General features: G+C 39.7%; 1 long non-coding RNA gene across 2 annotated transcripts; it reads left to right on the top strand.

Annotated features, from left to right (window-relative positions):
• Positions 1–73,885: 73,885 nt before the first annotated feature.
• On the top strand, positions 73,886–137,676 carry LOC310913398. Of its 2 annotated transcripts, XR_014590811.1 has the most exons (4): positions 73,886–74,123; positions 84,876–84,972; positions 134,173–134,283; positions 137,278–137,676. It is a non-coding gene; the product is annotated as an uncharacterized lncRNA (long non-coding RNA). The 2 variants fall into 2 exon arrangements; XR_014590812.1 differs by lacking the exons at positions 134,173–134,283; positions 137,278–137,676 and adding an exon at positions 116,980–117,074.
• Positions 137,677–144,179: the final 6,503 nt, after the last annotated feature.

The following is a 144,179-nucleotide window of genomic DNA, read 5'->3' as shown; positions in this document are numbered from 1 at the left end:
TTTTTTTTTTTGTAATCTAAAGAAGATAAATGAGACAGTGTGGGAGCTATTGCCATCAGGAGAGTGAGTTTAAAATTTGCTTACTTGTAATGCCAGGATCAGCAGTTTTTCTCGTTTTGGGTAAGTAGCTAATTTGATAGTAAGTAGCTAAGGAGCTGGCGAGTGACCTACATGTTCATTTTAATTGTAATGCCAAATTAATTATGCTTAGAAGAACTGGCACATGACTAAAAAGAATACTGCATATTGATGGTGCTTAGAGAATTTTCCCTATAGAAAATAAATGAGCCCAGCAGCTAGTATATCATACTGTAAATAATTTAAGGTATAATTTGTGAAACACATTCATATAAATGGTTCTTTTAAATTAGCATGTTTGCAAAACATTAATTTTGCTATCTATCCATGAGAGGAAAATATGCAAAATCATGATATTTGATATTTTTGTATATATTGAATCTTCATTTTTTTTTCTCTCAGATTTTATATACATAATGAGGAACTTATTTATATTATAATAAAATAAAATTGATTCTTTAAAATAAACAACTATGTGTTAACTCTGATAACATCTATTATAATGCTGCTTCATTTGTTGTTGGTTCTGGCCATTTATCAGGATTGGCTTGCTTTTGTAGATGTATGGGATGGATTCAGATGTTTTATTAATTGACCAATAATAGCATGTAGCAGGCAATCTTTTATTCTTTTAAAATTCATGTTATTTTCTTAAGGGTTTCTTTTCATGGGTTGAAAAAATGTATGTTTTAGAATAAGCATATTGATGTGCTGACGTGTTTGTATGTGACTTCTGCAAACTGTCCCCACTGGCCACGTTTGATTAAATCACACTAACTTGACCTTTTGGCAGACATTGTGATTCATATGACCTACTTAAGAGCTGTTTTGAAACTAAACCTAGAAAATACTCTATCTTGTCTCATCCTAATTGCATGGGTTAAAATGATAGATTGTCAGGGAAAACACTGGCAAAAAGAATAGATACTGCTTTCTAAAACCAGCAGCTGATACAATTATGTCCCTAAATGGAATGTGCAATTGTTATCTTCCAGGGAACATATAATTTAAAATCTAACTTATGCTTAAAATAAGTGAAATCTGATTTCCTACCTGCTGTTAGCATGTTATCTGATACTTGATGAAATCTTTCTACTGAATGGTTAGACTCAGATCCTTGGGTTCCTAGCAAATGTCATTCATTGCCTGTGACACCAAAAGTATCCAAGGGGCCCCTCTCCACAAGGAAAAAACTCTGCTTCCTTTTTTGCCTTTATTCCTCATTCTTGTTGGAACTTTGGTCCTCTTCTGACTCTTTTCCCCCTCAGCACTGCTCTCCTCCTCTTCACCCTCTGGGCTGCCTGGAATTCCTGGGTTGTCTTCAGCCATTTGTTATCTTTAGCTACCATTTACTGCTCTGTTCATAACAGGTCTAGTAAGGACTTGAAATATATATGGGAAATCTGAAAAAAAAGGACAAACTGTTGCCTAGGCTCAGCATTCAAGAAAAGTTCATCCCCAAAGCTGCTGAATGCAATCTCAGCATCCAGAAGTTAGGCCTCCACCTTTCATTATTACAGCTTTTTCATTTGGGCAAAGAGTTAAAGATGCCACCTCCCCACAGTGCAAATTTACTGGATCATCCTCCATTTTAAATGGTGCTAGGCCCTGGAATATCCTCTCTGCAAGGCTTACAAAGTTCCCAGGCAGCTTAGTTGATGATGGCAAGACCCCTGGCATATTTCTATTCTACACATATCTGAACATACCACAGTCTGTAATTCCACCTGGGAAAATCAGAAAGAGTTGCAAAGAACTGGATGTCTGTGCTCTTGGAAAAGGTAGGGCTTTCTTTCCTGTTAGGAAGATTCACATTAGGAACATTGACTGTGAAACATGGAGTAATTCTGTGTGGAGATTTTTCTGTTTGTGGTTTTGGGTTTTTTAAATCTTGTGACAGTGTTTTTCCTTTTTCTTGTGTACTTTTATGTGCTGGTGAGAGAAGTTTCCTACAGTCTGCAGGCATATGAAGGCTTATTTGGGCTCCCACCTTGATCCCAGCCTGGTTTGTTCACTGGCATGTCACTTCATTTACAGGCATCTGTGCTTAGAGTATCTGTGTGCATGTGTGAGTGTGTGTGTGGAGTAATGCATGCACAGATCTTTTATTCTCTCAGTGCATCCTTTGGATACTTTGTGGGGTTTTGTGTGACATTTTAATCTAAAATTTCTAACAGTGAAATTTTGCTCTTTGGTCAAAGCTAGTTGAACTAGTATGAAATAATTTGAATTTGGCATTGATTTGCCCAGGGTTCAGTCTGGGCCACTCTTTTTCCTGAAGAGTAGTATAACTTGGTAGAAAGAAGTTCCTGGTTTAAATCACTGCTAGATTCACATGAAACCATCCAACTCTTAGACATTACAGTGAAAATGTGATGGTGGTCAAAGAACTGACATAGGTTGACTTTCTTGCATGATGTAGCTCAGCCCACTGTGTTGGTGTCCTGTGTATCTGTCAGAAACAATATTGGGCTAAATCCTGCTGATCCTGTCCCAGCTATAACTGGCCACACAGTCAGCTCACCTGCAGTCCCTGTGGGAAGGCTTTGTCTTAATGTGGGGAAAAAAAATAGTGTTATACAACCAGGAAGATGTAAGCACTGTTGCTATGTTGTATGTTGTGTGATTTTTGGTCACTCTGAATGTAGCAGACACTGTAGTTTACAAAAAAAAAAAAAAAAAAAAAAAAAAAAAAAAAAAAAAAAAAAAGGTAAGATAAAGCCAATTTGGCAGCAGGGTTCAGATGTTCCCTTGGATGAATTAGCAGACAGCCTCTGATATTGGCTTCATTTCACCTATCATTACTGTGGGCACTTTCATTTATAACCACCAATGTGCATCAGATATTTCTCACAGCAAGAAACTGAATCTGAGAGACAGCAAGAACAAGTATCAACCATAGTCACATTAATACCCAGCTAAATGCAACATCTAAAACAGCCAGAACAAATTTTCTTCCAGGCTGTCTTGTTGATCCTTCAATAAACTCAGTGGAGCCACATTAATTTGTATAAACTAAAGTTATTGTGCGGTTAGATTTATTTTTTGAATGGGCTTCCAAGTCACTGAAAAATAAAGTTTAGTGGCCAGAGGAAGGTGGAATAATAAATTCTGCCTATGGCACCAAAGGAAGCCGTTCTTCTACCTTGGAAAAGAGACAGACCTAACAAACTCCTGTGGCTCAGCTCTAGGCTACAGTTACCCACTACTTTACTGCCTACTATTTTAGTGGGTAGTGTGAGATGTGAACTTTTAAATATTTTGTCATGTCAAGCCCTGCTGTCAGTAGGGTTCTCTGATCAAGAAATGAGAAGGGTTTGCAAATTAAGATAGTCTTGAGAAAACAGAATCACCTCTCCTGTGTTTTGGTCTGAATTAAGATGTTGATTCTTCAAAGGACACTGCTTGTGTGGGCCATGGCTCTGAAAATGCCATCACACAGGGCCAACTGGACCAGCCTTTGTTGACTTCAGTGTTAGGAGGTTTGAGATAAGTCCTGGCTTCTACTGTGCCCAAGAGCCAAACCTGAAGATGGAAGGAAAAAATAAAGTAATCATGCTCAGAAGTTTTCAAGATAGTGGTTAGTTAAAAAGGGGCTGAAGAAAGTAGACCCTACTTCTGAAAAGATAGGACTTGAGGCTTGGTTCTGTCTTTAAGGGCCAGCTTCCATAATCTGTCGGTGGGAATTAATTTTTTGGGTGGAAACTTTCTCTTTCAATGTTGGTGGCAACATTTCCGTGAATATCAGTGGAACCAAGAATTTCACTCTATATATTCTGGTAAGTCTTGAATATAAATGTCACAACTTTATTGGTGTATTTTAGGACCTTATTTACTTTACCACACTGAAATAAAGAGAACACTTTTTTCATAAATGAAATGCATTAAGCTGAAGTTTGGCACAAAAATGCCATGTTTCTATAGCAGAATGTCCTTCTTATGAGATTTAAAGTATTGCTGACTGCAGAGGTCTCTGTGCAACACTTATTTTAGCAAATAGTCTATTTTTAGATCCTGTTTGTTTCAAAATCTAGGTCAGCATGCTTGGCAAACTGGAAAGAAGGATATGCTGTAAGACTAGAAGATGTAGTTCTGAAAGACAATAAAGACATTGTCTTTTTCATACTGGTGATACCAATTTTATTTCTGGATTAGAAACTTCTGAAAGCTTTTAGGATTTATATGTTATTACTATAAAGTAGTGATGGTGATATGCCTCCATTGCAAATACATTTTTATTTGTTATGTAAATTCCCAACTACTTTTTTTTTAACACCAGAAGATATTGAACAATTATTTCTACAGGAATTTACTTCTATAAAAAATTGAGTAAGTAAAACACCGCAATTAAACAATACCCCTAATTCTCAAAGAAATTGATGACTGTTCATGTAGACATCATATGTGGAACAGAAAAATCATTGTATTTCATAATATTCAAGAAACTATCATCTTTCATTTTTTTGAACTTTTAGTGTATTTATGGTGTGCAATAAACAGAGCAGTAAGAAAAAAGAAATCCTTTTTTTTGTAAAACTGGTAGCCAAGCTCACCCTAGGACTTTCTGAGTGCTCTGAAAAGTTTTGCAGATCAGGAAGGACTGTTTTGCTCAGTAGTTCTAATTTCTACCTGCTGATTTGAAGGGTTCAGAGATATTTTGCTGTTATTCAAATTCCATAGTTAATGTAATATTGGGCTATACTTCCCCAGAAGGATAATGTTTTCCTTGAGCTTAGAATTTTCTTTCATACAAGCAAACATTTTAGTAAGTATTTGCTTTAGGCAAACCCATGTCAATGGACACAATGCAAATGCTTTTGCAAAGAGATTTCTCTGTGGGGAGGCAAGATTTATTCTAATCCCATCTCTTAATTGGATCCTAAATTTGTTTGGGTTGAAAGAGACATTTCAAGAGCATCTTGTTGAATCCCCCTGCCATGATCAGGGACATCTATCAACTTTTCAGGTTGCTCAGACCCCTGTCTAATTTGACTTTGAACACTTCCAATGATGAGGCATCCATGTTTTCTGTGTGTAACCTGTTCTAGTGTCTCACCACCCTCATTGTAAAAACAGTTTTTCCTTAGATCCAAACTAAGTCTTTCTTCTTCCAGTTTCAAATCCTTGTTCCTCATCACTACAGGCCTTCATAAAAAGTCTTTTCCCATTTTTCTGATAAATTCTCTTTTGGAAGATTGCTGGTCCAGATCCTTTTACCTTATGGAAAGGTTCTTATTTGACTGCAGAATATTTTTTTTTCTCAGTTGTATTTTCCTTTACTCTTTCTTTTCAAGTTTTTATGGATAAACAGATATTCGGGGTAAAATAAAAAAAATCTTTCTAAGTATTGTCTCCTCCTGCAACTTTTCTCTATTTGAATTCAACATCATCTCTCTGTAATATAACAGTTATTTACAGACTCTGGCTTCAAATGAGGCATAATCAGGAAGAGCAGATGAGTGAGTGGTGAAGAAGCATAGATCATATTTTCATGCAAATACACTACTAATAAGCTGAGGGAACAGCCCTGTTCTTGAAAATAAGCATGCTAGTTGGTGGAATTAGCATCTAAGTTAAACCTTTTTCTTATCTTTCTAGAAGGTTGTAAATTTTTTTTTTCAGTTCTACTCCATTACATACAATTTCATTTATTATATGTACTGCAGCCTAAGTAGCGATGTATCTTTTTTCTTTTTTGCAAAATACTATTAATTTTGACTTATGAACCTGCCATCATAGGATTTTCAGGTAATTCAGGTTGAAAGGGACTGTAGGAGATCTCTTATCCAACCTCCTGCTGAGACAGCTACAAGATCAGATCAGATTACTCATGTATTTATTCATTCTGGTCATGAAGACCAACAAGCATGGAGAGCACAGAGCCTTCCTTGGCAACCTATTCCACTGTTTGATTGTCCTTGAGGTTTTCCTTCCCATTATATTTAGTCCAAAATGCTCATGTTTCAATTTATGGCTGCTTCATGGTTCCATCATGCACTGTTGTGAAGAGCCTGCTTGTGTGTTGTTGATAGGAAGGATGCTCTTAAGTCCTGCTTGAAGCCTTGTTTTCTGCACATTGGACATTCCTTCAGCTTCTCCTCACAGGGAAAATGTTCCAGCCCTGAACATGTCAGCTTGTCCTCCACTGAACTCACTCCTGTTTATTGAAGTCTGGTGCTGGTGGACCAAAAGTTTCTCACTATCTACAGCTCTTGGTTTACAGAAACAATTCTGTACTCTTCTTTCAGCACTTTTGAGCCATGTAACTCAGAATTCAGCTACTTTAAGAACGAATATTACAGGTATCACTGTGTAGGCAATAGGTTTTCCTATTGGATGGTAACTTAAGAGGTAAAAATCATAATTTTGCTGAATTCTAATCCAAGCAGAAAATCCAATTCTGAGAGAGGAAAAAGCCCTAGGGAGTTTTTTATCTACCAAGAAAAGACAACTGGGACATGATAATTGCTCTGTCCACATGTATCTTGAGAAGAAATGCAACACATCTACATTCATTATTTCATCAAGAAAGCTGGTTGTTTTCTGATCCAGATTTTTTTTTCAGTTCAGTTAAAGAGGTTGGATCATATCAGTCCTTATCAAATCCAACTGAACTAAGTTAGAAGGACTTGATTCAGACCTGAAATCTGCTATCCAGAAACTTATTTGCTGAACTGCCCAGAAAAGAAGTTGAACAGGAAAACAGGAAAGTTCGCAATTTTTGTTTTTCTTTCTCCTCTTCCTGGCCCTTTTCTCCAGCAGTTAGAGAGAGCTGCTGGAGCTATGGGAGCATTGAGCAGAGTGCAGTGAGGCAGTTCAAAGAATGCCAGCCTCTGGGCATTTCTTGTATTGTGCATCCTACTTCCACTCCCTGCAACTTTTAAAGTCCTGTGCATAAGCAACTAGTTATGTTTTTCTCCTTGTGTCTGGGACATTCTTTGAATATGAATATCCCAAACTGATTAGAGCATGCTACAGTAATGCTTAATTTCTCTTAGTTTGTAGGTCTCAAACTTTTTCAACCTCTGTCCAAAGCATTAGAAATGAAACAGCAAGATGAATTTCTGCTTTGATTTAAAAAAGCCTCTAAAGAAATAGCAAGCTAGAAATCCCTGCTAGTGCCTCGGGTGCTGCATTTCACCTTTGCTAATCAGACACACATGAAAGTCTTTCCAAACAGCCTTTGAACACAGAACTGAAGCAGCTGATGTATTCATTCTCCCCCATGAAAATGACCTTTTGCAAGGGCTGAGATATTTTCACGAGTGGATATTTTCCCAGTAAGGTGTTTCTTCTTTCGGTTTGGTTCTTTTGGTTTTGGTTTGGTGGTTGTTGTTGGGTTTTGGGTTTGTTTTAAATTATTTTTAAAGGCTAACATTTCATGTACTTTGAAGTTCAGGAGGAAATGAAAACAAGTTTTTAGTATCTCCTTAAATCCTTCAAAATCCTGGAGGTAAATAGTATCTAATGATCTTGCCTATTTAAACCTCTCCAGCCTCTTCTACAAAATAATGTTTAATTTATTTCAATATTTCCTTAATGCAAGGATGTTTTTTCTTTTCTTCTTGTTAACTCTCCCCTGGTGAAGGCAGAATACAGTATTACTAGAGGAAGTTGTATTTTGCTCATTGCAATCTGAGAAATGAACACACATCATTGCTTTAATTTGAAAGCAGTTTGCAGAATTGCCATGATGGGAAGTAAAGTGTCACTGACAAAGTGTGTTTTTAACTTGTACAGTATGGAACTGATGTTCTTCTGCTCCCAGGCCATTGGTTGCTGGCAGAATTACTGAGGAAAGTATTGTGTGTACCAGTAAACAGCATAGAACCATTTCTGCTGTTCTCCCATCCCAAGACATGGTGTAGTTCAGTCAGATATCTCTGCGTGTGTCTGTGTAACTGAGCCATTTCAGTGTGTTTCTGTAGGTATTTTGCTGTGTAAAATCAGTTCCGCAAAAAGTTCAAGGATATATAGCATGCTCAAGGCCATAAGTAATCTGTAGAAGATCAAAAATAGTCATCACCTTTTTCAGTGAAAGCATTTCTTCTTCTCTTTTCTTCATCTGACAGGAGGGGGAAACATGTGTGGAAAGCTTCCAAAGAAGGTTTTCAAGTCCTAGAGGAGTTTCCTTAAAAGTTGGTGGGAGCTTTTTCACCAAAATTTTATAGGCATTTTAGAAACCCATTTCTCAATTATCATAATTTGCATTGTGTTTACAGGACTGGAACAAACAGTAAGGTTTCATATATAAACTTAGTCAGATTCTTGTTCAGAGCCATTAACTGAATACCAAAGGACTGATGCCAACTCCCACCACCCTGAGCTGTCAAACATCAGTTCAGGCATATGAACTAAACCTCTGCTTTTACAGTGAAAAATGAACTTTGGAATGCAGAGTTCAGTGTTGTAGAAATGCCATCCTTTTATTAAAAAACCCCACATCTCAGTAATACTAGACAAGACATAATGTTATTCAGCTACCACAAGTCAGTCAGACTTTTGCAGAGATGAAGGACAGGTTGTGATGTTGGAGGATGTGCCCCTCAGATACACTGTCAGAAGAATATTGACTTTCAGACAATTTTTCCTTGCTGTGTTCAGAGGGCAAGTTTGATCAATGTATGGTAAGAAAGATAGTTTAAAATATTCATTTGGTTCAAATCAAGTGAGATGGCTGCCTTAAGTGATGCTCCTTTATATGGCATCCTGAACATTATTTTCCAGCCATAAACCTGTCATTCTTTTTAAGTGATAATTCTTATTTATTCAAGAGCCAAGATCATAATTTGGTTAGGAAGTTATATTTGGGTGTTTTGGTTTTGCTATAGAAAGTTAATGGGATTTATGCAAAAATTTCTTGATTGCTTCAATGAATATTCTCCCAGGGAAATAAACTTTGATCTTAATCGTAATGTTTAGATTTGTAATGCCCTTGGCAATACACATTTACATGAATTTTTCGTTCATTGCTTTATAATTGGGAGTTTCATTGAGCATTCTATGAGTCTGCAATGCATTCCTCTCAGGTGCATCTTGCAAAGCTTACCTTCTCAATTTCATAGTTACTCAAAGGTAATCAATTTCTACCTGCAGCAAAGCAAAAAGAGAGTTACGAATATTTGCCTTATTTATCTTTATTAATAAATCATATATAGGAACTTACAGGAACTACTAACTTTTTGGCTGCTAGTTGCATGGTCTTACTGAAGCACAGCTACTGTGCTCCTAAGTAACATGTGTGACCTCTTAACTCCAGCGGTAGCAGAGATTCCCAAAAGCTTATCATGTGTGAGAATCCTACACAATATCTTGTAGGAAACAAATAGTGAAGGGGAGTTACATTGTTCATGGCAGTTTTGGAATAATGTGTTTGCATCCCTGTCTTGTTTACCTTTTAGGTTTTGTCAGCCAAGTTAGAAAAAGAGTGCTCTTGTAAATAAGATCTTTAGAGTGAGATCTCAGTGCAGTTATTTTAAGATGTATTTAAGATGTATTTACACTTGACATTTGTTCCACCAGCATTCCAGGGTTGACTCCAGTGTCTCTTTCCCTTCTCCCCTAAAGGAACTATCTCTAAGGCGTTTATTAGCCTCACTTGTTTTGTTAATGAACTGATTCACCATCTCTTGACTTTCTTGCAGAGCTTATGACAGTAGCCAGTGAAGTGTAAATACATCTTAAATATACCTCCACTTCCAGTGAAGTGGAGTCAGAGGCTGCAGTGTTGAGTGTTGAAATGTGCTGTCTTGTAGGGTGAACGGGTAAAGAGCAGGGCTGTGTCCTTACTCTTCTCCTCACTGTCTTCATCCTCTCTGCCTCTGCTAGGTAGCTTTTGCACACACATATTATCATCTATTTTCTACTAGTGGCATGCAGGTTATGCTTATGCTGTGTGTTGGCTGGAATGGACACCCAGCATAACAAGAATCTTCTTGGTCCCTGTCAGGAGAGAGAAGTGTTTTCCTTCCCGTTCAGTGTGGCCTCAGAACTTGTCCAGAAAGACTTGGGACTCAAACGGGCTGGAGCACAGCCTGTAGGAGGGTAAGGAGTGTCTGAGGGTGCAGGACTTGCTGGGATGCTGATGGGCTAGTGTGTAGAGCAAATGGTGTTCAATGTGACAGAGCATCTTTTGCATATTCTGTATACAGAATAGTCCTTGGAACAAATTATCCCTGGATGAACTACAGCACTGGAAGGAAACTGGTTCATCCAACCTAAAAATAGGGTCTAAGCACGGACTAATATACATAAAATGTACATGATCAGACTGGATCAGGGCATGGAATGAATTGAAGAAAGTAGCTGTGACAAGGTTGTTGTACCTTTTATCTTCAAGGACATGGTGTCTGTGCCTCCAACAACAGATGAAAGAAATCCTTTTCTTTGTCTCAGTGGCTTAAATTTTGTGTCTAATTTCTGGGTTTGCTTTGTTTGTATTCCAGGCATTGCTTTTTATGATGATGTGCCCTGCTGCAGTAGAGAACCCTTTTGTATCTAGTACTTCCTTCCTAAGTGAGCTTTGTTCATTGATGTGGCAACTTGATTATCTCATTTTTTTTCTTTTTTCTTGATAACCTCTTTAGGTTGCCAGGAGGCATTTGCTGTAATCCCTGGATTATATATGTTACTGGTTTTTTTGCTTCTCATCCAATTAATTAACAACCTTGCAAAGGCATGGGTTGAGGGTTGTTCCCCTGTGTCTGTTTATATCCCTGTATTATGTACAGGGCATCAGCGGCTGGCTGGATGTGAGGAGACATCAGAAAGGTTCCTATGAGTGTAGGTGAACACCAGACTAACCACAAACCAGCAATGTTCCCTTGTGGTAGCAAAGGATAACTGCCTGCTGGGCTGTGTTAGAAAGAACATTTCCACAGTTAAGAGGTGATCCTTGTCCTTCCACTCAGCAGTGATGACACATCTAGAAATCTGGGTTCAGTTCTGGGTTTTCCAGTTTAAGAGACACAGACCTACAAAAGCAAGCCGAGTGAGGGGTTGGTTCATGTCTCAAACATGGAAAGGCTGAGAGAATTTGCCTTGTTTAGTCTGGAGAAGTTTTGTGAGGAGTGTCTTATCAATGTCCATAACTATCTAATGAGGGTGTAAAAGTAATGGTGTAAAACTCTTTTTAGGGGTATCTGAAGCAATGGGCTGAAACTGAAATACCAGAAATCCCATTTAAGCATAAGAAAAACCTTCCTGGACTTCTTTGTGCAAAGAAGATTACAAGTCCCAGTTTGTTTGACAAACGTTACAGAAAAAGTTGATTTTTGATACTGGGATCCAAATGAGAGTTTTCAAATGTCAGAGCTGACTGAATGCAACTTAACAGCTTTTTCTGCATAAATTAGTATTTGTTATGGAGTGCAGACACACAACAGTCAGTCTCTTCTGAAGAAATCTGGCAGTAGAGAATGTAAAGCAAGAAGATATTTAGGTTATCTCTTTCTTGCTAATGTTATTTGACAGGTACCCTGGAAAGGAGTGGTCAGATTCTGTTCACAGTAACACTCTAAGTGGAGGAGAACTCCTCTGCCTATCTGAGAACAGAAGTTGCCACTCTGTCTCTAGTCTAAGGAGTTTGCCTTCTGGTTCCATTCCTGCCTTCTCTAGTCTAAGGAGTTTGCTTTCTGGTTCCATTCCTGCCTTCACATGGTTATCTCTGTCAGAGAAAATGCACTACAGCTAGGCCTGCCATGCCTAATTGTACCTGCTAAAATAGCTCAGCAAGGAGCTCACTCTACTCTGCCTGTACAGATTTATTTAGGGATTGGAAGCTGATAGAGCTTTAATCCTTTCACTAAAACAGGAAAGTGAAGGCTTCACACCGGACAATGCAGTACCTCTTTATGTAGAGTCCACACTGCAGAATATTTAACACTTTTAAATCTTTAAGGAATAGAGACTGTGTTCCTGGTAACTGTGGGATATTCCATACAATCAATAGGCCAAGGATTTCAGTTTGCACCTGACACTTTCTTCACACCACAAATATATTTTCAAAATTTCTTAGTATGAACTTGCCTGAAAAATAGTCTCTGCTGCTAGTTCCAACTTCTGCATAAATTTTCATAGGTGTTGCAGAATGTTAAAATTCTGCCTAGTTGTTCATTTTCTCTCATCTCTCTCCTTACAAACAAAGGTGGAGTAATGAGAACCAAAGAGCAGAGTTTGGTCAATTAGATGCTCTTTGCCATAAATAAAAGGCTGAAAAGAAAAGCACAGAGAGCTGGAACTGTTCAATGGACTAAACATGCAGTGGAGTGATGTAGATGACTAAGCGCAGGAAGGTTAAGCTTTCTAAGCACTCCTGAAGATCAATTTGCCAGGCACCTGCTGTTTGCTTTCTATTTTATGGATCTAGGTCAGGAAGAAACTAATGGACATCTCACATGCTTGACATTTATTATTTTTTAGTCACTTTTGGTTCCTTTTATTGATGACTTTTACACACTGATCATGTTGAAAGCTGCCCTGAAGATATTTGCATTTGAATCAAAGTCTGGCTATTCAGAGAGAAAGCCAGGTCACATATAAGTCAAGATGTCCCCTCCCAATGAGACAGTTCCCTCTCTGAAATAAGCCAATAACCCATTCACTTGACACATTAAAATGACAGATAAAATGCCTGAGGCACAGTCTTATTACGTGAATTCAACTGAGTGAAGACATAAATGGCTTTCCTTTATACCTACATTTGCCCTCAGGATGCTTTGATTTTCTTAAGCTATGAAGGTTGAAGTGATGATATTTACGTATCATTAGTTCAGAGGTAGAGGTGAGAACTCCAGGAAAGGTCCTCAGGCACAGTGTTAGAGTGTCAGTGTCACTGCCTAATTGGTGCTTTTCAGAACTTTACAGATTGGTTGAACATGCACAGGAGACAAGCAAACACAGAGAGGGGGAAAAATGATCTGAAAATCGACCTACACGAATACAGCATTCTAGATGCCATTTCAGGGCAAAAAAGAATTGATGGGAAACTGGAAAATCAGCTACATCTTGAGAATCACACAACCTCCTTGCTTATGCCAGGAATCTGTGTTGTGGTACTTCTCTGCTATAAATACATGGTAGGTAGAAGCCCCAACTGGTAGTGTGCCAATGCCTGTAGAAGATCTGTGTCTCAATAAGAACTCTTGACTTCCATTCAAAGCATTGGCAAAAGCTGAAGTTTTTTAACTTATGTGAGTAGACAATTAGATCTTTTATATTTAGCTCATTCTCAAGGAGTACCTCTGGGATGTAGCAATGTCATTTCTTCTTATCTTCACTAGGATGTGATAACCCTCATTTGATATGGATTAAACTAATTGTATAATTTTCCCATCATTCAGCAGACTGAAGACTGAAGAAAAACATTTTAAAATTCCCACTGAAAACCCATGAAGAGAGAAATTCAGCACACCTAAACCTGGGCCTTTTTTTCACATCTTTACTGCATTGATAAGAAGAGTGCCATGAGATGCTTTAAGTTGTGTCAAAGTTTAAATAAATAGTGTAAACTAGAATGTTTAGGTAGGTAAACGTGTTGGATTTAAGGGTATTCATGTGGTCAATTAATAGAATTGTTCCATGTGCTTTGCTGCATCTGAATTTGAAGTTAGAAGGCATTGTGTCCAGACTGGTTTCTGAGCAGGATTTTTACAACACTGCTCTGAAGTAATCTCAGCTGGGCCAGATGAATTTAAAGCTTCCCAACTGATCTCTGTCCTGCAGGCTCTATTTCAGTTCTGGCAGGACAGTCTACTAACAGGGAGTCTATACTAGTATTATTTCTGCTTTTATTTTAAAGTCAGGGGGAAAAATTCAATGCATCAGGAGCTCTTTGAAGCAATTTTGATGTTTTGGAAGGATTATATTCTTTTTCTGTGTCAAGCATATTAACATTTCCAATTATGCTCTCTGTCAGTGGGGACACAGAAACACTTTTTAACTAAGAGTTGCTGCTTGCTGTTGCAGAAGACACGAGTACATTGTTCCCTGCCATGGGGATTCTTTTTTCCATGTAATTTCTGCCAAAACTGGGTAGAACTCAAGCTAGAACTTGATTTCAATGTGCATCAGCTCCATTTTGAGTGCACACCTATCTCATTATTAACCATTCTACTTCTCTGAATAGCTGATAATAATATTATACTGTTTAATAAAACAGCCTAAGATTTTAAATGGGAAATATATAGATTTCTGATACATAATAACTGTTGTAGTAGTAAACTGATACAGATATGTCCCATAAATTATCAAGTAATCCTAGTTAACAATATTCTACACAGCCCTGACTCATGAAACCTTTATAATTAAAGATCACTCTTGACTACATGGGCATGTGATAATGAATTTGTGTTTTTCATTTGGGCAGCCTATATCATATTGCATAATGCTAACAAAGAACATAATCAGAATTAAATACCTTTAGGCAATATTAAGAGTTCTGCCATAAGCTTTATAAATTGCCCTTCAAGGGAAAGTGTGACCTTTGTGGAAAACAAGCTGTTTGATCATTTACAGTTGAACAAAACCACTAAGAAAGGGAATTAAGTTTACAGAAAATAAAGAGTGAAGATAAGAATAGTTTAGTTGACACTTTCTAAAGCTAAAAAGGGTGATGGTTGAGGAATAAGAGTGATCTGAAAATATCTGAATTCTTCTGGAGTGCCTTGGCTTGCATATGTTTACTCCCAGCTTGAAGGTGGCACCTTCTTCAGGCAGAAACAGAAGTCACGTTTGTTGCCGTCCTGTGCGCAGATGGTTGTGTGTCCTGGGCTGGCTTTGAACCTGTCAAAAGGCATAAGGGTCATTTCATTTGAAAATGTACACCAGGTGAGATACCACTGTCTTTTTTCTTCTGGCCTCTCTCATTATTTAAGCTTTATAGCAAGGCAGTATTGTAGCTGTTATATAAGTGTTATTGACCATATTTGAGATTTTATGTAGTACGTACTTATGTGCTGCTTTAAAAAAGGTACTACTTGGTAGATTTACAAAGGGGGATTAAAGAGATGATAACAAGACACAAGTTATGTGTTCTGTCTGGACAGTGTGTCAAAGCATGCCACGTAAACCTTTGGTAAAAATAGGCACTTGAGCTCCTTTGCCTGTATTGCAGAGGGCAAGCAGTTTGCAGAGATTAATTGCAGAGGCAGGCAGCTGTTTATGCTTGAGCTGCTTCACACTTCAGCAGGTCCAAGCAGCTCCTGGGAATTACTCCAGCAGCCTGAAGTTCCCTGGCTGCTTCTGAAAAGTGAGATTTGATGAACTCTTGAGACAAGAATGAAATGAAAACCATTGTGATCCTTCCCTGGGCTACTCATTTCTCAAGGTGTCAAATCTTTTGCATAGATTATGATCCAGTTTCCCAGTGTTTTTTCTGATGCCATTCTGTAGAGACCCTACAACCACGAACCCTTCAGCAGACCATCTGGAGCAGTTGATGTAGCTGGAGTATTCAGCAGAGTCTGCAGCTGAAGACCTTGCTTTTCAAAAGTAGCTTTGATAGACTCAGCCTTTTAAAGCTGTGAAGCTCTGCACCTCCTGCTGTGCTGTCTTCTATCACATAGGTGCTGTGCTGCAGCAGGTGCTGGCTTGGTGCTCATGTTTATAGCTGTTCCCAGCATGACTCACTGGGCATCTGTAGGCATGGCATTCTCAGAATCAGCAAATGGAGGCGGTACCACAACCTTTTATGGTGTGGGAAGGGAAAGCACAGGTTCATAAATGACAAGGGTATACTCAGTTCCTTCAGTTTATGGGGAAGTATTTGCTGGCAAAGAATTGCCCAGAGAGTTTTAAGAGTATTGCCTTTCTGGGCTGAAAGCAAGATTTTCTTTGAATAATATATAACTGGTTAATCAGTCTCTCAGAAGGCAGTTTAATGAATACTTCTTGTCCCCCCAAGAAGTTACAGCATTGTAGTCAACTCAGGTCTTTCTCTAAGTTGTTACAAGAATTCATTTTTTGCTAAGTAGAAAACACTCTGAACAAACAATAATAAAAAAATCACTGAAAGCTGGCAAGCTATATGCATGTTATGAGTCTTGAATAGAGAAAATTCTTCATCATAGTTCAATAAAATATATATTGTTTCCTACTGTGTGTTTTAATACCTCCTTTTGTTATGGAAGGAAAGCTGTTACAGGAATGCATTCTGAATAATGGTCTTAATACTAGAATAGAAACTGTCACTGTTTTCTTACTCTTGTTTTGAATGCACACTTAAATAAAGCTGAAGTTCCTTTTTCTCAGTTAAATAATATTTTATTCTTATTATAAGACTGATTATGTGGAGACCCATATTCCTGTAGATTCTTTAGCAGTTGCAACAGTGATGCTTTCACCACATTAGGAGCACTCCTCCCTGCCTAGCAGGATCAAGTCTTTTACCTTTGAAGACCGTTTTTTCTCTTTCCTTTCCTTTTTTTTTTTTTTCACTTTGACTTCAAGGGTAGCTTAGAAGTTTAGAAAGGTTTTGGCTGATTCTTTACAGGACATGGGAATAAGAGTCTGTGTGGAATCAGAAGGAAAACAGAAGAGAAATGAAGCCCTGGAAATTGGAGATGCCTTCTCTTAAAATCCAATTATCTGCTGGGAAACAAGAAACAAGAGGAGAATAATTGAATGGGACAGTACAGAAAGTCTGTCTTTGTAGTGCATTGAACAGGACGTGTTTCAGCTGTCTGGCTGTTACATGAGCATCATTATTTATCTGTTGGCAGCTTGCTTCTGACATTATCACTAAATTGGTCCCATGGTCTGTTGTCCATCATCTACAATAATTCAAAGATGTGGCATCTCCTACTTGGTCTCTTTAAATTCAAGAGCACAACAAACCAAACAACTGTACATTGTCTTATAAAATAACTCAACTCCCAGAAACTAAACATGTGTTTACAAAAGCTGCTTAATGATTTAGGTTTTGCCTCAGAACAAAACACCTCTCAAATGAATTGCTTATAACTGTCAATTTTATTTATGACAGCAAGGTCATGAGTGAAAAGAAAAGAGCATCTCAGGGCTAGTCTGCTTTGTGAAAGGTGTTTTAAGCAAGGAGTTCAGTGAGTCTCAGAGTCCTAGTGCATGGGTCACTGTGAGAAAGTGGCAGGAAAATGGTGAAATCACCCAGTGGGTCAGCAACACTCAGCTCACAGAGGCTCGGCACTAAGTCACAGTCAAGCTTTGGTCTTGTTACCTCTCTAAAAGTTGTTTTCTCGTGGTTTTTTTGGTCTCATCATGTTTGCCAAAAAGCTATCAGGTACATTTGCTATGATTTAGACTGTCAGCAGTCTTTTAGAGTGCGTTAAATGGTGGAAAAATGGGAACAGCATGGAAGGATGCAGTAAAAGGATCTCTTTGAGAGTTGGAAGGATCAGGAACAACAAGATTTGGATTTTACAAGGCCAGTCTTTAATAAGATGGATTACAAAATCATGCCTAAGATACAGCACACTGAATACATTAGTGCAGCTTCCAGGGCTCTAGAAGCAGCAGCACAGTCATGTCATGGTGCAGAGTATGGCTCATCAGCCCTGCTGATGGATGCAGATATGCTGAGATACCTCCACCGTGCTGATGGGGCTGAGTACAAGCACATTCTCAACGCTCCAGATGGGTCTGTTAGCCCAGTAACAGTTCTTGGAGCCCTGAGACTTGTAAAGCACAAGAGCAGGAGGGTCAGGAAGGTTTATTAACTGACATGCAGAGCCCATTGGTGCCAACCCATGAAGAGCACTGGTAATGCTGCTTAGCCTGAGCTAAGTGGTCTGTTCAGCTCACGGTTAGTGTGCATTGCAGAGAGCTGGCTGCGCCTGTCCCAGCACAGTCTCACTCAGCTCTCTGTACCCACCCACAGGCTGTGGCTCCTTGGAGCTGTGCAGGGTTCTGCAGCACAGGGCAGGCACAGAGGTGGGCAGGATGGTACCAGCTGTCTGGCTTAAAGGATGTGAGAAGGCATTGGAAAATCAGGCCAGATGTCCCTCTAACGTGGTGTCCTGCCTCCTACAACAGCTACTCCCAGCTGGTCCAGGAGGCTTGGGAGGTGCAGAACAGGGTCTGTGTTTGGTGACTCATCCCTGCAAAACTCCATCAAATGAACCTGCAGAGAAGATGCAGTGATCTATATTTATATAGTCCTATTTTGGATAGCTTATTCACAAAGAAAAGCAGACTTTAGGCCAGAATTTGACCTCTGCCCCAAATCTGCTTAGGGAGCAAAGCAAGTATAAACTTCTCTTTTCTGCCCCATTGCCCCAGCTCCTTAGATATTGCAGGTGCCTGGGTATTTCAGAAATGAGTTTTTTGTGTTTTGCAAAGTTTACATCAAAATATACTGCACAAACCTTTATTTTATTGTCATAGATTCAGGACAGCCACTTGTTTATATAGATACTAAAATGTGACATTTAAATGTGAAAGAAAATATCACTGCATAGTATGGTTGGAACTGCTGAATTTTTAATAGGATAATACATAAAGCTATTGCTGTCATCTCACTGCTGATGACTAGAAAATGGAGGGATGGAAATTGTCAAAAATTTCTGTGATGTTGTTATTTTCACTGAACTTTTGTGCATGTTCTGACCTGTGCTCCAGATGCGTGTACCTGTCTAATCTGAATGTAAAGGAAGATTTGGATGGATATGATACTGGGAGTGGCGGGGGGAGTGACTCATATCAAGTGGTTATACTTGTTCAGTAAATAAAGAACATTTAAAGATGGAACATAAAGTATTTGACAAAAAACCTGGTAACAAATCTTCAGTCTGAGAATAGATTTAGTATAAATAGTACATAAATCTTCGCACTACTAGTAATGTCATGTTTTTGAAAATACATATTATCAAGGGAAGCACCATGAGCCTTGAATTGATTTGATGGCACACAAGTTTCCTGTCCCCTTCTCTGTTTAATTTAATGGATTTGACTGTAAAGCATAGTTTTGCTTTGAAGAGTGCTTTAAAACAAAATCTAGTGAGCAGCATTTAGCTCATCTGAAGTGTCCAGTTCTGAATAAAAGTAATCCATTTCTTAACAGGATTTGACTTTTTAGAATACATCTTTGGTGTACTTGTTAATACAGATCCTGATGTGCCTGAGGATTAAACCACAGTGTTAAGTATGCATTATAAAGATCATAAAGAAAAGTGCTAAGAGCAGGGTTACAAACCCCTCAAACAGCAGGTGATTATCTAAATTTTTATGGATGAAGTTTGTCTCTCTTCATTTTGATCTGATGGTGTGGAAAGTGAAGAATAATTTTAGTGGCTGACCACAATGAGGAGTGCTCAGCCCAGCACTTTGGAGAGCTATTTGGGAGGTGTAGAATAAGGACCTACAGTGGTTCCAAAGCTCCAGAAAATAAACACTTTCTCTTTTGCAGAATAACCAGTAACTATCACAGCAGCACTTAGGATTTTAGGTGTTTCTCTCCTTTTTCTTCTTTTTAAATAAGTGAAATTGAAGAACAGCACGGGGAGAACCGTAGGATATATGGTGGTCTTCTATTCTAAGAATGTAAATTGATCATTTGCTTACATAAATGCAAGTAATAAATATGCACTACCTTTCCATGTTTAATAAAACACTATCTTATTTTGGTGAACCCCCAGTGACATGTTACTGGGCAATGAAATCATGCATTTTAAAATCTCTCGGGTGAGTAACAGTCTGCAAAATATGGCACTCAATTTTTATGTATAATCTCAAATCATCAAAGATAAAATGATTTTATGAAGGACAGAAAAACAGTTGGGGTTTGCTGCTGTATTTACATCTCCATTTGGAATACAAATGATGCTGAAGAGCGTGTTTGCTCGGTTCTTTATGGAGCTGCCAACCATGAGCCCCTATTGGGCCAAGCAGCAGTTGACTCATCTGACCCTGGAGGAAAAATTGTTTAAAGCTTCATGTACTTTTAATGCTCAGTCAGGGGTTACATCTGTGCCAGCTCTTGGCTTGCTTATCAAAGGTGGAGATGCTGGAATCTTTCTTTTGGTAGATTTTCTTCTTAGATGTGTTATAAAGATCCTTGGATCACATTGACAGAAGGAACAAGACTGCTATAGAAAGGGAAAACTGAAAGGGACATTTTTGCTTTTGGGATGCATGCCTACATAATTTGATATTTTTACTGAAGGGACAGTGTATGTGACTCAGGTGGAGAGAGAGAAAACTGTTGAAACGATATCAGAAAAATAGGATTTAATGAACTCTGAAATATTATTTTGTAAAACCTTAGTACAAACTAACATGGCAGTGTTTATATAGATATCTCATTGCAAACACAAGAACAATCAGGCTGATTTTCATGGAGAGGTTAGTTTTAATTTTTCTCTTTGACAATCAGATAATCCATGCTGGTATGTCAAATGGGGGAACAACTCTTGGGGTGATTAGAAGATCGGGCTACAGAGTGAAAATTGTTGTAATGGGACAACATGAATATAATATTATAATCTGTAATTCCACATAGAGGCCTATGAACCTTATGAAAGGAGAATTTAAAAATGCTGGATTTTTAAAAAACAGTCTTTAGTAAAGTCTGGAAGTCCTGGGTGGAGAAATAGGTACAGGTAGGAAAATGTCTGGCTACACTGTCTACAGATGTTTAAGGTCAGGCTGAAAAGGAGATTGGTGGGAATGGCATACATTTTAATGCTCGTAGAAGACAAAACTCCCTGTGTTAAAATTAGTAGCCTTAACTTGCAGGTTATTGAGTATATTTGAAAATATAAGCAAGGGTAGTGTGGGTCTGGAGCTTTTCCATGCATGCATTTTTGCATATGTTAAAAGGAAGGTCGGGACTTTCCTCAAACAGCAAAACTTCTCTGATGTAGAGCTTGATAGCCCACTCTGGAACCGCAGCATAGTGGCTAGGGCAGCCAGCTGAATTATTCCATTTGAATTGATTTTCTAACTTGTCTCTATTCTTAGAGCTCTTAAAAGGGAAATTGTGGCTTTCTGTGGATAAATTTTCTGCTATTCACATAAATTCGCAAAATTACTTTTGAACATTTTTGTCAATTCACATTCGGGTAATAGCAATTGTAACTCATATTGCTTGATAGCCCCTTGCTGGGAGATTTGTGGAATCTGTAAGCAGTGGATAACTGAAAGTGGAAAGTGTGATAGTAGTAGTTCATTCTGACTTGGAATGATATGGTAATGGCATTCCTGCTAAAATGGGGGCATTTTTATTGTTCCACTCAGTATTCCTTTTGAAGAAATTCTACCTTAATGCAATAGATGCACAAAAGAGGACCTCAAGTGTGCAAACAGAACTGTGCTCTCTTTTGATCCCATGAAGCTGCTCTTCATGTCTGCAGTTGTGGCATAATTCTGAACCACTTGGCAACAGACCCGTTCTTGAGTCTTCTATTGCTGGTGTTTCTGAGCAGCTGTGTGTTGGCTGCAAAGGACAAGTGTGTACACTCCTCTTTATACACAGTTTTGCTTAAGCAATGAGGCATTTGTCTGCTTAGTATTTGAACACTGCTGGCAGCCTAAGGAATCTTTATTCTATGTGTTCCTATGCATCTGCTCAGAGGGATATGTAATACCTCATGAGTGCTGATGTTGCCTCACAGTAACAGATTTCCTGTAGTCTTATAGCTCTTGCAGTGGTACCAAAGACAAAATTCCTAGCTTCACTTTTCATAATTTTTTCCCTTTAAATCTTGCAGGAGAATATCTCTGAAATCCAGTGGTGGAATTTTTCATTGCAGATGAATTTTGTAACATGTTTGTCACTCTTGTGTATCCTTCACTGGCATCAATGACATTTCATCCTGTTCTGTTGAGTTGCTATTCCACTGCAAATACTTTAAGACTGAAGGTTGAGTTTGTTTGTCTGTCAGAACTCCATGATGAATCTGATTTGATTTTATTTATTTTTCTGTTTTAATTGGAGATACGGGCAAAAGACTTTCCTATACCTTGTTAAGATAGAAGGTCTCTTATCAGTGGTGGTAACAGTTTTTTATGCTGCACGTGTAACAGATAGGATGAGGACTCTTTATGCTTAATGGAAGAACTAAAATTCAGCTTCTCCAAGTATTTGAAAGCTGTTTTGGTATTTGTGGTTTCTCCTAACTGTGTGTGAACCAATAAAAATGAACAGTTGAGTTTGTTGATGTCCATTCCAGGACAAAGGGATTCCATGTATGATGAATCTGTGCAGTTACTGTCACCTAATGAATTCAAATGTGCAGCATTCACAGAGAATTTCAAGCATCACCAGCTCTAATTGCCTTCTTAATCTTATTAATTATCTCCTTTTCTAACTTTTGTTTAGAGTCAGCATAAAAATATTCTTCCTGCTGAAATAACTTCATAGGCAAAGTTCAAGTGAGCAATTAGTGATTGCATCTGGTTTTGAGTTATTTTCCCAGCTTGTGGTAGTTCAGTTAATAACCTTTTAAAATTCTCATTTATATCCCTAGGCAGCTGTAGGTCTGTTTCCCAAATCTACTGCAATGTACGAAGTGCTCGTCTTTCTGGGACCATCTGCTTCTCTTCTCCAAAGACCATAAAATCCTTAGCAACCCCTTGAATGAACCTCATACTTCCTAGCACGCAGGAGTAGATGGAACACATAAATAGAAAAACTATGGGAAGATTTTAATTCTGATATTAAAGCTGTTTTACATTCAATGACCATTACAAAAATAGATTTTATGCCTGAAAGCACCTTAGTGAGCCGTTATGTATATCTGCAGTGCACATAAAATTCCATTCCAGGAATACCAGCAAAGTTCTAAAAATGAGCATTTTATCCTCAAGTATCCATCATAATCCTGATTTTTTCACTCAACAAAGATACATAATACCTAAACAGCATTGACTCTACATATTTCTTAAATTATTCTATGGACAAATCTAGGGAATTATTCAAAATATTTTCACTTTCTTCCAGAATCCCCCTGCTAATTCTTGGATGTAAATGGTTGTTGCAGGCCACTTGCCTAAATGCTGTGGCTTTCCCTAGATGTTGGCTACTTACTGGTTTTATCTATCATAGCATTCTGATTTATGTAATTTTGAAGCTGCAAATATGATAAATCAAAACAATATTTGAATACACTAACATGAACTTATTAAATAGAAACCAAATTATTGGTTAAAAGAAATTAGGTTGCTATTTAAGCCTTTGAAAAGAGTGTTATTTTTGCAAAGACACACACAAAAGTTGGTTTTCTAAGGGTCTTCACTGCAAACTGCAATTTTAGTATGAGTTTCAGGTCAAGGGAGTTAACTGTGAACTGTTTAACTGAACTATTTAAAGTACTTGGGTTGCCCAGGTTTTTGTCTCTGTGTTCCAGAAAGCTGATAAGCACCTGTTTTCCCTGAGGTGGTCAGTTAGCCACACGAGCTATTTCTATACAAATAGACTTACTCAACATTTTCTGGTTCTAAAAATATGCTGCCTTTTCTATCACCATCTTCAATTCTTTTAAGATGAACGAGCTTTAAGATCACCTGTTTGGGTTTGGGATTTTTTCCTGTTCCTGGAGATTATCAGACTTCAGCTTTGCACTCACTGAGTTTTGCCAGTAGTTTCCTCTCTCGCTGGGAAGCAACCTTTCCTGAAAACTGTGTCTGCACAGCATTTCCTATTCTTAGGAATCCAGTTAATTTCAGATGGCAGAATAATATAATTTTATTATTTTTTCTTGTTGTTTCTTGTCTAAATCCACCATGAACATGTAGAAGAATAAAGAACACATGCCTGTTGAGTTTATTATAATTCCATGCTGATGATTATTTCCTGCCAGCACATCCCTTTACCTGTGCTGAGTCCATGAAACCCAAGGGTGGGATAGCTGTTTGCACATTTATTTGTCTGGGGTACCAAGTGCTAGACACTCAAGCTGCAGATAAGGCTGATAACCCTGGGCTCCCCAGCTGCATTTGTGCCTTCTCCAATGGAGCTTACACAGGTAATACAGGTGGGTTTGATCAAAACTCTTACCTGAATGAGCTTTTCCCTCTTCATTGATTATCCAGGGAAACCAAGGAGACTAGAACCCCAACTCAGCCCCAGACAGTGCAGTTATTTCTCTTATACAAGTAGGGTGGAACATGATGGAAACACTCACACCTCTGTCTGTGCATTTTAACTCAGGGATATGTTCGCAGTCTCTGCAGACATTCCCAAGGTGGCCCAAAACTGGCCATTCCAGCCGTCTGAATCCTTACCTTGGCAACACATGCTGAATTGGAATGTCCTGTCACTGGCTGACTTGGGGACACTTCCCTCTTGTTATGTGGCTATTTGAAGCTGCAAAGCAGGTTGTTTACATCAGTTGTAACTCAAATGCTATTGGTGATTTAATCATAGACTTTTGCTACCAGTGGTTTCTTGTATAAACTCTGTTTATGTACTTCCATGCCATGTTTATATATATATATAAACACAGCATAGAAGTATATAAAAAGGGTTGTGCAGTTTTTAACTTATGGCTGCTTTGCTCCTGCAGCATCATCTAAGAACATATTCTTACAAGTCCAACTGGTCAGTTGTATAATCAAGGGTCAGTTACATGGTCGATGTCCTGGCTGGGGTCCATAGCTCCATATGTTGAGGCACTGCTTCTCAGAAAAGCTCTGCTTCCCAATCAGGACTGTAGCCAGATCCTTTGTATTGCAATGTCCATCTCAGACTGCACGCCCTGTGGTGAGCCTTGCACAGGTGTGCTTTGGACTGGATATGCATTCCCACCGATGATATAATTTGGCTTTGAATTTGTGCAAACAGTCATTTGTACTTCCTGTTCCTCTGCCTTTCATTTCTGTGCTCAGTCAGGTGTGAGATTGCTACATACCTCTCAGGGAGTCTGGTTTTATTTTAGTAACAGCCTACATTTCCTTATCATGAGCACTCTGTATGTGGCACAACTCAGAAGTAGCTCTTCCACTGGAAAAAGACTTGTAGCTTTACTACAACTTACAGATAAAACAGCGACATCAATGATTGGAAGAGCTGCTTCATGCACAGGCTGACAAGGCTGCTTCTGTAGCTCATAGCAAACCTTCCACTGTCAGCCAGTATGATCCTAATCTTTCATTCTCTGCAATCTTTCAATTTTGGGAGAAGCATTGTCTTATTAAAAATATTTAAACAATAATGTACCATAAGAACTGGATGAAGAACTCCTTGGACCTCACTGCATGTCTTAAAGGTCTGCCATCTTCCCCATTTCACACTTGTTGCCCTCTTAGAAACTTCCCTGAGTTTGTGGTTTGTATCCCTTGTGTTGTAAGTGGGATATGCCCCCCACCTCTCACTTCTGTTCTTGATCCTTTTGTCCTCTATCTAACAGTAGAGTAATTTTAGGAACAGAGGTTGGTTTTTCCAAATACAGCCTTTGTGGTCACTCTCCCATGACCTAACTAATTTGCTCAGTGGTTTTGTTAAAAAATGCCAATGTACTTTAGGGGGTGCCTTCTGGAGGCTTCCCTAAGCAGGTACAAGATTTTGTAAGTACTTCATCTTAAGAGACATTCACTGTACTTTTCTTTATCTTATGAGCCTTGCAGGTTTCCCAGATCAGAGATGACAGCCCTGGCATTTGTCCTGCTTTTTCCAGTCATCTCCTTTCTGCTTATTCTTATTTGGCAGCCCAGGGGGTTAACGTAATTGTCTATGTTCATTTGGGAGAGAAGAGACTTGGTAAAATAGCAACCCTAGTAGGTTAACCTCTCTGTGTTTTCAATTATATTGTTTGTCTAATAATGAAAAACCTGGAATTATTGTAAAGTAGACTTTGCACTTTTTTGCCTGCTCACCAGACAAGAGAGAAACAAAGACCTGTAAATGTCTTTATCCCTTGAACATTCTCTGTGAATTGATATCCTGTTTCAAGAGACTGAGGAATTTTCCACTCTAGGCTGCTAACATGCCATTTCATTCATGAAAATGAATGCCCAGAGACAGAGGCATGTCCTCTGGAATCAGCTCACTCTGATGAACAACACATATTTCCATAACAGAATAGGCAGTGTGGGAGCCTTAGGAGGGAAATGTGACTTGAAACAAAGTCACATTTTTTTCCTGTCTTCTATTTCAGGTCTGACATAACTCTGCTTTTCAAAAATAGGCTTACTCATTTCTTTGATTTATCTGTGTTATTCTAGATCTTGTTTGTGGTTCCTTATGCAAAATTCAACACTGTTGCTAAATTTGTGGCTCTTATGTTTGCATTTCATTTTTGATCAAATACTTTTTTGCATCAGTCATAGAAAATATTCTCAAAGGGCAGAATTAATATTTCATTAATACGTTTAACTACAGCTAACATTAGTGATCAGGAAAGTATTTTTTTAATAGGAACTGCTTAATTATCGTCAGCCTGGTCTTTATCCAAAGCCTGTTGAATGGAAAATGCCCAAGGATTTCAGAAATCTTCAACTCAGACTTTTATGAGAACATTTCTATGTGTGTGGCAGTCAAGCCTCTTTTAGCCCATAATGTCTCTCTCTCATGGAAGATCAGAGTATACACACTTTCAGGGAGAAAGGGAAGGTTGGATTAAGGGAAAAAAAATGGGACCAAACCCATGCTGATTAGATTTGGAATAATATGACCTAGGTAGGTTTGTAATTTTGATAAAGAGAAATAGCTGATTTCAACCAAACTGAATTAATTGAAAACTAGAGTTTTTTCAGATGTCTTCTACAGCACTCATATTCATTTCTGGAGGGTGTGAAAATTAACCAAGACATATGTTAAAACTTTAACCACTTGTGCTATAGGTTACATTGCTCTACAGAAAACTCAATTTTTCTTTGAAATTAGTATGATTAGCTAAGGTAGCTGGCTGAGAAGCTCCAAGGACAAAGTAATCTCCAAAATCTAATGCAGAAAATAGGAATCATAGGGATGATCCTGAATGGAGAGCAGGTGTGAGAAGGCAAAACAGTATAAAGGTAGCTCTTGATTAAAAAAAAAAAAAAAACAGAGACCTTTACTTAGGTAAAGTGGTCTGAACTTTGAGGGATGAAGACAACTCATTTCTCTGCTGAATATTGAAAATCTTCCAGCTGTGGACACACTCAAAGCTCAATAGGAATGGTTTTGGACAGATGGTGGTTGGAATGTCTTATAATGATGAAGCATTTTCAATTCAGTAGGTTTCTTGATAGAGCACATTTTTTACCCTTAAATATCCATTGTCATTGGAGATCTTACTCTCTTCCAGTGATCACGTGTGGGTCTGCTTCAGAATATACCTTTTCACTCTGGTCCTTATAATATGAAGCCCTCTGCTCCTTACTGCAGAAGTCTTTTCATCGAGTAATTAGCACTGGCTAGACACGTATATCCTGCAAATAAATATGTGTTCTTACCTTGAGTCCTCTTGATTTCAGAAGATCAGCATGAGCAGCAGGGTTAGGTACTTGAAGAATGAACTTGTTTCATATTTTAAGTTTTAATCTTCTTCCTTCAGCCAAAAATCTCTTCAGTTTTAAGCTGTGCTGGCATGGGTTTTGATCTAAAGAACCTTCGGAAATGTGGACATCAAAAGGAAAAGCAAACCAAACTATAACATACAAATACAATAGTGTTTCTTGATTCACATTTTGAAATCATCTATATTTTGCAGTTTAAAAAAATCCCAACCAAAGGCAACCCTGAAGACTTTCTGAAGAACTTCCCTGACTAATAGTGCCCAAATTTGTCTTTAATGTCAAGCAGGCATCAGTGCTGCCCAAAGATTCCTTGCGTGTCAAGAAAGAAAATGTCAACTTAGAAAAAAAAAATCAAAAATGTTTAAAAGTCCTTCATCAGAAAAACTAAACTCCCACTCAGAAGAGCATGGTTAATTTTACAGAAAGTAAAAAAAAAAAAAAAAAAAAAAAAAAACCAAAACAAAACAAAACAAAACAAAACAAAAAAAAAAAAAAAAAAAAAAAAAAAAAAAAAAAAAAAAAAAAAAAAAAAAAAACAAGAATCAGTTTCTCTGAACTAGAATTGCTATACAAAGAAAGTTTCCTTTCTCAGGGATTTTCCTTTCCTAATAAAGACACTGGCAGTTTGTCTCCCTGTGAATACATTACCCCTCATGTTCCTGTGCCTCCCTTTCTTATTTTGGTGTGCAGTGAAGCTGGTGCCAGTACAGCCTGGAACTCATCCCACGGTGACTGTGCATGGATGGCAACAGAGTCAAGCACACAATTTCCCCACACACACAAATGATCCAGGCTCATCTTGGTGACTCACTCAACAAGAGATACTACCAGCTCATCTCAGTCATGGAAGATTGTAATTCTGCTAAAATTGATTAAACCAGGCTCTGGAGAAACTCCTCTGATCCTAGAAAAGCAGCTAAACTGCATGAAGGGCTTTGGTTGAATAGTGTTCATCAACAGTGGGGTGACTTAGCTCCTCTAGCCTTGGAGTACTTGGAGCATCTGGCTTGTGTACTCAAGAAACAGCTCCCATATTTCTCCCATATGGATCTTCATTGAGGTCTTATGTAAGTCTCATTGAGGTCTCTTTTGACCCAGTTTGTACATGCTGCTGCTGACAGAAGGATAGCACATTTATCTGAACTATAGGTGCAGCCAGGATGGAAGGAGCCACTGCTCTGTGTCATATAGTAGTTTTCTCTAAGGAAGGAAGTTTGTCATCTGTGTCACTGCTGTGTGTCATTTGTGTTCAAAATGTGTTCTATAATGCGCTGAGATAGGTGTATTTCTGAGGGTTTTCTTCCAACTAGCTCTGGTGGAGTTTTCCTGTTAGAAAAGATCTCCACAGAACTGACTCTAAAGCACTTTAGGCATCAATTAACAAGCAACTATTAATTTTCCATCAAGGCTTTCCTATGACATTATCTTATCATTTTTTGCACTGGCTGTATAATTGATTATATCCCCCTTTGCCTTCATTAAGTGCAATCTTTCCAGAAAATCAGTTAGATAGGAGGCATTATCGTTGGGAAATACTTGAAGATTTTATTTAGTACAGTCAAAAGTGTCAAAACAGCTAATTGAACGCTTTCATCTCCATGAGTAATGAAAGATTAAGTTATTGCAAAAATATGTCACAGGAATCTACAAATTTTTAATGAAAAATAGCAACCTCATTAAATCTGAAGTCAGTTAAATGCTACTGTGGGAAGTTTCTCACTGCAGAGACCTTTGCAAATCCGTAAGGAGAGCACCACCACTGCACATTTTGGTGTCTTTAAATCATACAGACTGTTCCTAGGTAAATTCTTCAGGGACCTGAGCCTGTTTGTCTGCAGGTATCCTAGTGGCTTTGTGGTAGGAACAAAGAATCAGTTGAAGAGTTGGAGGTTTTATCCAAGAAAGACAATTCAATGCACGTTAGTGGCAGTGCAATGGTAGTGAGTTCTGTTTAAGAGGGAGCATCTACTCTGCTGTTCTACATTTATGTGTCCCTAGTATTTCCTTCTCAGGGCCCACAAGGTTCATTGAAACTCAAATCAGACTCTGGATGTCCTAGGCATTCCTTGGAGAACTTGTGCACTAGTTACAAATCCGTGGTGCATTGGCAACTGTGTAAGCAGGAAAAAAATCAGCCTTGCAAGCAAGCTCAATTCTTTCATGCAGTCTGAAAATCTGTCCCCTTACTACTACAAGTAAATCTCATTACCTCACCCTAGTACACTGTTGAGCTCTTCTCTCTTTCATGTTCTTCTTTATCTTCATTTTGCCAACTCTTATCCCTTTGTTTCCTTCCCTCTGTCCTGTCTGTGATGCCCAAATTTTGTAAACCATAGGTGCTTCCTTCCTAGAAACATATCTCTGCCTTCTTTTCTTCTTTTCCTAGTGTGTCCTGATAAAATGCTGAAGAACCTTTATTTTTGTATCAGTCTGAGTTTCTATCCTTTGCCACCAAGTGACAGAACAATGAAGAGTATTATCTTTCCTGTTTATATGGGGAAAACCAATGTAGATTTTAATATTCTTTAGCTAAGTTCAGCTTACATGAGAATGAGTGGTTGTTCTTGGAGGCAGAGGATGGTTTACAATTTCAAAGAGAGAAGGGGACAAGAGTAGATAGTGCTATGTGTTCTCCTTCCAGACTGACAGAAAACACATAATTCATGCAGATGCTGTAGAAATAGAGTGGAAATTTTGAGCTTTTCAAAGAAATGTGTCCATACGTGTGAACCAAATAGAAAATCTATGGCATAAGCCTATTTTCTCTGTTTAGCTGCTGCCTTAGTCTGTGATCCTAAGCAATGTCTGAATTGAACAATTTCCCATGGCAAGATGAAATTTGGTAAACTGTTTATTCATTTTAGCTTCCTCTTGGAAAGTCACATTGCAAGAATCAAGACATAGTCATGGATTTTAAGTGGAATTCCATTTTTTTCAATAGGCTTTAAATCAAGGTCATTTTGAAAGGAAAACTTTGATGACATGGAAGATATAAAAAAGGGTCAGAAGTGGAGATAAAAGGTAACTCTTCTTGATTCCCATGCTGTACAACTTTCCGTAAACTACAGAAGACAGAGACTTCTGATAGATTTCCTTTGTGCTGTTCTTCCTTAGGTAGATAAAGAGTGAAAAGTTTGAAAACTATTGTCTAAAAGTAACTCTTTTAGCTACTGCTTGCTTGCAGTAAGTGTATGAGCTTAATTTTCACTTCTCAGATGTTATTTACTTAATTCTTCTTACATTTCACCCGGGTTGTTTGTTCAGGTACTGTGGGATGTATGACAAACACTTTTAATTCTTTTATCTTAAAAAAGTATTTTTCCTCATGAAGTCACCTCTAATTTTAGATATATGTTTGATTCCTTTTTATTTGTCATTCTGTGTCTAATTTAGTTGCCTGCCAGCTCAGATGTGACATTTCTGGATTATGCTAATGTATACTGATTTTCTCAAATCCACCCACAGCCAGTTTTGCTTCCTCTGTTTGATTGACAAAGATACCTTCAGATCTGCTGATCAGGCAGAACTGAACTCAGGTCATCAAGCAGTTTGGAACCAACATTATTGGGCCCCCACCTTATGGCAGAGATGAATTGTAGAATGGCAACCATGTAACTTTACCACGTTACAAAATGGGAAGAAGAAATAAGATTAATAGCTGATCTGAGGAAACAAAAGCTTTTTAATATTTTTTATAACCACATTGCCTACTTGTCTAAGGATATGAGTGCAATGCACTTACTCTTGTAAATATGACACTCCAAGAATGTGGAAACAAGTATTTTCAACCTTCTATGGAGTGAGATATTCACCATAACTTATTCCAAAGTTCCTTCCTCTTTCTCAGAAGGGGTCTTATTTGCCAGAGTAGATTTTTTAAAATATAATGTGTTTGCTGCCACGTAGGAAGGAACTGTAAATTTAATTCCTGTATAAAACTGCAATGTGTTGGTATAATCTCTGAGAACAGATTGATAGCTATTTCTTGTGGGAATTGCTTTAATTTCTGAGTAAAAATCAGAGGTGTGATCTATCTGCATGCACACAAATGTGCGTATCTATATATTTCCAAAAAGCAGGTTGCTTCTGAATTTTAAATGAGCTTTGGGTTTTGGTTTGATGGGTTTTAAAGATTTAATAGATCAAAGTGTTCAATGTTTGCTGTAAGGAAATAATCATATTTAGGTCACAGATAATAGACGAGGGCTGTTAGATGTCCTAAAAGCCAGCAGATTTCCTGCTCCAGTGACAACAGATCCACTGGCAGTAGCTGCAGTGTGTTCTTAGTGTGACAGCTGATGGCAGGAAAGCCTGAGAGTGAGAAGTGTCCTGCTTTTCCAGACTCTTAATCTCTGGCCTATGGTTTGCTAACACAGAGTTTATAAGCTCCTCCTGAAAATTAGATTTATTTCCAATTCAAGAAGAAAATGCACAGGAAATTCATCAGCTGACTTTAGATGAAATTTTGCTCAGATTTAGTTGTTTTGCAGACAAACTTCTGAAAATCTGCAATATTGTCTGTAGTCAGAAAGAAATACTGCCCTTCATAATCTCACTTGAACCAGTAGCCATCAGCATGGCAAATTCTCCACATAGCCATACCCTAAGGTAGAGAGTAGATTTGTGCTTTTACTTGAACTAATTAGGAGTAAACAATTTTGCTTTTGCAGAATGCAAGTTTGCTCACTGCCCTGAGGTCCAGGCAAAATAAGAGCATTTGTATTAGTGTCCTTTTAATGTCGCCTTACATAATACTGATCTATTTGGTCTTAACATCACTGAGCAGACAATTAACAAAAAACATCCCTTTTAAAAATAATTTGTAATCTATGGAGGATAGGAATGAGGTTTTGACTATCCCATTAGACATTTAAATGAAGAATGATGAAGAAAAATGATTCCAAAACATCATCTTGATGGTAGCTGGATATTTTTTGCATCATTACTTCCAAGCTGGGTTCTTATTAAACCCAAATCTCTGAGCTTTCTGAGATTTTTTCAGGCAATTATCATTGCTGTTAATATGTGTAACTTCTTGTTCACCTACACCAGCTCTAGCCAGACATATAGTAGCCAAACCAATGTGTGAGTAGCCCAAGGTTGCAAGGAAGACTGCAGTATTTCTGAAAGCTATGTGCCAGAGGTAAAGATCCAAGCCATCAGACAAGCAGAAAATGGATTAGAAAACCATATTCCTTCTGAAAGCTTTGATAATACTTTATTTTCCTGCAATTCATTCATACAGTTCTGTTCTACTTATTTAATTGAGAATCACTACTAGGTTTCCCCAGAGTTTTTTGTGAAGGATATGATCAAGATTAAACTCCTTTCAGATTCTGAGGTTAAATATAAACAAGCTAATGAAAATTGGTTCAAAAACCTGATGGTTGAATTCTGTCTTCAGGTTCTGAGTGAGGCTCTTGAGACCCTCAGTGAGTGGTACAAGTGTGGCTGTCCTCAGAAATGTCTTTATGGGGTTTTTTGTGCGTGTTTTGTGAGCATCTGCCCAACTTCACAGGCTTCACAGTGCAGTACAGAACAACATTTAGTGCAGGGGCTACTGAGTATCACAAGATCCATCTGAGAACTAATACCAGAATTTATTGTTTTGCATAAAGTTTTAATTTCATTTTTACTCGGTATTAATTTTCTTTTGTCATCTTGATATAGTTGTACCTCCAAATGACATCCACTGGAAAATCATCTTCTGTTCCCAGCTGTAATTATTTGCTATAATGTAGGTGGCTGTCAAACTCACATGCCACCTCTAGCCCCCATCCAAATTTTATATAATTCTTCAACTTAAATGAATTATAAGGAGTTACTAGAAAATTATGTATGTTGCTGTTACCAGTTCTATGTTGGCCCACTTTGAGCTGTGGGTCAGTCCAGACTTTTGACCCATATTGTGGTGGTTCTGTGATTTTAAGTTAACCAGTGCTCCTAAAACCCCATTTTACCATGCAGCTGATTGAATTATGTTTAATTTAGTTTACTATGACCTGTTAGTTAACTACACTCTGCTAAAAGCCCACCACATGCTACCATGAGACTCAGTTCAGCCTTGAGAAGTCCACAAAAACAGTTGTTATAGACTATTTTTTTATTTATTATTTTATGATATGATTCAGAAAAGAGAGGTCAGTAGTCACACTGCTTCTGGATCCCAATATAGGGCATTAAAAGAATTGCACCATGAAAAGTTCCCACTAATAATAGATCCAACTGGAAAAAGCTGTTCTTTTGCTTGCCCTCTAATTTGCTTTTTGCACATATTAGGCACATCATTTGTTCAGTGCTTGGGGTAAATGGAAAAAATTTTAATCAATATGGTCCTGACAAGTGCTTGTGCTTTGTTAATAGAGGAGCTCTTGTGTGTGTTCTAAATTGAAATAACTTTGTATTGAAATTATCATGCATGAGATTTTCTCTGAGTGAGAAATGCCCTGTTTAGTTGTTTTAATGCTCATCCCCATAATATAGTTTATTTCATTTGCTGTGAATGATACTTTGGGCATAAGTAAGTAGGGGAGCAGTACTGGCCCAAGGGAATACCATATTTCCCATCATCATGTATGGCTTGCACTTGGGCTGAACTCTGTATTTTGACAGTTGCAAACTCCTAGGGAAATAGAGATGCAAATTTTAAGATGTTTTTCTAGTATTTTATGTCAGCTATATACTCCGCGTGTGCATGTCTGTTGGGAGACTGGAATTTGTGACTCTTGGGACTTTTGATTGTTATTTTTGGCAGTCTCCTTTGGCTTGTTTTCCTGCTGCTTATGAGTCAATAGGGATTTGCACCTGCTATTGAAAGAGCATATTTATATCTTTCAGTCTGAGCTGACTACAGACCTGGTGACACCTTTGTCAGCTACCTAATGGAGCAATTTTCTTTGCAGTTTATTTTCAGTTCAGAGTACAGAGAGGTTCTGTTTGATGTCTTCACTCAGATGCTCTGGGTACTTTTGAACAGTCGTGCATTGCAGGACAAATGTGCTGAGAACAACAGTGAGCACTGTGGGAGGGGAAAGTGACGTTATTTGTATTTTCCTTTTCCTGCCATTCATTCTTTTGCAGCTCTGATGTTAGATGAGTGGCAGGTAGGCCATTTGTAAACCTTGTTCCTCCCAGGGATAATTGGGATATCCAATGTCTGCACAGAAAGTTAACACTGAACCCAAGCTATGTCCTAATCTTTCCATAAACCACTGCCCAGAGGCTCTTCCAAAAGACTGTAACATGCTAGAGAGGCCATGTCTTGGGTAACATGATAACATTTCCTGGTGGAAGAAGCAATGATACTTTAATTGCTAATCTGTCACCAAGTCAGTAAAAATTCTCTTGGAAACAGAGAAAAAAACCTGCTTGATGTTAACTTGATGCTAACCAGAAAAAATGAAAGTGGGGCGGGCTCTTTACATTCATTCCTCAAACAAGGAGTCTAAGTTAAGACCACAGTTGTCTGAACACAGAATATCACTGAGAGTGCACACCCAGGCAGGTGCTCTTTGCTGGGCAGAGGTGAACACTCAGGTGGAGATTGGTAAAATGGCATTCCACACCCTAGAGAGAGGAAAGGACTAGGGTACTATGCTAAATGCTTCCTAAAAATTAAATGTGATTTAAGTGCTTCACTCTTCTATACTAAGGATAGATTATTCCAAAAAGCCTGCCTATATCTCAGTGTCTCACAAGCTGCTTTTGCTATGATATATTGGATAACTGTATCTATCTAGTAATGATATGTGATTTCTGGTTGGGAGTTGTCTCGCTGTAAGAGGTTAGGATAATAATTCTGTTCATCCTTAAAAGCCACTGTCAATACCCCAGTTTGCTTTGCTTGGTGTCCTCTGACTATTTTTACCTGAAGGTTCACTGAAGCCAAGAGGCTCAGCAGGAACAGGATGTACTGGAAAGCTGTTGAGCCTGAGGTACCTGCTCTTTATCCCAAAGGAGGACTCACTTTCCACTTGACTATTTCCACCATTCCTCTTTTTTAAGCTACAGCTGTTGCTGTTGTGCCTTATATTTAATGAGATGCATTCTTATGAGAGGAAGTACATCTGAAATTCAAGAACAATATTTAAAAAACGAAGTAAATATATTTGCGCATCACGCTGTTTGCTGTATTTGAAATAGTAAATTTTTTATATAGCACATCTTCCTGCACTGTACTACTATTCCCTTTCCTGTTTTCCAGAAAAACTCACAGAGAGACCTCTTGAAATGAATTCAAGATAAATGTCACAAGCATGCTTTTCATGTTTCTGTTTGTAGCTTCTGGATGTTTGTCTGGCTTTAAAATTTCCCATTGAAAAAATAATCCATCTGTTCTATAAGCAACATTTTGCTGTTAATAATTAATTGGAATTCAAGGAGGTTCACTCAGAATTTTAAATGGGATGTCTAGTCAGAGCTATAAAATCTTATAGCAGAGGGATGTAAAGCAAGCATAAAAGAGTGGAAGATCAAAATGACATTATTTATTCTGATAATTTTCATTTTTTCTGCTAAGACTGTTAGTCTGCCATATAGGTTTACTCTAGATTTCTTTCTATATATATAATAGAAATTTAAAATATATATATATGAGGTCAGCTGATAAAAAAAAGCTGAAACTGAGTGAGATGAAAGGTTGTTTTAAAGATCTTTATGGAGTTACCTTTGAAGATTGTAACCCGCAGCTGCTTTTTTTTTGCATGTGCAGTTTTATATTGCTAAAATAATGGACTTAGGTGTTTTGTGATGTATGAATCTTGAAAATACAGGTTTATTCTTTAAGAACATACTGCACCTCAAGCCTGAGAAGGTGCATAAATTACCATATTTAAAAGTGTTGTCATGAGAGTGCAGAAGTTTTACATCTGCAAAGTAATGGCAGCCCTTTCTCCACTGCAAGCTTTCACCTTTCTCAGAAAGCATTGCCATAGTGTAGTCATATGAGCAACACAGGGCTTTGTGGAGAGATAGTATCCTGTATTATATACAGTTGGAAGGGAAAAAAGACAAGATTTTTGGCACAGTAGGTACCAAGACCTTCAGTGAAATGTCTTCTACTTTATAAACAAGCTTTTTCTGAAATTCAGATTGCCATGTGTTTGGCTCTTTCATGATGGAAATTTTCTTCAGCACTTAAGTCAATTAAACCTTTTCTCCAGACAAATTTGAACAATAATTATATATTTGGGGAAGGAGTTCCAAAAACATAATTTTTAATTCTAGCTAACCTATAGATTGGCTGGTGACACCAGAGGTCAAAATCAAGCAGGATCTTCCTCAGGATCTGGGGAATACAGGGAAAGTCCATGTCTGTAGCAGGGACCAGATGGATGGTACCAGGTGGATAACATGATTGGAGGCAACCAGGTGAAGAAGAAAGCCAGAAACAAGGATCTGGCAATCAAGAGACTTGCAGGGCAGCTGCCAGACAAGTTTGATGGGACATTTCCCTAGATAGGGCACTTTGCGTTCCTGCAGTTGTGCTTAAGACTCAGCACACAGCATAGGTGGGGCCAAGGTTTCTAATTTGAACAGAGGTGCAGACAGCACAAGCAGAAGGCAGAGTCTTTGTGTTGCTGAGTTAGTGACATTTCCTGCATTCCTCATCAAGCTTTACCCTTTCCTCCTGCAGCATCCCAGAGCAGTAAGAATTACCTGTGTTATGAAGTTGAGTTCTTTGCTCTATTTTAAATTTCTCACTGTAAACCATTGCTAAAGGCAGGAGAGATGGCTTGGAAAAGGACCTTCTCCTACTTTCTTGAAACTTTTAGAAGGCTGCATGTGAGAGCATCCCCCAGCCTGTTCACTCAGGTGTTATCTCCCTATTGCTTTGCTTCAATCTCTGCCAGCACTTTGGCTCTCAGTGAATCACCAGAGCCCAGTGTGTTTGCCAGGTGTCTAAATGAGTGCTTCTTCTCACTGTCCCAGAGAGTGGACCCACAGCTGTATGCTGAAAGCACTTCCTCTTCTGTGGCAAATAAATGTAATAGGCTTTGATAAAAGATATAAGCATCTCCCTCCCATCCCCACACACTGGAGGAAGCTTTACCAAGCATCGTACACAAGAGGCAAACTGGAGAAATGGGTTACTAACTAAAGAGCCCTGCATAAGGTGCTAATCTTGGTTGTGAAAAGGCTTCGGGATGAAGTAGAAATAATGGTTTCTTAGGGGCTCACTTTTCATTTGTTTCTTTGGAGAAATGAAAAGATTTTGTTCACAAAATTGTGGTTTTCTAGTTCACTGGTTTTAAAATTATTCATAGGTCTTGAGTATATAGAAATCAATGAATCTAATACTGCCACTATCCTGGTATTTGTATTATGTTATCTGAAAATGGGCAGCAAAATTACTTATCTAATTACAATTAAGACTGTTGTAATAAAAAGAAATGAGACTTTTTAGACAGTTAGAAATGTATCTAATTTTTCCTTTTTTTCACCAAGACAATCAGAGATATATTCAAGTAATCCAGGTTTCTTCTTATTAAAGTTCATCAGCCTTAATTTTCCTGTGCAAAACTAATCTTTTATTCTGATTAAATGACTTCCAGAGTTTTGTTTTGCAGAACAGAGGAGCATCGATGACCAGTAATCTTACGAGGGCTGCTTATCACTCAAGCAGTGTTGACAATCAGACAATCACTGATTTCCTGCAGTTGGAAGAGATCTGCTCCTATAACAAATGCTGCACTTCTCAGTAGGTTTTATTGGGTGTAGTTTTCAAAGAGAATTTTTGGGATGAGTCACACACAGGTTGTGCACCGTTTATCCTTCACTAACTCATCTGGAATACCACAGGGAGTAATTGGGATTTTAAGAGCTTTATGATATTGATCTTCAGTGCACTGTGAAAAAGCCTAATTGTTTTTAATTGAGCAGTAGTATAATAACCATTTTCTTTCAATTAAAAATTCTTTTGGGCCAAAGGCACTCACAAATCCAAAATGCTTTTTTTATGGTTCATTTTCTTCAGTTTATTTCAGTTTTGACAGTTTCTCTCATGATAGGTTCCAAAACAAAGAATTTTGTTGTTCTCATGTGATTTATATTTCTGAACTCAAAGAGGGCATATGGTTCTGTCATGATATCTACAGAACTAAATAACTGAGGCAATACTTTCTAATATATCATTTCAGGCACGTGTTGTTAAAGCTTTGCTTTGCACAGTCAAATGAGCTAGCAGAAAAATCAATACAAATAGTGGAAAACCTATTTTGCCTGTATAATGCTGCTGCATAGCAGGTAAACAGCTTATAGTCCTTGTAGGAGCACCAGCAGAAAATCTTGAGGAGCAGAAAATCAATTTATTTCTAGCAAGGTAGTCTGTGCATCAAAGACAAGTATATATAAGTCCTGAAGCTTCTGTAAACCACAGATGTGTGTAAGAAAACAAAGTGAAAAGAGCTTGAGAGAGAGCATTAGCCTTCAAAACCAAATTGTTTGCAGGTTACCCATCCAACAACAGGATGCTGCTATTTCACATTTAAGAAATGTGTGCTCCTGTCTTTTCAAAATGAATGTTTTCTGTCTTGTTTTCTATGCCTTTAGTGTCTTCTTCTTTTAAGGAGCTTCCCCTTTATAAGTGAGAATTATCAACTGTTCTTTACACAGTGCTCTTAGAAACTGAGTTTCCCTTCAGAGAAATGCAATTGCTACCTGGTTTCAATCTAGCCATTGAGAGGGAAAAATGTGTTACTAAATTGTATTGAAAGCTGTTTGAAAAAGGAGCACTGACTCAGTCACCATTTGAAAATAACATTCAGGAGAACTTCTCCTTCCTTCAATTGTGTCTGACAGTTGATGTTATTTTAATACAATTACTTCTCTTTAAAATTTGCTCAGATAATGAGGACTGCTTCTAATTTTATTGGGATGTGAATGTTCCAGGACTTATACTTGGGCTTTTGAAGTCAGGTCTGTTTTGATGACTGCTTTTTTACGGTACTCAAGAGATGTGCAGATCTGAACAATAATTCATTTTACATTTCAACACATGACAGTCATTTAAGTTAAGCCTTTTCCCATGAGCAAGAAAGGTGTTTTGTATTTTAAACTCATTTTTTTAAAGAAAATGTTAATGGGTCTGACAGCAGTGAAAAATATAAACTGCAACCAAACTAAATTTGTTTTACACCAAAGAGGAAGATGGAAGTTGTTACCATGGACACAGGTGGAGCACATGAGACAAGGTGGATGTGCAAAAATACCTGCAAAAATATTCAGCTCTGTTCTTTGGCTTAGCATTAGGATGTCAAGGAGCTGGAGTAAGAGAAAAACACAAGGAAGCAGAACAAGTGTCAGGGAGGTATGAGGCTGTGGACATGAACTGATCCAGCTGGAGGCTGATGGGGTGAAGAAGTTGATCTCCACTTGTTGCCTGGTTGCTGGAGATACAGGCTCTCAGGGCAGCATGCTCTCTTGTTGTAATCCATTTTAAACAAAACTGTGGGTCTAATTCAAGCAGGCTGATTAAATTGTTTATATTGTTATACTAATTTATACTATTACACTAATTGCTGCTGGCTGCTTTGCCTGAGAGGCGCCGGGAGAGAGCACACAGCTGCTCATCTGGGCAGGCTGGTGACCTCTCACTGGAGCAGCACAGAACCATCACAGGCATAAATGTCTTGTCTCATGCCAGCACAGTTTTAGACAACAGGAAAAAGGACTCATCGCTAAATAATGCAAAATTATTAATCACCATTATTATTGTTGTAGTGTCCAAAGGTGTATCAGAAAGAGCTCCCTGCTCCACTGGCCACTGACGCAAAGAGAGTGCCAATTGCTCCTGTAAGCTAGAAGCCTCATGGGGAGCATGGGCACAAACAGGTACAATGAAATGCAAATAAGATATTTATCTCTAATCCTTGTTTCAGAGGGACGTAGGTGTCTGCAGAGATCAATCTGTGTAATACACTTGCATGAGAGAGATAATGGGCTGGTCTATTTTTAAAGGGTAGTTTTCTTTACATTGCTTGTTGAACCTCTCTCTGTTTTAGTGAGGAGAACTTTGACTTTACAGGAGGTATAAAAGAGTTTATTTATGAAAAGAAAAGTTACTGGTTAGGATCAGATCAAAGGGTTTTGACTCCAGATAGTTTCCTCAGCATAAGCATTTTGTTCCAGGATATCCAACAAGTCCATACAACGCAAAACATCCAGATATGGACCAAAGGAGTGGAAGGATATACTGGGACAGACAGCTCGATGTTAGTTCTCAATTCAGAGGGAAGACACAAAAATATTGAAGTCTTTGCTTGCATTAGAGTGTAAATTCAATTTGCTGTATTTGAAACATAGGAAGATTAGATATTATTGTGGATAAATGATTATCATTTGACAATTAATTGATATTAGAGGAGCAGAGAAATTATAAAGGACACTATTTATGTGAACTTTAATGGACAATTGTAATTAGTCCTCTCCCTGGGCAAGAGAGGATGATGGGGCATCAGGTGTTTTGGAGCCCTTTGGCAGCTGGGGTCTTCTTTCACAGCTACATACAGCTATGTGTTCCTTCAGTTTCTCAGCCTAAGAAGGATTGTGAGATGTGAGGTTTCTGCTATGGCTTTGTCAGGATTTTTCACAGCTTTGAGAGATTGTCTCACATCTCTTATTTTTCAAATGTTTTCTTCATGTGCTGTTGCAGTTGCCCTGGTGAGTCAGTTTTGCTGGGCCAGACAAAATGGCTTAAATTTTTTTGTCTCTTTCAAATAACCAAGTAGGCAAACTGCAACAGATGAGCTTATTGCTGTGTCTGAATGCTAAAGAGGATGGTGACTTTGGAAAATGCTGTTCATAGAGCGTATTGACAGAGATTTCAGAGGTAGAATATCAGGGTTTGTTGCTTCCCAAACCTTGCAAGTGCAAGCTCCTATGCTCCCAGTGTTAAGAAGGCTTCAGGCTTAGGCTTTTATGGGTTTCTGTGCAAAGAAATATGAGGAACATGGAAGAAATAAATTTAATAGGATTCAGGTGTAAAGACAAAATCTGTGGGACAGACTTAACCCTCTGAGCAGCTCTGATGGGCACAAACCTGGGAACAACACTTAGGATTTCAGGTGATAAAGTCATGCCACAGAGTCTCATAAAATCCCTGCTGCTGCAGAGCACTCCCTGCACTGAAGGGGACCTGCCAAATCCTTTGTCTGCCCATACAGGATACAGAAAACAGAGCAGTGTTTCCTTCCCAGGCTTTTGTTCATACTCTGTTCACTGTGATGGCCATATCATGACATTTGTCCTGACAGAGTGATGTTGCTGTGCAAGCCAAGAGCCAATCCATGATTTCAGCTTTCTCTAAAGACCAACAACAGGATGCTGTCAGGAGGCCACAGTGGGGCAGGGGGTGGCACACAGCAATTTAATTTCATATTACTTGTTTCTCTGAAAACCATATTTCATACAAAATGGATATATTTGATGCTCCAAGAATCATCAGGAAGGGAATGGAAAGAAGAAAATAGTTTGTTTTGTAAGAAAATGAGCAAAAAACTGTTCCGAGCCCCATTTGTTATGACAGAGTATCCAATATCATCAACAACAGTGCTATACATGCTCATGAACTGCTAATGATCAGTACTAAGCAATTAAAAATAAAATCTGGCAGGGAAAGGAAGTGCAAGGAAAAAAATCTTCTATTTTAACTATGCAAAATCAGTTTGAAACTTTCATCTATTTTGTGGGAGAAGCTAAATAATTTCTACACCACATAGTGGATTTCTTTCTTCCAAGAACTGAGGGAACGAAGCTTTTTTTTTCTTTTCTTGAACAAATTAGCTTATCCAATTTTCTGCATATTTGTTTCAACTGCCTTAGAACTGTATCTATATTTTCTTCACAGGAAAGGACTAGAGCAGGATCTCAGGTAATTTCTGCACTGATTTGATTAAAAGACGCTTCAAAGCTATAATAAGGATAAGCAGGACAGAAATCTCAGGAGTCTAGCACAATCTCACACCAGCTAGGATGCAAGGTTTTTCAAAAGTCAGATGCCTCATTTATTCTTCATTAATGATTCTTTCTGCTGGTAGAACCCAGAGAACTGTAGCAGGTTCTGTGCACTATTACATAAAAGCTCCACAAATGCAAATATATGGATGAGGAGTGAGTGAAGGCCCATGTGGGTTGATTTCCATACTGGAACACAGCACAGAAGGCACTGCCTGGACCACATCACATACTTGCATAGAAACATCCATGGAAGAAAGTAAGTAGTTAGGGGGGAAAAAAGTCCTAGAAAATTAATTTTCCTTTTTTTTTTCTTCTCACTTAGCTTTAGGAAGAGAGAAAGTAATAGGGCTGCAGAGAAATTTTGGTCCAGTTTCTCTATCCAGAGGTCTCCAGGTTTTCCAGAAACAGAGTCACTCTCCCCTGTCACTTTTCCCCCAGAAGGTCCCATGTTCACTGCAACAGGACTCATGTAACATCAGTATGTTCATGAGTGTCCTTTTCCTCATACAGAGAGGAAGAAATATATATGGATTAAAAGACTCATGTAAAATACCTTACATTCTTAGTATGATAAACCCAAGTTCCCCAAAGTCAGGCCATCTGCATGAAACTGAACTGTTGTTCCTTTGTGTATAATGCATTATATTATTCATTATTATAATCAAGCACAATTGTACTATGCTTTATAGGTCTCCTGCTTCATTAAGTCATAAAATCAACAAAGCTATTAGTACTTTATCTCTTCATTTTTCAATTTGTGGCCCATTTACTGGTGATGATTCCAATCCTAGTGTGAAGGAAAAATTACTACTAATTAATGGTCTTTCTGTGGTGCTGCTCCTAGTTCTGTCTGGATACAGATTCCTTTTTGGAATGTTGGGTAAAGAAGTGTTGCATGATCTTTTACAAATACAGAACCAGTACAAAGAGTGAGTAAAGGAAATGTGTGCTTCCATGGTCACCATCTAACTGAGATTTACAGGGCCCATGTCTTAGGCTTTCAAATGTATGAACTGCAGGGTACAGTGATACCAGTCAGACAGGAGTGTTCAGACTTAGACAACCCCAAAAAAAAGATAAAACCCTCCTGTTTCAAATCAGAGTTTCTGTGCCATAATGAGAAACATACAATTAGTGAGTAATTGGGAAAAGAAAGTGGTTTCAGTGACTTACCAGGTGGGATTGACCCTGTTATGAGATATGGCAACAGCAAGACCTGGTAAGGAGGGGCCAGGGTTTTATCCACAGAGGTGAACAAAAACAAAAAAAGACTTAATAAAGGCTCAGGGGAGCAGAGAAGGAGCTGATATTTTTGATCCTGAGGAAGCTCTGAACCATTTCCAGATATTAATTTTATAAGCAAGAATCAATTAGTAGATCTTAATATTACAAAGTGTTAGAGGGGTGACTCGGAACAAGGGTAAGCCCTCTGGAGACTGGCCTGGAGCAGCAGTGCCCTGAAGAAACGTAAGGCAGGCTCAAAAAACAACACCCAGATAAGAACTAAAGTGCACATAACCAACAGTTTATCCTTAGATTTAAAAGGAGTCTGTTTCAAAACTGTCTTATCCTAGATTTTTTCATGGTATGAGGCTTGCTGGACTAAGCAAGAACTCCTTTTGCCTTTCTTTGTCACACATGACTTGGTGTGACTGAAATGCTGCAGCATTCCATGCAGCACCCTAACAGACTATGCTGACTTGCAAAAAAAGACATATACTGTTTTTATACGTAAGAAATTAAATTAACTAAATCTACACTCTCTGAATTTTGCTACTGAGTGTATTATTAGATTACTTTCAAATATTGAGGCTGAAACAAGCATAAAAGTCTTGAAAGCTTTTCAGGATGTGTCTAGAATTTCAGGCAATTTTGCCTTCAGATTGAAGGCAACAGCTTGGTGTTTACCATTGTGAACACAATATTAATCCTTTGCCTTTTTGTGATTGTCTCTGAACTCAGTGTGTTTGAACTGTAACTGCTCAACACCATAATTCATGTCATTGAACAAAAATTACATGTAGTAGTTCTTTTTTGAAAAAGAAGAGTTCTCCCATCACTGGTTTTCTAGTGACTGAGTGTCTCTATTCTTTATTCTCCTTTATGTGAACTCAGGTAGAAGGTAACAGTTTTATGACTCCAGATTTATTTTCCCTTTATTTTTAGTAGTGAGACAAGAGAACTGACCGTCTGAAGTCATAACATATGAAAAGGAAGTGTAAGGAGAATTCAAAAATCCAAGATTGTTCTGTGCTGTGAATTTAATGATTAAAGTATGAAAAACAAATTGCAGCTTTTTATCGAAAAGAAATTTTAATTTCCTTACGATTTTCTTTCCCATTCACTCACATTTTCTGTTCAAGTATAGACATTCTTAATTAATTATGGATTATTGTATTTACATGTTAAATTCATTGTATTACTTAAGCCTGTAGCAGTTTGCTATTAAATCGAACATGAAGTGATAAATGGACATGCAACTCCATTAAATTTCTCCATTGGAAATGTAATATTAGGAAATGGAAATTATTTCTTCAGTTGATGACATTAAATCTGGTGGTACAGATGAACACAACAGGCATTTCTTCATTTTTCCAATATATTCAAACTTAAATGTAAAAAAATAGAGTAACCTTATCCATGAAGAAAAACAGAAAGTATACAGCATAAGGCGGCAGCAAGAAGCTAGGGAGCTGAAAAGGTATATCTGAAAAAGATGAGATGGTAGCAATCTGTGCAGGATTGCATTTCCTCTGGACAGCAGTGCAGAACAGCCTCTGCTAGGCAGTACTTTTCCAGGTGGGGCTGAGCCTGTCTTCTGCTGCAGTGAAAGACAAATTCACACAGTTTGGTCCAGCCTCATGTAATTCCCATCTGCACCAACACCACTCTTTCTCCCCTCAGCTGGTGGGTCTGGCTCCCAGAGATGGAGCCTTTCCTGGATGCAGACCTGTGTAAAACCTCTGTGTGGCTCCTTTTTCAGAGTAAGTAACCCCAAACTGGTGTGGAGACAGGAGTGAGTTACCAGCAGCCTTGGCTTTCCCTGCTGTAATGTGCTTTGATATGCACATTTTGTATCAATATGCTGCCATATACTGGAATAATGAACTGTCCTCAGCAAACTAAATTTTAACAAAGATTTTTAAAGTTCTGTTGTTGTTTCCCAATCTTTAAAGGCACAAATATTAGTAAAGCTATTACCTAGTTGTTTGGCACCATCTTCCCTGATGATTAATGTATGCAATGTTTCTGCCACAGGCACAGCAAATCTTTCCAAGTAGCAGCAGGAGGTTGAAGCGAGATGCTAAAGAACATTTGTGCATGCAGCATTTAGTGACTATTTAGAAAAAAATCTATTTTTTTTTAAATTGCAGAAAGTCCACTAAGGAGGAGGCCAGGAAATAAATGAAAGTAAGGATCGATCAATCTTCGGTTGAGAGGGAGTACAATTATTCATTCCTCTGACAGGATCTCTCCTGTGCATTTACAGGACTGTGTTTTAGGATGGTAGGCATGCATTAAACATGAAAAAAAAAAAAACAACCAAACAACTTAATTCTTTCTATAAAGCATTCAGTTCAGGAAAACATTAACTGCAATATTTTTTTAAACAAAAGTATGGCTGCATGGTGAGCATGAGAGAGAGTGAGAGGGTTGAGAAGCAAGATGTGGCCTATAGCTGGTGTAGGTGAGGCAGAAGGTCAGAGCAGCAGCTTGAGAAGAGGAAGAAAAATCCTGCTATAGCCTCAGGACAAGAGCTGGGGACCTGTCTAATCATCACCTAATCTCCACTGGACTCCCCATGTTTGCATTCCTCGTGCTGAGCAAGCAGTGAGCAGTAAATAAGGAGGGACTGCAGAAAGCTGCTTATGGCAAATCCTCACTGATAACTGGCATTCAGAGAGTATAGAGTGAATTTAGAACAATGCACTGAAAATACTAATAGTGCATTAAAAGTAATTATTTCTGTTTCTAGACACACAACTGAAGAAATACATGTACTCTAAACCATGGTAACAAAAAGAACTTTCATACACAAGTACACATGCTCCAAAACAGCAAGGCTCTCTTGTACATGCCTGGCTAGGTAATATAAAGGTGCCTAGAGATATATTTTACTCAAGCCTTTAATGTGACATTGCAAAGGAGCAAGAGTTTCATGATGTACACAGGCCTTAGGTAATTCAGTGCTAGAGAACACTGACCCATAGCATCACCATTTTACTACCTCCTCTCAACCTGAAAATGCAGCTCAAAAAAACCTGCCAACAATTTGATGGTGAAACAAACAAAAGGAATCCAGAAAGATAAATCTTCAACCACATCAGGCACAGGAAGCCTGCCAGTCTGTGAGGCCAACAGATGATCATGGCAGAAAGGCAGTTTTCAGAGGAGCTAAAGCCACTGCAGAGAACCTAAAATCCTCTATTTTGTTATATAGCAGCGAGCCTCAGAACACATGGAAAGGGCTGAGTCTCCCTGAACTCTTCCCCACAGAATAACTCCACAAAATGTAACCACTGAGGGTGGCTTAATAAGAGAGGGACTGCAGCAAGTGAAAAGCATCCCTCGGGCAAAATACATAAAGCTGGGAAGACCTTTATAATAAATGTACAGTTCCTGTCTGGGTTAAGCATGTGTTCATAACTACAGCTGCAGAAAAAAATGGTCATGGACAGGACCATGCTCTGGCCCAGTTTAACTGATCATAAAAGCTGTTTTAATACAAACATGTTAGGAATTAATACATCAGCTTTTTCCCTGTATATGCACAGGTTTCCAATGTAATTGAATGTTACTCAGTGGCTATCTGAACTAACTTGGTGTCATGGTTTAAGTGTCAGGTACACAAAGTTTGCTGTTTCTGTTGCTTTTCACCTGTGATCCCCCTTCTTTCTTGCACAGTTTCCAACCTGACCTGGGGTAGAAGCCACACCTCACCTGCAAGGTGGATCCCTTGCACGTACCTGAAGCACATGGGGTGCTTCAGACAAGACTGGAGATCTGGTAACACTTCATGCTTGGAGGCTTCTCTGTGTAAGTTTCTTCCCTTCTAAAGCAGGAGTTACATTCGGGGTCAGATAGTGCAAAATAAGCTGGTAATGTTTGAATTGAATCAGGTCCTTGTTGGCATGTTTGGATAACTGTGTCTCCTGCTGGAAGTAGTTTCAGTTTGGCTTGGACTAGGAAAAATGTAAAACTGCTTCAACCACAAGAAAAACTATTTATCAGTAATTCTTTGATACTTTCTCTCCAGATGGCTTCTGCTTCAAATAGACATAAGAGTCAAGCTACAGTTCTGTCCCCCAGGAAGAGAGGATGGTTGGGGGAGCTGTATTTTTGTGCAGTCCAGAGGCTGAGGACTGACCAAGGCTTCTGTCCAGATCTGTAGGAATATGCCTTTATCAAGGAGCTGCAAACTCCAAGTTTCCAGCACACGTATGATACAAACAAGGGGTTTTATCTTCTGTGATAGGGAGGTATGAGGACATTCCACACCAACAGCCCCTTGCTCTTTATTTCTGTTTGTTCACAAGCCTCTTAAAAGTGCCCGTGCTGGCAAACCTTTGGCAGCAGGGCCTGAGGTGGCTGTGAGGCATCTCAGCAGTGCCAGCACTGCAGCTCTGCCCTTCCAGCACAGTGTGCTCTGCAGCTGCCAGGACACCTGTAAAGCCCAAGGCACCCGTGTCCATCAGGAGCTGATGGTGCTGGAGGCTTTTGGCTCCTCTGAGTGGCACATAACAAAGAATGACAGAATGAATCTCACATGTGCTGGATAGAAGCAGACAGAAGTTGTTTATGCCCTCACAAGGAAAAAAAAAACCAACATGTCTGAAATTCAGCGCAACTAATACACATTTGTGGGAGAATTTTAAAAATAATTATTCTGAACAGCATAAAATTAAATGTATTTCAGTGAAATCACATATTTTACTCTTCAAATTATAGTGGTTGACCTTAATAAGCATTTCATAAAAAGCATGTTTAAAATGAGTATTTTCATGTAAATTGCTCTCCTCCTTCAGAATTAGTGAATTGAAAAATGAGTTAATAGCAGATTTTTAGATATAAAAAATTCAGGTTTGTAAAAAGACTTGATGAATAACAAATCTGCGGATCCCCTTTCTGTTACTCTACACTATTTGAGAGCATTGAGCTGAAGTTAGCAAATCCATTTCAAATTGGAGATAAGCCTTGCCATACCCTTTCATTCCTCCTTAATGATTAAGCTTGTGCAGTATTATTAAAGGATTTCTCACTGATATGAACAAGAAGTTGGTGAAATTTTATGTTACCTTTGATAAGCATTTACTCTTCTTTAGCTCACTCATATCCATATCCAGATTATTTTAGTAGCAAAAAATCTTTCATCAAAGTGTAGATGTGAATAAATGAGGAATTCTTAATAGCAAGAAAAAAAATTTCCGTAAATTCAATGGCATTTAATATCTTTTTGTGGGCCCTTTTACAAACATCATCCCTGGCAAACAGCTCCTATTAGAAAATTTTTTGCTCAGAGATATTTGGGGTTCCTTTGGCAGAAAAGTTTTCCATTAAAAATCTGATAGTAGAGACAGACTCTGTTTTGCAGAACTAATACAAACTTTTTATAGGCTTTTTATGGCATTATCTTCAATATAAAATAGCAATATAAAATCAGCTATGAAGGAGCTTCTTTGCTTTACCAGTCTGAGTGTTTCAAGAAGATGACACAGAGGAGCTGAACATCAATTCTGAAGGTATTCGTATGATGGAGGATCTGGTTTGCTTTGTTGTCTGGAATTATCGTGACTGTGATTCATGTCATACCTTCAGTGTTGCCCCTTTTAAATTATAAAAATAACAGTATTTTCTACCTAGGTCAACATTTAACTCTTTAAAAAAGTGTGTTTCAAAGGTCAATGCTGAGACTTTCTGACCCTTCACAGTAAAAACAATTGAAAAGTTTCAGGGGAGTATATTGGACCATGAAGGTACTGCACAAATGGAGACCACTGTTGTAGGGCCTCCAGGAAAAACATCTTTGCTTTGTTCTTACACACATATATAAGTCCAACCTTTGGCTTTACTCGGACTTTCAAAATGAACCGAGCAGCTAAATTTGAGTGTATTTTATTTTCATCCTAAATTGTGCAGTACCATTAGAAAAGGGATTTCTACCTATGTGAAAAAAAAAAAAAAAAAAAAAAAAAAAAAAACAAAAAAAAAAAAAAAAAAAAAAACAAAAAAACAAAAACAAAAACAAAAAAAAAAAAAAAAAAAAAAAAAAAACACAAAAAAAAAAAAAAAAAACCAACCCAACCAAAAAACCCCAACCCAAACCTAAAATAAATTACCTGAAGTGAGACCAGAAAATTGATATATTTAAGAACTTTAGCAAAATGAGTCAGGGATGAATCAGCCACAATTCACTGATGTAGCTGTAAGAAAGATCTGCTGTTCCAGCTATGACACAGAAAGACAAAAGTTCCACATTAAAACTAAGCTATTGGAAGTGAAAATAATAAGGATTTAAAAAGCATAATGAAAAGTAATTTCCACAGAAAATTATACAAGAATTTATTTCCAGAAGCAGTTTCCAAATGCAGCTACTGAATTCTTGAGACAATTTTGTATCCTAAAAAAGAAGTTTAAATTCATACAGTTTCTGATGGCCACAGAAAAGCTGAAGACGTAGGACAAACCTATTCTTTGTGTAGTCTGGGATGCTGGGATGGGAGCACCACTTTCTGTATCTGTGCCATTGCAGCTGGGCAAGTGCAAGGCCTGAATGCTTTACATCCTAAGAAAAGTGTGGAAATAACTGTTATCACTGGCATACACATACTTGCTAGAGCACAACTGTCTTCTGGAAACATATTATCGCTGGAGGCCGTTTATTATTTCTTAATAAAATTGAAATGCCAGTACATTCCAGAGGCTTTCTTGCAGAATCATCTTGATTTATCATTAATCTTTTCAAATTTTCTTGTCTGCGGTTGAAAATAATCTAAGCCTGGTCATTGATTCTCTTTCTATGATGTTGGTTGACATCAGCAGTTGGGTAGTCAAAACAATGCCATAAATAAACTTGAATTATTTTTAGATATGAAAATAACAGTAGTTAGAAATCAGGGCTGATGCTGCAAATGAACTTGAGTTATTTTAATGCACTGGAAATAGATACAGAAAATGAAAACAGAGCTAGTGAGGATGCTGTGACAAAAGCCCTGCTCAGCAGCATCTCTGGTTTATACCTGAACTGTAAAGTACAGAGGGAAAATAAACAGCTTATCTGAATAATTACTAAGCAATTTGGTGTGAGCCTGCCTCTCTCCTTAACTTATTTCCCTTTCTGGATTTGGGGGTTCCCATGTGTCTGAGGCTCACAAAGAAGAATGAAACACAAGTAATAGTTTAGGTCCAAAGGGCTGTGAGCTTTTTCCAGTTAGGGAGCTCCCACACAGAAATGTGATGGCAACCCACTGTTCCAACTTGTCTGTTTCTCTTCTATTGAAATAAAATACTTCTATCAGTCATTTTTCTAAGATTATTTTTTTTAAGACTTTAGTGTATCTTGTTTAACGGTCTCTACTGGATTTTAAACTGCTGGAGCAGGATGGGCAGCAATCACTTGCAGCTCTGGGACAGAAGGCTTTCTCACTCCACCCAGCCAGCTGGTCAGCTGCTTGCCATGTCAGTAAATGTCTGCAGGGTCTGCCTCATTTATTTCAATAGCTATGGAAGTCAGTGACCTTTAATGTTGTAGTTACTAATTCACTGCTGGCTATATCTGAAATTACACCTTTAGCTAGGTTGTTCCTCATGCTCTGGAACTGAGGAGGTGGATGAGTGGGGACATCAGGGACATTAGTGGCAATAGGTCATGAGCTCTGAGGCTGCTGCACGGTTGACCCTGAGAGCTCTGCAGCTGCACAGCCTGGCACCAGGGCTTGGATCTGTTGGGAGCAGCCCTGAGCCCAGGGCAGCCCTGGAGGAGCTCCCAACAGAAGCTGAGTCCCAGGTAATAAGCAGCTTTCATATAGGCACTTCTCTAACTCCACTGGAAGTCAAGATTTCCCAATAATGTTAGTACCTTTAGCATCATCTTCTGATTTATTTCATTAGGCACAGGCTGTATCATATTAAACTCTTTAAAATGTAACAAGCCTGTTTATTTAGGATATGCTGATAAATAGCTAAAATTTTCCCCGTGTAACTCATGACAACTCTTCTAGGAATGAAATCTCTATTAAGACATGCAGCAGTGTATGGCTCTTGTCTCAGTGTTGGTTTCAAGAGACTTAACAAAAGGTAGATGCTGAACCTTGTCCTCATAGGAAAAAATTGGTGATACTTTACTTCAAAAATACAAATAATATGAAGGAACAAAGATGCAGTTTATTTTGATGATAACGGAAGGAAAAATGTTTGTACAAAATACTTTTTACAGAGCATTGTGTATTTTTACCACAATTGTGTGAAATGCTAAAATTAAACCTCAGCTTTGAGTGTTGTCTAAATGGTTTGAAACATTTTCTGTTTCCATACAAAATAGCAGTCTTTTCTATTACTTTAATTTTCAAGCCATAAAGAAAGTTACTAAAAGGCCTTTTGATCTGTAAAATTTTTAATGGCTCACACTGACATTTTACAGCAAAATGGCAGGAGAGTATTCAGCCATTAGGACTATTGCGTTTGTATTGGTTTTATTTTGGGTTTATTTTTTTTAACACTAGGTGAACAGAAATAGATAAGTAAAAGGGAGAAGTAAAATTACTGAGAAGGAAGGTTGCAATATCGGGAACAACTGCAGATGCTAATTTCGAGATATTGTCATTCCTCACCATAGTTGAGGCAAATTGCTCATTTAATGATCTCAGTATAATCTTGCTTACTGTGGCAATGGAACTTCAGAACTCAAAATCTTTTCTTGTGTTTAAATATCACATCAGTTTTTGGGTTTTTTTTACATATAGCTATTGAAGGAAAAGCTAAAACTAAATTAGCAATAAAACTTTAAAAGTTTCAGAAGGTGGCCACCTTCATTGTCTTAGTTCTGTGTGGTTCATGTTTTTGTTGGTTTTTTTTCCTTTCCCTTTCATCTAGGGATGAAAAGTCTAAGAATTTTTTCAGTTACAATGGCCATTATTTGCAATGACAATAAAAGAAGAATATAAAAAGTAGGAAATAAAGAAATGTAAGTTGGCATTGTTGACTGGACAAATGTACTGAACAATCATATTCCATATTCTAGGGATTTTTATGCCAGCTTCCACTGAAGGTAAAATGGTAAAGTTAAAAGAGATGTAATGTTCAGTAATAAGGAAACAAATCTTCAGAGCTTGTGTCACTGCTGGTTTTCATATAAGGACTTTTCTTACAATTAAATTACGGTTTAAAACATTTTTACTATGTCTGTAGCTATCTGTCTACTCATCTCGTACCTGTAAATTGTAGATAAATTCTGAAAAGGTTAAACCACAACATAGTTCCACTCTTACTTTCAGTGAGTGGAGAACATTTTCTTTATAGTGGCAGTTGATTGAGTGTAGGAGACATCTGGAATATAATCAGCATTCTCTGAAGATTTACAATCCAGCACTGTCTCACTCAAGTTTCTCATGATAGAATTTTTTCCTGTTTAAAAAAAAAAAAAAAAAAAAAAGAATAGTATGGAGAGATCACTGGGTGGTTTTGGGTGGGAGGGATGCGTGTTTGAACCGGAACTCAAGAAGATTTTTGTAAGACCCACGCAGCTTATAACAGGTCCCAGTAGGAAATGCTCTTCATGGAAGTGAATTAGTGTGGATGTAGTTGTTTAATAGCAGGAGAGATTTAGCTAATACTATTTTTAAAATGCTTGTGTATGTTGAAGACTGAAGAAAAGGTGATGGGCACGTCATATAAATCTTTGAATTTCGCAATAAAGAAAGAAATATTACTCATTCTATTTGAACTCAATCCACCTGCCTGAGAATGGAAATAAATGAAGAGTCCATTTTTGGGTTTGGTTTGATATATGTTATCCATGGTAATGCTAAGGATGGGGATGAAGTGAAAATTGTGAATTGACACATAAAAGCTGATTGTGTGGTGACTCTGGCACAAATAAAAGACAGAAAAGCTAGAGGATGAGGATTTTTTCCCCCTATCCTTTCAGAACATAGTTTGTCTCTTATTCCTACTGCAATTTAGCCCCTCATGCCACATTCCCAAGCAGCAGGTCAAACCAAGGGTGCTGAGAGGCTCTCAGGAGGGTTTTACTAAAATACATTTCTCAAAACTTCTGTATGATAGCAGTAAGTCAGACTGTTTAATTGAGATGTCATATTTTTCTCCCTAAAGCTTCTGGATGAGAAACTGAATAAATAAATGGCTGAATTTTATCCATCAGTTTCTGTAGAAGTTTTAATGTGTGATACTTACTGCTGTAGTATTTGCTGAATCCCACTAACTGTTTAATCTATAGTTTTATAAGTGGACCTGGAGGTCAATTTTATTTTATGATTTTATTCCTGAGTAAAGTTTCAGTCATCCAAAATTTGATTCAGATTAACTGTTGAGTAGCAAGTCAAGGAAGGGAATGAGCTCATTGTCTAAGACTTGTTCAAATAAATCACTTGGTGATTATCTATGAGTTAGTTATTCATTTTCAAGAAAGGTCAAAGTCACTAACACTTTATTTGAGAGTCTAAAATGAAAAAGAAGCCATATTTAAGAATCTAAAGAAGAAAGAAAGTATGTGCAGTTACAGGGAATGATTATTTAATTTCAGTCTTGTTTTTTTTGCAAGCATGGACCTTCAATTCTTCATTCTTATGAACATTAAAGATATGATCTTCTAAGGGCTTAAAGTGAATGTCTAAAAACTTCAAAAATGTATAATGATTTCCAAAGCATTTAAATTCATTATTAGCAAAGGAAACTGCCTCGTACCTTTGTGACAACAGTAGGGATTTGAATATATTTTTTTCTGAGTTTCCAGGCTTGTTTTATACCATAATATGTTTAATCATTTTGGCTAATTCTTTAATTCCCTTGAAATTAGCTTCTTAAATGAGGATATTTTCCAGATCCTTAACTTCTAGTTTACAGTACTTAAAGACAATGGAAATTTTGACTTTTATCACTTTGACACACAAAAACTCCACTGACAGAGTGCTTTAGAACGTTAAGAAATTTATTAAGGAGATTAAATTATTGCCTCCAGTAAATGCTGAGGATAACAATACTCTTTTGCCCAGCAGTTCCAAAAGCACATATTTGAGTCTCCTTGGGCACTGTGAAAGTGCTCAGTGCTGTCTTTTAATTGTATTTTTGGAATAATTACACTATGGGGTGATCATTCTGTGCAATTTTACTTGTCTAGTAAGAATCTTTAAATCTTACAAAGCTCTCATTTCACTTCAATAAACCTTTTCTCATTATATTATTACAGAAAAAAAAAAAGGATAATATAGATAATTTAGCAAACCAAAATTTTTACTTTTTAACATTGGAATAATTCATTTTTAGTTATTGAAATACTATCTGCCTTATTGATGCTTCAGGCAAAACACGTAATAGTTGTGCTATAAACAAAAAAATGAGTATTAAATTTGTAATAGACTTCAAATTACACTGACCCTATTGGTAATCCCAGTGGGCTTTAGTGTGATCAGAGAGAGACTGGGTATTTGATGAGTAAAAGCTGGGAAGAAGGCTCACTGAATGTGCTGTTCTAGTCATTTTTTGTAGATTAATTTCTAATGCTTCTTCTCTGGCAACACTCAGCTCTCTTGCAGAATGGAACAGTGGAAGATAGGAGACAATTCTGTGAAAAATGTTTCTGACCTGATCCAAAACATGAGCTAACCATTTTTATATCCCAAAAGTTATATTAAAAAATTTAAAACTAAAGATAGGTTTGTGGATTTTTTTTGTATTGAGTTGAAAACACTGGTTTTGATGGAAGCCAAGTAGCAGAAAAAGTTTAGAGGCCTGCATTTGGCTCACATAAACCATGTCAGTGTCAATACCAGTGCAAACTACTGCAGTTTATAGGTGAATCACTCAAATTAATGCTGAGGCTGTGACTGATGGCAGAACATTTGAGGAATTACCAGCAATTACTAGGTGGAAGGTAATATTGACACCTGACCGAATGCTCTGCTTCCATTTCCCTCTCTGTATAGGTGAAGCTTCCTAAAAAAGTGGTTTTTTAGCTTATGAAATGGGTAAAATCTTTTCGTAGGTATTTCTTTACCTGCTTTTCTGTTGTTCTGTTATCTCTATCTTTGTCTCTCCTAAATTTGTGCCATTGGCCAACTGATAAGGAATATGATAGGAACACATGGCTATAGCTGATAAAAGTAAAGAGTCACAAAGGCACAGACTGGCTCTAGAGGGACCCCTGGAGCTCCTCTAGTCCAGCCCCCTACTAAACCAAGTTCCCCTAGAGTACTTTACACAGAGTCACATCCAGGCAGGTTTTGAGCATCTCCAGATAAGGACACTCCACAGTCTCTCTGGGCAGTCTGATCTAGTGCTCTGCCACCCTCAGGTGACAGAAGTTTCTCCTCACATTCAGATGGAAATTCCTGTCTTCAGTTTGTGTCTGTTGCCCCTTGTTCTGTTGCTGGGATACTTTAGTCCTACTTGGTCACTCTCAGAAAAAAAGTAATTCATAGTGACTCTCAGAGAATATTTTTTCTGCAGATTAAAGACATCATTTTCCTCCATTATGTCATTTGTCTGTAATCATTAGAGATTGGCTTATGGGTGAGGAATAGAACTTAATATCCCTATCAAAGTTGCTATTATTCATTACATTTTTTTCCTATGACATCCAGGCTGAGGGAAGAAAAAGCACAGCATAGAAAAAGATCTTACACTGAAAGCAGTAATCTAAAGGCGACAGAAGAATGATACTGCTAGATACATATATATCAGGCTAGAAAAAAGGGTGAGCTAGAAGAGTTTAAAATTTCCTTGCCTTTCTGCATCAAGATTATTATTTCTTATACTAATCTTTCCTTTATTCATAGCTGCATGCTGCAGAAAATGAGATGTGGATTTATTTCTACATAGTGATCCTGTTTCATTAACTATGGTAAATAAGAAAAATGCATATGATGAATTCTGATAATAATGGATGTTTAGATTAAAAAAAAGTTACTTACATTAACACCAACATAATATACCAGTAGAGTATTACATTCTATATTTCCATCAAAAGGGGGCACTTTCTTCATATTTAGACACTTACAGCATGCTTTGTCATTTCCAAATGCTACAGTTTGTGTAGGTGAATTCCTTGGTGTCCCATTACTGCACCCATGCCATCTTCTTTTTCAACTGTACCTTCTCATGACAGATTTTCAAAGAGATTTCATCTGTCCCTCCATCAACAGACATAAATATTGACCTTTAGTATCAAGTCTAAATTGAGGATACATTTCTCCTTCCACTCTGAAGTCATCAGGGTAAAAATGACAGGCTGATATCCCACTTAGGATTTGTTAGTTTGTAAAGGCAATACCTTTCCTCAGGGGTCTGGTTCCCCCTCTTGACACAGTTCTGCCTACCTGTGTGCCAGGCTCCTGTTGTGAGAAGCACTTGCAGATTTTGAGGAAAAGCAGCCACCATGCCCCAAAATACGTGATGAGACGTAAATCTCTGCAATGAGACCAGCTAACTCCGTCAAAATGCCAAACAAATGAGTGAAGAGTAACCTAGCTGCTTTTCAAAAGGGGCTGGGGACTTCCAGTGCGCTTCTGCCTCGTGGGCATTACAATTTACAGCATGCAAGGTAGAGACTGGGGGAGTCTTTCAGTGGTGTCAGCAGGGTCTGATGGGGCTGTGATGAGTCTATCAAGCACTTAGACCTCTCTGGTTGATGGTTTCTGTCTATGGAGCAGTGAGAAATGGCTCAAAATTTTTAAAGAATATATTTTTGAAGAGAAGTAGCAGCAAGTGGCATGTCAGGGTCCCTGCTGTTCGGGAAGTAGATGAAGCAAGGAGAGAAAGATCCCTGTTACACTCCTTGCCAGCTCCTGTCTTTTCTTCTCAAGCTTCTTTTATAGAAAGAGGGTGCTGGGACACTGCACACAGCAAATTTTGCAGGGCTGTTGGTAACCTCAGTCCATTAAGTTCTCCTGCTTGTCAATGGGGAAAGTAAATTAGAAGAAAAGTTCCTTCTCTCAGGTAACAAAACTACGATAAAAGCTGGGGCAATGATCAAATACTTCCAACCCAGTCAAACATTTCTAGTAAGTGCTACTAATTCAAAAATCTTTAAGGGAGAAATCTTATTTCTGATCTCTTATCTAAAGTTTTTCTCAAAGGTTTGCATGTCTCAAAGACAACTTTTGTATTGTTCTTGCACTGGTTTTTATTAATAACAAAAATTCTTTTTACTCCAATGGTGTAAAATTAAAATCTTTAGAATTTCTCTCATTGACACTTTTCAGATGTATGTATTACAAATTGCTGTAGTGATTCTTCAACAAATTGATACCACCAAAAATTTCACAGCACTGGGGAGAGAGAAAAGTAGATAACAAATAAGGCTAAATATTACAGTCTTTAGTACATAGCGTTCTCATTGACATAAACACAAATTCTTAATTCAAAACAGCAGAATTTGGCCTAGTGAGACAAGCTGCTTTCTGGCTCTTCTGAGACAGCAATGAAATGAGAAATCCAGTTTACATTTGCTATCTGCCTTTAAAGTGGACTGTAATTGCCCTTGGCTATACAGATTAGAGCTCAAAGACTGAAAAAAGGCCTGTGTCCCACTTTCAAATTGTTGATATCTTGTACTGACAAAGAAAAAAGGTCTTAAAGGAGACCCAAAATAAATAAGAGACTTGGAGGAAGAGACAAGGCCAGAAAATACATAGCAGTTAAAAGAGGTGGCAGGCTGAAAGTTTGTGTGAGGCTAGAAAAAGTAGAGACAAAAGGGTTTGGTAGATCCAAAGGTCATTGGAGTCCTGGAATAAAACTGAGGCTTGAACAAAGGTGGGAGACAATAGAGGACCAGAGACAGGAAAAAAGTAGAGGCCAAAAGTGGCCTCAAAAGGTTAGGATGCTGGAAATAAACCAGGGATCCAAGGAGGCTGGAAGGTGTCAGTAGAGGCTAAAGGGAGTAGAAAGACAAAACCAGATGGGAGTTCCTATGATTGCACAAATCTGTGTAAAAACTTCCCCCTGGAAGTCTCCTGGTGTGGGATGGCAGCTTGTCTTCCTTAATTCGTGGTTGTTGTGGTTTGGTTTTTTGGGGGGTTTTTTTGGGTTTTTTTGTTTGTTTGTTTGTTGGGGGGTTTTTTTGTTTTGGTTTTTTGTTTGTTTGTTTGTTTGTGGTTTTGGTTTTTTGTGGTTTTGTTTTGTTGTTGTTGTTGTTTGGTTTTTTTTCGTGGAAGCTCCAGGAAACTAATCTACATTAATTCATCCAACTGCAACTGTAGCTTACTTTATCCTTCACAGTCCTGCTTTGGAAGATGTTCTGGAGAAGCCTCTGCTAGTAGTACTTTTATGTCCCTAGAGAAAATTAACTCCTCTTACTCTTTATCTTTGAAATTGAGCCATAGCAGTGGTTTGGATTTATTGAAAAGGATTTTAATATATATATATCTTGCTATAGCAGAATAAGTGATTCTGGCCTTCCTTTAAACAGAGAAATAGTGTATCTAAGCAGCCATTATAACAGCCACACAGCTTGAGTGTACTGGGGGTGGCTGGGATCAAGTTAACTTTTCCGTCATGGCCTGGGATGGTTCTGGATTTGTCATTAGAAGTGGTGATAAAAGCCCAGTGTTTTGTGTAGAACAGGGCTATCACAGATGTCAAGGCTTTTTCTGCACCAGCTGGGGTATCACTGTAGAGATTTGCATGCAGTGCCTCAGAACAAGAGGATTCTAGACAGAGGATTTGACATCTTTGACACAGCACATGGTGATGGTAGCAATGCCTTGGGTGGAGGCTGCAACAGCACTAACCACTCAGTGCAGTACTTCTGAGCCATTTCATATCCAGGTTTTAGATTTTGGTGGATGATCACTCTTCTGCACAGCAGGAGGGGTAGGGATGGGAATGAAGATGACTGAAGGCCCTGTATCTTGCAGCAGATGTACAGAAATGAACACTGCCCCTGACATGCCCAGCATTTAGTAGTGAAGGACATCACATTTAATTCCACCCAAAGAATGAATATTTTTACTAATGCAATTAGTATTGCAGCCATTTTGTACAAATCTGATCCCTATCTATTAAATGAGTAATATCTATTAAATGAGTAATAGGCTCTTGAGAGTCCAGAGGAGATGGAATGAGAGACAAACACGAGGGTATCTCAGGTAAGCGGAGGATCAGAATGCCCCATGTGTGTGAGAGGGTGAGAGAACAGGTTGTTTCAGGAGAGCATGCAGAGTTGTCATGATACCTTCCTGTCTGAATTAGTAAGCCTCGGAGCCCTGTGCTGAAGGAAGGATGGAGATTTTCCAAATTTAGAAGTCTGTATAGAGCACATTTTCTTCTTGATGCTTTCCTGTGACAGTCAATTCCAGCTGACAGCAGGAAGAAAAGATGTGTGCTGAATAAACCTTATTATTTAAAAAGTTTTATCTTTTAATGTGCAATGTCTGCATTTCTGGGAAAAAAACCCAAACAACAAAGACCCAAAAACCAAATCAACTAAGTTTATAATAAACTATAAAATTGTAATGTTATGCAAGAAATAATGTAATACAAAAACATTCAAGACCTTCTGTGTTACAAAGAAAAGTGTAGAAATTTATTTTACTTTAGAGAATTAAAGATGGACTAATCAGCTTCCGGTTTTATCTTGCTGCTTTTGTTTTTAAATTTTCATTTTCCACTATAGATAGGACACACAAAATGGGTTTTGGACATTTTTAAGAGATGTATACTGAGCCTCTCAGCTTGACCAGAACTGCCACTTCTACTCAAATAAAATACAGCTGAAAAAAGGAAAAAATAATAATAACAGTGACAATTTTAAATAATCTCCAAGCCATCTTGTGTGTCAAATCAAAAGTGGATCAATGTTTCCGTGTTTAAAATGTGTTAATAATATGGCAGGCTGCAAGCAAAAATAGTCCTTATCCTATGCCCGATGTGTATTTGTATCCTATTAACCTATTTCCATAAGCCTCAGGAAACCAAGGGATAGAAATGTAGCTCACTGCTTTAAAAACATAAGCTGTCCACTTGGGCAAAAATAGTTGTACATCCACCTAAGCCCATAAAAGTAACAACACAGGCCAATGACCCAACCATCTAAAAAGTGGCTGGACAAGCACTTAGGAAACTGAAAACTCCTCAAAAGATTTTTCTGGGGCAATTTTGAACAGCAAGTGCATTTATGGGGACTTTAGAGCAATTTGTAAAAAGAAGAAATGATCAAGTTTTCAACAGAGGTCAGTGCTAAGCCGTTTGGACTGGCCCAGGCCTTGAAATAATAGCCAGACCAGTGCAGAGAACACTGCTGTGCAGTATGCAAAGCAATCCTGAAATGCAGGAGTGAGTAGAGGGCTGAGGCATATTCCTTCACATCCTTGGAAGCACATATTTCATGTTTCTGATGCTGAAGGATTTCTTTCCATGACAGCTATTTCACTTGACTGGTCAAGAGGCTTGAGTACTCAGGGGTACAGGGGCACCTTGAAAACTGGCTGTGTTTTATATAAAAACTTGAGGAGTATAAACAACTTTTGAAATAGTGTCATTGTTATTGAACTCACAGTCAGATGCTGTGCTGATTATTGTCCTAATAAATCTCAGCTGTGCAGAGCTCAGATCAAGATTGAGTAGCATGTTACCATGTATTTTAACTGGAATGGGAGTGCAGTGAAGGGGAAAAAGGAGTCATTGGAACCATCAGATTTCTCTTTAATATATATTGTCTAGGCTGTATTCTATAAAAACCTCACAGAGGGCTGAATAGCTCTAAACCACCTTGGATTAGCAGTATATCTTTACAAGCTTCTCTACTCTTCAAACTTAGAGGGTCTCCTCCTGAAGCTGTTACAGCTCCAGTCATATCTTATTGCAGCTGAAGAAAAGATTGCAGTGCTTTTTTTCATTGCAAAACTATTCTTCATTACACACATGGCTGCCAACTGCTACTGGAAATTATTCCCCCAATGGTAAATATTTAACTCCATTTTATCTCGTTTAGATTTTACTCATTAAGATTCCACACTGATGTTAGTGAAAGTCAACAACTGCTTATGTTTGATAGTTTACATAATTGTGGAGAATAGAGATGTATGGAGCTTATTTTTGTTAGTTTGTTCTTTTCCACTATTTTGAAGAGATCGAAATTCAATGTGTTGCTGTATGTCCATTGTTCCTGGGTTGTGATAAAATACAACTGCCTCAAATGGAACATTTTCATGAGAAATTGATGAAAATTATGCAGCAGATGTACCAATAACAAAACCAACTCATGGAATACTGCAAGTATTGGCAGAACCTTTGGAAATATAAAATTATAGTAGTTTTGTTTGGTAGCATCAATTTCTCTTTACCTCCAGGTTACCTTGAGTGATGTTTCAGAGCCTCCTGAAGTCTTTCTGTGCTCAAAAGCCATTATTGTAAGTTCCACAGTGACATTTTCCATGTGAATTGGCTGCTGTGGGGAAGGCTGGATCCTGAATCAGCACCATCAGCTGTTCCCATGACCAGCCAAAGACAGACAGTGATTGAATGACTTTAACCCTCCCCGTCTCCTCTTCTATCATTTCCGTGAAGCACTGGCCATTCCTCTAACAAGTGAAGGGTATATAATAGCAATTTTACTACAGTATAAAGAGAAATTTATTTTAATTTTAATTTTAATTTAGAAGCACTTTAATTGTCACAAGAGGCGTAAATAATTGCCATAAGACCACTGTCCTTTATGTTACTTTACTGTATGGCCTTTTACTGAAGTTAACTTTACTGAAGAGAAATAACTGGAGTACCTGGCTTCAGTAAATTTCTAATGAAAAGAAGTGCTAATAAATTGCCCCATTCCAAGGCCAAGCATTGCAAGAAAATCTACTTGTTACATATCTTGAAATGTTCAGTTAGCAGAGGTGGTATCCTCGACCTTAAACAGATATCCGGCCTTAGAAAATTGTATTTAAAAAAACATATGTCATGGCAAAGCCTGCAAACAAGGAAAGATGGATTAGATTAGACCTTTGCTGATACAATACCTTATTTTGATAGCTGTCTTTCCCTTGAATTCAGTCAAAAGGTTTTGATCATTTAAATAGCTGCAATTACATCCTTGATGCTCTATTCCACTCTATGCCGGTTGTATATTTCTATGCAGCTCAAAGATCTGTAATAGTTTTCAGGCCTGAATGTGGTTCTGCAGTTCATTTCTTTGTGAGTTTTCTTCTTTTGGGAAAATGAAATCCAGTAGAAGACATCATACCAAAAATAAAGAGCTTTTCCCGTTTTGGTCACAATACATGGATTTTATTTCATAGCAAATTTTAAATGGTACAGTTTAAACTACTCATTTGCTTTTCCTATTATTCTGATTCTCTCAAAACAAGTCAAGTAGAAATAAGCCTAAAACACAACCACACAAGAAATTAAAGCCACGAATAATGGAAACTGAAGCACATTTCTAGCTATCATTCCTCATGGATTCCAGCTATCATTCTTTAGTTGAATATTAATATATCCATAGCTTGATGATGCAGGCCTTTATGATTTTTTTTTAAGTCACTGGTCTTTTTCTGAATTAATTAATTCAAAAACTTTAATATTCCACCTGCAGAGATATTATTAAGCCATGCAGCTTCAAGAAAATGTAAAGGGTTTTGCTACAGCTTTCTGAATAAGGATTTCTGAATTCATATATATATTTAACACATTCTCTACTGAAAGGGAGCACTAGGAAAATGTAGAGCAAGAAAGATATGGAGTTATACACAAAGGGAATATGTAATGTTGGCATAATCTTCAGGGATTCACTATAAATAATTTCTTTTGAAGATGTGTATATGTCTCTCTATTATCCAGATGTTGTTATATTTAAATGCAGTTCAATGAAAATCAGATGAGGAGGAGGAATTTCCAGCAGGATCTATCTTATTTGAATGAAGTATCATTGCTGCTATTGATTTGTTGGTTTGAGGTTTTTTTAAAGCAGGTAATATTGTTAGAACTCTGCAATGGATACAGTGGGGTAAATATCTGGATCTTTGTGAAACATCATGCTGATCTTGTTTTAATTCCTGCAGCAGCAAATACTCCCAGGTTGATGCTGTGTTCTCTGTGTCTGCTGCTGAGCCTTATTATCCAAGTCACTTCCCCAGCAAAGTCAGGTTAATTTGGGGTGAGCAGTTTCCATTGCAGGGCTGATAGAAATGGCACCTGGGAGCTCATGCCTCTATCCAAACACAGGGTGTGCTCAGGGCTGCACTGGGGCAATACATCTGTGCCCTTCTGCACACAGGGAAAATGTATCATTTACTGGGCATCTAGACACTGTGATAAGGACATGTTACCAAAACCAAAGAAAACTTAATCAGATGTAAACACCATTTCCTTGCCCCTTACTCTGCTAAGAAAGAAAAGAAATATTATAAAATAATAAATTGTTCCAGGTTCCAAAACTCAGTGATGATAAGAAGACTCTTGACATTTTCACACAGGACTTCAGTGAACCTGTATTGTTCATGGAGTTTTGACAAGTCTGAGAGTAAATTCCTTTGATTTAGAATAGCTTTTCTCAGCTTTTAAGGAGTAAAGGAAATTGAGTTTCTTCAATTATAATATGTGTAATAATTGTCACAGTTTCTTTTCAAGGGACTGAAATAAGTGGGACTACGTAAAGCTGAACAGCAACATGGCTTATGTTCTCATGCTTTCTTGGGCCAGGGCTCTTTTAAAATGGAACATTTTTTCTAAAACTAATGTGTCCTCACTGAGATCAGATAAAAATTATTCTAGGACTTCCACGAATAACTTTTTACCCAATGCCATAGACAGATGAAATGTATAGCTTCCCGATTAACAGTGTAGCCAAACCCTACAATTCATGGCAGGCTGCAGACAACTCATAATATCTTAAATAAATAAAAAAAAAAAAACCACACAAAAAAACCCCACCTAGAAGTCTGCACAATGTCTGTTTGCACACTGCCAAAGGCCTTTCGAAAATACTGTCAGTTCATTAAAACTAATTTTGTCTGGTGACATAAAATACTACAAAACTATTAATGCAGATATCAGTTTCAAATTTACAGGAAAATCAAAGATGCCTAATGATTATATTGATAAATAATAGTTTAGATCTCTTATTCCAGGTTATTATCATATTTTCAGTTTAAATTAACTTCTTTTCACAGGTTTTAAGCTGTGGGTCTTATTGACATTGAGTTAACTCAAATATTTCCACGAGAGATAATAGTGCAAGTCCTGAGAGTTTCCTTATATATAATGCAATCTGTTTAATGTGGACAGATTAAGGGGCTGATTCATCCAGAGGTTTAAACACAGGAGTAGGCTCATTTAAAGCCAGCAAGACTATCTAAACTGAGAAAACAAAGCTAAGTACTTAATATCTGGCATTGAGACCTAAAATAGGAATCTAGAAATAGATCTGTAACTGCAGTTCTCTAAAACTGTCTGCTAGATCATCAAAATTTGTCTTAATTAGGAATTAACATGTTATTTGAAGCTGAGGATTTGCCTTTTTTTTAGTTTGTACAGGTTTTGATATGCATATTTCAAAAAGCAAATCAAAATCAAGTTTAGGTAGAGGAAATGCCAGCTCAGCATCTGTCTCTCTGTGCCAACTGCCCAGGGCTTAGGATAAGGGTGAAGTGAAGACAATGGAGAAGAATTTGAGCAGCAGAATGCACAGTCTCCATTTATTCCCTTTTTCTACAAAATTTCAGATTACATTCAGGGCTAAATTATCCAAATATTATTTATTCTTTTTCCTCAGATTCCCTAGAACTGACAAGCTATTGAACAAAAAGGATCACTCACTAAAAACCTGCATGTTTGTAAAAAGAGATGCCATAACAGTAGAATAGATTTAGAACATTTAATTTCTTGGTTTTATTCCAATAAATTTTTTAAAAATCCAAACAAGCAACCTTTTACCCACCCCATAAGTCTACCTGAAACATCACTACAAGTCAGACTTACTTTTAAACTTTCATTTTTTAACAGCCTCACTTGGAGTGTGTCTGCCCTGGGGAATTCGAGGAGAACAACAGCACAGACCTCCAGTGTTTGCACAATGCAGTTCAAGCTCTTGTGGACATGGATGAACCCACTTGGACACCAGGGACCCCTCATGAAACACAAATGAAGCTGCTCATGAGATCCATGCAGAATAGCTGATGTATGCTTTTTATTCAATTCACAGTTTATTTACATTTATTATCCTTTGTCTCAATGCGTGTCTATGTGCATCAACAGTTCCCATGATGGTACAGTGGGAGGCATAATTCCTCTTTGTTTGAGTTGTGGATTTCTTTTCAAAAAACCACAAACACAGGACAATGAAAAAGAGCTACTCCTTCCAGCATATCATGAGGGAATACAGTAGAATCTAATGGAATATTCAACACAGCAGTGGGAATGCACAGTGAATGTATGCAGCTCTCAAAATCCCTGGAAAACAGATAAGCAGTTCCATTCTGGAGGAATATTTTTTGTGATTGGGAAGTCTCAGCATGAAGTAAGTCCTTCAATACTGGTTTTCCTTGGTCAAGTTTCCCTGTTGCAACTATTTTTCCCTTTTCCAAATTAATTGTCTCTTGTAAGGACCAGATTTTGGTGGACAAGTCAATTTTTAAAAATCATTATTAGAGTCACTCTAAGGGTGCAGCTGTCAAGATGCATTGATACTAATTTTCTAGGGATTTAAAACTTTCTTGCCATTGATACAGCCATTACAAATTCACTAAGTTGCAGAGTTTATCAATAAAGCCACACAAAGTCTTCCAATATCTCTTCTACAACCTCTGATTGCTTCTAAAGCTCTCTTAATTTTGATACTTCTTGTGGCTTCTTCTATCTTGAGGAAGCAGTTCTGGAATTGTCATTGACTTCCTCTAAAAAGCTGGCTGTTTCTAAGACACAAAATCTCATTTAAAAGTGATGAACCACCCTCTGATACAATGAGTATTAGTAAAAAAAATCATAGAATTTTTACTGTATTAAATGTTAAGCAACCAAACAGTTCAAAATCAAATAAAGAAATCACAGAGGAACTGAAAAAAACATTTGAAGTCTCTCAGGTATTCAGGAACCACCAAGTGAATATTCTATTTCTGTGACACTTGTAATTCTTTTTTAGGTATATTTGAGTATTTGTAAGTACACTGAAATTCAGTGATCTCAGATTTATATGGTTGTACAAAAACTGCTATTTTATTGTTTAGATTTACTGGTAGTTTTGGAAGAAAATTATCCAGGAACTGAAAATAGCAGTGAGGCAAATCGGCCAACACACTGACCAAATCTGTAGATATAGCAAAGTACTCCTTTAATTTTTTGTTAATTTGCTAAGGAAATTTATGAGCAGTATTAAAGTGTTGCTTCGCGTAACTGTCTCTCAGGTCAGCTCAGCGTCAGCTGGGCCACCCTGCTAGCTCTGATACGCCCAACAGTACCTTTGCGTGGGTTTTTGGCTCCGCAGCCCCTTTGCCTTAGCTGTCTCGGCCGTGGTTCGAAAGAGGGGACACTCCGGAGGCTCAGGGAGAAAGGTTTTATTCGGGTAACTCAGGGGGCAGCCCCTGGTTCCAGGCCTGTGCCTCTGGGGAGTGACCCCCAGCCTCGGTTACAGGGGGTTTTTGTTCCCCCAAAATCTCAGGGGTGGATACAAGTTACAAGACCAATCACACAAAGCCAGGTGGGTAAGGTCAAAATGCAATACACAACATTAACAAATCAGGTGAATTTGGGATGTGGTCTTGTGAGACCCACCAATCCCTGTCAGACACCTCTCCTGAAGGTTCTGGGGTCCTGGGGAATGGTGGACATGTGGGGGAGAAATACAATGGGATGGGGGAAAATACAATAGGATGATCGAAACCCAGGGCAGAGGATTAGAGTTGTCTTGGCAACTCTTATCAACCTTTGATAAGCACAATCCAAGACAGGAACTTTACCAGGCTAGGGTTAAAGTCCAAATCACATCAAACCTACAACTAAGAAACTTATGATAACATTTCAGCACCCCCACATTAAAGCATATGGCAGAACATGTGGCCATCAGGCTCCACCATATGGCTGAGCCATGACTTTACCCTGTTGGCCATCTATCCAGAGGCTAAGTCAGGGGAGGAGTAACTCTCCCTTCTCCAGATGTTGGGAGGTTTGCAATCCAGACCAAAACTCTGCTGAAGTTTCATTCCTGCCCCCAGATGTGCTGCAATTATCAGCTGTTCTAGGAAGGAGCACTCCTGGTCAGGGGAGAAGCAGAACTCTGCCTATCCTTGTGTGTAGAGGTTGCCAGGAAACAGAATTTCTTCTGAAATCTCTGAAAGAAACGTAGTTTTGGTTTCTAGAGATTACTTAAGGAAGGTATTTGGACTTTTCTGAACGGAAGAAATGCAAATGAGAGGGTTGAATCACCTCAGGTTTAAAAAAAATCGAAACTCATGAAAGTGTAAACAAAGATGGTGGTTCTGGCTGATTTTGCACAACTGTTTTTGCAAAAGTTAAATGTGCACAGGCTTATCTTCTCCAAAGATAAATAGGCTGGAGCTGAGACATTTAAAGAACCCCATTTAACTTCAACCAAGCTGATTTATCTCATCTATGTGTAAATGAGAAATAGTTGTTGATGTATCTTTAAAAAGCAGTATATCCACTTATCTCAAACTCATCAGATGGGTCCTAGACATTGAAGGCATTTGCAAGGGAGAATGATTGCTCACAGCTGAGGAATATAGACTTTTTTCTGCAGTCATAATATTGCACAATATATGTGCTCAGGGTACTGATTTATCCTGGTTAAAGCAGAAAATGAGCCCATTCAAACATGAGTACTACTGTAACAAGAAACACAAAATGGCCACCAATCCCATCATAAGAGTTAAGTCCTTATTCTGGATTTCCTAAAAATCTTTCCTGTTCAAATACAGAGAGAAACAAGATAGAAAATTAAGTGAAAACATTTGTTTTGTGAACGTATAACAAAACTAAAATAGAAAGTATAAGGGAAGAAAAAAGGAAGCATACCTTAAGGCTGTCAAACACTTTTTTTTTGGCTTGTAAATAGCTTATTCAGCTATTTTTTCTCCAATTAAATATTTGAGGTCTCCATAGCAACAGCCATTTTGCAAGATGCATATATTTCATGATCTGGATATTGAGCAGCTGAGTAAAGTGGAATGGGAAATGCTATAACCATAACACAGGAGTTTTTAGAGTACTTTCTTGGGAAAGAAGCAGTATATACTGCCACAGAGCAACAGTTTTCTTGACAGTAATGCTAATTTTAAAAGTTTGGATTTTTTCTGAAGAAATTATGCATTGCCTTTTCTGTTCTTGTTGTCTTATGTTGTGTGACATGTGACTTTTAAAAGAGTGTTTTACATAAGAACTAAAATAAAACTTAAATTTTTTTTTAAGTAATGATATTACAAATCTAGCTTTTCAGCAGATCAAAGTGCTTTTCAAATCACTGAAGTCACTGCAGAGATTCTAGGTTATAGGGGCTGGGGCTCTACAGTCAATCTGTTAGACACACTGGTGAAAGAAATTTTAAAATATTGTTTCTCTAGCACAGCTGTTGGTCACAGCTCAGTAGCTGCTGTGCAATGGAAAGAATGCAGGAGCTATCTAGAAAACAATTTTAAAACCTATTTTGATAGTTATGTTTGTTTTCAATTATATGAGGACTGAGTAATACACCTTTCTGCACAGAGCCCATTCCAGTCTGGCAGAGCAGGGAGGAGTAGAAGGAAAGGGCTAATCCAAGCCCTTCACTTGTGAAGAAGAGAGCTTTGGCATAAATTTTGGTGGTACACTTGTATTTATAATTTAAACCCCACCCAATATTGTATCATAGAATCACAGAATGGTTTGGGTTGGAAGGAACACACAATGAGCATCTAGCTCTGTGCAAGAGCCTGGCCCTGTAAATCCAGTGGCAATATGAAACCTGATATAAATCTGCAGCAGTGTAGAGAGGAAAGAGGAGATGGATTTTGATCAGCTTTTCTGAAGGAAATTTTCTCTCACAACCTTTCTTCCAGATGCTCTTTAGCATCAGGTATATACTGAGATAGTTAGTATATCTTTCAGATTCCTGAAAACATCTGTGTTTACCTTTAAGCATTTCTGAACATGACATGAAGGACACCCAGGAATAGGAAAATAATAATGTGCACCATGTTCCTGTATTTAAAAAGTTGCTACAAAGAAGATGAAGCCTCTCCTTTTTGTAAGGAGTCACATTGAAAAGATATGGGGTACAAGATAATCCTGGGGAAATTCCTATTGGACATGTAAGGAAAAATTTTCACAGCGAGAACAATTAACCCTTGTAATAATTTCCCCAGGGAAGTGGCAGGTTCCCCAACACTGGACACTTTTAAGATTAATCATAACTGGCTGGTGGACCATCTTGTCTAAACAATGCTTTCCCAAGAAAGATTGGCCCAGATGTTCCTTGAGGTCCCTTCCAACCTGTTATTCTGTGACTCTAGTGCTGTCCCTCAAAGCCCTTTAGAAATACTAATGTCCACCACACATTCCTGACACCTCATGTTAGAGAATAATGGGTATAAACTGAAACAGGTGAAGAACAGTGTTTCTGGGATCACCAGGAGAGGTAGAGCTGATCTGACACAAAGATTTTGGTAAGCTTAGCTTATGTAGTCTTCTACAACAGAGGCTAAGAGAGGACATTCTTGCTTGCTCTAAACATTAGAGACACATGGCAGGTGGGGAATGGCTGCTCAGGCAGGAGGGCAGAGCTGAACACAGAACAACATTTTTAAATGCTTAGTCTAAAAGCAATTTGAATGAAAACTGGAATTAGAATTCAGTTCACCGTAACAAGGTAAAAAAAGAAAAAAAGAGCATAAAAAGGATGATAAAAGAGCAGAACAATTTTGTTGATAGATAATGTAAACCCTGTGCTGTGTTACCTTTTAGTGTCTATAAAAGCAGCGCTGGCCCCTTGCTCCTGTTGCTGGGTGATTGGGGTGCCCATGGAAGGTCACCCTTGCAGCCAGGGTGAAGCCACTGTTGAGGTGCTGCTACCAGCACGTTTCTCTGTGTGTGTGAAATTGCCTTACAAGTGGACAGGCTCAATGTCCACACCCTTGGGATAAGGAGCAGTGCTCAGACACTGCTGGATGTGCACCCTAATGGGTGTGCAAACAAGGACTTTACCGGAGCTGAATTCTTCCTCCTCTCTTTCATTCTTACAGAATCAACCAGGAGGTCCTGCATATTCTTTTCCCCCTCATGCTATTAAATTTTCTCAGAGGTCTCTCAGGTAGCAGCCTTGAGTGCTCAATTGGAATAGCTGATAGTTCAGCATATTTGTGAGCTATATGGTGCATATTTGTACCATATCTCTGGTACATTGTGTTCTCCATAACAACATTACCTTTTTCCTTCTCCTGTATGAACAACAGGTCGTCTTTGTCCTATTTTGACTACAATGTCAATAACAAATTGGAGCCAGGGGCAGAGCTGTTAAGCCCTGATAAGATAACTGAAGCACGACTTTCTTAGATATGAAGCAAATGTATCTACCCTAGGGAGATCTTTTATTTTTCCTTAAGCTAACTGGAGGTTTGTTTTGCATTGAATCAGCATGGCAGTTTAGGCACTAATCCTGTCACACAAGTCCCATAGACTTTAATAAGAGCATACCACACCTGAAAACACTGAGTTCTGTGAGTGGTTTATCTGTTAGAATTCATGCTTACCACAGCTATTTAGCTAAATACAGGGGATTTAAGGAGAGGAATAAAATGTCCTCTCTGGCAAGAATTGCTACAGGCACTTTTATTAACTGGATTATTAATCTCCATGAAGTACTTATTAGCTAAATATTGTTTTCTATATTTTCAGAGATAGTATTCTCAAAGATGTCTGATTTTCCAAAGGGAACAAAAAATGTCACTGAAGCATTTCCATTAAGGACAAGACAGGACCCCCAGGGTGTTAATCCAGCTCTTTGAGAGGCTGAAAATCTCAGGAAGCAAGCAGAGCACAAGCCACTGTCAAAGTTCTGGAAATTAATTTTCTTTTTGCTCCCTCACTGGAATTTACTACCTTGGCTTTGATGATATATGTACATGTTATTTTAATGGGTGTATCCAACACAACAAAACAACCATGAACTATATTTGAGTTAATCTTTACTAAGTATGAGTAAATTCTAAAAGTCTTATCTTTAAAAAAATATAAGATCTTTGGGCTACCCTTAGATGCTGGACAGCTATATCTGGTTTTATAATATACGAAAAGAGTGGCACTAGCTGATGAATTGACATCTTGACAAGGACAGCTCTTTAGAAGAGTTGCTACAATGTTCATCATCATGAAGGACCTGTTAGTGCAGAACTGCTTGACCTCCTCTGCAATGCTTCCTCAGCCAGGTTTTCTTATGGAATATGTTTACTCACTGATTATAGAGATTTGGCTGAGTAAGGATTGTATAATCTATATACCTAACCATGGAAACTGCCTTATTTATAGTATTGTTGCTTATTCAGATTGTCAGAAGTGTTGGTAACATGACAAATATTCCCACTATGTAACTATTAACACTTAGGTTAAAGAAAGCATCCTGCAAAAACACCTGTACAGGAGCTGTTGAGATAAACTGAATCCTAGACCAGCAGGATGTTGCTATAGGTAATGTCAGCATTAATGTGATTTAGAAAGATTTGCACAGTGCGACCAGAATTTAACAGAATTTCCAGTTATCCAGCAGCATCTGCCTGATAATCTCAGTGTCTTACAGCACATAGACATTTTCTGCTATTGGAAGTCACAACAGTTGAGTGACTTGTGCAGGAGATCAAGGCTCCCGAAGTCAGGACAACAGAATCTTCATTTATAAATGAAAGGCAATACATTTTCCTTGATTTTACTTTATCAGGTATTGTTTTTGAGCAGGTATATGATCCTCTATCCCAGTGCTTTAATTCTGCTCAGACACTATGAAAAAGAACAAGGGAACATTATCAAGCCAATACTTTAAGCAGAAAGCAAACAATGGCAGTGACAGGCAAAGAAAGTGCAGCAGTGGAGTTTCAGCTTCACTTCCAAGGGCTTGTCATGCAAGGTAACTGAGAGTATGAATGGACACAGAACAGCTTAGTCGAATTAGATTAGAGCAAAGCATGTCAATAAATAAGATTTTAGGACAGGAAAATGAGGAGAATTAACAAAAGGAAACAAAATATTCTTTTAAAAAAAGGTATGATATTGTGAGCAAAATGAAATAATAATCAAATCAATGCTTTTAGAAAAAGTTCTAGTGCTTTTTAGCTATGCAGCACAGATCCCATACAACAGCAGTACTTCTGGCCCTACAATCTCTGCTATAATTTCTCATTAGTATCATCTTAGATTCTTTACTTCTCCAGTAATATGATTAGAAATAATAATAAAAGTAATAACATGTATGCTTGGGGTTGGTACAGGCTTCAGGCATTCAACAATATGCTTTTTTGGAGCATTTTTAATTCCTATCCTAGTATTTGCAATCCTTTTAGCTAATCGAAGCTATGAGAATATTGCTTTTTCTTTTCTAGCTAAGGTTAGGTCACCTCCTGACAGATTTAGTGTCTAGTAGACAATGTAAAGAAGGTTTGATCACTCCATCACTCCACCTCTCTGGGCTAGAACTCCAAGCATTGCATGCCTTATAAAAAGAGACATACCTATGCCTATATGTCAGCTCCCTGCTGCTTTATTTTTATAATTTCCCAGATTCCAAGTTATCTGTTCCAACTCCAATTTGTCAATACAAATGCACTCAGGAAGCTGCATTAAGGTGAAGTCAACAAGATACTATAATTAAGGATATATCTAGGTAAATCTTATAGTAGGATTTTAATGCAGCACATTGGGAGTGTGAACCTCCAGGACTCAGACTTAATTAAGGAAAAGAAAATAAAAGGTTATCTATTGTTTCACTATCTTGAATCTATGCAGGACAGACCTCCTATAGAGCTACTGGTGACTGGCTCTGGGTCAGCTCTTAGTTCCACCAAGGACTTTCCCAGAGATCAGTGCAGTCAGGACCATCAAAGCCAGGAAACCAGAAGGAAATAATTCAGACTGTTGTATTTGTCCTTAACATTTTGTGACGGCACTCTTATGTTTTGTCACCACATTTTATTTTTGCATAAACATTCCCTTTGGGCAGCTGCACTTCACAGCAATGGGATCCTTTCAAAGTACATCATCCAAAGATGTCATGCTTACTTCAAACTGCTTGTAGATGAAACAACAGCTGGATGAAAAGTACAATGAACAGATAAACAGAGTAACTGGTAGATTATCTTTCATGTAGTAAGGAGCAGCATCAGTAAAGCAAGTTCTTTGTCAAAGGAAGGGTAGCAGTACTTTACAACAAGTGATTCTTTATTTTACAAACTCCAACCATTCCTCTGTGTCAACAAATCCTATTTGCCCTTCTCAAGGTGCCTGGAGACAGAAGGTGAATGACATGTGAGCAGAAGATATATGGGGTAAGCCATGGTTCTCTTTTCTATTTTGCTCTGACTTTGATTTTTAACCAATTTTTTGCCTTGGTCAGTATATATCCTCAAATTTATTGTTGAACCCCAATGCTTTCTCTTCTGCAGGAAGGTGCAGTTTGACCTGTTAGCTTCTCCTTTCAAAAGATGTTTATGTGAAAACCTCAAAACATTAGCTGCACAGCATATCCCTTGATGAGAGAGATGGGTAGCAATTGTGCCTCATAAAGTGTAGTAAGTTTCAATCCCTGAAATATCAGCATGGTTATACATGAGGCCATCTCCTCATCTAGTTTTGTTATCTGCTTGCAGACTGATCTCATTTTGTTTTCAAACTGTAAGGAAGGAAAAGGGAGTAAAGTAATTGTGAGTGATAATTTGCACCCATGCCAGATAAGCCAGTTCTTTAGAGTTGTTGCTTTTGTGGGAGGGATGGGATAAAGTTGTAGGTGATGAAGCAGGGTTTCTGCTCCTGTGGTATTTTTGTTCATTTGTTGCCAGTTGAATGTTGGTCCCTTCATGTCATCAGTCTCTTTACAGCCTGTCTGTCCCAGTGGGGAGCAGTGACACTGCAAAAATCTGAGTTTATATAGCTCTTTTTTGTAATTCATTAAAGGTGAGAAATGAGGCCTCTGTGAATTGAATTCCTCTGATGCAGAATGCTTTCCAGCAGTTTATAGACCTGCCCCCTCGGGTTTCAGTGTTAGCCAAAAGAAGACATGCATTTTTTAAATCTTGGTTTTCTTGATTCCCAGAAAATAAAAATAGCCATAACGAATACATTATTTCTTTCTGCATCATGGCATTTCAACAAAATATCCATGAAATTTGTATCAATAGAAAATTATCTGTTTTCCTAGTGGTAGGATGATATTTAGTAATAGCCCTTGCCTCTATGCTGCTGAGTAATTTAAATCATCTTTCTTTATTGATGGATCACGTGAGCCAAGAGAATATCACTGTGCTGCACCTGATTTTTTTTTATAAAGAAATAACAGAAATTGGCCTAATGATATTGTTTCTTACAGTAATGGCATCAATTAAAATAATGAAACACTGTGGGAGCTTCATTTCTAAAGTTCTTATTTAAAACCTAAAGAAATTCACTGTGGGCCTAGGGCTCTCTCCCATGTGGTTTACATAAATTTGGAACGTGGGAGGGTTTCAAAGCACTTATGCAACAGCAATTAGGTATTTAATTACTCCCTTCTATTAGATACTGTTGTTAAATCCAGTTCATAATGAATGAACATTCTGGGCTGTCAAGGCAGGAGCTTCAGACTGTGCCAGACCAAACAACTTGCTTAGGCAGAGGTCATTAACTGGAGCAGTAACCCTTGTGATATTTACATATATGTAATATATAAACACTAGTCATGGTGTGCTGAGGCAAGATGGAGGTGTTGTTTCCTCTGCAGTCCTAAGACCAAGTCTTATCTCCACCAGGCACTGCAGCTGATCAGTTCTTACATGCACTGAGTTTTGAGCCCATGATGGTCAGGCAGGTGGCACTACCAGGCTCACAGAAAGGATTGCATAAACAGGCTATGCAAATTCTCATAAAAATAACGTCTGACATTGAAGAGCCCACCCCAAATGCATCACCTTTCCTTCTGTTAGATAAAATACTCATCTTTAGCAAGCTCTAACATAGTTTTCACCCTGAGGCCACTAATAACATAGGACTCGGAAGTTAATATATATTGGCCTGTACCACAAACTAGATTTTTGATTGAGTATTCACTGGAACATGGTAAGTTCTTTTCAGTAAATGAGGTTTGTATTGAATAAAATGGCTGACATGGAAGTAGCATGAATTTCTTAGTGAGTTTGCTTCAAATGTGCCTTAGGAACACAGTAACATAAATCACAGGACTTCCATTATTTAATTTTTAATCTCAGCTTTTAATAGCTCCATAATTCACTGTTGTTTTTAATTACTGTTCATATCTCCAACAACAACAAAAAATAGGCTGAAAGAAAAAGAAATCAAGCATCAGAACCTGGTTTTGATTTAGAAATATTCATAGTATTAAAATAGAACTGTTGCTCCTAGCTAAACTGTTTGAATTATACATAAATTCATTTCCTCTGGTTTCCGTGGTGCTATTTTGGACTATTTTTTCAACCATTGATTTACATTTTATGTTCAAGCTGAAATTCCACTTTATATTCAAAGATACTAGGTCAGCTATATAATTTATTAATTCATCAAAGTAAACACCATATTCTACCACAAGTGTCTCGTGTTGGCTGCTCACCAACCAGCAACTGCCACGGGGACAGTGAATCAGAACATTTCTGGGGTGTCTGCAGAAATCCAAGATTCAGGAAAGCAAGTGTAAACCCCAGTGTGCTGTGGGTGAGAGCCAGCCAGGAGGCATGTCAAAGTTCAAATGGCATCCTGAGGCAAATACACGTGCTGTTAACTATGCCACTTTGGTTTATGGGAAGAAGTAAATTCATAATAATAATGCTTTGTCAGTCATTCATTTTTACAAATCTAAACTGCAGCTGATGTATCTTCCAGAGCTATAGAAACTAGAATACATTGGAAAAATTCCTGATCCACTTCAGTGTGAGTACAGACAAGACAAACTGTTCACTGCAAAGGAATAACTTGATTTAAATTGTGCATTTCCTTGAGCCCAGGAGTGCTACACCTGCTTTCAGCTCACACTTTTACATTTTACAAGTAGCAAGATGCAAAGAGAAGCCTCCTTTTAATTTTTTGTCTTGACCAGATTTCCCTTTAGCTATCTCCCTGCTTTCATGCTCTGGAGCTGGGCAGAAACCAGCATGGAGAAGAGTGAGGGAAGGTGCCACCCTGCACATCCAGAGGAGTCCCCACTGCTAAAACACTGGGGCACATCTCCACAGGAGCAGCCAGTTTGGATCATCCTCCCTTGCAACACTGACTGCAACTGTCTTTGGATCTGACACTCAGCAGAGACTGAACCCAACTGCTTCAATGTCAGAAGTTAATCATGATGGATTAATTAATTAGAAATTAAACTGCTGTCATCCCTCTTCATTCCTTCTCATCAGGACATCTTCCTCCTTCATCTGCAGCAGAGTTCAGCTGAGGTAGAGCAGAGCAGAATGCAGACATGTAGCTTACACAGCTTCAGTGGGAAGTAGATGTGGGTACATCTATGTATATAGACAAAGACATATGTTTTAAATAGATGTGTGTATGTATATATATATATATATACACACTGAATAGTTGCCACTATAAATAAATAGTGTGAAGAAATGCAATATTTACAGATAAATTTAAATCATGAGCTCTTGCTGTCCAGAATCTAAGCAGCTTTTCTGTTAAATTCAGAGATTTAAAAAAAAAAAAAAAAAAAAGAAGAAAGAAATGGGAAAATACGGCTTTATTGCCACCTGGAGGATCTTTGTGTCTTTATCCTTGTGTCGTGACTGGCTCCCCAGGACGGCATGTGTGTGGTGTCTCTGAGCACAAGGGTTTAACTTTAGAGGAATGAAGTTCCTGGCATTGAAGTTATCATTAGGGGCACTTTGAATCAGTTAATTGTGTAGTTACACCCTTTATCAGTTTTTGTACCAGAATAAATCGCTCCAAAGCCTGGAGACTTAATTTATTTTTGTGCTCTAGAGATGACGTGTTTGTGCCTTCAAAATAAACTCCTGGGTGTTTCCTCTTGCTTAAAGGAAGAGGCAGGAGGGGTGATGTTGGCAATGGAAGGGGTCAGAATTCAATGCTTCCTTTCCGTCTTTTTTCCTTTGATTTTGTCTTGCAGTTTTAGGACCCTTCTAGATTTTAGAGTTAAGAAAATGTGAAGAAAGTTTTATTTCAAAACCAAAGATTAATTTTAAAATTGCATCTGTTTCATTCATGCTGAGGAGATCTAAAAGCCTGGAATAAAATCCTGCCAAAGCCATTAAATATTCTCATGCAGACTCTTCCCCCTTCTCCAGGCTGCCAGGGACGACCTAAGGGAAGAAATGGTTCCTTCAGTGAAAATGATCCAAGTATGAGGCATAATATCCCTTGGAGTACAGAAAGCATGATCATCCCAGCATGGGCTGCACAAAGTGGACCCATCTTCCATTTATATACCTCCAGGGATGTCAGCAGTGCTGTCCTGAGTGCACTGAGGATTCTGCAGCCACAGCATTGCTGCAGTCTCCAGGGTGTCAGGAAGGGACAGAGCCCTTGTCACACTGTCCTCCTCATCTGAATGGAGCTTCTCTCCATTTCCCTGACACCTGATGAAGATCTGCCCCCATCTGAGGATGGTTTCACTGTGCACCAAGGATGAACAGTGGGGACCTGTGGGTATCTTCTCCTTACCAGGTGTGGAATGTATGTTCTGAGCCTGGTTGATAGAGGAAGACAATACCCACAGAACCGGGTAAATGCAGTACACGGGGGACTCTGAGCCTTTCCCAGGCGGGGAAAGCAATGACTGCCATTTCCCAGAGCAGGCACTAGGGTTTGCAGACCCGCCAGGGGTGTCGCACAGTGTCCCCAGCCCAGCCGGGACCGCCCCAGCAGGAGCGCTCAGCCAGGCAGGGCAGGCGGGGCAGACAGCTCCCACAGGGGCTGGGGCAGAGTGTGCCTCAAATAATGCTCCTGCCAGCTCTGCGCAGAGGGAGAGAGACAAGGCGAGGAAGGGCAGCGCTTTGCCCCCTTCTGCCCCTGTCCCTGTCCCTGCCCCTGCCCCTGTCCCTGTCCCTGCCCCTGCCCCTGTCCCTGCCCCTGCCCCTGTCCCTGCCCCTGTCCCTGTCCCTGTCCCTGCCCCTGCCCCTGTCCCTGTCCCTGTCCCTGTCCCTGCCCCTGCCCCTGTCCCTGCCCCTGCCCCTGTCCCTGCCCCTGTCCCTGTCCCTGTCCCTGCCCCTGTCCCTGCCCCTGTCCCTGCCCCTGTCCCTGCCCCTGCCCCTGCCCCTGTCCCTGCCCCTGCCCCTGCCCCTGCCCCTGTCCCTGCCCCTGTCCCTGCCCCTGTCCCTGTCCCTGTCCCTGTCCCTGTCCCTGCCCCTGCCCCTGCCCCTGTCCCTGTCCCTGTCCCTGTCCCTGTCCCTGTCCCTGCCCCTGTCCCTGCCCCTGCCCCTGTCCCTGTCCCGGGCAGGAGCCCCGGGTGCGGCGGGCAGGGGACAGGGGACGCCGCGGGGTGGGTGCTGTGACATCAGCCCCACCTTTAGGGTACCTGGGCGGTCACCTGGCAGCCTCACACCCCGCGCAGTTCCTGCCTCAGGATCACCAGATTCTACAGATCCCTGGTCTCCTGTGCCACTGCATGGCCACACGCAGAAATGCAGGTCTGGGGAGGAACTGCTGTGCTCTTTCCCTGTGTTTCCCTGATAACAACGAGGGGAAAATGAAATGAAATTAAGGGAGGCTGTAACAGCAAAATGATTAGCAGGCACCACTTGGAATAACAAAAATTCCCGAACTCACACATAGACAAATGTGCACACGTGTTTGTTTTCCCATTATAATTTTTGTTGTATTATATGTTCTTGCTCAGGGCAATTAGCCCTAATTTTAATAACCTCTCTTTCAGAAGAAGAAGTAACTTTAGTTCCTGATCATTACTGAAACACTTATTTTCTGTGTTGTTCTGTCTGGAAAGATGGCAGCCATTCCTAAATAAGTCTCTATAGGACTAAAGATAATATTTTAAAATAAAGTTAGCTGAGGATAATGCTAAGTAAAGCAATATCATGTACTGATATATTCTAATTCCCCAGAAAAGAGATGCCAGCAGCTGCAGCACAGTAGCTGAAGCATAGCATTTCTCCTTGCCTTAACCTAGACATTGCAAGGGGGCAGCCAGCCACAAAAGATGCTTCCCTCCAATTATTATACTTATCTAGGAAAAAATCTGAAAAGGGCCTGACAGGCAGGATGCCATCTTTCTATTGCTAAGCAACCCCTGATATCTCTTTTCAGGAGGAGTGATCAGCTTCCTCAAGAGCACACAGCTGAATTTAAAGAAGCCTTTTTTCCTTCTATATTTCTTTTATTCTCTCTCACTCTCATTTTTCTTTTTCTTTTTCCTTTTTTTTTTTTTTTAACTACACAAAACAACTATTTATGGTCCTATAATGACAAAAAATAGGACTGGGAAGAGCTTACTAGGCAAAAGACAAGCAAAATCTGAGCTGCAGACTGCTGTCAATAAGACAAAGATGATAATGATGGCGCAAATGACCTTCCTTCCATTTTAGCTGACAGTGATGCTAAAGAAAATTAACACCACTCTATGCAGAAAATTTGGATTGAAAAGAAAAAGTGAGAGGGAAGTGGGAGGTAGACTACATCTTCTTGAGGTTATGCTTTCCCATTCCTTTTCTTCCATTTGGTTTTATTTTCTTTCTTCTAGCTCTTATTTGGCAACAATTCAGCAGCCTATGTGTTCAGATTGAACATGCACTTTTACCCACCTTTGTTGCTTGCTAAGGCCCTCAGTGCTACCTTTTTGCTGGTTCCCTGTTTCTATTTCTCCATGTCTCTGGGGTCACAGGTTTATGCAATTTACTGTTCTTCTAACAGCTCTCACTTAACTAAGCGAGTATATTTTAAATTGACAGTATATCTTTAGTGGTGTCTTGAAACACAGTGGTACTTTTCAGTGTGATAAACATACCCAAAAGCTCTCTGTCTCATGTTGGCTGTTTTCTCATTGAACCTTTGTGTTACAACATGCAGAAAGTGGTTTCTTGTGCATGCAGGGAGTTGCCTTATTATTTTTTTCCTAACCAGAGAGAAACTATGAGTACCCACACTGATGTTTTCAGTAGATGCAGATAACAAAGGACTCGGTCAAAATTTTCTCCAAACAGGTCCAGATCTTAGAAGCAAGTTCTCACACCAGTGAATAGAGGGCACAGCACAAGATTTTTTTTCCTGCTTGCCCTCTGCCTTCTCTCTCTGGATACTCTGAGGTCAATCCATAATCAAGAAGCTTGGTTTAACCTCTTAAACTCAATGCCCACTCAGCAGACATCACACTATAAATAAGGATATTCTTTCCCAGTCTCCCAACCTCAAGCACATACTGAAGATACAATCTTGCTCAAACATATTAGTGCTCAATTAAATTCATTGTCTCACATTTATCAGTAGCAATACAGGAATTTTCAGATAACCATACAGATGTTGAGTAGAAATTATTTCACTGAACAAGGTCAGAGCTGGAATGAAAAAATGCCCACACAGGTTGTATTTTCAGTTATCTTTCCAGCTGCAGTGAGTACCTGGGGTGAGTATGGCTTGAGTTTGCTACTCTTCCTCTTTGTGTGAATGATGGTAGCAAAAGCACCCATCAGTATAAGGGTGAATACCAGTGTGGTGGGCAAAGCAACTGCTGAAATTATGGTCAGTTTATGGACAGTTTGAAAGTATATAATCAAGATAAGTTCAGCAGGTCAATTAGGTAAAGAAATAATTAACACATCAGAGAATGATGCAAGGGGAAATTCCTGGTGGGAAGGAATCTGTAAGGAACCAGAGGATTTTGTGGTGCAGGGTTATCCCCTATAGTGAATTGCCTTTATGGAACCACAATTTTCTCAACAAGGATCTCCCACAGGGGAGAAAGAAATCTTCCTTTTGTAAAAGGCCTCAAAATAATTCAAGCTGTCTGCCAGTAATTAAATCCATTACACTAGCAACAGGTGGTAAAGCTGTATTTTTTCACATCTGTTATCATTTTCATGAGTCAGTATGTATTCATTGCAAGAGCTGGGTAAACCACAGAGCAGAGAGGGCTGGGTTGATGGCTGTCATCCAGGCAGCCACTGTGCTCACTCCTGTAGTTATCTGAAGAGCAGAGCAGAGGAGATGTGAAAATATTTGGTAGGCAGGAAGGGGTTTGGGCAGGAATCCAAAGGGTAGGAAGGCAGGGATTTAAAAGAGAGTGAAAAGATTTCATAGGTTCTTTATAGAGAAGAGTAAGAAAGAAAAAGGGAACTTTGGTTGTGTTTAGAGCATTACCTTAATATACCTTCTCTAGCACAGACTTTCTGTGTGGCTTAGAATATATTCCTTGGTTGTTCTGGCTTAGTAAATTTAAAAACTAAAATCCCTGGGAAATTTCATAGTCACTGAGGACAACAGGCATGGGACAGCTCACATGTATGTAAGTGAATTTACCTCAGTCTCCAAATCACAATGCATTTGTGCAAACTGGCTGCTGGGAATAGTGTGCCATGATGAAGAGGTCTGGGCATGTTTCAAGAAGAATTCTATTAAAGAGCATACTAGGACTGAAAACTGCTTTCAATGCAAAGAGCACTTGGAATGGCCACAGCTCTGTGTCACTGTTGCAGTGTGTATTTTGGGTTTTCTAAATTTCTGTATAATTTCTGTATCCCAGTTTCTGTAAGTGTTCATCCACCCCCACCCCGCTTTCCTTAATCATTGTCATTAACTCACATAATAGGCCTGTCTCCCTCCATTGTATCTCCTTCATAGCCCTGGCCCAGTCCATTGTATACCTGTTGTATCTCCTTGGTGCTTGATCAGCCTAGCTGAGCCAGGTGGTTTCAGGTATCTCCCACCCCTTTTACCCCTAAATGGCAATGTCAAACCCCTCTGTACCTAAATCACTCCCCCTCATTTCCATCAGTAACGCCCCTGTTCATAAAAGCAAGTAAGAGCCAAAAAGACTCACACACTGAGAACCTGGGCCTTTGCCCTGAATAAACACTTTCTTTACCACCAAGTGTGAGCCACTCCTTTCTTCCAAGTAAAGTCACGTCTCTGAAATCTAGACCCAAAGGATTAACTCATTTATATGGTATCTGAAGAGCAGAGCTAGCCAGGAAGACAAGCTCGGAAAGACCATATGTTATAATGCATGCAGGTTGTCCAGATCACTCCTATATAAGAGTAGGAAAGAATCCTACTACTGGGATGTGCAGTGTGCTCACTGATTTCAGGATTATTGACTTTCCAAGAACATTTTCCATGCCTTTTCCACCTTCCTCCAAACACAACTCCCTCTTTAACTCAGAGGGGAAAGGCTCTGTATTTTCAGCTGTCTTTTACTTTTCTGAATACTGGCAATAATTATGTATGGAAAGGTGAGAGAAGTTCACAATCTATTTACATCACAGCAGTGTCACAGTAGTGACACAAGGTTTCAGGTTTTGTTTAGGACATGCTGCCTTTATACATCTCCTCAAAGACTGGTTTCTTCTCCAGTAGCTCCTTGCATGGCAGTATTAAGGATATTTATTACTGCATTGAACTGCAGTTTTGTAGTGACTAAATAATTGTTCACTTAAAGAATCTTTTAAAAGCCAGTTTAGAACAAAAATATAGGTAATTGAGTTATTGCTGGAGGAATTTCTTTAATTATATCTTGTTCCATGGCAATGAATAGATTACTGTAATTCTTTTTAAAGAATCATCATTTAACTCTACTGGAATTTGAACTAACAACATTTTGAAGGTTGTTTAATGTTAATAGCTATCTTTAAGTTGAGGCTGCTTGGCTGAGATCCATGGTAAGGGGCAGGGTTTATCCGGCAGATCTTTTCTTTTCTGGAAGGTCTCCTATGGGCAGAGCCACAGATCACTCAATTCCTAACCACATCCTCATGGAATTGTGTTACTGTAAACTCCCATGTGGCCAAAAGACTAGCAGGGACCATGTATTTTCTTAATAAAATTAGACGCAGGAAATTAATAACTCTTAAACTGTCTAAACCTCAAAACAATTATTGTGGAGTTCTGGATGGAAATAGAAAAGGGGGAAAACCAGTCAGTCCAGGCATCCTTCCCATCCTCTTCTTCCTCCCTTTCATATCCTTGACTTTGGAACCAGGCCCTTGCCATCAGTGCAGGTAGTTCCCCAACTCAGCCATTCTTGCTCAAAGGCACCCCAGAAGTGTTCAAGGTCCACAGACACCAGAGCACCACCACAGATCCTGGTGTGAATGCCCTTTCCAGATGTGGGTGACTCTGACCCCTCTGCCAAGGCAGCAGCCGGGCCTCCAAACAGCCTCATTTCATTATTTCAAGGAGAAAATAAGCAGGAGAAAGGAGGGACTCCCTGATGTCCAGTTCCCCCATTCTCAGAAACTGCATAATTAGCCCTTATTTTGTGGAAGAGCATTTGCCCACGGAACACCAGTCATGATTCAAGTGTGGTTCTTCACTGAAATAACTTAGGAGTTTCATGTGATAGCACTGACTGATACCGGGAGTCCCCAGGTTCGTAAAGGAATGAACCAAGGCAGATTTAATAGGTTTTGTGGAAGGATAATTTATTTATGAGGTTTAGCATTTTTTATTTGATTATTTGTCTAAAGGACTCATATGATGGATTTAGTCTTCCTGAGAAATCATTGAATGTTGCTCAGTGATTCACTGACTGCTGGCCAGAGCACTCTTTGTAACTGATTTATCTGAATCCTTTTCAAATTCTTCTCTTTATTAACATTTCTGCAGTTCATTTCCTATGTGAACTCATGGTAGTTACGTGTTAGTCAGGAAGATTGTAGGAAAATGGTTTGAAGCACGATGATTACATATTGAGCAGATGAGCTGTCTCGGGTTTATGTCACAGCCCATCTGCCTGTTTGAAACAGGCTTCCTGCACTGTGCCATTTCCTCTCCATCGAGCAGGCAGGGGAAAAGGACTGCTCATTCTGCATCTTCATTCTGTTTGACCTTTCTAGAGTGTTATTTCACATGCACACTCTGAAGTTTGCATTTCCTTCTGTAAATGTAATTTTAATCTTGTTCTATTTTGGCAGCAGATACCGTTGCAACAAAAGCTGTTCATTCTTTATGCCACTATGTTCAATGTGGAAGCTGAAATACAACATGTCAGCTGGAGAAGGGCAGTCTGAGGTAAGCTTGGGGCACACACTTCAAGGCTGGATCCCACAGAGATCTGAATTGTAGTGAAAATCAGAAATGGATTTGGTTCTGTGTTCAGCACTGTAGAACATATATACTTGAGTTTGGGCTGGGATCAGAATGAGATTTAAAGTGGAGCTTGATCAATTCCCTGCATCAGTCTTCCATTCACTGTGAGTATTTAAAATTAAAATATTTTCCCCACAGGTTTTACATTTTACTCACTCATATTCCTGGTAGTCTGGGTGAATACTTTGCATTATGATGAACCAGCCACAAGGTGTCAATGTAGTGTAGCAGATTCTCAGTAAGGGTTTGTTATTACAACATCCTTTGACTTCCAATGCAAATAAAAATCTGCCTTCTGATAGGATATTTGTATCACTAATTGCAAAAATTCTGGTCAAATTACATTTTTTTTTTACCTGATTCATTTAATCAGTGAACTCTTCTCATGCTATGATTACTCGGATGTGAGGAGAAAAATCAGTACAAATGACTGAAGTAATGTGACAAGTCACAACTGCTGTAGCACTGTGTTTTAGAAGGAAAGGCTGACAAAGTGGGATGCAGACTGGTAGAAATGAATTAATTCCTGTCAAAATATCAGAAGTGACCATAAGCAAGAAAATACAATATGTGAATTTTCTTTTCACAGTAAGGAGTCAAAATATCTGGATGAACTGGTGTGTGTTTATAAAGCCCCAGGTACACCCATTTATAAGAGGTGTAATGACAGATGAGATCAGATAGAGCTGGAAAAGCAATATTGCAGAATACCATTTTGTGTCTTCTACATACAAATTATTGTGTGTCATTAAATATAAAAACAAATGCCTCAAAAGAACCAGAGCTACAGCTGAGGTCTGAATTACAAGGGACATGGAAGCAATTTGGTTTTGTACCTCAACAGGGGGCTTGGATCTAGGGAGGAAGGGCCTGTCAGAAATGAGAATAAAAGACTGTTAGGAAAATTACTCCTGGAATTGTGAATATTATCTCTTTGAAGAATGCTTTAATGGATTTGGGCTAAGAATTTTCAAAGAGGTTAAGGACTTAGCTCCCATTGAATGTCAGTGGCTTTTGGACACTTTACTGCCATAGTCTGCTTTGAAAATCCGAGCTTAGAATATTAATTTTAATGTACCCTTTTCACTGCAGTAGGAGGGAGCAGATCCATGACAGAGAAAAGAACAGAGAAGCTACAAAAGAAAATAAGTTTCTTTGTATGAAATTCTTTCTTCATAAATTATTGTACTTTACCTAATCTACTCAGTCAAGTACAAAAGTACATAAAGTAAAAGTAGGGGGCTGAGCAGAGGATATTACATTACGTGGTGTCCTTCACTTGTGTTAATGACCCTCTTTTTGCATTGCACAAAGTGGAGGGCACTGGTTAGCAGATAATACCATGAAAGTATATCCTTGGGTACATTCCTTAAGGAACAAAAGGAAGATGGAGCCTGTTTGTGCAAAGGGCTGGTTTTCTCAGGTTCTGAACCAGCTGTGACACCATGCTGTCTTTTGAGAGATATTTTATTGGGCAACAGATCAGTGTCGGAGGACAAAAGAGCAGCAGCAATAGATGCATCATATTCCCTGGAGCTCCCTGGGGCAGGTTGAGACAATGGTTAGAAAAACTGCAAAGTCTGTGGGAATAGAACTCTTGCTGTTCTCGTGCTTTTCTCTTTTGCATTTTCTTTTCATATCATATATCTTAACGAATGATCCCCTCACAATACTGGTGTGATGGTAAATAAAATACTACAGGAAGGCTTTAAGCTCTTCAGGATGAAAGTATGTTGAAAAGATGGGTTTGCATCGCAATGGTGGCAACTAAATATGATGGAAAAGCCAGCAGAGAAATCACTGCTAGCCCCATGTCAGACCTTACTGTCAAAGACTTGATCTTCAAGTGGAGACGAGAGAATATCCTGTCTCCCCTTTAGTGGTACAGTGACACTGCTTTATAATATTCTTTTTATTTTATCTCTCCTGAAAGGAACACAAATCTGAGCATTCTTTTTCTTGGAATAAACTGGGCAAAAGCTAAAACAAATTGCCCATGATGCAGATGAATTAGGTTTATAATACAGTGTTTGAGTGTTGGGGTTTTTTAATTTCTGTTATGCTAAAGAAAAGTATTAGTTTAGACAAGTGCTGTTGGAAGGGTACAAGTGAAGATGTAAAGTTGACTGGCAGTTCATTTTAGAAATGGGAGAATGAATGTTCAAAGAAAACACATGTGCCAGAGCTGGAATGTAAGAGAATCCCAGTGAATAAATGATTTCCAACAGAAGCTTGTCACTTCCAGATTTTCACTATTACTGCTGGTGTAAATAGAAAAAGGGTTTCTTTTATTAAAAAAATCTCAGGCCACAATAACTATAGTATTTGGTTACTATGACTGAAGTGCTTGTTCCTAAAAAAGAGCACAAATTGAAGGTTTAGATTTGTGTAAATGGAAAATGATTGTCTGTACAAAATCAATAAATTCCTCTCCAGATAAATGCACAGGTTTCAAAGTGTGTATCTGAGTCAAGCTGTCACCAGCCCATCTGTTCTATCTGCATCTGAAAAATGGACACAGCTTCACAGCAGAGAAAGCACTGAGTGTGTCGCACCTCTGGTTTGTGTTTTGACTAATTTTATCCAGCCTGGACAAAGTATACCATCATGTTAGATGACACTAAAATCTCCTTCTTTCACACTAAGACTGTGTGACATGCTCAATACACAGAAACTAAATATTACCTGAGCATCAGTAAAGGGATTACAATATAGCAGAAAGAAATGAGAACAATTCCTGATATAAAAACTAAGTAATGCATCTTAATTACCTGTTGCATCCAGCCTGGCCTCCCTCCTGCCAGCTTGAGGCATAGATACAATTTGCTCATGTTTGCCTACCAAAAAAAAATTTTTAAAAAGTTAAAAAAAAAAAAAAAATCAGGATGTTGGTCAGCCTCTTCCCAATCTTTCAGGGCTGCTCAGGGTGTTCTTAATGTTGCTACATGAGTACTGGTAGTTTTGTTACTATTAAGCTCAGGAGCCATTTCCCAGACAATGATTTTAGTTTTTGGCTGTGAACAGAAATTGAAGTTCCTGCCATGCTGCATTTACAAACACAGAGGTAACACATGGGTCCATGAAATGGGAGGACCACACAGAAACTGTGAGCCAATATTTGATCAGCATGGATAGCAACAGCCCTCATGAACTGGGAAATTAACTGCCACCAAACCCCTACTAAGGAGAGCAGAGCTTTAGTGAAGGAGTGAAAGGAAGATGTTATTGTGGCTTTGTGGCTTCATTGAGCCTCACTGGACATTTGAAAAGCACAAAATACTTGTGAGAAAACCTGAAAAGCTGAAAGAATCAGAAAGCACTCTGGGTCTGCCATCCATGAGGGGTGTTTGTGCCTTTCTGGCTCAGGACCCAGGTCTGTAGCATATTGAAAGAACAGACTTTCTATTGAAATGACATGAGGTGGAGAATTTCCCAACTTGCATGTCCTCTGCTACTGCACTCTTTGTGCCTTTTAGGATTTAACAGGAGCCAGTAATGAGGAATTATTTAACTTCCCCTTTAATTACCTACTCCAGACTTGGAGTTGTCCTAGGCTTCCCCAGCTTGGATTGTTTGGTCTAAGAACAGCTCTCTCAAGGCAGGACACCCACTTTAAATTCAGGATGCTTTCTTCACAGATTTTAATGTTTTGGCAGTTCAGCCAAACACAGATCAGATGTGGGTGGCACTATTCACTGTCTGAATCATGTAAGGAGGTTTAGAAGCACATTGTCTTCTGCTGAATGGTGTTACCCAAATTGTGACCTTAAGATCTCAGGGACCTTCTTGCAGCAAAGCCACTTGAGTGATTTTGTGTCTGTCAGCATCTGTAGACAAAGTTCACAAGAAAGGGGCTGTTCATGATTTCCTTCTGTTCATATTCTTTCACAGACATTTTCTACAATACCTGGCTTACAGCATCATTCATAGTTTTAATGTGGAGTAGTTCTTAAAGAAACCAAGCTATAATTACTGTGGTTGTGTTGTAAAGATAACTAAATATGCAACAAAAACCAGGAAATGAGTATTTGCTGTTGGTTGGATCTCAGCACAGCCTTTGGTACCACTGGGTACAGCATATTTCCTCTCAAATTGGCAAAAGAACTGTGAAGGTAACCCAAAGACTTCTTTAATTTGGCTATATTATGAATATAATATATTCACTTTCTTCCTCTTCACCTGAGTTTCCTCTGAGGCATATTCTGAGTACCCCCAGTTGCAGCTGGTTATTTCTCAATCTCCTTCCTTAAAAATGCCTTTTTTTTTTTTTTTTTCTTTTTTTTTTTTTAATTTCTTCTTCCTGTTGGAAAAACCTGCTGTAAGAAGCTTGGATCCCCAGGTCCTCGCGCTAGTGCAGTCATTGCTAGCTGTGGAGCACACATCTGAGACATTGTCATTTGGCCTGTCTTGCACTTCCTGCCAGTCACACAAACCTGGAGCATGCAGGGATATAGGTCAGCCTAAAAAGGAATGATACCCATACCAGGATGCTGGTGCAGAGATTAGGGAGTCTAAGTGTTTCCTCTCTGCAGATACATACTCTGGGAAGCAGAGGAGACAAAGGGATAAAAAGCATTTTTACTGTTACCTGCAACAATATATACACAGAATGCACACATGCCATATTTTGAGAGAACCTCATTTTGAAATTCTTGCTATGGCATGGAACTGCTGCTGAGAGTTAGGGAGAATAGCTCTTTGCAAGTGCTTTTGAAACACAGCCCTTCCTTGGCAACACGCTGGTCGTCTGCAGTAACACAGCGTGTGACCCCAGTGCACACCACCTTCACCTCCTGACCACAAGAAAAAATGATCAAAAATTGTTGTTCCTGAAGGCATCATTCAGAAAACTGCCAGACTTGGTGTCATTAACCATGAGTCACAAATCTGATAATGCAATTTAAGATATTGAATCATATCCTCAACTTGTGATTCATTACGGGATTTAAATGCCAGAAGTGGCGTCTTGGACTCTATTCCAACATATGAGTTCAGATACCGTTCCAAAATAAGCAAGTGACTATGAGCCATAAATTCAGTTCACCTCAACCACTAATAGTGCCCAGAAAGATTATCCTGTAGCTTTTCTGGCAAGGACAAGGTAATAAACATTCCCCATCCTCTCCCCCTGCCCTCCCCCTGCCTCCCGCACCCCATTTCACTCCCCACTTCACTTCAAGGATGCCAAAATTAAATTTTCAGCATCTCCAGGAGTGTTAATTCTTTTTCAGACAAAGAGAGGTAAAGTGACCTTACAGCTTTCATTACCCAGTGTTGTAAGGCTCTGTCTCTGGAGGGACAACCTGTGGATAATAATGGCAAAGCACATGGCAGAATGAGGCAATCTGCCCTTCATCTGCTCTGGAGGGAACCTGAGCACCAAAGAAAGGACTTCTCCAGAGCAGATCTGACAGAGCACAGTGTATATGCATGGTCAAAGTACTTCCTGCATCTCTTAGGTAAAATACTATTTGCTGGAAAGTAACCATTGCCCATTGGATGCAATGTCTCCTTCAGAGAATATTGCTGAGTTTTGTTTATTGGCAAAACACACTCTTTATTGGCACACACTCTTGTCCCCCGGCAGGAAAAGTCATCCATCCTTTGGAGTTAGTAGAAGGGCTGTTTTGAATGGATGGTCTCTTAATACAGCTACAGCATGCTACAACAGCATTTGGGCCTGTGTTCAACAACTGATAAACTAAAAATCACATTCCTTGTGTCTGCCACTGCCACTTTTCACCTGCTGGATAGCCTGTGTTTGTATCTGCTCTGTACAGTTCCTGTGAGTTGCATTGTTTTTATTTAAACTTTTTCTATTTTTGATAGGCACTCAGGGTACTGCGTGCCTTCAGGACACAGATTGCCATATCACTGTTTCCTCTTTTAACAGCTCCAGTAATGACCCCCAATTACTCAACCTTGTATGCAGACACAGAGTACAAGAGTTCCACTATTTTCACCAAGTCACATTGACAGAAATTAATTTATCAAACAGCAAACAAACAGAAAGTCCAAATGCTAAAGGTGGACAATCACATCAGAAATGAGGTCATCTGTACATACCCATAAGTCACAAAGAACATTCATAAGCCATGTTAGATGGTATTGAGATCAGGAATTCTTAAGACATAATACTCCGAATATGATCATTGCAGAGTTGTTTTAAGCACCCTCAGCAACTGTTGCTTTATAGAAACGTGGGTTGTTTTAGAATTGTAAATTGATCTTGAACATATTCTAATACTGGCATATAAATACTGAGGTTTTTTAGAAGAAATATGGGCAAAATCATGTGGGAGTCTAATTGTGAAGTAGATAAATATTCTTGCTAAAAGAAGATTTATTTTTTTATTCTCTGATTACTATTTTGAATCTGTTAGAGGCATCTACTTACTTCATCAAGTTGTATTAACTGGTTATTAATATCTGTTAAAGAAATGCAGGAATTGATATAGAGCCAAATCCACTGGATGTCAATGTGATTAAAGACTCAGCCTTGAAGCTGCAGTTACTCTTTGTCTTATAACTGAATGTAAGTAAAATCCCATTGGCTTTACAGCAGTTACTCTGAATTTACACATGTGGATGTGAATGGACAGTCAAGCATAGCAATTCTTAAGCATGACTTAAACAAATAAAACTAAATAAACCTAACAGACTTTTCCAAAGCACTATATATCAATTAACAGGGAGAACTGTTTGAATCAAAGCAAAATTTCATTTCTGTCCAACTGGAACATTTCATGTTATCAAACTGCAAACCGCTTCTGATTGTTATAAAGATACAATGATAAGATACTTTAATAAATAAAGATATAATGATAGTATATAGGATGTATTAACAATGAGAAAACAAATTCCTAGGTGTCAGCATCAAAGCAGCTTAGGAAGACAAACTTGAATACCTTTGTTTTCACACTGCTTCAGACAGGTCAGCCAAGCCCTGACTGAAATGCCCTGGTTTGGTGTTCCCCAGTGCAGCAGGTGTTGGGCTCAGATCAGATGTTTGTTGGTTGTGTTTCAGGTGTTTGTGAAACACTGCAGTGGGAAGAGAATTGCCAGAAGATCTGGGTAATGAGGTTTTAGCACAAAGAGGGAAGATTAATTGCCATGTCATTTGAAGAATCTAGATGGATCATAGTCCATTCTCAAGAAGTTAGCATTGGTACCAAGGGGAATTTGGGGAATAGAGAAGGTATTGCTAATGAGCTCACATTAACTGAGCTTAGCTCCAGAAAGCACAGCAATGTCAGGTAAAAGTGCCATTCAGGAATCAGAGTCTGACTGGTATAAAATAGGTGAGCCTGTGTGCTGTATCAATGCTCATAGGAAAACTCCCTGAAAAGGAAGGGAGATAAAGTCTCTTCTATTTCAGAATAAAGTTTTGAAAACACACCAGGAGGATAGTAGTATCACCCCCAATTTAATGAGAGATGGAGACATTCACCAAGAGTTCTGACAGAGCAGCTCTTCCCCCAAGCCAAGGGCAGCAATGCTTGTTCAAAATGTCTGACAGCAGCACATTAATGAGATTTTTCCTCACAGCATGAGCAATAACTGTTTAGTTACCTTTCCAGGGGTCCTGCCTGCAATTAGCTCACCCAAATGTTGACCTATAAATAATTGCCAGAAAGAGCTTTCTGACAAAGGATCTCAAAGCACTGGCCAGCAGGTGAGTGAAGCCTGGTTTTGACTGTCCTTAGGCTCTGCTGACAGGTGACAGACTGCAGAAGGAAAAAAATTATGCACTGAGATATGGAGGCTCCTAAAAGCTTGAGCTAGAGTTACACCCATTAATCAGGTTAGTTATACAATGTTGTCAACTCTTAAAATACAGAGCTCCAACTTAAGATAAAAACTGCAAAATTAACAAGTGAGCGACCTGGAAGTGCAGTGGCTTGTGACTTGTCTCCCACTGCTCTCCCCTTCTTCCATGAAGTACATGGTCCAGGTGGGATGTTATTGCTTTCCACTAATGGCAGCTGGCACCCAGTAATTCCCTGCACACTGTGGGGTTCCTTTCCCATTCTTCTTAATTAATTTCTTTTTCTACCTAATTAACATAACATTTTTAGGATAAGAAAGTCTAGATAAAATGCATTATGCTAAGTTGCATATTTTCTTAGATTTCACCCAAAGTTTATATCAGCATACCAAAGGTAGTTTTTTCCCTTGCAACTCTCTAATGAGAATTCCCTATTTTCAGTGAGTGCAACAGGATTTCAGTCTGTTTGCATTCGATATACACATATTTCTGTGCTTTTCCAAAACTATTGGGAGTAGAGCAGAAACCCCCAAATCACTATTTTCAGTATTTACAAGGTGTTTAGTGCAAAGCATGTATGTAAAGCCCAGCTAAGCTTTGTCTTCTGGCATATGCCCAGTTTTAAGCAGAGAATTCAGCTCAGGCAGTCAAGATGGAGTCAAACAGACACCAAACTTTGGCTCAGGTGGATTGGAGAAATACCAGTGGGCAAAAGGGAAAAGTGAACTGCAGAATTCCATGCACAAACCTGAGCCACACTCTCATGGCTTTTGAAGTTAGAAGCTAGCAGGATATCACTTGTCTTATGTACTTTTTAATATTTCACTTTGCTTACTTTTAGATCAGCTATTTCATTTTCAAAGGATACACAGATTCAATTACAAATTAGATTTTCCTGCACCTCTAACTTGACAGGGCAATTCTTAGTTTCAGCATTGACAAGCTTTTCTGCCTAACGAAATAATTTGTTGCAAATTATTTAATATGACCTGAGGAGAGTTGTGAGAAAGTAAAAATACTGCCTTAAAAAATACCATGTAGGATTCTCTTTCCCAAAAGATTACAACAGGATGTGTTTGACAGCCTTGGTTTATAAAATCATTCTGGTAACACTTATATGTATAAGAATTGTCAAACTTGGTGTTACTAAAGGTCAATTGTCACGTTCTCACTTAATACAAGTGTAAAACAGAGGTGACAAATTTCATTGTAGCCTGACAGTTTTAGATTTGCAGTAGATATAGTATCAAAAGTGTCTTACATCAGAAGTGGCATTTTTAACATTTCTCAACTGAATACACATCCTTCACTATGTTTTGATCTTTTTGTAGCAGGACATGAAAAATGCACACGAGAAAGCTGCCTCCTGCTCTAGCAAGCTATTTCCTATGAGCCAAATATTTTAAGTACTGTACTCTTTGTTATTTTGGATCAGTGCAGTGACAGGAACAAGCCTCAAGAGAGTTCTGGCAGATTCTAGGACAAAGAAATTTTCAAGAAACTATCAAAATACATGGGTTTCTATGTTAGTGTCACTCTTTTTTCTTTCTATTTTTCCCCTCTTGCATTATGCTGTAACCCTATTAAATGGTCACATGGTTCTAAATTCTTATTCTCATCCCAGCAGCTGGCAAGGATGAGCTCAACTCTACCTGCATTCATTTTTACAATGGTGCTCTAGTTACCTAAAGTATCATGAAATCCAATAAATCCTCAGACAGGAGTGATCTGAATGGTTGGCCAAGTGGAGTCCTTGTATGCTATATCTGAATAAGCTCCCCAAGAACTGAAAATACTAATGATGAATAGATATCTTTCCTTTGAGGCTTTTTCAAGGCAACGTCATTTTGTAAGTCTAAGGGAAGCTGCAAAGCTGGTAGCAGTGCATGTGTAGATAAGATACACGTGTGTATATATATATATATAAGATTCCAGAATTATTGACACAATTAATTACTTGTCGTATTCTGAGTGATAATGACTTGGGCAATAATATTATTTCTTAGAAACTTAATACAGCAGTGAACAATGTATTTCCAGGAATAGTTAAAGAAAGAGGTTTGGTATTTCACCTAATGGATAGATGGGAATCATGCTGGTGCCCAAATCCCAAAATCTTTCACAAGTTCTAAAGGGACAGAAATGTAAAATCAGTTGTACAGCAGGATGGTATTCTGTTTTATCTCACATATTATATTTTTACTGGCAAACTGTGATTTTTTGTTTGGTTTGGGTTGGGTTTTTTTGGTGGTGTTTTTGCGTCTTTCCACACCTCCAATGAATACATTCCAAAAATATAGGGGAAAGTTTTGATTCAAATAAAGTAAAATTAAATACCTGAATTTTTACTGAGTGGAAATTACATCAGAAAATGTTGCAGTTGAACTAGGTGATCACTGTAGGTCCCTCTGAACTGAAATCACTTATCTTAACAAATTATTTTACAGTAAAAGCCTTAGAGTCCATAAAGATTTGTGATGGCTCTTGGCAAATCAGGGAAAGGAGATCTCTTTGTATCAGGGAGTTTGAACACACAGCTTCAGCAGGGCATTTTTCTTACCTGCCATGCCTCTGTGTAGCAGGTCACTTGTGTCAATTAAAATTCAGTTGCTTTGGAGACAGAGAAGTGAAGTATTTTCTGCACAGGGACAGAGAAAAGCCTAAGGAGCTGCACTTCACATGCCCTGGACAGTCAAACCCATTCTGTATCTGGCTAATGCAGATTAGACAGGAAAGGACAAGAGAAAGGGTCTCTGTCCTGAAAAAAAATGTGAGCACTCTGAGTATCTTCAAAGGGTGACACCGCAAAGATTTACAGAGAATTACTGCAGTCTTAATGGAGACAAATTGGGAGTTTGGAACTGTGAGCAGCAAAGGAAGAACTGGAGGCAGGCACACCTGAGCCTTCAAGCTGCGAGGCACCAGTTATAAATGGAACGACTCTCTTGTCTAGATTATTGCTGGCTATCAGGACAACATCACTCAGAATGAATTATTTCAGTCTAGCATCAGGGGAGGATTATTTTTTAAACAACAGCGTTTTTTAGCTGAAGTTGCCCATTGAAATTTCTGGCTTTGCTATTAATTACAGTATGTCTTTGCTATTAATTACAGCATGTCTTTGCTATTAATTACAGCATGTGGCAGCAATTTACACTGTGGTGCATATGATAGAAAAAATGATAGATGATCCAGCAGAGCAGTGCAGTCACGTCCCCAGCAAGCACCACTGCCTCAAGATTGTCTGCCTTGGTGGAGTGGTAGGGACCATCATTCAAGAGTAAGACAGTGGCTAAGCAAAATCTTTTAATCTTGTAAGAGCATAGCAAAATTTCAAGCTAGTATTTGAAATAACTTTACAGATAAGTAAGCAGAGGCAACAAGAATACAGCAGCATTTCTTTGATATATATTTGACAAATGAATATTTTTTTCCTTCATGCTTCTTTAAAAAGGACAGTGATTACCACATCCTATTTTCACAATCAGAAAAAGTGAAGCCTAGAAACTTCCATTTAGAGCACTGAAATGATCCATTAATACTTATAAGACTGTTTTCCTAATTTTGTGAAAAATTATTTATAATACTTAACCATATTACTTTCTCTCAAAAGAAAAGAAGTTTCTCAGCCATCCACTGAGAAATGATCACACCAAGGAGAGTCTTTTTGCAAGCAAACCTCCTCCCTCAGCCACTGAAGCAGCTAAAATCTGCTCTCCTTTTCAGCAGCCCAGCTCACTTGTTCCTCCCAGCTGAGGAAAGCTGTGTGCACTGGACTAAGGAGTTCAGTGTATTTTTCAGTGTGAGCATTTATTTTCTGGTCTGTGCAGTTCTAACCTGTCTGCTCTCACGAACATTATGGGACTCTGACAATTTCTAATGATGACAAAGTAATTCAGCACTGTCTGTGTTTATTCCTCCAGGAATACTCTGCTTTAGCAGAAGCACATTTGCAATGAGCATGACCCCTGCTCTCCTTCATAAATCTTTCTGACAAAACAAAGACACAGGGTAGCATTTGGAATAGGAGCTGTATCAACTGCTGCATCTTCCCGCTTTGGGAACTGGTAAAAAATTCCCAGATGTATTTAATGCAGTCTAAAAGACATTATTTCAATTTTTAAGAAATCTCAGATTATTTAATGCGGTCTAAAAGGCATTATTTCACAAAGCTACCAATCAAATCAGAAAAGCCCAAGAGAGCCAGTTCATTCAGGAGGTGAAAGCTAAAGACAGAGCTGGTTTCAGATGGAATTGTCGGTCTGAGGAGGTCTCAGAAGAAACCATCTCTAGTACAAGACTGAAACTTCCAGAAACATTGGCCCAGGTCCATGGGGCCACTGTGTCTGCAACAGGAGGAGAAAAAAGCTTCCTTACCATTATATATCAGTCTTTCAGAACTTCTGGGGTGGAGCATTTCAGTAGTGGTGCAATGTAGAACAGCCCCAGGACAGTTATTCCTCTACATGGTCCTTTTAGACTTTATGAGCAGCCGAGAACGACTGAGGAACTAAGCAACAACTGGTATTAGCAGCAAAATTAAGTTGGATAATGTAGGTAAAACCTTATACTAGTGAGTAACACATGCTAGGAAATAATGATTTTTAATAATGGGCACCTGGCCATGAAGATCCAGTCTGGGTCAACTTTTACACACCCTCCTCTGCCACAGAAGGACAGGGATACAGCTGCTGCCAAGAATTTTGAAGGCAGCTTCTCTGATCTCCTGCATGGAACTTCAGCACCATTCCCTGAAGGTTTCTGACATAATTCTAAAAAATTTCCTTTGTATCTTCCTATTGAAAAACTGAAAGGCTGAAAAGAAAATGTAATTTCTTTTTTCTTATTTCTTCATTTCCAAATTTTATGAGGATGTCTTTCCACTGTTCCTGATGAAGCTTGGGCTGGAAGTCCTCTCATCTGTTCATTCATCTGTGCAGAAGCAGTATTCATTCTTTGAGCATGAGCCCAGCCTCCTGGACTAAAGCAATACAATTGCTTTTCTCTGCATCACAGAGAGATTCATATTTATTCAAATTCATACTTGTTTATTTATCTAGTTGAGTGAATAAAATCAAATACAAATCTAGAGCCTGCAAAGGACTTCTTAACTGAGGAGACCCTCCTTTTGTGTTTACACTGTGTTTTTTAAATTATTTGTTACTGGTTTTAAAGAGTGCTATTGATAAAAATTGCAAACTAAAAAATTAGACCTGAGCACATTTCTGATTTTAGGGAAGCTTTGACTGGCAATGCAAGATGTTGTAGCCTGTCAGACCCTGTTTCCTTAAAACATTCTGAGAAGACTGAAGTATAAAAGCACCTTCAAATTTGGAGTCTTACATATTGAGTTCTGAGCTGAATTTTCTTGTGGGGATTTATCACTAATTGCTATCCTCATGGGAGGTTTGGGGGGAAAAGTGGGGGGAAAATCCCCATACATGTTCTGAAAAAACAAATGCGTTTGTGTACAAAAGAACTGCAGATTTTTAGCAACTCCTGCTCTTACAGAAGTATGGGCTCACAGTGGAAATAATGTCTAAACTGTGGTTACAAAAGCAAGCTATTTTAATTGTTGCTATTGGAAGACAAGTATCAGCATACTACATCTTAAATCATCTGGAAAAATGTATTCCTTGGCTTTTTTTCCATTGAATGAAATGTTGTTTAAAACAGAGAAAACAGTTCTACTTCCTGATATGTTTTTAGTGTGTCTTCAGGGCATTGCTATTTATTTTGCAAGGTCAGAATAACTGAATGCTATTCATTTCCCTGAATTTTGGAAATAGGGCCTCGCATCCATTCATTAAAGTGACAGACTTTTGTCTATTGTAAGCTACAATAGCCGATATTTCAGAACTATTTGCTTTTACATCAGTTCTCTACTTGGCTATCTTTCTTAATTATGGTTTTAGAGACAGAAACTTGTTTAACAAATTTTAAAATCCAAAAAACAAGAAAAGCTCCAGATTAATAACAGTTGAGCAAAAATAATTATAAAAAAATTAATAATGAAAACAACTAAAAGCTATAAGCAACGTTCTGGTTCACTCTAATGGCCAAATAGCACTAAAAATGTGGATTTCTCAGTTAAAACACCTCCAGGTATTTGATATCTGAGCAAAGTCTTGATGACTGCACATAGAAAAATGTATTTAGTTCATTTTTTGGCCAGGTTCTGTTCATACTGAAGAATTCCTGAGCAAACGTTTAATGGACAAAGACTGGGAATAGGAAGGCCATGAAATCTTCATTGCATTTTTTTTTAACCTTTGCTCTTGTCATTACCATCACAGGTATATTCAAATTGCCATCCTGATGTTTTTGCTCATCCAAACCTGCATCCCAGTTACTACATTCAGGTTCACTGTCTCAGAGTTATGAATAAGAAGAGAGGACAAGGAGCCAGTCAGGAGACAGTGACTTGCTGGGGCATTTCTGGGAAAGCAGTCTCAGCATAATTTTATTGTGCACATTTGGAGGATGTGGTCACTGCCCACCCTGTGGCAAGTTCCCCTTTCACATCCTCTGATGTGGACAGCTTGAACCTTTTTTTTAAGACCTGTTTCCATGTCTCTTCCTCATCCCCAGTGCCAACTGCCTCCTCAGTCTTTAGTGTCTGACAAGTCCATAAAATTATGTGGCCTGTGTGTGTGTATGTAAATCTGCACAGGTATATAGAGATGTGTGGGGAAGTCTCATGGTCAGCAATGCTGTGCTGTGTTTTCTCTGCGGTAGCAGCAGCCCCAGCTCTGCCCTAGAGCCAACAGCAGGGGCATTACAGCAGCTCTGGGCTCCTCTAAGAGTCACAGCCCCTATCACCACCCTGCAGACTGCTGGGCCTTATGGCCATGTGTCCTACTCATAGCTATAAATCTGGATGATGTGTGACACCCACACTGCTGCTTGAATTAGCACTGCCCTGAACAACAGACACAGCAGCCCAGCCCTGCAGTTCCAGCTCCTCCTCCTCTGTACAGACTCTGTATTTTCAAGCTTCACTCTGGGAAAAGATGAGACAGGGCACATTTGAAATAACACTTCTATTGTAAAATGAGATTTCTTTATTAGCACAACAGACTCTCTCCAACATCTGGAAACTCCCTTTCCTCCAGTGTGGTGAAGGACAGCAAGGGAGTGTGAACTGGATGAAATGGGAGGCTGGGGTCATGTAGTTCAAAAGGGTCTCGAATAACAGCCTTGCACAAGTCCTGCCTTCCCCTGAAAACTTCAGCCCAGTTAGGATGTTTGAGAGTTATATCTAGTGTAAAGATAATTTTAAATGTTTTAACCACCTGTGGTTTAAGCTCTGTTAGCCAGTCTAGTAACTAACAGTGCTATCACTGATGCTGAACATTTAATTAAGAGCAATTTCCAATTACTTACTGTAGTATTTGGGACCATGAAGGAGGTGATGTGCCTGCATTCCAACACAATACTTTAGGCTGTTTGGAAACTGTAGGACCCATCCTGCAATTACACAAAGCAGGCTCAGCAGCAGAGTGTGAGAGCAAAAAGATGCAAAAGAAAGGAATTTTTTTTGATACTCAGGATCTCACAAAACCAGCCACTTTAAGCCTAGCTGGGGAGGAAATGATGACTTTAATGACCTTAACATTTCATAATTGGTATCAGTGGACTCTGCAAGGGAGTCAGTACATTTGTAACACTTTTCCTTAGTGCAATTGAGAGTTACTGCAAAAAACACTGCTGGACTGGTGATTGTGCAGTGTTTTGATGGATTTAGATGAGATTTAGAGAGAGCAAACTGGGAAAAGATGCCTGTATAATTTAAACTGTGTTTGCTAAGCAGAAAAACATCCCAGCTATAAAGCTGTAAAAGAAAAAAAAAAAAAAAAAAGTTTGGTTTTTTTCCCTCCCAAGAAATACGAGTAGCGTGGGACTGAGGCAAGGAAAGAAACTGAACAATCAATTCAATATTCACACAAAGAACAAACAAATTAAAAAATACTCTTTTCATGATACAGAGCAAAATTTCATTACAAACATGCTTTTATTATCTTGAAGTGATTTGAAGTCATAAGATTCATGAAGATGAAGGACAGCAATAAAAGCAGTTATCACTAAGACTCTCTGCCCAGATCAGGGAATGACTTGTGCTGTTCTCTCTCCCAGCTCCTTGTAGCCTTCAGTCAAGCATGGCCAGCCTGGCCAGAGTACCTGCATGGAAAGGTGAAAAGAACAAAAGCCAGCTCAGACTGAGGAATTTTGTAGGTTACAGGGTTGTGTCAGCAGCCTAAGCACACAACTGTTGTTGCTTGTTGGCCTGGGAACAATAAATCACTGTCTAGCTCCTCAACATATACAAGGCCATTGCTAGCCTGGATTAACAGATCCATCAGCAGTTTCCATGAGGCACATCCTCTGTTCCAGCAGGGGTGAACATGTATGTCTGAGCTGGAATTCTAGCAACAGCGCAGGTGGTGGCACAGCAATACAGAGGAGGTGAAGAACAGTAAAATGCTCTTTATTTCACCCCCATGCAGTGCCCCAGGCTCTGATCCACAGCGCTCACCCTTTGCAGCATGGCTCACAAAAGAGCACACATTTTTGGCCTGTGTACTGTATAGTTGCAGTCCCAATTAGTTTTTTTTCTTTGACTGCACCCAGATAAAACATCCAAGATGTAAACCACCACCACAACAGCTAAATCTCCCTAACTCAGCAAATAGTATCATAACAGTGGACAGAAAAATAAAGAAATAAAGTGAATCACTGCATAGCTTCCTTGCACAAAGACTGTAAAATAAAAGTGCAGCTTACCAATCTGCCATGGATCCTGGCTTTCCCCTTGGTAGATTGGAAAGAGACTTGCTGGTACACATGGACTGGCTATATGCAGTCACTCAAGCTATTAAAAGAAATTCTTATACACAGAAATCAACAACTTCAAGCAGTTGGAGCTAGTCACATTTTGAGTACATGCTGCTTGACAATGAGAGCTATGCAACAGTTGATTTATTGTCACGGGAAATTCTGCCTCCATATCTCTTTCATTAAATAACTTATCATTATTTCTAGCAAGAAAAACAAGGCAAGATCAAGTTAAATTACTTCTAAGGCAAAAAATTTGCACAAAAGTTGTTTTTTTTGGTAAAGTGTGTAAATGTCCACTGAAAAACAATTGTTTGTCTGTCCAGCACCTTCTGAAGAAGACCCACTTTCCTGCACATGCCAAACCAGCTAAGACAGTGAGGATCTGATGAACCCTAAAAGAACAGAATGTCTTGTTCATTTACATACAGTAAACACATGTTTCATCCAAACACAATTGTGAAATAGTTTTGAAATCCTTCTTTCATTGCAGTTTGGGGACTGTTGGCTAACAAGACTCCCAGAAGGTTTTATTGTCTCTTGTTTACATGGGAGGATCAAATTAAAAAAAAAAAAAAAAAAAAAAAAAAAAAAAAAAAAAAAAAAAAAAAAAAAAAAAAAGTTTTAGAAATATAATTTGTGTTTTGTTTCCTGAGTACTTTATTTCTGTTGAACTTGTATTTCTAAGATTAATCTTCAGGAACCTCTAGGATCCTTCCAGCATCAACTTATGCTTTAAAGAAAGACATGCATAAAATCTGGCACACATAATGATAGTCTATCTTTATCACCATAGTCAAGATAAAATTTAGAAGCTGGAAACACAGCTGTCTAGCAGTCATAATTCTGTCTGCATTTATCTGGCACCAGCTTCCCTTACTCTGTATTTTAATTCATTCTGTATTTTATTCTCCGAATATTTTCTTAGGTTGAGTACCTGTAGTGCTAATGCCTGATATGCTGAGTAATTCTAATTCTGGCCACTTATGGGAGTAGGTGTGGAGGCTGTGCAAGACTTCACAGAATCAAATCCAAAAGTCAAAACTGGCACAGATTGTAAAGTCATCATGGCAGCAACAAAATGAGTTTCCATTAAAAGATGTCTTGGAGAAAAGTCTGTGTACGTCAGGGAGCAAGTATCAAAGTTTTCCAGCAATGGATGCTGCAGAGCATTCCAGGAATCAAGGCATGCCCAAAGGAAAACCAAAAGAAATAAAAATAAATCCAGCTAGATAGCTAGCTTTTACTTAAAAAACAGTTTAGTTTTGAAATAGATGTAGGTGTGACAAGCTTGGTGGTCTCTCCTCGATGCCTGGGGGTCAGGGAAACCCAGGCCATCAGGACCTGGTCTGACAGAGGCCAATCCTCATGTACTCTTCCAAAAATATTACAGCACAAAGAATAAAACTGGAGGCAGGAAAGGATAACAAACTGCAGGAAATGCAGCAAGGCACAACATTTTTTATTTTCAGAAGTAATGCTTTGTAATTCCTGTAATGAGTTTCACTGATGAGCTTGAGGAGTTCTGTTAATGAATTCCTTAACTCACATTATGTCCTTCTGTCATAGAAGTATTAAATTGATACACAAACAAGTAAACTGAGGAGCTGGGGAAGCCCATTCCTAGCCAAACATGAACAGCCCAACAGGATGAGGGATGCAGCAGCACCTCCCATCCCACAGCATGGCCTCAGGAATGTCCACACCAGTGCCACCAGGAGGACAACTGGGCCAATGCTCCCCTCTCCTGCTCATCTGTTCCCTTCAGGTTCTGCCAAGTTCCAGCTTTTGCTTTTGGTTAGTTGTAAACCAGAGCAGGTCAGAGCACCCACAATGTGGTTTAGTGAGAATGGCATCAAATCTTTGAGCATCAATGGTCCCTGAAGTATGTGTGTGATTAGGGGAAAATCTACCCCAGTCTAGCTCATGGCCACACCAGCCAATTATCATAATCAGCTAGAATAATGTCAATGTGGGAAAAGAAATAATTTCATGATTTGCCTTTTCTCAGAGAATATGTCATAAAATAGGCACCAAAAATCATTTGTTTCTACTTAAATTTTACTCCTGTGCTTCCTTTTTTTGTGAATGAAACATCCATTAAGTATTTGGGGAACCTTATGAGTCAGAGGAAGCTTGCATGAGACTCTCAGTGTGCAGTACAGTACTATTGTTTTAAAGTCATCAGCTTGGGAAAGCTATCACCACATAAAGAATGACTTCCAAAGCCACAAAAAGTAAACTATAGCCATGACTAGCCCTCTCTATCTACTAAAACTAATTGCAAAACTGGAAATTTTTATTCTAATAGTAATCAGGAACCAAAGAAACAATGGAAGCAATAGCACAGTTACTCTGTATACATAGTCATTGATGGATCAGATACTAAAATTATTCTGATAATTCAAGACAAGTGGGAGCCAAGCAATCAAAAAGAAATGAGAATTTTCAACATTTGGTCTGGGTTTGCAGGTCCTCACAGAAGAATAGCAATTTAAACATCTGTTATTCTCTGCTACAATTTCAATCTTGAGAAATCAGTGATTTTTTTTCTGGAAAGGACCCTATGTTGTGGTTCAGTATTTGGTTCAAACTGTACTTAATTAATCATTTTTTCAAATGTCAATTAGTTGTAATTCAGATAGAAATAATGAAACTCAAAAGTAATTCGATTTACAGCTCATGATCACCTTTGGAGGTGCTTTCTAAAAGAGGTCATTCCAGGAGGTCCTTAAGGGAGTACTGGGGTTAAAGACAATCTGAGAAAATCTAAAGTGGTTTTTTATTGGCAAGAGGTAGAAAAGTCAAATCAAAGAAGTTCTTTTTGTCATAGAAATATTCTCAGTACAAAAGCTTCACTCAGAGAAAATAGTGTGGCCATGCACTCATTCCCCAGCAGATCAGAGGTATGGAACTGTCCCCATTGTTAATAAAAGTCCAGTTTCATGATAATGACTGCAATTTACTTCTCACAGCCAAGAAGCCATGTGGCCAGACGGACCACTACAGGCAGATGGAGCTCCTGTCTACATACTTTCAAATTATTATTTTATTGCACCTATATTAAACAACCCCAAAATTTCAATGCTGGTTGAAGTCATATCTAACAGATAAAGTTTAGGCCCTAAATTCAAAATAATTTTCAAAGAAAATAAAAGCTGGAAGGTTTTTTAATACCTATCTTGCTTTATCTTTTAGATAGTGTTAACACTGTACAGCCACTTCACCATGGACTTACTGAACCGTGGACTCATATGCAATGCAGCAGCTCAGCAGCAATTAATTTCTGTTTTACGTAAAGTCTAATTTTTTTATTATTATTATTATTATTTTTGGAGCCTGGCAGGACAGAAATAGAACCTGATTCTATTTTAGAGACAAAGGAAAGGCCACTTATTGCACATGCCTCAAAACCTGTCTAGTTTTGACTGACACCATAATATTGTTCAGATCTAGGCATTTTGTCTCCCCTACTGAAATCATTTCAGATTTACCTTTAGTTGATCTACCACTCTTGGAGCCTTAGCTGTGCAGATAATTGCAGCATGTGAGAAAAATATAAAACAAGGTAAAACTACACAGAATGCCAACCATTATATGAAACCTTCAACTTAACTTGCCATCTCACATGAGAATACCTTATCCCTGAAGGGGGTGTGATACACACCATGTACCTCTAAGCGAAAGACAGGTCCCCCAGTAGGTTCTGAAATTAAAGAGGCACCATATCACTGCTGATTGCTCTTGGTCACTCAAAAAAAAGCTCTGCTCAGTATTATCACTTTTATTATTTTCATTGTAAGAAAAAGAGAGCACTAAAGAGGGAGCACTTGCAATACCCATTTGGGAAACAGCAGCTCCATGGGTGCTGGGTGCTCACGCTCACTCAAGTCTGAGCCTTTCCAAGTAACCCCTGTCATAAGCTTTCCAACCCTGTCTTATATAGAAATGTTCAGTTCCTTCTCTTCTTTTTAAGCTTCTGTTTTGTCTGGTTTAACAGCCAAGCACCCTAACCTAACTCAAGGACAGCTGCGTTTCACACCACTTAGAGGGCACAGAACATTTTGGTGGCAAGACCTGCCAGAGCAGACGGGCAGGATTGCTCTGTGCCTGTGCCCTGTGGGAGGCAGGCAGGGCACAGAGGCAGCCAGGCAGGCTCTGGTCTGGCTTCACAGCTGGCCCATGTCTGAGAGTGGACCAAAGCTCTCACACAAAGGAACTCACATCAAGGAGCACGGGCAATCATTTTTCTTGGTACACGATGCTTGCTTCTTGTGTGTTTTGGGTTCAATACCTACTAATAACCACTTCAGTAATTTGTTAGAGTAGCCTCTGAATTCTCTAGTTTTTTATGGCTTTACTTGTTTTTCCTCTTACTCACATTGCTTTTTTCTCTTTGACTTTCTGTTTTTCAGTGTTTGTTATGGTATCGCAGGCGTCGCCCAGAAATCAGTGTCTCACTCTGGCATTACATAACAGTTACACCAGATATTGCTGAGGTTTCCCACTGTTTACAAAGCAAACTCAGTTGGCTCTTCATGTTTCCCAGTACACAATTGTCAGTTTACAAATGAGAACTGAGTCATTTTTGCCAAGCCATCGTCTTTCCACCCGCTGTATCCTAGTCCCAAGTGACAGGGAGCACACAGCAAGAACAGCCTTACCAGGAAGGGCAGATAATCTGCTGCTGTTAAAGACGGAAGTTGTTTTAACTTGTTATAAGTGGCTATGAGGTTATTTCAGTGCTACTAATAAGTCTTTTAATCTAACAGTGTTGATGCAGAGTTTGTTTTTTTTTTAACTGGTTGTTTTCCTTTCAATTTCCAGCATTCATTACTAAGACCCAAATCTTTGGCCACAGTAAACTCTCTCTTCTCTGACTTCCCTAAAATTACACCGAATTACACATGTTGTGGCCTCCATCCCAAATCTATGGCCATTCATTTATAGAGGGTGATTGCAATTAAAGTTTAAAAGTGAAATAAATTGGTTTGGTTTTGGTTTTGGCTCCTGTATCCTAAACTGAAGGTGTCACAGTGCAGTCAGGTAGTGATCCTGAGCAAGGCAGAGCTAACTTCTGGGCCAAATCCCATCTCTCCCCTGAAGATTTACCTCTCTTAGTCTGTCTTTTGCCAGCCCTGGCATGGTCCTTCAATGTGCATGTGTTTTGGAAAAGGGGCCAGGTGACATACAGGGGAAGAAATGTGGGCTATGCACAGCATTATTCTCTTGATGTCAGTATTTCCCAGTGTATGCTGTAGAGCCAAGTGGACCTGTTTCTCACATATCACAGCTCTCCCTCTAAAAGCTTAAAACCATGAGCAATAATTTTCTTACGCAATATTTTTCCAGGCCATGGTAGAAGAGTCAGTCCAAAGAACCAGTGTGTGAATCTGCTCTCAGACAGCTCTTCACTCCACTCCTGTGTGTTTCCAACAGGCACAGGAATGATGCAGCATGCCCTTTGGGTGATGGATGTTAGGAGTCATAAATAATCACTGAATCCAAGAAAACTAATAGGAGTTCATTCCTTTACAGTCCCAATAGTGTGTCACACCATGATCCATCACTGTGTCTCGTGAATTGGCCTTTTCTCTTTTTGTTCCTCCGTATCACCAACCATTAGCATTTCCCTGCAATAGATTTTATAACCAGGTTAGGTGACTATTCTTCACAGAACTGGTTTCAGACTTTCCAAGGCACACTGGAGGAGGAAGGTTGTCACACAGAGAGCTTAACTATAGCTGTGATGCTTTCTGAGCTGCAGTGAGCTGAAATGTTTTCATTTGAAAGGATCAGCTTTGAAAAAGCGATTTTACCTTCTGAGTTGCTAATGAAATAACTGCATTCATGCCAAATTGAGACTGGTACTGCACACTAAGAACAGACAAGGAACTGCTGTGTTTGACATTACAGCTTCCCCTTATGAAAGGGTTTCCTTCCCAGATCTTTGCATGAATAAGCAAAGCTGCAATTGCACAGCTTTGACACCCCCAGAATCCTTTTCTGGTGTGCATTTTTCATAGGGTTTGCCCTGAGGCTGCATGGAGGAAAATTAAAGAACCGAGAGATAGAAATTGATGTCTTAATTGATACTGTTCTTTAAGCTGATAACCAGATGTTTGAAGTTAAATGTGACCAGTCCAGGCACACTGAACATTCACTCCACCTGAATGCTTTGTTTGGTTAAGAGCTTGCTTTGTTTTCTTTACTTTCTAAGAACACTTGGATGACTTCATAGGATCCTACCAAAAATTTAAAAAAAAAAAAAAAAAAAAAAAAAAAAAAAAAAAACACAAAAAAAAAAAAAAACAAACACCTAAATAAACAGCTCCAGTTTACACCCACACAATGATAACTGTATTAATGAAATTGTTCATACTTATCAATTTCCATGGTGTACAAAGCTACCATACAGAGGAAAAAATTAATTGCTCCAAGTATTTTGCCATTAAAAGCAAGCAAATGGGGCTTTTGGTCATAGCAGTCTGGGTGACTCATTTCAGTCTTCCTGACACACACTTCACTCTATCCTCTGTTGTGCCTGAGCAGGACTGTTAATGGGTCTTTGAAAAAGGTCTTTAACATTTCCTATCCTGTTTTCCCTGCTCCTCACCTCATTACTGTCCATTTTATTCAGGTTCAAATTATTTCTTCTCATATATACTCAGAACATCCTGTGAACTTTTGGTTTCTGGGTTCATCAGTGGCACACATGGCTGAAATGCATTCATTTGACACTCTGCCCTGAGCACTGACATCCAACAGGCAGCCATATCCTGCTGCATGCAACTGTTGGAAGATGATTAAATTGCATTGCCTAATCTTTTCTCATGATCCATGCTGCAATTTTCTTTGTGGCACAGCCTCCCCTCTGGCAGTACCACCTCTGTAGCAATCCATTTTGCACTGGCCCCAAACTGCAGCCAGAGCAAAGTTTGATTATTGCCTCAGGTAATTCATTGGGCAATGAAACTTGTGCCTGTCCTGAGCACTTCTGCTTCAGCATCAGCAGTGTGTCAAAAATACCTTTATGGCTTCATCTAACACCAGATGGCTTGTACTGAGATGTTGTCAGGGTGTTTGCACATTGTCCACAGGATTTCAGTTGACATGGTGCCAGCCCTTCCCTGCTCTCAGGTAGTGTCACTCCCCACCATTTGCAGAAGCCAGAAGAAAGGCCTAGCCCTGGTACCCAGCTGTGTCACAAACAGCTGCCATACAGGATTGGAGGAGCAATAGAAATTGTATTCATGCTTCATGAACTGTTCAAGCTGTTTGCTGGATGGAAATAATGAGCCAGAATTGGGCAGTCTCTTTAGGAATATTCAGGAACCTGAATACACTTGGATTAGAGGGTGGCTTGGGTTATGTGACAGTCATGTGGGCAGTTTATCACCCATAACTGAGCCTGTGATCTCACAGCAAATGACTTTCAACTTCTCCTTAACACTTATGAAATCATCCACTGATTTTTACCAGTTTCCTGAAGATGAAGTCGTTCAGTCTAACAGAGCAGACACTTAAGGCAGGGAAAAATATACTGCTCTTTTTGCAATGGGTTCTTCATCCCTTTACCTGCTCTCTGTAGGTACAATGGTGATCTGCAGAGCAGAGAGTGACAACCCCAGGTTTGGCAGAGAAGACAGGAAATATAACCCATGGTTATATTAGAAAAAACCAACTGGGAGCTGGGCATCAAAGCCGTCTGTCTGTTCAGGCTTGCAGGCAGAGCCCACCCCCAGACTGTTCACTGCATTGAGCCCATGTGGAGTAGCTATTTGATGTACACAAAATGGAAGCCCTTTCTGAGTTCTGAACTTGATCTGTGAGTCTGCAGTTAAGTACCTTTCTTTTACAGACAAAGGAATTTTTTCCTGAAGTTTGCTGGATTTGCTTCATAGTAAAGTGCTTTTCATTTAAACTGTCTTTGTGTGTTGACAACCTTGTCTGAAGGTTATTTCATTGTATTCTCCTTGATCAAGTGCTATTCACAATACAGTGGATGTCATGACCCAGTAATCCCATTTAATAAAATTCAATGTCTCCTGACTAGCTAGCAAAAGGAGGTCCTACTCAAATAATTACCAGACCTTAGCACTAAACTTGTGACTAATATCAAGTCAGAAATGGCTTTCGCTTTTCCCCTTCTTCTCACCTTGAGTGAATTTAGATTTGATTAATAGATCTAGATATCATCAAAGCCCTGAAAATCTGCACACACACACTATAATAAAGGCAAAAAATAATTTCTGATGGGTACATTAATTCACCTCATAAGGCATCCTGCTAATTCCCTTGTCTCTTGAACTATCTAAAGCTGATGATGTTGCACATTTGTCTCCCTAAAATAATTAACTCTTATCAAAATCCACTCTGCTTCATTTACTCAAGCATAACAGCTTGTTGCTCATAACACAGTTTGTCTTTGATACCAGAAAGATGAAAATAATGTGAAAGAAAGAGGCTCTAGATCCATAAAAGGTTGGATGTTTGTACTGTTATCTCCTATTTCCCAAGGGAATTACTTCAGCTTGTGAATTTGTCCAAGAGCTTGGGTGCTGAAACTCCTTACTATGGCTTGTGGAGGACTAATCTGACTATACTGAGAAAAGTGGAGCACTGCAAAAGAATGGGAATCACAAGATTACCTGTAAGGAAACACTTTTCTCTTGAAGCTGCTGCACTTTTCTGAATAATAAATACTTATGCACCTGTGTTGAAAGATACAATGATACATGAGCTGGTAGGACCTCTCAAGGTGAGAGGTGGGGGAAAATACCTGATCAGCAGGCAACTCTCTGGACTTCAGCAATAACATGTCCAGTCTACAGGAGAAATTACAATGCCCAGACACTCCATTTTCGACAGGAATTTAAGCATTCCAACAGGTGTAGGAGTTTTTATGTGAGCTTCATACTCCCTCAGTTAAGATCTGATGTGGGTGAACCATCTAAGGACTAGAGGGGATGGCCAATTCTTTACCATCACTACAGCAAGAAAGCCTAGAGGTTGCTCACGTTGAAGCCTCTGAAATGAGCAAAGGCTGCTGACTTTCCTGTCAACAAAGGCTACAAGAATTTTTGGATAGGGAAGATTAGAAATTATGACTGTACAACATGCAAAATTTAATGTAGCCTGCCCTAAATGCCCTGAAAAGTCAAAAGAAAAGGTATCTTGCACTTCCCTTTCTCAAGGATCACATACAGCTGCTGTGTGTTTCCAAACAGCTGCAACATTTGTCTGAGGAAGATGCAGGAATCTGTTCAGTGTCTGCATATTTGTCTGAGGAGTGCTTAACAAACCACGGGGATGATCAGCACTTCAAAAATGTACCTTGCTATGGGCCAATTACTCCTTGTCACACACTGCTGAGACCTCAAACCCACATCCAGTTTGATTTAAACCTAAATATGCTTTAAGGATAACAAATACACAAATATCCAGCAATACCAAAAATGCACTCACCACTGTGGTAAAGGGTGGTAAGGCAATAAGCTTACAATGGGTTTCAACGTACAGAGGTCACAAATATCATCAAAATAGAACATTCTTTCAAAACTTAAATAAATCTAAATGTGAGAGAATTGAATATTTAAATGAAGACTTCCAACTACTTGGTGTTTTACCCTTTGGGTTATGTAACTGACATTTATATTTTACAACTTTAACAAACCTTATAATATTATGGTAGTACATAAATGCATCACATAATGTAGATAAAGAAAAAATTGTCTATGTGTTTTGCAAACCACCCAAAACAGCTAAAACTAAAGCAAATAATGAAGATATTTAAGATAGACATATCCAAAACAACTCAAAAATAACATTATCTATAGATATTAGAGTCAGTAATGGTTTGATACAAGTTCCAAATCACTTAGTTAAAAAGTCACTCTGTAGATTTATTGCCTCCTTTCTTCAGCATCACCAGAAAATTAATGGATTTTTGCTGTTCCTCCTTGTTCTGTCACTGCATGCTCCTGTAAAGAGTCTCTCCATCTTTCTTGTCATCTCCCTTTATGTACAGGAGGCCACAGTCAGATCACCCCAAAGCCTTCTCTTCTCCAGGCTGAACTATCCCAGTTCTCTCAGCCTCTCCTGTTAGGACAGGTGCTCCTCCCTTAAATCAACTTGGTGGCCTTCTCTGGACTTGCTCCAACAGGTTGATATCAGTTTAATATGGCTGAATTCTGGTTGCTGCTGGCCTGGGAAGGAAGGGATGGGACAAACTGACTGGTGTGGACACCAAGGGAGTCAGCCAGGACCAGCCCACTCCCTTCAGCTCAGTCCCAGTCCTGGTGCAGAGCAAAGGGAGCTGTGCAGCACACGGGATCCCATGGCACAATCCCTGAACGTCCATCACCACCACTGAAGGGTGTGCTGAGGGCTCACAGCTGGGTGGGATGCAGGCAAAAGCCAGGAGTGAGCATTTGTCCAGGCCAGCAAACTGTTCCTTGAGCAGTCTAACCAAAGCCAACCCCACAGACAGAGGAAAGCATCCCAACTATCCCAGCTGGCAAACATTATTTTTTTCCTTTTGAGGAAAAGTAAAATACCATCAATTAAAGCATATTTAAAATATCATTCAACATTTGTTTGGGTTCATTGTTATAGCAGCAGTGTGTGGCTGATGGATCCCTGGAGTAAATGAGTTGTTGCTGCTGTAGAAACGTATTTCTGCCCAGCCATGACTTCCTGCTCTCTTGAGTGTGCTGACAGATTTAATCAGATATTTAATTGTGTTCTCTCAAAAGCGAACAGGAAAGGCATTCAATGACCAGTGAAGATATTTCCAAAGGAAAACACTCACTTTCTCCTGAAAAAAAATATAAAGGATTAGCTCTCCTTGGAACTACGTTATTGAGAATGAATGGCTGTAAATGTGGATTGCAGATGATTTACTCTATATCCCAGGATTTGGGGGATGAGTCATATTACTGTACCAGACAATGGCTGGACAAATTAAAAAAAAAAATCTGCTTCTATTAGGAGAAAAATATATAGTGGAAAAAAATTGTGTTCTCCAGCACAATGATAAAAATAAATACATATTCAGAAGAATTGTAAGACTGCATTTCTTTATAGCAAAAAAAAGGAAAAATTAAATGCTTTCATATCTAGATTTTTCATATTTGTTTATGTAGCAAGTACATCAAATATACACATCGTATTCGCATTCTATTTGTCTGTATGCATTTACAAAAAACAGTACAATTTTGAAAACTTATGTATTGTCTGGCATGTCCTCAAGCCCTGGATCACTTCTGGACAGAAAGAAGGCAAACCCTAGAAATCTGCTTACTTTGGACCTGGCCTTTGACACTCTTTGATGGATAACAGATAAGAGTGTCATTTTTAAGAGGCCTTCAGCCAAGATAAAAACCTGTAAATTAACTGCCATATTTCTGTGATACATCAGAGAATATACGAGACAGAGTTTGGCTGGAGAAAAAAAAATGACCCCTTTGGCATGTGCTGATATCAAGGAATATTAAGTATTTTCTTCCAGCTCACTGAGCCTTCCCAGATTTAAGGCAGACCAGTGTAGCTGTCCACAGCAAGGTAATGCATAGCACAGCCCTTTCTGGGAGAAGTCAGGGAGATAGAGCCAGCCTGAGGAAAAATGCTGAGCTAAATTCAACACAATCCTACTGTTCATTTCTCTGCTCACTGAAACAGGCTTGGAAAGGAAAGTGAATTTAAGCTCTACAGTGTGTGAAGTGTATGTTAAATAAGAAGTTGAGTCAAGTGACTTTTAGAAAGTACAGCAGATTCTGAGTTATACTTTGTATCCTAAAAAGAGTCTGAGTTGTAGGAATGCCAGTCCAGGCAGCCACTAAAAGCAAAACCTGGGACCTGCGTTTCAAAATGTGAAATTTGGGGGGGAAAAGGGGATTAGGATGCTTATAAAAGTGGGGTTCTTAATATGCAACTACTTGAATTATTCTTCCCCAGTGTGAAAATTGCCATGTCATTAGAAGTAATGCAGATTTGTGAACAACTGCCACCCATGCTTTGCTCAGAGAAAAGAAAAGCAATGCAGAATCGTACTCCATCTTTCACCAGACTGCTTCAGCTCTTTTACTCAACTAGAAGCCTATCATAGAAGCCTATGATAGAAGCCTATCATATTACAGAAGACTTTAAAAATGCACTGTAATTAGTTTCCAGCAATAAATTAGCTAACAGTGAATGAATCACATTTTTTTCCTGCACACACCAGGCTGATCAATCCTCAGAAATACTTGAACCTCGAAAAGTCAAACTGAAGGCAGTGTTATAGCCTTGTCTGCCCTGTACAACTGTCAGGTCCTGGCTTTCATCCCTTCTACTTGCTGTCTCCAAAGAGATACACTCCCACTGGCATGATACTTGCCTTGCTTTTTCAGGAGTGACGTGGAAGTAGAGCAGAGTTGTGCATGGCTGAACTGAACTTCCAGCTCCTTTTGAAGTCAAGGGAACAACAGACTGTGCATGTTAGAGTATTTCTTTTATTGCATTTCCCAAACCAAGTGCTGCTTGTGAGCTTGCAAATGCTAAGGAGTTGTTAGTTTGCTGTACAGGAGAGCAGCAGCTGCTGGGCACATGCCAATTCTTTTTAATACCCACAGCACTGCCACCAGAAGCCACCAAACACACAGCAGAGCTGAGGAAAATGCCACAAACTCATCTATAACATTTATATCCTGTGCTGCCGTGGGCAGGCTGCAATAATCACATACTGAGCCCTTCAAAACAGCTGACAAGAAAGTGACTCCAAACATAGCCAGGAGCAGGGCACGGGTAAGCTTCCAAGTGATTGTCCCCCTTTGTGGTTTGCTGCCCATTTTATACTTCACTTTTCAAATAACTTCACTGTTGCTTTGAAATCCTCTGTGCTGTTACAGCTGAAGCAGGAACCAGCAGTTCACAAGTTAATGTCACAGTTTGGGCCAGCACTGGAAACACCAGCTGGTTTGCTTCTGACCTGTAGGCTGTAAAGAAAGGCTGTAAAGAAAGGGCTCTGGGCTGGGAGCACACAGCACTTCAGCTTTGCTCTGGAGAGCAGTGAGGATTGCCTTTGATGTGTAACTGCTTCCATCACACGGTACACAGCCTCCACTGCACAAAGCTGTATCCATGGCCATGGAAGTAAAACCATAGGATGGGCATAGGACTTCTGCAATATATCTGAAAATGTTAAAGTCATCAACCCCCCATACCTGGCCAGTGGTTGCAGAATTATGCATTTGCTGATGTTGGGGCAATAAATACCAAGTTATCAATGAGAGTCAGCAAGATCTGCAGAAAGTAGTTGTATACTTTCATTGTCTTTTCTTTATTAACTTGTAGTAATTAAGCAATGAAGTGGTTATCTCAATCCCACTCCCATTTTGTCTCATCTTGCAAAACAAAGTAAAGGGGATGGGAGATCTTATACCACAGACATTTCCTGCACCTTGCCCCACTGCTGCCAGACATCTTTCTCAACACAATGCCCACTACCATTTTCAGTATGAAAATTTTCAGCTCTTCTGTTTAAAGCCAATCCTTCAAACCCATGAAAACTGAAGGAATTCAGCATTGTCTTCCTGCAAGCAGCCCAGACAGAGCCAGTGCTGAGGGCAGAGGGGCAAGGTCAGCCTTCAAGGCTGTCTTCTCCACTTTCTAATGTCTCCACATGACCTTTCCACCAGAAGGCATTGCTGAACAAGAGCAAAAAGCTGTTTGCAATGCCAGGGGCTCCTTCACACTCCAAGAACTTGCCATAGGAAATCCCTGCATGTGCTGACACCTGAGAACTGCCTGGAGGACACCAGAGCCTCCACGAGCTACTGGCATGGGCAAGATGCTCCTGTGACAGGCCTGTCCCTGGGGAGCAAAAGCTGCCTCTGCAGCCTAGAGAAATTCCTCCTCGTGGTAGGAAACAGCCAAGACCAGAGTCTCCATTTGGATAAACACTGGGATAAATGCACTTAAAGACAGCTCCGAAAAGCCAAGCCCAAGTATTTCAGTGGAAGCTTTTCTCCTGGAGTGCTGGCAGTGGCTGTTGTACCAGCACAGCTGCACTCAGAAACCAGGCATTTCAGATTTAGGTGCTAAACACAAAACTTAAAAGCCTGAACATTGCTTGGGCAGGGAGAGAGGCCAAGAGAGATTTCAGAAAGCATTTATGTGCTTGAACTTGCAGATAGGAAAATGCTACTCATCTGGGACATGCAATTCTTGGGAAAATCCAGACTTAGTTATCTTGCTTCTATTAAGTTTGAAGATGTCATTCTGACTATTTGGAGGGGGTTTTTTAGAAATAAGGTCACATCTTCTATAAGAATTTAAGTTATCTGTGTGCCTAATTTGTTTTGATTATCTGTTTATGCCATGAAAAATGGATTACACGTTCAAGACTCTCCAGAGAGGCTGCAGAGTTTTATGAAGGTACAACTGATACGATGCTGCAAAGGCCAGCTGGTTTCCACAATAAAAGATGATCTGAGATGAAAAAATATTCGTTTTCCTGAGCTCATGCCTATTTTGAAATAATTATGAAAAGGCAGCTCCAACACTGTGTTAGAAAAGTGGATGGATGCGTACCAAAGACATTTTCCTGTCTTTATGAAGGCCTGTTAATAAAAGGAAAATTTTAAACAGTGAAATATACTATAACCTAAATAATATCCCCCCAAAAAATGTTTCAGACTTACAGACAGGCATTTACAGGTGAGGTTGGCTTTATATGTGGATGTCATGATGGTACAACAGAAATGCTACACAGAGTAGGTGACCCATAGGTTAAGTAGGCCATTCCTTGAGGGGGATTAAAAATTGAAATTGAATTGAAGAAGAGATAGGAAATAAAAAGGGCAATAGTTGGTAGAAATGCCATAAGATAAGCAAGGGTAGCAAAGCAATAAGAACAGACCATTGACACCCTGTGCACTGTTGACAGACAGGGACAGAGGACTGAAGTCCTTACCTGGGGCATAATGGTCCATATCTGTCATGCAGAGCTTGAGTGGTGGGAGTGAGGAGTTGGGCCAATAATAATTGCAATGAAGTTTAGGAGAACAAAGAGCCTTTGGACAGGTGGGGTGCAAGGGTCCATCCAGGGTCTGTGTCCATCCATGGCTACAACCTGTTCCTCCAGCCCCTATCAGGAGGGTGAGTGGGTGCTGTGTGTCCCCAGCCTCAGCCCCAGGTCACACAGACACAGCTGCTCACCCAGCCAACATGCTCATCTCCTCCCCAGAAGGGCAGGCAAAGCCTTCACAGGGTCACTAACCCAGGAGGAAGAAGGTAAATTTGTGTTTGCATCCCATCCCTCAGCATTTTTCATCCCATTCTAGGTAATTTCCAGCCATGAATGTTCAACTAATTAAGCGAAAACAAGAGCTGATTTGAATTCCCAAGCTGAGACTGCAGCCTTGTCAGACTTCTGCTGTCGGTAATTTCTGGGGTTTTTTGGGTTGTTTCATTCCTTTATCTGGTTTGAGCTGTCTGCAGGAGGGAAAACAAGTCCACTTGGAGGCTGTGTCTGAGGTATTGCCTCTAATAGTCTGGATTCAAGTCCCTTTGTTTACACTAAAAGACACCTGGTCTTGTTAAAAAGGCTAACTCCTGCTGCAGATAAAATCCTAACTAAAGCCCTTAACTCTTTGAAAGTTTATCTACTGTGGTTTTGGATTTACTGTGAGGTGTCTGAGGTGTGCTGTCAATGATGGATTCAGGTTGTAATCTCAGCAGGGGAGGCAGCTGAGCTCTTTCTGTATGTAAATTGCTGACAATGTTAATGGCCATCAGCAAGGAACAAATAATCTTACTCATAATGCCAGTGCCAGTTTCCTGTCTTTATCACAATCCATTCTTAGAAAAGAGTTTTAAATGGAATAAAATAGCCTCTTCTCACCCCCCATTTGTGTAGAAACATTCCTCTTGAAGGCTTTACTCCAATTAAAAGCCCTTTTTTTTCTGCAGAGAAAAGATGTTCTACCTAGGGAGCTATGTGCATTATCAAACTTGCATATTTGCATGTCTTTGTTCTTACCTTTGATTAAAAAAAACAGTTTTTCCAAAGTTACTCCATTAGAATAGGAATTTTAGGCACTAGAAATATATTCTTTTTCATAGAGTTGAACTCCAGAAACACTTGTGGTCACACACACAGCTGGGCAGATTTTTGTCTCACAGCACTCACCCTGCTCACTAGCTGGGAATGTTAAAACCCCTGCCCATCACTAACATGCCCCAATTTGTGTCACTGATCTATTGTTATACAAAGGCTAACTGTCTTTCTTCATGGTCCATCAAATTTAAAGGTACCACACTGATACTACTGGAAAAATAACACTCTGCACTAATCCTGCCCACTTAGAGAAGATTGCTCTCTGGGAGAGAGACTATTGGCATTGGGATTATGCAACTAAGTAAACCCATTTACTCTCATTAAGCTGGTAGTATTTACAAAAAATAATAGTCTCAAAAATATTTTAATGTCCAGAATTTGATACATCTTACTATATTTTCTATGCAATGTTCACAAATATTGCCTGTTTCAGGTAATTAATAGTGATTTGCTGAGAAATGGATTGAAAAAGTTACATTTTATGGCAACAGGATGAGTTGCAGTGATCGGATTTCTCTGTGTGCATTTCAGCACTGCAGTGGCAGCTGAAGGAGAGAGTGAATTCTTAGGTGGCTGTTTTGGTACCAGAAGCAAGGCAAAATTTATTGCCTGCTGTCATCCATTAAACCATGCACATTTAAATAATAGAAAGTACCTGCAGATGATTAGCAGAGTAAATTACCTAAAGTAACTTAGTTAAAATAGTTCTGCAGTAGCTCTAGAGCATGTCAGTGTCACTGAGGAGAGTGTTATGAAAAGGAATGGAGTTAATGAAATGCCACTTCACTGTCAAGTGCTGAAGCACCACAAGAGGAAGCGTTGTCAGCACAGATTGTGGTGGTGGTGAATGGGGAAATAGATGGAACAGCACTGGCAAACAGGACCTAACTCTGGCTGTCACCTGTGCCACCAGGTAAGATCAGATCTCACTGCAGCCTCTTGTGGTGGCCTTCAGTGCACTTTAACAAAGCACCCCAGGTGACTCTCAAAGCACTATTTGGCACCAGTGGTGGCCAGAAAACAGGGCTAAGCATGGGAAAAGAGTCACCCATGTCTGCAGTGGGTCTCCCTCTCCCTGGCAGAGGTTTTGACCAGGATTTCTGGCCATGTGGGCTCCATGGACTCCCACATGCTCCCATCTGCAAGTTTGGCAGTATCACTTTTTTTTAAATACTATTTGCATTGTCTACTTCATGAAATAAAGTCCATGAAATCACATTTCTGGGTTTATGTTGGCAGCAAAATACTGAATTATGACAAACTTTTCCCTGAGTAACAATCTCAGGCTCCTCCAACCCAACAGACACTGACTTCTGCTCAAAGCTGACTTGCTTGTTTGGCAGGTAGCAGAAAACTCCCAGTGTGATAAAGAATGATTTCTGTGCTAACCCCAAGGGGCTCTCTGAGACTCAGGGAAAAAAACAACACAATCAGACTTCTGAAGGTGTTGGACCACGTTATCACAGATCCTAGGAAGGGCTCAAAAATCCCCCAAGCAGTCTCCCTGTTTAAGCATCTAAAAATATTTCAACAGCCTGTCCTCTACTCTTCCAGAATAAAACTCTCCATCAAATAATTTTTTGGTACACACCTAGGAAATGTGCACCACATCCCATCAGGATGCTGACACAACCTGGTTTTTAGCATGAGAAAATTACTTATATTGACTCAGAGTGGTGCAGCACAAGCAAGGAGAAGGATGAGTTCTGCAGGCTGGGAAGGAACCTTCCTGAGCCAGGCTTCAGCAGATCATTCATTCTACAGATCATATCAACATTAAATTATCACAGACTGTAACACTGGCTGTGCTATCTAGCCACATTCCTCAGAATGGTGTCACTTAAAGACATAAAATTGCATAATTGGGTGCTTACTGTTCTAGCTGCCACATTGACAAGCATTATATTTTATCTTCAAAGAAAAGAACAAACGAGAGAAATGTTCATAAATGACCACATCAAATCAGGTAATGAGCAGCAGGAGACAAAGTAAAGTGTCTATTTTATGTACAGTAATGGAGGAAAAGCCAGAATAACCATGACCAGCCAAATGCCACTGATGATGAATGCAGTTAACTCTGGGGCAGGTACCAAACAAACCAGGCACAGGGGTTAAAAGGGCATTCCAAGACAATGAATGTAGTGTGTCATTTCTGCCTTATATAATTTTTCTTCATCTTTCAGTCTGTTTTAATTTCTCTCTTTTTTTCATTTTGTTTTTACTGAGCCTTTCTGCTCTTTCTATGCCTTGATGGACTGCTGAGATTGTGAAAAATGACCACCTTGAAAAACTCACATTATTTCAGTAAATTATGCACATAAATTCTGTATAGGGTCTGGGCACTTCCTGTTCCCTGTAAATAGCATTTCTTGCTTTATTCCTGCAAAGCTTTACTATGCCTAGAAGCAGGAATGCTTTTGTTGTACAAGAGCAAAGCCACTCCTTGAGAAGCTGCTTGGAAACAATAATATTAAACTGAAAACCAAACAACATGTTGCCTTCCTATGTTTAAAGAGAGCTTCATTTTTCTTACCTTGCCAAGCCTGGAAAAATGCTTTCAAAATTAAATGTCATTCCTGAGGCCTAGAGACATTCAGGTTGGGTTAGAGCCAGACCTAATTGAATCAGAAATTAAAATATTTATTGAGTTGTAGAATTAGAAGTAGAAATACAGAAATTCTTCCAAAATCATCAAAAGTCTTTCCAAAGAGAGCATCAGACTGTAGCAATCAGAGGCAGAATATGGTCAGTGTGTATTTAAACAAAAAGCAGAAAAAACCATAGAGAAAAAAAAATCAAAGCTTTCCTTGAAATAGACCTTGTTTGATTAAATGAACAGCACAGCTATTTTGGCTTTAATTCACTCTGATGTTGAGATCTGAGTGGTTTAAATTGCAATGCAGGCTTTCCACTGCTGTGTGTTTACAGAGTTATTCACACCTTTGAGAAGTATTTTCAGGGAGATGACAAAGTGGCCTCAAATTCAAATGTTTTTGTTACTTCACCTACTCTGTTAATAAGTGCAAATATGTGATCAGAGAATCATAGAATCACAGAATGGTTTGGGTTAAAAGGGACCTTGAAGATCAACTAGTTCTATGTTCCCCTTCCACTACATCAGGTTGCTCAGAGCCCCTCCAGCGTGGCCTTGAACATTCTCAGGAGTGGGGCAGCCACAGCTTCTCTGGGCAACCTGTTTCACCACCCTCACACTAAAGAACTATTTCCTAAAATCTAATCTAAACCTACTCTGTTTCAGTCGAAAGCTGTTTCACTAGCCCTCTTGTTAGAGGGTAGGAATGAGCCAAGACACAGAGTTCTTGTTTATCACAGCATGAAAAGGGTCCTGGTTTATTCCTCTTTACAGCTCAGCCTGACTCCAACCATTCACTGACTGTGGCTGCAGCAGCTCCTACTTTAGATTTCCCTTGCAGCCTCTGTCTGCTGGAGATTTCCTGCTAAACTCTGACTGCAGGTATCAGTTTGCAGATTCTGACTGCAGGCTTTTACCTGGCTAGACTGTGACTGCAGGGATTGGTGTGCAGACTGACTGCAGGCTTTTATCTGGCTAGACTGTGACTGCAGGGATTGGTGTGCAGACTCTGACTGCAGCTTTTACCTGGCCGGACTGTGACTGCGGGTTCCAGCAACAGGCCCTGACTGCAGACCCAGACTGACCTCACAGCTGTGATTCTCCCCAGGATCCTGCTTCTTATTCATGATTCTCCCATTCATGATTCTCTCCTCACCAGCTAACCCACTAGATTTTATCACACTTATCATTTTTGGATACAGCTGTGACTCATCAGGGCCAAGGCTGTATTGGGTAAACAGCACAGCTGTCACTTATCAGGTACAAGTTCACATGTATTCCCTTCTCCTACAGAAAGCCACTCTCCCTTGCTCTATCCCAAGGTGATCAGCACCTGCATGGCCTTCTCCATGCTTTGCTGACAAGGCCTGGTGGGAGCACAGTCCAGAGACCAACATCCCATTCCTGTCCCTGCTGTGGGACGGGGTCAGGATCGTGGTGATGAGTGTGCATCTCCCCAGACAGGAAAGCAACCAGTCAGCACCTTCCTCTGTGGAGGAGCAGAATGAACAGCAGCAGGAAATAAAACATGGAGGGCAGAAGCAGCTGAGAACGCTCATCTTTGCTCGTTTCTTTTCACAGCACTGTGAACAAAAGCCTGCTCTAATAGAAGGCAAAGCTCACCAACCACAAAACCATTGATGTTTTCTGAAAGTAAAACCATTTCTAAAATCATCTGGAGTCCTGCAGAGGACACTGATAGCACTGGTACATGGCATGGTGGCTCTGTAGGGGCTGCTGCCAGGCAAGGGACTGGCACCCTGGAGTTCCCTCCTCCAGCTCCATGAGGTTCCTTGGCTATAAACACATTGGAGGCTTTCATCTCATATCTGTCCCTGCTTGAGCTGAAATTATTTTTTAAGTTTTGAAAGCCTCTGTATAACCTTTATCCACAAAAGAGGCTAAAAACTTCCTCAAGTCCAGCAAACTCATCTATTATTCCTCTTATTATTTCTCAGCAGTCAGCTGGAGGCCCTGCCCCAGCTCTCTGCTGTGCAGGCTGCTCAGTGCCCTCAGTACCACACAGCTTCTTGACACTGCCCTGCACAGCAACAGAAACCCTTCGGCTATGCTTGAAAGACATAAATATAGAGAGAAAAGAGACATTATTGAACACCATGGGAGTGCAGGAGTTTTAACTCTCTGTTCTCACACCCCACATCTCCCAGGCTGTCCTGATTCTGTGGCAGCACTTGAGGAAGAACAGTCTTCAGCAGCTGCAAAGCATCAGCAGATATGGAGCTGCCAGGGCTCTTTCCCCTTTCTGTTTTATGGAAGGATAGCTGTGCAGTGAGAAAGCAGGACATTCATCCAGCTACTTTTGTGGAAGAATGAAGACAGCTCTCAGACAAACACTGTAACATCCAAATATTAGCAACCACCCCATAACCACTGCTCAGGCACATCTCGGAAATACTGGTTTAATAGTGATATTTTAAAAGAAAAGCTGAGGGTCTTTCTGCCACAGAAACATTTTTCAGAAGCACACAGCATCCAGACACATGCACTGGAACACACAAGAGGGCTCCCCAGTGCTGCTGGCCAGGGCTGGAGGGTGCTCAGGCTCTGTATAACACATAAAATTGATCAGGCTCAAGGCAGTGCTCCAAAGCCCCAGGTGAGATCAAGAGCCAGTACACCAGACATAATGCAAGACAAAGAGTAGGTAGTTCCTACCCTGGATGCTGCCAGATTAGATAGCAGTGGAAGCATCACTGTCCTTGACCAGCCCCTGGGGAACCATGACAGGAAGAAAGGGATGGAAAACTCTATTTTCCTAGGTGAAAAATCAAAGCAGAATGAGTTACTGAGGCTTACAGGGCAGAAATCTGTGAAAGAGCTCAAAATTGCCACCCCATCTCTGAACTCCCCATCCTGATTCTGAAGCAGACAGCCACAAGGTCAGACTGTCACACAAGCACACAGAGACAGAAACCACCGCTCTCGTGCAGTGCTGCCAATTGGTTTGATACAACACTTCATTTATTTTCAGAAACTGAATTTCCTAGGAAGAAATTAGCTATTGAATAGAGAGAAAGGATGTTGTTCCCTCCAATACCTTCTGGAATCTGGAGAACACTTTCTTTTTTATTTTCCTTTTTTTTTTTAATTACTCTGTCATTGTAGCTCCTTGAAGACTTACTGCTAAATGTTCAAGAACCAAGAGCTGATCCTTAGACCAGACTCAAATATCTTGTTTGTGCATGACCGTGAATTACATTGGCCAATTTCCCTCTTTCTGATATAATTCAGCTGACTTAGAGTTACTCACACTTTATAGCAACATGAATGAGAGGAGATTCAGGTTCAATGCTTCATTTTCTGTCCACATCAGAAGTTAACTACCAGCTTTATTCCCTGATCCTCTGAAAGAGCTGATGATGGTGGGACACAAACAAAGGCGCCTTGACACGCAAAGAGTTGGGTATGTTGTTGCTAAACAAACATGCCCATGTTAACTTCAGCCTCATTAAAAATACAAGACAAACATTCATCCTGGGATCCCAGACAGGCAATTGGTAATAAAGGATGTGTTCTAAGCATCAAAAAACACACAAAACACTCCAAAACAAACAGGAAAAAACCCCACTGTAAATCCATGGTAGGTAAACACTCAAAATTATAAACCCTAAAAAAGAAAACATCTTTTCTACATCCTGCTTAGCATGTCTTGAATCTTGGATAAAAAGATTTAACATTCTTTTCACTCTATCCACTTTTAATAGGAAAACCCAGGTGCAGATGTGGGCTTGATTCCAGTGCCAAGATCCCTGCTCTCTTCAATGAAGAGTTTAATGCAACTTAATCTAGAGATGCAAAGAGCCCTAAGATACCAGCAGTTGAGATTCAGAATCCTAATTAATTTTCTGTTGGTCAGTTGTCACAGAGATTCCCTCAGTTGTGCATTTGCTAATATTGTTTTAAAAATAATAAATCTAATAAACTGAGGATAACAGTGGATAAATCAGTTGCAGTTCTTGGTGAAATAATTAATATTTATACAAGAAAATAGAATATAACCAACCAAAATTAGGCTGTTATCTTCTCTCTCCCCCCACTTCATCCCTGACTATGAGATTGTTCTATTATTAATAAAGGGATAACCATAAATGTATGGAAGCACCACCAGCTGAGTGTCTCAGCATACACTGGTGTTTAGGAACAGAAACCAGGAGAGATGTTCTCACCCTGCCAGCAAATCCACAGGGAGTCATGACACAGGGATCTTTCCACCACAGGAGGAGAAACAATTTTGGGTGGCTTACGGAAGATGAGCACTTGATTTGAATTTCATAGAATCACAGAATGGCCTGGGTTGGAAGGGACCTTAGAGATCATCCAGTTTAAACCCCTCTGCCATGGGCAGGGACACCTTCCACTAGACCAGGTTGCTCAGACCCCCATCCAGCCTGGCCTTGAACACTTTCTGGGATGAGCTAGTGACATTATTTTACAGGAAGCAGGTGCAAGCCATGCTCCCCATGGCCTGGAAGGAGTAATTGGCAGAGAAGCCATTGATTATTGCAAAGGCAGCTACCCAGGGCTAAGGTAAGCAGCAGCAAAATGGCCTCAGTGGGACATGCAATGAAGGCACCAAGAAATCCAGCAGCCCAAGATGAGGAAAAGTTAACTGGCACATTAACCATGGTAGCTGGCAGGAGGTCTGGGGCTGTTATAGCCAAATTCTAAGCACGGGGAGAAACAGCCTTACATGGGTGGCTGTGCAAGAGGCTGTCCCAAAGTGATAAACCTGTCAGTAGTCCCTACAGGTGGTGTCTCTAACCCATTTGGGGTGAGCAGCAGCTGCCTCTATAGGACTCAGAGTCCCAGGGCAGGCAGGCCACGTGTTCAGCACACTCGGAGCAGCTCCAGTGTCCTGGACCCACCCACAGTGAGATCAATGTTTTCAGAAGCCCTTTGTTTCTGGGAGCACGGACCACACATTGATTGCATTTCCTTCTGGACTAGGGTGAAATTCTGACTGAGAAAAGCACTGACAGGAACTCAGATAACGCATCACAAATTCAATATATTCAATACAAATGAACAAACAGAATATCTGACCTCTAGCCACAATATCACTTTTGTAATATGATGACACCATACCGAGCTATTTCCTAGTTCAAGAGCCAAATGCTATTTGCTGAAAGCCAGTTCAGTTTGTCTGAACTTAATAAAACACCCTTCTGCAAAAAAGCATAAGGATTTTCTTCTGAAAGAAATTAATAAACATTTGACAACTTAAACAAACTGAACCCTGCTGAAACCCTTTGAGGCTCAAACATATTGCCTTTCTTTTTCTTCCCCCCAAATCACAGATTTTAATAAATAGCAGGAGTAGATCATGTTATACAAGGGATTGTTATTAAGTAGATTTGGGAAAATACTAAATGCCCAGTGTCTGCCAGCTCACTAAAACTGTTCCATTGCATTGATGGATTCCACCAATACCACTTTCACTGCCATTTAAAGATACATGAGACAAAATGAGTCCCAGTGAAGGCACAAACACTGATAGTGATTAAATGGTATTCCAAGACATGAGCAAAGAAAGAGCAAGAGAATTTATGGACAGGATGCCTCCAGAGCTGAAGAAAACAGCTGAGACAATGGTGGTCCCATGGCTGCAGCCATTATTTACCATGGGAGTTTAGATCTTCAGATGATCTTTATGTGAAAATGTTCAGCTCTTGAATTGGCTCCATCCTCTGATCTCCACTTTCCTCAGAAGGTTGAAGAGAAAGTTTTTGCAAAGATCAAGGTACTACCAATAGTGCCATAATTAATTTGGCAATAATACTAAAACCATTGCAATGTGGTTTTAAAAGAAGTTTTTTATACCATTTTCTTACGTGAAAACAGCAAGTAGCCAAGCAAAAGGCAATTATTATACAAGCTGATTTCCACTACTGCAGCAAAGAAGCTTAGCAAAAGAGATAACCTTCTTATTTATGAACAGCAAATGACACAGTAAAAAATAATATTAATTAAAAATCAAAAAGCCCATTAGGTGACTGATTTCAAGAATGATGCTGGGCTGTGAGTTTTTTTTTTTTTAAATAATGCAGTTTTTCACAAAGATGAGTTTTAACCCAGCCTCTTGTAAATGCTGAGCTGTTTTTTAATGACCCCAGTAGTGGGGCAGCCCTTGAGTGAAGTGACACCTGAGACACCTGAGTCGGGCTACCCAGGAGTTACACTACTCACTCAGACAAGTGCCTTTGAGACTTCCTTTTCCCAAAAAGAATGGTACCTCTACAGACTGTGAACTTCACTTCTCTCCCTATCAAGGGAAGAATTAGTCTATTGGTGACAGAAATAAATGTTTTCAGATTACTGAGACAATTATACACAAGGAGAAAATAATTCAATTTGAGGTTTTACCTAAGAGACAAACCCCTGTAAAATACAGTCATTTCCCCACTGATGTCTGCAGCCCTCTGCCAGAGCTCTCCGTGTCAGCAGGACTGCGCCTCTCTTTCTCATAAGGAAAAGCTCACTCTGTGATGATTACAAATGGAAAGACTGAATAATACCTGCTGCTGAGAAAGTCCCGTGACTAGGAAGAGTTCCTCACATTTCCTGCTGCTGCTTTCCCCATCATCATCAGGGCTATTTGATCTGGCAGCGGCGCTGGCAGGGCCATGGGGACAGCACTGCTGCTCCCGGCCCTGGGGCCAGAGCTGTAATTGGAATGAGAAGAGGAGGTTAGCACAAACACATCAGAATGGAGGGCTAAAGGCAGCAAGAGACAGACCCTTGTGGTGATGGAGTTATCACAGCTTGGCTCTTTCCTGGTTGTAATTTCCTGCAGACATACAAGGACAGTGGGGAAAATCAGCTTGTACGTCTTCCAGTTAAAACCACTGTCATGGTCTTTATGACTTTCAAGATGAAAAAGTAAACCTCAGAGTATCAGTATCTGAACCCAGGAATGCATTTTTCTCCTGATTGTATAAGACCTCCAGAGCTGCAATTACTCCTGAGGGTGTGTGCTTTCTTGGTCCCACCTAAGGATTCACAGTACACTGAGCACCTCTCCATATTTTGTCTGGGTTCAGTGACAGCATCCCCTCAGATGATGGGGGGAGATGGGATAGCCTCTCAAAGGAGTTGTGAATCTCTGTTAAGCTAAATTCCTTCTCTACAGAGTTTTCAAATAATCACTGTTTTAAACACAATACTTCACCAAGAGTTCTTTATAACAATCTAGTGCTCTAAAACATATCACCGGATGAGAATTATCAGCAAAATGCACTGGAGTGCAAGAACCAGCCCACTAAGTTGCTTTGAGAGCTGACAGGGAAGGAAAGTGAAGATGCAGATGAGTGAGTGACTTGTCTGGCTCTCAGGGGCCAGAGGTGAAATCACAAGAAATCAGGTGCTGGAGAAATAAAAGAAAATTCTACTGCCTTGACATGTGGGTGAGGATGACTGAAATGTCTCCTTTCATTTTGATGTCACTTTTCTGGGCAGCCAATGTTTAGCTCAGGAAGAGAAGAGTCACAAGAGATAAGATACTGTTTTTTCTCAGGAGGAAACAAGTCTAACCCACAACAGAAATCTTTCTCTGTATTTTCACCGTAGTGACAAAGTGACTCTTCTCTTTTCATTAACAATATTGTACTTGTCAAGCAAAAGTCAAGTCAACAACTAAGAGCTTGAAATACAAGATCTTGACATGTGAGGTCCTTGCTTTCAGTCAATGGAAACAGGCCATCAGGAGAAAACTTCACTGTATCCTCCTGGTGTCACTCACCTCAGAAACTCAGACAGCAATCTGTGTGAGTGGGAGTTCTGTATGGCAGGCTGGGGCAGGCTTGGTCCCTGTGGTCATGCAGGATAGAAAACACTGCATTCTTGCAAATTTATTTGCAATATTTTGCCTGCTCACTATAAATTAATTTTTTTTTCATTCGTGCTTACCCACTAGTAGCTAAAATTTACCACCAAGGCTTATGTAAAGGTTTGCCGTAAAAAATTAAAGGTATACATGAAAAAGGGGTAAAAAGATAATTTCCCATTGCTACAAATATTCCATTCCAGTGCTTCCTAACAAGAGCAACTTTCAGGCTTATCAAAATAGGATGGAAATAGTTTCAGCAGTGTTCTAGTGCTCCCTCAGTCACACTCTGACCTTGGGCAGGTAATTTATCTGCTCTGTACATCAGTCATTCCTTCTACAGAAAGGAGGAATTGAATTTTACCTTATAGAGACATGCTGTGAAGCTGCAGAGTTTTAAGGGTGACAGAAGCAGACCTAATAGAGGGAGAAGATACAAGACCCTGAGACAGATCCAGCTCTCGGGTTCATTTCCCAGGACTTTGTCGTGCAAGGCCTAAAGAATTTATTAAAAAAAAAATAACAATAGATAAGTCCTCATGAAAGTTAAACATGAGATTAGCTGCCTCTCAAAGTCGTAACATTAAATTTAAAACTTCTAAATTACGAGAGCTTTCAGATCAAAGTGCTACACAGTAGCTCAAATGGAACAGAAATAGGCATTATATCCAGCTGCCATCCTGCCAACCACTCCTGTGCAGGCTGGGCTCAGCTTCCAGTCAGAGCTGCAGTGAACACGATGACTTTCTAAGCTGCAACAAACTCTGCTCAGGACCCTCCCAGCAGCTGAGGAGGTCCCTGTGCCATCACCTCCGTGCTGCCTTTGCCATCCCAGCACAGTCCCTGCCCCATTGTGGCACGTCCAGAGCACTCACACCCAGCAGGGATGACAACTGGGGGCTGCCAGCACATCAAAACCCAACTGCATTGCTCTGGCCAGCCTGGCCTGTCTGCTCAGCCATGGACAAGGGCAGGTCAATGCACTCCCCACAGGAAAGGAGAGAGGCAAGGAATGTGAACTGGGGCCAATCCAGAGAGACCCTACTCATGGCAGCTACTGATTTGGGTCCATACCTCCATCAGGAGCATGTACATATATCCACTCTCCCACTCTGCAGCCAGGGAAACAAAATTACTCTGGGACATTCGTCAAATCCCTGCCCTCCTCACTGGTTTTCTGGAGGATTTTTTTTCCTAGGTTTTATTTTTCATTTGTCTGGGTTGTTTTGGTGGTGTTTTTTTTTCCTTTATTTCATTGATTAAAGTCTAAAATTATTAAATAACTTCTTTACTTTCTCTCTAAGCACCAAGCCTAGTCCTCAAACTGGATTTTAGAAGGCAAGAGGCCCTCGAGCTGGGTCCTGCAGGGGTGGGACACACTGTCTGACCTGGGCAAAGGGCAGCTGCACTTGCGGAGGGGATGTGGCTGTGCCAGAGCTGCCAGCGGCACTGCACAGATTTCCAGCTTTCCTGCTGCACCTCCAACAGGAAAACTCCTGCAGGGCCCTCCAACAGTGGCTGTTGGGATGTGCAGAGCCACAAATCTGAGCTGCCTGCTGCTCCTCCTGCCACCCTTCTCCTCTCAGCTCTCTGGGTGACCAAGTGGACCCTCTGAAACACCTTTTCCCAAAAGATTCATTTATGGCAGTTGCTCAAGCAGCATTGCTTGTGAGAAATTATTTCTGTTAATTAGGCCTTATGGCTGCTTGATATGCCAGAAAACTCACATTTTTCTACTCTTTTTCTCCTGCTTTTGAGTTGTTGTATTTATTCAAGATGAAAGCCAGATGTTATATTAACAAGACAACTGCCTCTCCTAAAGGGAAACATTCATCAGGGCAGAAGCAGACATTGTAGCTTTGCTGTGAATTATTTAAATTCCTCCTTTTTATTTTTTTCTTCTGAACAGGAAATCCAAGAAGATGTATTTGAAAGCAATAGTATTGTGACTGCAGAATAAAAGCCATTTACCCTAATCCCTTTAAAAGCTGGTAATAGGGATTTAAAAATACTGAAGTTTAAAAATGTTTAAATTTGAAGGAAAGACAAATATAAACCCAAAATACTGGAGAAAAGAAAGAATGTTTGGATAATTTATATTGCAAATACTTTACAAGTCCAACAACAGATAATTACTATTAAACGAGCTGGATTTTCTTATACCCAGTGGAAATTGTTTTTCCTACAGAGGCTCTTCTCCAAAAGCCAGGATTTTAGCAGAAATGGACCTAAATGACATTTTGCTTTATTCTGAAAAAAGACACATTCTACAGAATATCTCCTCTGATATTGTGCTGAATGGGTACACTGTGATTATTTTCATAGGGAGGGTGGGATGGGAGGCTTGGGGAAACACATCATTTGTGCAAAGATAAACTTACCCTTGGTGCTGCCCAGGTGGTTCTGGGGCTGTTTCTGACACCTGGGTTTGGCACTTGAGGAGCTGTGCTGGCTGTGACTCCTGGGCCAGTGCCAGAGGTGGAAAATGCTCAGTCAGTGCCTATTTTTCCCTCTCCTCCTCGAATTTCTCTTCACGGTGGCTGGAATTACACCCATAGGAAGAACAGTGGAAAAGGAAAATGCAGTGGTTTCTCTGTATCAAAATTCAACAGCAAATAAATAATACTTTTCGTAGGGGGGAAAAAATAGACTTTGCAACTGACTGATGGCCACTGTATTTCCCTGTGATTGGGTCATGAGCAGCCTCAGGCATTGCCCCACGCCTTGACCCTGTTGTTGTGGGTATGTTGCTCACACTTACTTGTGAACTGCTTTCTTTCTAGTGCCAAACATGGCTTAGATATCTAATTTTAGCACTATAACTTTTAAAACAAAGATCCAAGCTTCTCACACATCCAAGCGAACATGTCGAAAATATCTCTCCCATGTATAAGCTATATCTTTAATATTTAAATAAATGATGTATATATCAGAGATTTCTAATACCATATATTCATAAAAATAATCATGATCCTGAAACCTCATTTACCCAGTCTTGGAAAAGTTTTTGAAGTTGTAATGAAATTATCTACTTGTATAGAATGTTGTATCTTTATTATTAAATATTTCCATTATCCCATTTCTGGAATATTTTTAGAATCAATATAATCCTTTGTAATAAAAAGAAGAGTACTGGCATAGCTATTTGACAAAATGTGTTCCAGTTGAATGAGCTAATTAGCTTTTAATAATGAGATCCAGCCCATGGACTTACAAAGCAAGCTACTGGAGCCTAATGATTTCAAAAGCTATCACATTTACAAGTTAATGTAGTATAAATTATTCATGAGCATTTTATAAATAAGTGCAATATGTTATTTTCAGGGCTAGCGTTGCCTAAAAATGAGGTTCTTCTGAAAAGTGCCTTTAGAAACAGAGCTTTTTTGTGACCCCATATCCACCCTCCACCCATATCCACTTTCTCATGAAGTTGGGATGTTGGTGGTCATTCACCAGCTCAGATTTCCTGACAGTCCCCATGGTCTGGGACTGTGCAGAGTTACCTGAGGCACTCAGGGCAGCATCCGACTTTCCTGATTCCCCTCTTAATGGCAGATAGTTACTGCCCGTGGCTCCCCAGATGCAGAAACCAATTCTAAGGAAGCTTCCCAGTGCTGAAGCCAGGAGAGCTGCACTGAGGCACCAGCTGCACTCTTCTTCTTTGTCACCCAGCCCTTTCTTTCATGGACAGGTTCTGACTCATCCAGTAGATAGAGATACCCTCCCCTGGGTGCAAAGCACCTGTGAAATGTTAGCAAATTTTACAAACTGAAGAAATTCTTTCCAACCCAGGCTTTGTCACTCTCACCCCGAAAAAAAAGGCAGAGTTTCAGTAGCAAAGGTGAATCAAGCTTACAAAACGTTTTAAAAAATGGGTCAGGAGATGGTTCAGGTATTTAAAAGTTTTGAGCCTTAAATACCTACGGGTATTTAAGTTTTGAGCCTAAAGGAGGAACACTAATTTAGAGAAGGATCTCTAGGGATCTGGGGACTGAGGGCAAGAGGAGAGAAGGGTTGGCTTGGTTTTAGGGTAATTAGGTATTTACTCTTTTGCCATGCTCCTATTGCCATGCTTGGCCTGGCTTAATGAATCCCAATTGTCAACTGAAACAGGCTTCAGCTGCAGCTGTTCAGGTCAGGGCTTCAGTTTGTATCACCTGGGGATGCTTTTCTTTGGGGTTCAGAATAGTAAAACTGGTTCATCAAGAAATTGCTTTGATTTGTGAGAATATTTGAAAGTCAAATCTTCCAGTGCACAATCATCTCTGCCAAACATCACTTTTCATGCAAAAAGAATCTCTCTTCTAGCAGGGATTTTTAAAATTCATTTTATATACAGGTCATAAATCTACAAGCTCTAATTGTAGTTTAAGACCAACAAACACACAGTAAGATTAAGGCAGGAATGCTTTCCCTGTTTAATTGCCTGTCTGAGTTACATCTTGGCAAAGTTCTCTATGATTTCCTTGTTTTCTGATGGATGGTACTCCAGGCATTTTCTCCACTTTGTTATTTTGCTTACCAATAGGAGATCTTGGATGACTCAGAAACATTAATTGCTGTAGAACTTCAGACATTCAGAGCAATCCCAGCCATTCCATTCAGCTGTCATCATTTGGGATTGTTTTGGGGTTGATTTTACTATGTTTTTGAGCTGCAGCACAATCTCTTCAGGCCTTAGAAGGAACTCATATTTCTTCTTTGATTAAGTACAACTGGTATTTTTAAAGAACAGAGGAAACAGTTTATTTCACGATTGCTCATTAAAAGCCAGAGTATTGTATTTTCTCTCAAAAAGTAACTTGGCAATATTTATGTATATTATCAGGAAATAGGATGAACAAAGATACTTGAACTATGTTCCTCTTACTCACTGGTTACACAGAGAAGACATTCAGTACAAATTTGAAGGAGCAGAGGTTCATTAGATGCGTCAAACTTGAAAACCACAACTGTTTCGTTATCAAAGTTCATTTGCACAACCAGAGGAGACAAGTTTGGCTCAGAGAATTTCTAGCAAAGTGTGTTTTATTTATCTTGGGGGTCAGCTCAGGAACATGGTGTCACTCCTCAAGAGATGCTAATTATCACCACTAGGCTCTCCAGCTTCCTGTATCCCTTCAAGCTGCATTTTAGCCCTGCTTTCTCCATCAGCAGTATGTAGCAATCCCAGCAATCAGTGGCAGAAAGGCAGATATGTAGGCGCAAATATCCACATGCACATGACTTGCTCCCCCAACACACAAAATGTTATAGAAGTTCAAAATGTCTCCCCACAGGGAAAAGAAATAAGAGCAAGCATCAGCCCACTATTATTTAAGAAAAATACATGATTTTTAAAAGGGGGCAAAACAGCACATCAATCTGTGAGGTGATGTCTTCCGCTTGAGTAGTTTCCTTCAGCTCACCTCAAAGTTCATTCATGAAGGTAAACTCCAGTTTTGCAGCAATAGCAAACAAAGCTGATGGGTCAGATGGTCTGCAGGAGGTTAAGAGGGATGACAGCAGTTAAAATACTTCTCTATATTTGTGTACGAGATATAAAAAGATATTCAATGCATACTCCTCAAAAAAAACCAAATATGGATACTCAGTACTGCATGAACACTGTATCTGCTGTTAACTGGGCTTTTAGAAGGCACCCCCATGAAGTTCTGGTTCAAAAAACAGGTTGGTGTGATTCATTTGCAGGTTTCAGAGGAATCCTATCTGCACAAGCTATGTCAAGGTCCCTGAGGAAGAGACAAGGAGTACTGTCAGTATATGGGCATGCCTATCAAAATAGTTTCTATGAACATCCCACATCGGGGAAAAAAAAAAAAAAAAAAAAAAAAAAAAAGGAAACGGTTTTCATCAATCAATTTAAATTACTTAATTTACAAAATGTTGAAAAAAACCAATGCACAAGTTTTCAGACACTTCTGAGCTCTGTTTTTTCTCCTCCTTTGATTAGTAATTTATTAAACCTTTAAAACTATTAGGGTTTGCCAAGCAGTTCCATCAAGCTGCATCCTTTAGTGAGTCCATGAGTTTTGAGTGGAGTGAAGAACAAATGAGCAATGTCAACAAGACTTTCAGCTAACAGGAACCAGGTGGGGTTTGACACAGTATTTTCAAGTTGTGCGTCATCGTGTTGCATTCTTGAGCCTGGTGTGACTTCCTGGGAGCAGTGCCAAAGTCAGGCAAATCATGATTTACAGTTAATGACGTCTTGAATATCGCATACACTTAAATTTCTCTTGTCCCTGTTTCTTTTGAACTGCCTCTATCTTCTTTTGATTCTGACTGCAAGCTCTTTGGAACGAGGATTTCCAACAATTTCCAGTGGTTGGAAAAAGGCTGGAGTCTCCAGAGATCAGCCACCAAAGCTGCACTCACCAGGAGACAAGTGCTGGCTTCACAGGCACGTGGAACAGCACTTTCCTCTCCCCAGGGAGTGGCTTGTTGTCCCCAGCTGTCACCCAGCATAGATAAGGTCACAGAGTGAATGAGGGATTCCTCATCCTGCAGCCCAACTGTGAGGGATTCATTCCTAGAGCACAACTCAGCTCCCACCTGCCTTTCTGCTGTCACCCAGCTGTTGTGTTTCTGCCCAAATTCAACTCTCAGCTACCCAGGCAGTTCCTGGTGCCTCCTCCTCACCAGAGGCAGAATCCTGCCATGCAGAGCCCAAGCCCTCCTTCCAGCCCCTTTCCAAACCTCCCTTAGCTGCTTCAGTCTCCACCAGCATGGTCCCCTCAGGCAGACAGAGCCAGGACCTGAGCACAGTCTCCATCTCCCTTCTCCAGGGTCAGGGCACGGCTTCATTTTGCAGATTCCAGCTGCGTGACATCTGTAAGATGCAATTTTCTTACATATTGAGCCATTTTAAAAAAACCACCAGCATGACATCTCCCATCTGATACAGTCTTACCTCAAAAACTCAACCTTGTCGCTCATCCCCTTTCAGACACCTTCAGTGGATCTCTGCATGACACAAACCTGCCACCAGCAAACCCAAACCTGCTGCCTCATCACTCACTGATTCCCAGCTCCAAACACATTTTGCAGCTCCAGAAACCTCTGTGATTTTTTTCCCCTTCACCTCCTTTGTTGATGTAACAACTTATAAAAGTTTATTTTAGGAGCATTTTGGACTGAAAAGCTTCCCAGGTGCCTGCACCATTATCCATTCACTGTGTTTACTTTAAGCATCCAAAACCATCAACAGACAAATTAGACTCTTAATTACTGTAACAGGAAAATGAGCTTTACTATTAAAAAATCACAATGGTCTCTTGCTGGAATAAAATTTAAGAAACATGCAGAACAAAGAAAAGCAGCAAGTGGACATAGAATCATAAAATAATTTGGGTTGGAAGGCACCTTAAAAATCATCTAGTTCCAACCCCCTTGCCATGGGCAAGGACACCTTCCACTAGACCAGATTGCTCAGAGCTCCCTCCAACCTGGCCTTGAACACTTCCCAACATGCTTTGGCATAATTTCCCTAATGTATCTGGTCAAAGATGGACTGTTGATACATGCTTTTCTTATAAAAAGCACCTCTTAAAAATTTTCTCCTTCTCCTTCTTCCTAAAAGTCTCCAGCAGTTTGCCATTTTGTAATTATTTTGTTATCTCCCGCATTTGTAGTTCATCAAATCTCTCATTAGTTGCTTATCCACCAGGAATTGGAAATGATTATCGCTCTGCTGCTTTGAATTTATACTTTGATATGATAATTTGCTGTCTGGATTTTATCAATAAGAGCCAGAGGAAGCAGCCTGAACACCCTGGCTGTAATTTGATGAAGGATTTGTGGCCCTACTTGGCAGTTCTTTAACCATCGATCTTCCTCTGCAGGGACTTTGCCCAATGCCCCCGTCTGCCATGCAATGAATTAGGTTGTGGTGCAGGGGGAGAAGTGATTATTTCACTGTTATTTCCAAGTCAGAGTGTCTAAACAGTGTTTACAGCCTGTATGGGCAGGGATGGTTATAAAGGACTTGTTTACAGCCCTGAATGTACACTTCTCTTGGAATTTATTAAGTAGGTAAATAGCCTGAGTGGTAGTCAGAGCTTTTGTTTTGTGTCCAGTTGTAATTCAGTTGTAACTCCACTAAAAAGATTGTCAGCGACATTTGCTAGTTCATTGTGTATATTTGAGGGAAGAAAAGGGAACTTGTTCTTCACTACAGTTTATTCAGTTATTTATTTAATAAAAAGCTAATGCCAGGCAGGCCTCCCTGCTTGCACCAGAACTCCATCTGAGCAGAGGAGCAGCACCAGTTTGCTCCTTGTCTGGTCTTTCAGAAGACAGCCACATTTATTTCCACAGAAAACATGAGCAAAATTCAGCCATTCATCTGAACAAAGGTTCACCCCGGGGTGATGGTCCCTGCAGGGACCCTGGAGATCATTTTGGGTCAGGAACAAAGGCAGTGTGGGATGTCCCTTGCACAGCATCTCCCTGGCAGCCATGGCCTTGGGCACAACCCCGCGGTGACCTGGCACTGCTGCCAGAGAGACGCCGTGCCCCAGCCAGCCTTACAGCCACAGGGGGACTGCTCTGGGCTCAGGGCAAGCCTAGACTAAAATAATTAAACTCCCTTGTCAGCTGCATGGACAGAATGCCACTGTCACCAAAGCCAAATTCCCATAGTTTTACGGCTCCCAAAACAGGCTGCCAGCCTGCACCTGAGGCAACATTTTTATGACTCTTCACCAACATCAACTAAATAAATTCAGAAGGAAGATGATGACAAACACAAAAATTGGAAGCAACCATAAAATTCTGCCCATTCGTATTTTTCAAGACAATTTGTGTTTGTCGAAGTTCCCAGTTCTTGGACTCCTTGGCTCAGCAGCTGCTTTCCTGGTTGCATAGCAACTTTCTCTCTGCTTCTGCTTGCCAGAATCAAAGGGCCACATGTTGCATAAAATAATTAGAGTATTCCTTGGCTCAGAGGGACTGAAGTTCAAACAGGCTGGCTGGCACCTTGCTGCTTGCACTGCTCTCTGACTCCAAACTTCCACCTTGACAATAAGTGATATTCACAGGACTGAAATCACAGACCTATCATTTGTCTTTTTTATTTTTTTAAGGGCACGTTTTGGTCCTTCCTGTTACTGGCCATCTCCTGCTCTGAAAATAAACATGAAAGGTGTCTCTGTACAAGAAGATGATTATCCAGCATGAAGTAGGAGCATCCTTGTAAGAAAACCTGGTTTTAGTACCAACTGGATTAGAAGATCCAATGCTCTCTTAGTCTTCTCCAGTGAGATGTATGATGGCTATTTAATACTTCATAAAGATGCAAGACCTGACTGTGACAGCATCTCTGGGTGCCAATCATGAAAGTGATAGCAGTTAGCTCTGGACACTCAGTCAGAGCCATGAAATACACACCAGCCCTGACTACAGCCTGGCATGGCCACAGTCAATGCCAGCCCATTGAAATATTATTGACAAAGCCTTTGGTTATTGGGTTGGCTTTAGGACAACACCAGTAGCATTTTAGCACGAGGCTGAAGCATGGTGAGCTCCCAGGGTGCCTCACCAGCTCCCTGCAGGACTGTGCTCTGGAAGGTTGCTGAGGGGACAGTGTTTTGGTGGCATTTCATGTATTTCTGTGTACCTGTGCATTTCCTTCAGGGCTGTACCCAAACAGCAAACACAGATTTTCTGAAACAGAGACCCAAGCTGTGCCCCACATAACTGCTCTGTTTTATGCTTTGTCCATAAAATCAGTAAGGGTAGGCAATTACCCCAAATTCTTTCCAGCTGCCACAAGCATAACCATCTTTAGGAGCAGTCCAACTTTCAACAGAAAAAAAAATAGCTCTAAAAAGGGACTTTTTACAGGATCTTTAGGGCAAAAATCTGCTCAAGCTTAAAATGACAGATGACTGCCTTTGATGGAAATATGCAGGTACATAGATATAAGGATCCAGCCCTGCTGTCCTGCATTGCTGCTGTTACTGGGAAATGGGTGTATGGATTTAACATAGTCCTTTAATTGACCATAAAACTTCCCTACCTTTTTTTTTTTTTTTTTTAAACATCTCATAATTTACAGAAATCACAGTGCACAGTCACTCCATCCCTGTGCAGCAGCTCTGGATCACTTGGACAATCCAATACGGTCCTTGCTGTGCTTTTGGGCCAGGCCACCCATCAGCAGTGCCAGGGTTTGCTGAAAAGAAACAGAAAAAGGCTCTGCCCTGGCAAGCACCCACAAGAGCTGACAGCAGCCACAGCCAGTGCCCACCCCTCTGGGGTCACTGGCAAACACAGCCCCCTGAGCTGTGCACGTGAGCAGCACTCAGAACCTCAGTGGCTCAGGGAAAGCTGCTCAGTGGATCAGCCAAAGTGCCCAGCAAACAGCTTCTGAGCATCCTGCTGCTCCCTAACAGCTAAGACAGAATTGTCTCCTTTGTTCCTCTTTCCAAAACCCCACACTCCCCTGTTCTTCTCTGTGAGTCCAAAGTGGTGGCTCAGATATAAACCACGGGAGGAGAATCAGCCCTATCTTGCCTGTCCCCATATCCTCTGGGGCTGGTCCTGCAGCAGCTTCAGAGGAGTCACACTTTATCTACATCACCCTGAAGGAAAGGAGAAAATCTGGCTATTTTCATCATCCACCCCCTTTCCTAGCACATAAAAAGCAGCTTACCTTGCTGGAAATACGTTGAAATCTCAGATTTAAAAGACTTAGGAACTTCCAAAGATAAGACCAGTGCTGGATTTGATCTGAAATGTGCAATGAATAAAAAAAGGGCAGAAGCTCAGAGCTTTCCTTAGTCTCTGTACAACACATTTTTGAAGACACTGTTTGCATTAGTTTCATCCTAATTCTGATGTCTTTTCCCCTAATCACCACAACAATTTCCAATGAAAAAAAAAATTCTCAATTTCCCCAATCCCATAAACATATCTTCAACCCTCTAAAGATTAAATTTGAAGAGAGCAAAGGCAGAGACAGGTCACTTACTCACATTACTGCAGGGTCAAACTTCCACAAGGAAAAGTCTGTGTCTGGACCTAGAACAACTGGTATCCAAGAGCACTAATTTGGGATGCTAATGGATCTGCAGGCAGGTACCTCCTCAACTTCTCTAATTTCTAAACAATGTCTGGAGACCAAAGTATATGCTTGTGCAGGGCATCAGAAATATGCAAATTATGTGTATGTGTGTGAAGATAAATACATGCTAATTAGCAAATACTGGGTTTAGGGAGAATGAGGTATCCGAATATTTTTTTAAAAATTTGGCCTCAGCTGTAGGAAGTAGTAAATACTGTGTTCCAAGTATTTAGCAATGCAGAAAAAGCTGGTTCCTGATCATCCTAAGGACACAGAAATTATTTGAGATTACCTCAGAAAGAGTTTGTTTTATTAAAACCCAGTATACTGCACAAGATTCTTTCCATTCACATTTCTTCCCAGCTGTCTGATGCTGTAGAATGTAAGTGCACGCACAGAGTGGGCAGGAGGCTGGCTGCAGCCTCTTAAAAGCTCAACATTTAAATGAAACATTTCTAAAATTCTTCAGTCATCTTTCCAACTTAAAAAATTACAATTATCTTTCCTCTGGTTAGAAAGCTTCCCTCCCAAAGAATGTCTTAGTGCTCAAGTGCCGATGTGCCCATTGTGCCCATCCCCATGGCTGCAGAGTGACCTGCCATCCCCATGTGCCCCAGGCTTCCCGAGCCCTTCAGTGCCCTGTGAGTACCAGAGCTCTGGAGGGAGAACACACTCACAGTCTACTTTCAGTCACTGTCCTGGAAGGTGCAAAGATGTCTCCTGCATTCCCTTGGAAACCACCTGCCATCTGATGGGGCCTTACACACAGCCAGGATGCTTCACTCATGTTGTGACTTCACCTTAAATCCCCCTGACTTCCTGTAAATGCCAGCATGACCCAGTCTGAAAGGTGTGCTGCAGCTCCTGCTGGCCCAGCCATGATGCCCAAAGGAGGTGACAGCAGGCACAGGTGAGGAGACACTCAACTTAAAGAATCCTAAATTTTGGCTCTTGCAGTCAGACAAAAACCACCACTGAGCAATTTGCTGCTCAGGTGAGCAACTCCTCTCTTCACACAGTCCATCTGAGGAGGAAAAGGGGGGTTTATTCTGAGAAAAAGACCTATTTTCTGTCTCTCCATCCCCCCAGGCTCACACTAACACACAGCTGCTGGGTTATGGCTGCTCAGCATCCACAGCCATACTCTGGGCATGAACTGGGGCTCTGGGCAGTGAGCTGAGCTCCACTCCTGCTGCTGCCTATTTGCAGTCTAAAGCCCCATCAGGGAGCAGCCCAGACCACCACCCAGCTTTGCCATGCAAACACATGCAGTGGTTAAGTGGGGACTATCACCTTCCACCCAGTGCCATGGGCAGCTCCGAGGGCTTTCTTGTCCCTGCCTGACTCGGAGCTCCCAGGATGTGGGATCCATCATCAGAAATGAAGCACTGCCTCAGCAATATAATTTCTCTCCTTTTTTCTTCTTTAATGAATGCAACAATGACAGCACAGTTATGATAAAAGGTTCCCTCTGGCAACAGAATAATAAAATAAGAATATGATAGACCCTCCGTCTGCTCGGAGCTGTATATTGGCTCTGGCATTTTTATTTTTAAAAAATTCAACTCCAAAGTACATAAGCTTGGGATAAAGCTTTTGGAAGTTGGTTTAGTGATCTTGAATAGGATTTGCTCCCATGAAAAGTTTGTTGCAGCTCCTCCTACTCTGAGTTGTAGAAATAGACATGAAAATAGCCATAAAAGCCCATAGGTGCTGGGAATTCTTCCTAAAAACCTCCCCTTGGTGATAAACATTGTTGTCTTTCAGGGTTTTTTATATTACCTTCAAAAAATCAAGCAGTTCAAAGTTCAAGAATGTCAAACCCAAGTCTATTTGGACAACTTATAGCACTGAATCGAAGACATATTGATTACAGACAGGTTTGGTGATACAAGCACCAAATGTGTTTGAACATCACCTCAATGCTTCAAAACCTCATTAAAACACCTCATTAAAATCCCTATGACAGTGGGAAATGAGGAACCTTTTATCCTCCATGAGGAATCCTCTGTGGTGGCAGCTTTTGGCACACTGGCAAGTACAGCTGAGGTCATGGAGCCTTTGGCTGAGCCCAGATCTGAGGATGGTGTGGCCTCATCCTGAGAATATGTTGTGGAGAGGGTGCAGATGAGCATTATCACCTTTCCATCATGCCAGGTTATGATGGAAAAGACTTTTTAAAGTAAAAGGCCTTCCAGAAGAATATAAGAAGAGCTGGACCCCTGGTTTTCTGGTCTTAGGGTTTTCTTCACCAGCTGGATCCTTTCAGACAGAAATGTCTCATCTTTGGCTTCCATCCAATTGCATGGAACCTCATCAAAGCCATCAGTATTACCTCAGTCCCTGAACTGGACCTGAAGAGGAAGTGAAAACCCCTCCACCCACAGGCCTCAGGAAGTTAGGATTTGCAGATAGATCTTTTCATCAGGACTGTGGAAAAAGCTTCATTTACCACTAACAAATCTGGATACACCTGAGAAATTCATCCCAAAGGCAATACTTGAGCCCTGGCCCTAACTGATGGAAATAATGAATACGTGATATACTGATAAATCTCGTCTATGGTGCAGTAAATCTGTCCAAAATTTTGTAGGAGTTCCCATGCAGTGAACTCTTTGGTAATAAATTCTTTCAAGTCATAGAAACAGGACAAAGCAATGGAGATGCTGTCACTGAAGTGCAAAGAACCTAATTTCCAGCAAGCATTAATTTTATAAAAATATCTATTCCTAGTGGATATAAAAATATATATAAAATATATATTTATATAAAATCTCATTACAGGGTGTGCCAGGCATGCAGGTTTATGTGTAGAGTACACATGCTACCCAACTACAAAAATGTTACTCAGTGATTTGTTGCTTTTAAGAGCAAGTCTGCTCTTAAAACCACAGTTCATAACCTCAAATGTCCATGTTTTGAACTGGAATGCTTATAGCAGGTTTTTTATATGGTAGTTTTCTCACTTATAAAACTATCTGTATGTTTAACATACCTATGAAAAAATATATTCTTCCATTGCAATTGAAAATGGGTATTTTTCACTAATTGGTAAGAGCTATTTATCCGAAATATGTTAATTTAATTGGTTTGGCAATTGTTTGTGATTTTGCACTCTGACAGAAGATGTAATTTGCATAAATAAATACTAAACCTCTGTCAACTTGGCTGACAAAAGTATTCTCCCTTTTTTATTCTTAAATTGCAGCATTTGCATAAAAATGGACAAGCCTGATAAAAACAAACCATGAAGAGATAAAATTGCCTTGGAAAAGAAATGTGGAATTCAATTAAGCAATTTCTTTGTGTCCAAAACACTCTTTGCAGGGTCTTGTGTCACTTTGGCAGATCGGGGTGCTGTTGTGTGCAGGAGAGTTTGACAAGCACAGAGGTACCAGAGAGAAAGATCCTGATTCTCAATATCACAGAAACATTGCCATGTCATATCTGCTAAGCAAACAAATAGATCTGCAGTGAAATCTAAGTGAGGCTTACTTGGGAGATTTTAAAAGCTGACAGAAGAGTAGCAATAGTGCCAGTACAAGCCTTAACCTTCTGTTGGGTTTCCAGTTGATGTCAAATGGGGTATTTGGGGTATGAGCTCTGGTGTGAGAGGGTGGAAACTTTCCACTCCATTCTTAGCTCTGTCTTGGGTTCTGCAAACCACTGAGAAAGAGCAGGTTTGCTGTCAGTGGCAGGCCCCCATTTGTGAGTGAGGAAAACCCTCCCTTTCTCTGGGAGTTAACACAGAGATGACATCCCAGCTGGGCCGCCTGGGCTTGGTGGGCAGCTGCTCAGCTGGACAGGGCACTGACCACCAGGGTATTCAGCACTGCACAGACAAGGGACTCCTTCACTGCTGCTGCTCCCCCAGCACAAGCATTTGCTGTGCAGATCTATTAATTACAAATTGAAAGCATCCACATACTCAGGATAGCTGCAACATTTTCCCCAGGAATGTGAGAGTTATTTGACATTACCAGCTTCAAAGAGGGGGAGAGGGAGAGAAGGAATTTAATCCTGCTTGTGTATGAGGTAACGTCAATTCCTTGCAGTCAGGAGACTGGGGCTTAATTGATATCATATGGCCAACAAATGTACTCCAAAGCCAGCCTCATTTGATTGCTTTTTAATAACTAATAACTCTCAGTGGGAGTCCAAAATATGTATGTACGAAAAAGAGTGCTGGAGCTGCCTCTGTTGCCTGCCAAGATCACTGTTACTGAAGCAAATTTGTACCTTTTGCAGTCCTGGAATAGATACCAGCAGTGGCTGGACACGTACTCTCTCAGCCTGCCCCAGGCAGGAGTGTCTGGAAGAGCTGCAGAGAAGTTGGAGGGCAAGTCTCTGATGGTGGCAGTGGTTGTCCACCCTTGCTGGGGTGGGTGTCAAGCCATGGCTTGAGGAAGGATTGAATCCCTCCAGGTGTCCTACCTTGCCTGCCCAGGCCAGCTCCATATGGGCACCCTTGCCCATGGCTGCAGGGCACATAAACCTGTTGCCACTGAGCAATAATTCTGTCAGAGATCATGTTTCCTGTGGAGTTCATTGCCTTGCCAAGTCACAGATCCCAAAGCAAGGAACTGTCCTCTGTGATGGGGCATGAGAATCATCCAGGTCTGGGCTGCTCAGTCCCCTTTGGTGGCCCCACTTCACCTCCACTGGTACTCAGTCTCCATGCTCACTCCCCAGCATAATGTCAGCAGGCCACCAGCAGTGTCCCTCAGTGTTCCTCAGCCCAGGAACAGCACAGAAATCAGATGGATTGCCCTGAACAGCTAATTATAAAAAAGCCCTGCCTGAACAGCAGGGTCTAGGTGCAAGGAGATTTTTACAGAGCAGGGTATATGCAAAAATATGGTCTAGTGACTACCAGTAGCTGACAAAACCAGAGGCTGAGTCCTACTTTCCGCCCTGCTC

This window comes from Zosterops lateralis (assembly GCF_965231275.1).
Source record: "Zosterops lateralis genome assembly, chromosome: 10".
Classification (NCBI taxonomy): Eukaryota; Metazoa; Chordata; class Aves; order Passeriformes; family Zosteropidae; genus Zosterops; species Zosterops lateralis.
Note: the sequence above shows the minus strand (reverse complement) of the source record. Positions and strands in the feature narration are given on the sequence as shown.